This window comes from Podarcis cretensis (genome assembly GCF_951804945.1).
Source record: "Podarcis cretensis genome assembly, chromosome: 15".
In the NCBI taxonomy this organism is placed as follows: domain Eukaryota; kingdom Metazoa; phylum Chordata; class Lepidosauria; order Squamata; family Lacertidae; genus Podarcis; species Podarcis cretensis.
Genome location: NC_137185.1, coordinates 16,331,229 through 16,472,304, shown reverse-complemented (window position 1 = coordinate 16,472,304; position 141,076 = coordinate 16,331,229). Strand labels below are relative to the sequence as shown.

Genomic DNA, 141,076 nt, shown 5'->3' with positions numbered 1-141,076 from the left:
TGTCTGCAGGCAGTTTTTCCAAGTCATGTGGCCAGCATGACTAAGCCACTTCTGGTGAAACCAGAGCAACGCATGGAAACACCATTTACCTTCCCGCCAGAGCGGTACCTATTTATCTACTTGCACTTTGATGTGCTTTTGAACTGCTAGGTTGGCAGGAGCTGGGGCCGAGCAACAGGAGCTCACCCTGTCATGGGGATTCGAACCACCAAACTTCCAATCGGCAAGCCCAAGGCTCAGTGGTTTAGCCAGTGTTCCCCAACCTTGGGCCTCCAGCTGTTTTTGGACTACAATTCCCATCATCCTTGACCACTGGTCTTGCTTGCGAGGGATGATGGGAGTTGTAGTCCAAAAACAGCTGGAGGCCCAAGGTTGGGGAACACTGGTTTAGACCACAGCGCCACCCACATCCTTTCAGTACCTTTCCCTAAAAGAACATGTTTGACCAGTAGTTATTGCAATCTTCAGGGTTTCACTGCTTCCTTCAAGGCAACAGGGACCAGCCTTCTTCTCACTCACCTCCTGGACCCAGTTGTCCAATCCCCTTTTGCAAGCCCAGTAGCCAAGGAAGACAAATATCCAGCATCCAAGAGGGTTGGGAAGAGATGTGGGCTGAGGTGTGTGCATGTCCTTCTCCTCCCTCCCCATCTACAAGAAGAAGGTTCAGCTGTGGAGGCAGACGGGAGATCCGTGCAGCACTGAGAGCAACTGACTCGAAGGAGAAAGGTAGGAGGAATCTCTAGCATAGCAGATCCACAAATTCACCTTGGAAGAAGAGGAGACTGCAAGGTAAGATGGAAAGTGAAGGGAACCCCATGAATACAGGACAGAACTGTGGAAGGTCTGGAACTAAAGAGAGGCAAACAAACTCAAGCCTTTCTATGTGGGGTTACCTTGTGACGAGAAGAGCCTTGAACTTCCTCTGGGAGGAATAGAGGACTCTTTGTGACCTCCCAGTGAATGAGAAGAGCTTCACAGTCTCTGGGGGTAGTTGAGCCCAAAGATCTTACACTGAACAGGAGCCAGAAGGACTGAAAAGAATAATGTGCCACCGAAAAATCCCTTCTCTCTCTCCCCGCTCCCAGCACAGATAGCAATAACATGTTAGCATTGGGGAAGCATTGCAGAAAAAACTAATCAAGCAGGATAAATCCTGCTTTGGCTGGGCTATTCTTGTGTCAAGAACAGACCAAGGAAGGCACCAGCAAGAAACCCCCAGTCCGAAGGGGTCCTCAGCTTCTCCAGATCAGCCACTTTTGACTCAGGGGAGCAAACACATTTCCTGAGAGCCAGGAGCTCATTGCAACAAGGACATCCCCAGGTTTCAGGGGACCCTGCCTGCTTCTCGGTGGCCTCAACCTGTGGGGTGTCCTCTTTGTCCTCTGAGGACTCTGTATCTGGTACCATTTTGGGGCTGGGAAGAGAGCTGAAGAAGCTTTAGTAGGTTAGCATCATGGAAGCTGAGAGTCCCAGGGATGGTCCTTAAATCTGTTCTTCCTCTCCAGGCAGCATGAAGACCTCTGGGGCTGCCCTCCTCTTCCTCCTTCTTGTGGCTATTCCATGTGAGTCCAATCCTTTCCTCTCCCCTGGTAGTTGTCTTACCAGAGTTGGGACTCCCACTGAAGGGTGTCATGCCACTCCCGGGGCCCTGATGGACTTAGGGGTGCTCTGAAATGAGGAACCCCAAGACGGGCTCTTCCCGTCTGACTCAGACCCACCCCTGCTCCATTCCCATGGGTCCTGCCCCTGGGTTCCACTGGAGGATTGGCACTGAGAACTTTTAAGGCGAGATGGGAGACCACTTTCAGATGCGAGGGGCTTCCCTTGTTGGCCAACTTCCTGGGGCCTCATGCCCAGTGGCACCAAATGTAAAGGTAAAGATAAAGGGACCCCTGACTGTTAGGTCGAGTCGTGACCGACTCTGTGGTTGCGGTGCTCATCTCGCTTTATTGGCCGAGGGAGCTGGCATACAGCTTCTGGGTCATGTGGCCAGCATGACTAAGCCGCTTCTGGCGAACCAGAGCAGTGCACGGAAACACCGTTTACCTTCCTGCCAGAGTGGTACCTATTTATCTACTTGCACTTTGACATGCTTTTGAACTGCTAGGTTGGCAGGAGCAGGGACCGAGCAACGGGAGCTCACCCCATTGCGGGGATTTGAACCACCAGCAATGTAACTGCCCGCAAAAGTGGGGCAGAGCAACTGATATAACCCATGAATTCCAAGCAGGGGAAAAAGGGAGAGGTGCTGTGGTTTTAGCCCAGCTCTCAATTCTCTCTCCCATTCCACAGCAAGGGTGCTTTCCAGCCAGGCACAACCACTCAAAGCAGGGGCAGAGGAGGACTAAGGAGAGGCAAGGCCCATGGAGGGCGCTCTGCATTCCGACCCACAACTTGAGGCTCCCCTCCCCTGCTTTTCAGCATAGGATCATAGAATTGGATGGGACCTCAGGTGCCATCTTCTCCAACCCCCTTCAGTGCAGCAATAGCAGCTCAAGAATCCCTGACAGGTGGCCTGAGTTCAAAAGCCTCCAGCAAAGCAGACTCCTACACCTTCCAAGGAAGTCTGCTCCACTGCAGTGGCAGACACCGGAGTCTCAGATTTCAGCAGCACCCTGCGCAACGCCAAAATTCTGCACCCCCTTGCCTCTCATGCTCCATTGTAAATCATAATTGTGGCATTCTCAGCAGTCCCCCCCCACCCAAGGCTCCATGCCCACTGAGACCATGCTCCCCTACATCCACCTCTGTCCACTGTCAGTGAGGAAGCACTGCAGGACCAGTGGGAGTCTATAAACTGTAAAATGTATGATTATTTTGCCAGGGGAAGTCTGCGGGGAGGGAGATAAAGAGGCTTAGCGGGGGGAGTGGAGTCATCATTCCAACTAAAGGCTTGAGGCTCCCCTTTCCAGCTTGTTCAGCTTAAAGTCCTCCGTGCAGAGGCAAGGGGTGGGGAGTGTCCAGTGATGCTTCAAGATGACCAATGCAACTCACCTCCCCAAGCAAGAGCTATTAAGTATCCAACAAAAGCAGTCCATCAATAACAGTGCCTGCCTTCTCCTGCTTTCAACAGCTGTGGTATCCAAAAATTCCTGCTGCGCCACATATGCCAAGAAACCATTCCCAAAGCACCAGATAAAGGACTATTCGTACCTCACCTATCCATGCAAGAGAGATGCTATAGTGTAAGTTTCTTTTTTTTTAAAAGAATATTTATTAGCATTTCAAAAATAGTACAAAAACAAAAAATAACAAAAAATAACAAAAGTACAAAAAATACAAAACTAAAAACAATTAAAAACAGATAAAATTTCCATTACTTATTTTCTTTTAACTTATTTCCCAGACCTCCTCACACCTCCCCTTTTTGTATTCCAATTCAAATTATTAGCTCAGCAAATCCTTATTATAACTTATTATAACTTATTATAACCTATTATAATTTATTTCTCAACCTTTACATTACAGCTGGGAACCGCTTAATTTCTGTCCAACATCATTCTAACATTCGTTAATTTTACAATGTTTCTGTAGATAGTCTTTAAATTTCTTCCAGTCTTCTTCCGCCGACTCTTTTCCCTGGTCTCGGATTCTGCCAGTCATTTCTGCTAGTCCCATATAGTCTATCACCTTTATCTGCCATTCTTCCAGAGTGGGTAGATCTTGTGTCTTCCAATACTTCACAGTGAGTATTCTTGCTGCTGTTGTTGCATACATAAAAAATGTTCTGTCCTTTTTTGGCACCAATTGGCCGACCATGCCCAGGAGAAAGGCCTCTGGTTTCTTCAGAAAGATATACTTAAATACTTTTTTCAATTCATTATAGATCATTTCCCAGAAAGCCTTAATCCTTGGGCACGTCCACCAAAGGTGAAAGAATGTTCCTTCAGTTTCTTTACATTTCCAACATTTATTATCGGGCAAATGATAAATTTTTGCAAGCTTGACTGGGGTCATGTACCACCTATATATCATTTTCATAATATTCTCTCTTAAGGCATTACATGCTGTAAATTTCATACCTGTGGTCCATAACTGCTCCCAGTCAGCAAACATAATGTTATGTCCAACATCTTGTGCCCATTTAATCATAACCAATTTCACCATTTCATCCTGAGTGTTCCATTTCAACAGCAAATTATACATCCTTGACAAATTCTTAGTTTTAGGATCTAACAATTCTGTTTCCAATTTTGATTTTTCCACCTGAAAGCCAATTTTCCTATCCAATTTATAAGCCTCCATTATCTGATAATAATGAAGCCAGTCTCGCACTTTATCTTTTAATTTCTCAAAACTCTGCAATTTCAATTTGTCTCCTTGTTCCAATATTTCCCAATATTTCGGCCATTTGGCCTCCATATTGAGTCTTTTCAAAGCCGCTATAGTGTAAGTTTCTGGTGCTGGGTCAAAGCTGAGAGAACACTTGGTTAAGGATGTTTCAACACTGTGGGTGAAGAGAGCTGATGGGACGCTTAAGCCTTTGGAGGCCAGTTCTGAGGTTGGGGGAAGAGAGATAGGAAGAAGTTGTCACCTTGCAGCAGAAAGTGACTCCACTTTGAAAAACATTCAGGAGTTTTAGTAAAGGTAAGAGGTAACATGATGGAAGTTTGAAAAATTATGACCGTCATGATGAAAGTGGAAAGAAAAAATGCTTTCCTTCCTCTATCATAATACTAGAAATTGTGCACATTCCCTGAAATTGGATGTTGGAAGACTCAGGGCAGATCAAATAAAGGACTTCTTAGCATAGCAGAAAGTCAAAATATGGAACTCATTCCCCCAGGTGGCAGTGATGGCCACCAGCCTGGATGGCTTTCAAAGTGGATTAGACAAATTCATGGAGCAATGGCTGGTAGCCATGATGGCTAAGGGCTGCCCCTACAGTCAGAGGCAGCAATGCCTCTGAATACCAGTTGCTGGAAATCACAGGAGGGGAGAGGGGGCTGCTGCTCACATTCTCCTTGCTGGTTTCTCAGAGGGATCTGGTTGGCCACTGTGAGAGCAGGAAGCTGGACTAGATGGGGCATTGGCCTGATCCAGCAAGTCTCTTCTGATGTTCTTGTGTTCCCATGGGATCTGCTACAATGCCCAGCTAGGGGTGGATGAAACTCTCCATTTCACATTTGCCTGGTTTTACAGTCTTATGTTCAGTTTGCCCAATTTAAATGAAGGTCTTATAATCTACATGCATTTCTGCAAGCTGCTTCCCCACAACAGGAAGTATTTTTGCACCTGATTTTTCCCAATGAGTACATCCCTGCATGGTCCAATTTGCTGAAAAACTGAATGGCAAAATTCAGAGGAACATGAAATTTTGGAGGCAAGCCACATCTTGCATTGGATTTGGAAGTGTGAATTTGATAAGTACACATTAAGTTGGGGAGCAAATTAATTTCTCTCCCTCCCCCCCTCCCCCGCCACCTCCCTACAATGGCAGGACATTTGAAAAATGAAAGCTTGGCACCAAATGCAATGACACCATTCAAAATCTGGTCCTCTCTGTAGCACATTGTAAATGCCTGCTTTCCCCCCTTACAGATTCAATTTCAAGAATGGTAAGTTCGGCTGTGCTAATCCAGATGATGAATGGGTGCAGGATCTTGTGGCACATGTGGATAAGTTGTATGAACGTCCTTTTCCTGGCAACTACAGACTCCTCAGAAGGAAAAGGAACCCCTGAACCTCAACAACTTCTTTGCTGTTTTGGTGAACTTCCTTTCTGCCTATCTCTCTCCACCTTCAAAAAAAATTATGACTCCTTAATGGCTGAACAGAGTCTTCATCCAATGGTCTCTGTGGCTATCAAGGGAGTGATTTGAGAGCAGCCAGCAGTGATCTCTGAACTTGTCAAATGCCCTTTTCTTAGTTAAGTGTACTTGCCTGGTACAATTGACGTTGTTTCAGAGCTTCTGTTCATGAAAAAAAATTGTGTATTTATAAGCAGTTTCGAAAGACCATCATGTAGTGCAGGACAAATCTAGTTCCATACCCCTTAGTGCATGTGATTTACACGCTAACTACCAGGTCTACCCAGAAAACATTTTCGCTTCTACATTGATGAAAAAGAGCTTGTGAACATATAACTGCTTCATATTGTATACCTGCTTCGACTACCTGCCCTTCCTCTGCTCTGAGTATGCTTGCAGATCAGTTTTCCTGTTGGCTTCCAAAAATAAAGATGCAAGCTGCTTTGTGTCTCTCTGAGTCTTTTTCCTCTCTGGTAACCCCACAATGAGGTGGGTTGGACTGGGAAAGGGTGGGAGGGGAGAGGCAGGTCAATCCCAGACCAGGAGGGTAATGTTGCAGTTATTAATATTGCACAGCTTGAAGCAACTGGATGCATTAAAAAACTGACTCATTTTGAAATAAAAATTGTCCAGACCCATAAATATGATTCAAAGCTTTACTAACCAGAACCTCTTCAAAACAGATACAACAAGAAATCAATAATACATCCAAAGAGTTCCATAAGACATATGGTTGTCCAAGCATAGGCTCAGCATCATCTTAGAAATACAACTCCAAACAGGCCTAGAATCAAAAGTCTCTCTTCGTACAGTATCCATTAGCCTGGAGCTTTATTCTCTTCCAGAGAGACTCATTTCCACATACAGTATTTCTCCCACTGTGTCTTGGAACAAAAAACCCCCACTAAACACAGCTCCCTTCAAAATGGCAATTTGCAATTCAATACTGTACCTTAATCATGTGATCTAAGGCTAATCACTCACTTGTAAGAGCAGAGAACATCAACAGTTAATCATTAACCTAACTAGAAGCTTAGAGACTTGACAGAAAAAAACCCGGAGCTGCTTACAATGAAGAATATAAAAGATCTGCTTGTTTTACAAATCACAAAGATTTAAAAAACATTTACATGCCTGTTTCAGATATTTTAAAACCCTGCGATTTAAAAATAATTTTACATACTAAAATTGCATGTTAAAATGGTGTGTCTTGCATGATGAAAGAAAACAATGTAGAGAACCCCTTTGTTGTATCCCTGATCTCTGATGGTGATGGAGGAACTTAAGATCTGAGTAGGCTGATTTGGGAGCAGGGAGTTCTACAGGTCCCTGGGTTCCAAGCCATGAAGGCTTTTGAATGGACAACACCATAAGAACATAAGACAACCGGATGCCTGTAGGAAACCAGCCAGCATCAAGTAGACAAAAGGTTGTTGGAAGAACGTTCTGTCCTGGCTGATTAGCACTGTCAAAACTAAAAATAACAAATCCTGTGTCTGGAGTGGCCCCCAGCTTCTCCTGGTCAGCCAACTTGATCTCAAGGGAACAAAGTCATTTTCTGAGGGCCAGTACACCCCCAAAGCTATGGTCCAGCAGGCAGAGAGTCGGACGTGTCACTTTCTGCAGGATCCACTTGGCAGTCTTCAGAGGGAGTGTAGGAGCAGAATTCTAAACCTTACTCATTATTTTGTGACATTTGGATTAGATACCTTCCAACTGTCCCAATTTTCCAGGGAAAGTCCCAGAATTATGAAAGCCATACCAGCTTCTGATTTAATCATGGAACATCCCTGTTTCCACTCCCTTGGGCAGCTCGAAGCAGCTGCTGGAAAGTGGGCAAGTTGGAGGAGAGGCCACTGCCACTGAGGCCCAGCCCCATATGACCCATGAGCTCTGAGGAGCAGGCAGAGGGCAGGGCTGCCCTGGGTGGGAAGAAAGGGGGAGCGGAGCAGAGTGGAGCGCATGTCTTGCCCCTTTCTAAAATTTATTTATGGCTGTGTATTTTTCTTTTTTGTAAATCTACAATATATATATATATGTGTGTGTGTGTGTGTGTATATATATATATATATATATATATATATATATATATATATATATTAAAATAATAAAATAAAATAAAATAGGGATTTTTTTCAGGACAGTGGAGGGTGGGTGTGCTGTGTCACCTTTGCATAATGTTGGTGGCACTCGCCCTTCTTCAGATAGGAAATCCTCTGCAGGGAAAGACCAAAAAATGGTGAGTCGAGGAGGGTCAGCAAGAAATGGCGGGGAGCAAGAAATGCCCCTATTTTCATCGGAGGAATGTTGAAGGGTATGTGATTGGCCTTGCTCCCTGGCTAACCTGTCCAAAAAGAGTGTGGTTGGTTGAGCTTCAGTACCCAAGGAGGTACTTCTTAAGGCCACATCACCGCTTCCTACCCCACTGCCACCGCCCAGTTGGCCCCAGTGGATTTCTCTCTAAAACATAACCACATACTGTAAGAGGCGCCTGCTGGATCACGCCAGCGGCTCATCTAGTCCAGCCTCCTCTTCTCACAGTGGCCAACCAATTGCCTGTTATGGGAAACCAGGAAGCAGGGTTCAAGCACATGAGCACTCCTCCCCCTCCCACACACACACACATGACTTGCAGCAACTGGTTTTCAGAAGCATTGCTTTCTCCAACTAGGGAGGCTGAGTATAGTTTTTAGAGCATGATGTTGTGTTGTACTTTTACTATTTTTTGTTTTGAGCTTCCAGAGTGGCTGGGGCAACCCAGTCTGATGGGCGGCATATAAATAATGATCATTATCATTGCTGGTAGCCATCGATAGCCCTCTCCTCCTCCGTGAATTTCTCTAATCCTCTTTTAAAGCCATTTAAATTGATGGCCATCACTGCTTCCTGTGGAAACACGTTCCATAATTTAACTATGAGCTGTGTGAAGTAGTCATTTTAGCTGTCCTGAATCTTCCAACATTCATTGGACGTTCATGAGTTCTGGAGTCAGGAGAAAGGGAGGAAAACTTTTATCGATCCACTTTCCCCATGCTGTGCGTGATTTTATAAACTTCTATCAGGCTGTCCTTTTCTGAAACTTTCCAACTCCTTTCTGAGGTGAGGCGACCAGAACAATATAGTACACTCTTTGTCTCTCTGAAAGAGCTGGCTTGTGTCTTGTGCCAACCAGACAAAGCATGGATGTTCTTCTTTAGCCTTTTAGCTAAAGCTTCACCTTGAACCAGAACTGCCAATATATCTCCCTCCTGCTTCGAGGACTGGCCTGCCCCCTGCCTCGCACCCTAAAGTCCAAAAGGGGGAAAGAGATAAAGGCAGAGACTGAAATAAAGCCCATCACATATTTATATTTGGAAGAAGCCAGCAGGAATGCTGGCTTGTGTTTATAGAAAAGATGTCTTTATAGAAAAGAAAGAGCAGGTAGTCTATGTCAGGAGCTCAGCCTACACTCGAGTAGGACCCTGGCAGAGACACATGCCCGACTGGCATGTTCCCTCCTTCCTGGTCGATTGTTCGGGAGCTTCAAAAGCTTTCTTCTGCCCAAACATCACAGCGACTGATGCCAACAGACACCAGCACACTTAGGGAACCGCAGAGTCTTCCCAGCTTGCGTAACAGACCTCAGCAACTCAGCATTTTGGCTAATCTACTTTATTTACATATAAAACACACAGAGAGCACTACAACATGGCTTCCTCTCTCTCTAGTATCAGATAGCAAAGAGAAAAAGAACAAAGGACAATAGTCCCACTTCACAGAACACTGTAACACAAACATCCTGTCTCCGTCACTTCCCACTCTATGGAGTCAAAACATACACCGTCATGTGATAGACAAAAATCCCATGACTGCAAACATGGAGCAGGAATTCTAACAGTCTAAGCAGGGTTACAGGATGCTCAGTTGACATTTCCACTAGCTCTTCTTGAAGGCAGAGAGCAGAGATTTTTAAAACCTGGTGCTTCATTTAACTCTGAGACTCTAAGGCCATCAGGGCAGCAAAGTGAGAGCAGCCAGCCTGGCTTCTATGAAAGACCCTCCCGGGAAGTGGCCTCTGAAGTTGGCAAGTGTGCCTTTCCTACCTTGCTACAATATATAATGTTTTGGAGTTTCTGTTCATGCAAAGCACCATCTACTTACCAGCAGCTTTTACAAATCACCTTGAATACCCCTCAAGGGTCCTGATTTAACCGGGACATCCCAAATGGACAGAAGCTGCCCTGGTTTCTGATCCCAATCTGGGATGCCCTGATTTTCCAGATGCAGCACAGGCTCCATCTTCCCAGAGGTTGCTCTAGGCTGCATGGAGTCTCCTAGCATGGCATGGGCTGCAGTGACTTTCCAGAGGATGCTACAAACCGTGCTGCATCTGGAGATGCACCGTCTTGTGAGCAGGAGCCCAAAAACAGCAATGGAAATATAGGGGAGGGGTGAGCAATGGAGATGGGGTGGTGGTTTGGGAGTGCTCTGGTGCCCCAAATTTTTGTCACAAAATGTCAGAGGGTATGACCTTGTTGATTTCCAATATGTGGCCGCAGGATGGATCCAGTTCCATACTTCTTTGGTGTGTTAATTTACACATCAGAGGGTCCTCAGTTCTCATGCTGGCTTCTTCCAAAAATAAATATGTGATGAGCTTCATCTCTGTCTCTTGCTGAATCCTTCTCTTCCCTGGCAATCCCAAAGTGAAGTGGGATGGGCCAGAAAAGGGAGGCGACAGGGCCCTAGAATTGCTTGAACACATTTAACAATGGAACGAGAAAGACAGGAAAAGTAAATCAAGGAAGTTAACCTCAGCAGTTCACACTGAGAGTAGAAAAATCATCAGTACATGAATTTAAGCATTAAAAAGCAATTTAAGCCATTCATCTCCACTTGAAATAGACAAAATTTCAAGGGGAGGGTGTTTCAAGATCCCTGCCTCTACCTCAAAAAGCAAATGCTTTCTGCTTTCTATGAAGATCAATTTATTCCCTCCAGCTGAAGTCCTCAAAGCAGACAATCTATAAACAGACACCAGGAGGTGCTGTAGTTAAAGACATGGCCATTGAGCATTCACCTGCAACACAGAAAAAGCAATATATGATCTAGTCTAATGGACCGATCAGCCCATTTCTTGTACACAAACAGGCTGAGATTGCTTTGTAACAGGCAAGATTCATTGACCTCAAGGGAACAAACTCATTGCTTAAGGGTCTGGGGCTCCTTGTACCAGGAACACACCCACAGCTTCAGTCCAATGGCCAGAGAGTTGGACATGTCCCTTTCTGCAGAATCCACAAAGTCTGAAGAGGGAGCGTAGGAGGAAAATCCCAAGGCCTGCTTACTGTTCTGTGACATTTTGATTGGTTTTGATAATGGTACCTATATGAGGAAGGTGTGGCTGGGGAAGGAGACAGAGGCTCAACATAACTGACTTTGATGGTGAAAGGTGGGACAAATCTGTAGCACACCAGACCCCTAAAACTGAACTTGGAGAAGGAGGTGATTACCCATACCAGGTAAGAGGGAAAGCGAGGGGACCTCCAGATATACAGGACAGAATTGTGAAAGATCTATAGCTAAAAAGTAGTAGACAAGCCCAGTCCTTTATATGTTTGATGGCGGAACAGACTCCCTTAGAAAGCAGTGGGCTCTCCTTCACTGGAGGTCCTTAAACAGAGGTTGGGTGGCCATCTTTCTGGGATCCTGTGGTTCTTGCATTGCAAGGGGCTGGACACGGTGAATCTTGGGATCCCTCCCAACTCTATAATTCTATTATTGTATGTTGCTGCTCCTTGGCCTGGACCTGAACCTTTTGGTGCCAGAATTCCCAAGGACTGCGGTGGGGGGACTCTCTTCTTCCACTGATAGCTCTGGGGGGTCTTCATCAACCCAGAGGGTCCCCCTCAAGGGCATCCTCAGCATTGATTTCACAGGAATGTTCCTGATCCTGGACCTGTGGGTGTCCTGTTTGTCCTTTGGGGACTCTGTGTCTGGAACCAGACTGGGGTTGGGGGTGGTATGCAAAGGGACCCCAGGAGGAGCTTTAGGTGTTGAGCATCACAGAAGCCCAGGTTGCTCCTGGAAAGGTCCTGAAATCTCCTCTTCCTCTCCAGGCAGCATGAAGATCTCTGGAGCTGCCATCCCTTTCCTCCTTCTCCTGGCTACTCCACTTGAGTTGATTCCTCTCCTCTCCCTTGATAATTGTTCTAGGAGATTTGGGACTCACACCAGAGTTGATCGTGTTTGTTCCATGGGCTTGATGGTCCTGGGGGATGGAGGTCAGATGGAGCAGGAATCAGATCAGATTATATCAGGCAGGCGCCTTCACTGTACTCTTTTGGGCGCCTGCAAAAATAATTTTTGTTTAGACAAGCCCAGCCAAAACTTGATACAAGTTTTAAATCCATTTGTAATGTGTTGTTGTTTTAACTTTTTAAAATAATTAAATTGTTATTCATTTTTAAAATTGATCGTTTTATTGCTTTATCCCTTTTTGTAAAGAGCTTTGAGGGCTTGTTTGTTTTCTTTTTACAACCAATTAGTAGATAAATCTTATGAAATAGATCTGCCAGTGTGATCACTGTTCAGGACCTAATATGTCTGGTAACTCAACCATGATGTTTGCTCTTCTCAGCCCTTACAGGTCGGCGGACTCCCGCTCCCGGCTGCTGCCTAAGCAACTCTAAAGTTCCAATCCCAAAGAGTGAAGTCGAGGATTATGCCCTCAGCTGGCCTTACTGCCTGCGTTCTGTGGAGTGAATTTTCGGCAGGAGGGCTGTTGGCCAATTTGCAGGGAAGGGGTTGAAAAAACATGGTGAACAAAGGGTTAGGCATTTGGGGGCCGTTTGTTTGTTTGTTTGTTTGTTTGCTTGCTTGCTTGCTTGGAAGGGGAAGGCAGCAGAGAAGCCAGAATAGAGAATGAGATAATTAGGGGGTCGGAGGGAAGAGCAGGAATTAGCTCAGTGGTAAGGGCATCTGCTTGGCATACAGAAGGTCCAGCTTCAATCCCCAACAGCATCTACAGTAGGGCTAGGAAAGACCCCTGCGTGAAAATGCTGGAGAGTTCCTGCCAGTCAGGTAGACATTACTGAGCTAGATGGAGCAATGGTCTGACTCATCAAAAGGCAGCTTCATTAGCTGAGACTGGTTTTGTCGTTGTGGTTTCATTCAGTTATATATGCATTTTTGGCAAGCAAATCCCTCAGCGCAGAGTGTGTGTTTGGAACATCCTTTTCACTAATACAGATATTTTGTGTCCATTCTTTAATGGGAGAAATATATGGGGAAATTCAGAGGAATTCCTGAAAGCAAGCTGTGTTCCAGCAGGCATACTGTTTTGGGAAGTGGGAATTGTGTAGGTGGGCATTCAGGTGTGAGCAGAACAAATTTCTGCCCCATCTCGGTGCCTTGCATTGTGGCAGGTGGACTACCCAATTAAAGTGGGGTCCTTGGGCTAATAGAGAATTAAAAGGGTATACTCAGTGGCCAACTGTGGGTGCTTGCTACTTTCTCTGACAGGTTTCATCTCAAGCATGGTAAATTCAGGTGTGCTGACCCGGATCAGCCGTGGGTCCATGAACTCATGGAATACATAGACAGCCTTGAAGATACCTGCAGCTGAAACTGGCACCAATTGCAGAGCTCTTCCTAGGAAAAGCTACCCTGAACCTCAGCAGCACCATGGCTGCTTTGCTGGAATTTCTCCCTCCCTCTCTCTCTTTCTCCCTCTCTCCCCCCTTTCCCAAAGTTTTGGCCCCTTCACACTGAACAGAGTCTTAGGCCCTGTCGGCACTATGCATTTAAATAAGGATCATACCACTTTAAACCATACCCTCCAACGTTCCTCAGATGAAAATAGGGACATTTCTCGCTCTGAAGTTGACATGTGTCCCTTTCTTATCTTGGTACAATAGACACCATGACACACAACTGTCCTGTCTTTACTGGGACATTCCAGAATTGCAGAAACTTCCCCAGCTTCTGATTCCATCCTGGGATGTCCCAGGATTTCAGCCAAGGGGGACCAAAAGACACATGTGTTTTGGTTCTGCACCTTTGCTTGCTGGTCAGTTGCTGCCCACCACAGGCAAATGAGGAGGGCCACAGCTTCCTGAAGAACAGTGCTGCTTCTGGAAGTAAGGCACTGTGGCCCTCCTTGTGCATGTGGGGGGAGGCAAGCAGCCCCCACCAGCAGAAGGATGAGCAGCGATGAATGGTGGCAGACATTGGCAGGAGCACACACACATGTGCTGGTAAGGTGGCAGCCAAGCGAGTGGTGGCAGGAGGGTGCGAGCGGCAGCAGGATGGTGGGTGGGGTGTCCCTATTTCTTCTTGGGAACTGTTGGAGCTTATGTATGCACTGTTTGGGGGTTTCTGTTCGTGCAAACAGCCATCTACTACCCTACCAGAAACTTTGAAAAACCACCTTGTTGATTTCCAGACTGTGGTTCCGAAACGGATCCAGTTCCGTATCTCATTGTACGTGTTAATTTACATCTTTAAGTACCTTTTTTTTATTGCAAATGCTTTGCCCTCTGCATTGAACAAAGTGAACTTGAGAAAACCCAAGTCCAGCCTCCTATATCGCTGCTTAGACCACCTTCCCCTTCTCTGTTCTGAGCATGTCAGCAAATCAGTTCTCCTACTGACTTCTTCCTAAAATAAATATGTGATGGGCTTCATTTCTGTCTTTTGCTGTGTCCTTCTCTTTGCTGAAAATCCCAAAATGACGTGGGTTGGATCAGAAAAGGGAGGGAGGGGTTTAGAGTTAATTAAACACATTTGATGATGGAATGGGTTTTATATTTGATTTTATTCTGTGAACCGCTCTGAGACCTCCGGGTATAGGGTGGTATATAAATTCAATCAATCAATAAAAACCCAATAATTCCCTCCATTCAAAACCCCCAAAGCAGACATCAGCTTATGGTCATCAAATTGCATCTGTAAGGCTGGGACTCTCTCTCTCTCCAATTGTGTTACTTTAGGTTCAACGGCAATAACATTCTCCCTAGCCTTCTCCGCAGTTTGCCATGTCAAAGTAGATTCCTGTATCAATTTCTGATTAGTTTCTGTATTGGTGTTCACTTTTTGTCCCAAATTATCGATTTTGGTAGTTACCACATCCACCTTTTTGTGAAGCTGTTCCAGTGAGTCACTTATCTTACATAATATAACCACTAAGGCCTGATGCCTGCTATGCTTTGAATCTAAAGAAAATCAGATTTTGAGGATCAGAGCCCTACCTGAACTGGAGAAGGAAAGTTTGATAGATTTCCTCACACAGGAATTTGATGATTTTTGGGACCGGGACTTGGGTCAAGAAGAGATTAAAACTGTGAGGGCCTTTGGACTTGGAAGAGGAGGGAAAAAAGAGAAGAACAAAATAAGACTGTTGGAACTACCAGAAGAACTTAGAAGAACAACAGTTAAGAGTGGAAATTTTGAAAGACGACCTGAAATACCTTTTGGATCTTAGATTTAATTACGGAGATTTGGTTGCCCTGTCAAGAAGGAATAAAATCATCTTTAGGTGGGAGTTTCCCCGAGATTTACTCTTTAGCTTCAAAGGAAGGAAAATAAAAATAAGATCAGTGGAAGACAAAGTAAAGTTCATGTATAAATATGAAGAAGACTCGCAGAAGGGACTTGGAAAAGAGTTGAGAGCATCGGACAGAAGATCACCAGGTTGATGGACTATATGGAATTGGTGGATATGACTGGCAGAATCCGAGACCAGGGAAAAGAGTCGGTGGAAGAAGATTGGAAAAAGTTTAAAGACTATTTATAAAAATATTGTAAAATTAATGAGTGTTAGAAAAATGTTGGAAAGGAGTTATATGGCTTTAGTAGAGATGTTATAAGGAATTAAGTACAAATAGATGATTAGAGTATTAAAGGGAAAATAAGATTAAAATATGTTAAGACAATTATATATTAAAGGGAAAAATAAGGTTAGAATATGTTAAGATAAATTACAGGACAGAAAACAGAGGAAGATGGAAAGGAATTGCTGAAACAGTTAATAAAAGTGGAATACAAAAAGGGAGGTGTGAGGAGGTCGTTGAAACAAGGGAATGAAAGATAAGATACTGAAATTATTGGATGTGTTTTAAATTGTGTTTGTTTGGTTTTGTTAATTTAATATTATGGTGTTGGTGTTGGTGTTGGTGTTGTGTGGTGTTTTTGTTTTTGTATTGTATTGTATTGTTTTGTTTAACTCTTTTTCTTTCTTTTGTAGTCTTTAAAATGTTAATAAATATTATTTTTTTAAAAAAAAAACAACAACCCCAAAGCAGACAGTCAATAAGCAATCACCAAGAGGTGTGATATTTGGCCGTTCAGCACTTTCCAGTAAATGATATTTGAGCTGCAATATAGAAAAAGCAAAATATGATCTAGATCCCACACTCAATCGATTTATTGCATACTAGCAGGCTCTTCGGGGACGCAGGTGGCGCTGTGGGTTAAAGCCTCAGCGCCTAGGACTTGCCGATCGAAAGGTCGGCGGTTCGAATCCCTGCGGCGGGGTGTGCTCCCGCTGCTCGGTCCCAGCGCCTGCCAACCTAGCAGTTCGAAAGCACCTCCGGGTGCAAGTAGATAAATAGGGACCGCTTACCAGCGGGAAGGTAAACGGCGTTTCCGTGTGCGGCTCTGGCTCGCCAGAGCAGCAATGTCACGCTGGCCACGTGACCCGGAAGTGTCTCCGGACAGCGCTGGCCCCTGGCCTCTTAAGTGAGATGGACGCACAACCCCAGAGTCTGTCAAGACTGGCCCGTACGGGCAGGGGTACCTTTACCTTTACCTAGCAGGCTCTTCACCTTCAAAATCAGATGCCCTCATCACAGGTCAGCCACTCTGAAATCAAGGAAACAAACACATTTCCCTGAGGGCCAGGAGCTGCTTGTACCAGGAACAAACCCATAGCTTCGTTCCAGGGGCCAGAGAGTTGGACTTTCTGCAGAATCCATGAAGCCTGAAGAAGGGGCATAGAAGGAAAATCCCGTCTTGCTTACTGTTCTGTGACATTTTGATTGGTCTTGATAAATTTATTGCCTTACTGTGGGCTATTGGAGTCTTCTTATCAAGAACAAGAGGTCCCTTTCATTCCCACAACACCACTTTTTAAGGACTGCCACCCACTCCGTTGAGTACCTTGCCCTCAAAATGTGTTGCTGGTTACTGGTTATTGTATTTAATGGGACAGACTAGGTTTTGGTTTTGGGCTGGGTTGTGGAGGGGAACCACGAGCTGTACAGCAAAAGGGAATTCAACGCAGAAGTTGGTGGTATGGCTTGCTGTCAAGCAAGATGTCTGCATCATCTGTCCTCCTCCAACCACGGAAGGTAAAATGTTCTGTACATATTCTAAAAGCAATTTCCCCTTGCATAGTTTGATTGGCACATTTGAACTCCAGATTCCACTCCTCTCTAAGTTCCTGAACATCCACCTTCCAAAAATATACAAAGCATCTATGAATGGTTATGGGTTCAGCTTTCTGTGAAGATCCATTTATTCCCTCCAGCTGAAGTCCTCAAAGCAGATTATCTATAAACAGACACCAGGAGGTGATGTATTTAAAGACATGGCCATTCAGCCCTCAGTGGTGATATTTGAACTGCAACGTAGAAAAGGAATATGTGATCTAGTGGATAGATCCCACAAACGGCCCATTTCTTGCACACAAACAGGCCTACTCTCTATCTTCAAATTCTGATTACCTCGTAACAGGCAAGCCACCATGACCTCAATGGAACAAACTCATTGTTTGAGGGTCTGGAGCTCCTTGTACCAGGAACAAACCCATGGCTTTGGTCCAGGGGCCAGAGAGTTGAACATGTCCCATTCTGCAGAATCCATGAAGCCTGAAGAGGGAGCATAGAAGGAAAAACCCAAGTCTTGCTTACTGTTCTGTGACATTTTGATTGGTCTTGATAAAGTTATTGCCTGACTGTGGACTATTGGATTCTTCTTATCAAGAACAAGACATTCCTTTTATTCCCAGTTTTTGGGGGACTGTCTATCACCCACTCCCTTGAGTACCTTGCCCTTAAAGTGTGTGACTGGTTGATAGTTATTGCAACCTATTGTAATTTTTAAAATGAATTTATTTATTTGGTTTTTCAAATTAAAATTTCACAGAGATATATCAAACATAAATAATCAAAACAAGATTCCAATTAATCCCCTGGACTTCCATCCTCCCCTTTGTGGGTCCTATTATTTATCATTTCCTTCCTCATATTATATGGTAGTCCAAATCTTTTACATCTCCATGGTATCCAGAATTCACCCTTAAACTACAACTGATATTCCAATCCTACTAACGATTTTAACTGTTTACAATGGTCTTTAAGATAAGTTATAAATTTCCCCCATTCCTTATTTTTTAAAAATTAAGGAATGGCGACAGGGAGTTGGGTATGTTCAGCCTGGAGAAGATGGAAAGGTGAAAGTTATCTTCAAATATCTGAAGGGCTGTCACACAGAAGATGGAGGAAACTCGTTCCCTGCTGCTCCAGAGGGTGGGAGCAGAACCAATGGATTCAAATGACAAGAATGGAGATTCCAACTAAACGTTAGGAAGAACTTTAAAAGCTGTTTGACGGTGAGACAGGTGTCTTTGGAAGGTGATGGACTCTCCTTTGCTGGGGGCTTTTAGACTGAGGTGGATGGTCACCTGTCAGGGATTATTTAGCTGTGATTCCCACATTGCAAGGGAATGACCCTAGGAGTCCCTTTCAACTCTATGGTTCAAGAGTTGGTTCTATGGTTCAAGGCAGCTGAGACTGACCACCTCTCACAAGGCGCCATTAATTGTCTTCTCAACCCAGCTGGCCAATCCCATTTTGTGACCTCCTTAACCAAGGATCAAGCATGCATAGGAATTGTGATAGGATGTGGGTTGGGGTGGGTGCTGGCCCTGCCCTCTCCTGCCTATCTATAAGGGGAAGATGCAATTGGGGGAGGAGACAGAGGTTCAGCGCAGCACTGAGAGCGACTGGCTTTGAAGGTGAAAGGTAGGAGGACTTTGTAGCAAAGGAGTTTGTTCCAAAAACTGACCTTGGAGAAGGAGGCAGTTACAATGTAAGTGGGAAGTATTCTGAGAAGAGGAACACAGTGAACTCAGGAAATTCAGAAAAGAATTATGGAAGGTCTGGAATGAAAACGAGGCAGGCAAGCCAACCCTTTCTATGTGGGACTGTCCTGGGATGCAAAGAATAGCCATCACTTGAGGACATCCATCCAAGCTTTGCATTCAACTGATCAAATACTGGCTTCCAGGTAGATCTCTGCTTTCTCACACAGGGTGACAAACCCAGTAGCTTTCTAAGGGACCCAGACTAAGCTCCTGCCACTTGGGAACTAAGCCATTTCATAGGGGACCCTGTGAAATACTCTCCCTATTGAGAGTTGGAGGTCACCAACGGTGGTGTTTTCACCATCAGTGAAACACCTGTTTGTTTACCCAGCCTTTTACCAACTGCGAGTAAAGGTTCCCTATTGCCTTTGGGGCCTTTGCTGTTTCACTTCTAAGTACTCTTTGTTAGAGATTACTGTCATGTTTTATGATGTGAACCACTCTGGTATTTTTTGATTAAAAAGCCGTATATAAATTCCGAAAATTAGTTAATTAAACCCTAAGACCATAAGTCAGATGAACAGAGGGCTTCACTGTATAAGCCTGACTGCCAGTAGGAATATATATATTATATATATATATATATATAGAGAGAGAGAGAGAGAGAGAGAGAGAGAGAGAGAGAGAGAGAGAGAACTTCCCTATAAAATGATCCACTTTGCAGAAAAAAGACTCTTGCAATAAATTGCCCTTCAGGAAAACATCAAAGACCTGAGTTTCTCCCAGCAACTGAAAGGCTAAAGCGGAATACAGTTTAGACTCTGGCCTCCTAGACCACACCAAACCACAACTGCTAGCAGAGGAGTTCCATGCATTGCTTACTCATGAGTAGGCTGCTTACTCATGAGAAGGCCCATTTTACTCAAGTGTTCCATGGTGACTTGGATATGCATGCTGTGCTGTTGCTTTTCGTCTCAACCCTGGCCTTCTGAAGGACCAAGGGAGGGGGGGGAGAGAGAGAGATTAATGGAATCATAGAATTCTACAGTTAGAAGGGATGCCCACAGGGCATCTAGCCCAACTCCCTGCAACCTCCTCCTCTGACAGCTCCAGGGCTTCTTAAGCAGGTCTCTCAGCCTGGAAGGCTTAGCATTTGTTCAGAGGGGACCCTGCCTGCTCCTGGATCTGTGTCCCGGTTGTCCTCTGAGGACTCAGTGTCTGGTATTGGGTCAGAGCTGGGAACGGCATCTCAAAGGAGAGGTGGAGGAGCTTTAGGTGGTGAGCATCACAGAAGCAGAGGAGGCCTCTGAAATGGTCCTGAAATCTCCTCTTCCTCTCCAGACAGTATGAAGATCTCAGGGGCTACTGTTGCCTTACTCCTTGCTGTGGCAGCTCTGCGTGAGTCAACCTGAATTTTTAATTTGTACAGTACTATACATTCCAGCCAGGGACACAGGTGGCACTGTGGGTTAAACTGCAGAGCCTAGGACTTGCCGATCAGAAGGTCAGCGGTTCAAATCCCCGCAATGGGGTGAGCTCCCGTTGCTCGGTCCCTGCTCCTGCCAACCTAGCAGTTCAAAAGCACATCAAAGTGCAAGTAGATAAATAGTTACCGCTCCGGCGGGAAGGTAAACGGCGTTTCTGTGCACTGCTCTGGTTTGCCAGAAGCAGCTTAGTCATGCTGGCCACATGACCTAGAAGCTGTATGTACCCGGAAGCAAGATGAGCGCCGCAACCCCAGAGTCAGCCATGACTGGATCTAATGGTCAGGGGTCCCTTTACCTTTTATACATTCCAGCCACAAAATAATAATAATAATAATAATAATAATAATAATAATAATAAACAACCTCTCATAATCATCACAGTATGAGGATGCATTCCACAGTATGAGGATGCTCAACAACTTTGACCTGGACCCCCAAAAAGGGGGTTGATCACTGCCAGTTTTTAACTCTGTGAGTAGATCACAGTCTCTTGGGAGTTGGCCACCCTTGTTAAGTCCAGCCCCCTGCAGTGCCTGACAGATGGAGACCCAACCTCTTCTTAAAAGCCTCTGAGGAAGGAGAGTCCGTCACCTTTTGAGAGAATCCATTCCACTGTTGAATGTTCTCTCTAATGTTTAGGGCTGTGAAGGATGTGGCCCTGGATTTGAGAGAAAGACAGGGAGGTCTGGTAGAAGGGAAGACCCACACAGACCCCAACCCTGATGTCTTTCAACATAAATGCCTCCACACAGAGAGAGACAAGGGGTGCTATCCTCCAGTCAAGTGGATGGTTATGTCTCTGGATGTTTGATGCAAATAAACTCCCATAGCTTTAGCTCTTGGGCATCTTACACATTTCACAATATGAATAGCAATGCCTGCTCTCCCCAGCTCTCCAGGCTCGACGGGATGCCCCACCTGGCTGCTGCACTGCCCATTATCCAGGAAGTGTGGTACCCAATGCCGTAGTGGATTATTTCTACCCCGACCCTAAATGCGCTCTGCCTTCTGTGGTGTAAGTTTTGGGGAATGGGTGAAAGCCAAGGTGTCAGTTGCCTAAGGGTGGGGGATCAGGAAAGATGGGAAGCAAAGACCTAAGCATTTGGCAGCTGGGTTTGGGTTTGGGCAGTGGGAACGATAGATTGAGAAAATCAGGAGTGCGTCGGAGGGAAAAGAAGGAGCTGAGACTGATTTTGCTTCCCCACTAGGGAAGGGCAGATCCTTCAGTTTCAATTTCTCTCTATTTTCCCATCTTAAATTCAGCATTTGCAGACATTCTGGTGCACCTTTGTTCCAAAATATGTGAATTCCCCAGGAAAGAGTGCTTGTTTGTGCATTATTTTCACTAACAGAGACGTTTTTGTCTGCACTGGAGAACTGTATCCAAAATTCAGAGAAGTCCAAGTGTTTAAGGCGGGCATGCTGCTTTGGGAAGTGGGGATTTGCCTGGCAGGCTCGCATTTAATGGTGAGCAAAATGAATTTCTGCCCCCTCTCTACACCCCACTGAGAACATGGGATCTGTGGCGAGGGCAGGCCTGGTGCCTTTTAACAAGGAAGATGACCTGCCTGCCTGTTTTACCAGTTCCAGAAGTGGAGAAATAATGGAGAAATAAATAGCCCTTGTTCAGTGGCCCATTGAAAATGCATTTGGGACTTTTTAGTCCAGAGAAAAAGCAAGTAAGAGATGACACAACAGACGTTTATAAAAATGATGCCTGGCATGAGAAAATGGGTAGAAAAACCCAGCCAGTAAATAATAAAGTAGTTGTTGTTGTTGTTGTTGTTGTTGTTAGTCTCCCTCTCTCATAACACCAGGCCATAATGTGACCACACCCTATGTCCTCCTAGGACAGAGAAAAGAGTCTTTATTCATGAAGCCACAAAACAGATACTCCCACAGATCGCGCTAATCCGACCAATGAGCACATGAAACTGTGCTAGCACTGCCAACCAGGATTTGCAAGCACTGCCCGCTGGGGGTGCCAGCACCGCCCACCGATCGTGAAAATCCGACTGCCGATCGCATAAAACCGCCCGACGGGGATGCGAGTGCCACCCGCCAGGGGGTGCCAGGCTGATGGCCAGGGGATTTGTGCAATCAGAGGGCGGATTTTCATGACGACAATCATACCACTCGTGATCCGCCCAGGGGGATTTTGTCACACACCCCTGGCATGACACCTGGGGCGGACTGCACCCCCCGCACCCCCCCCCCTTGTGACGCCCCTGATTCTCCACTAGAGTGGTTCTCTCGTTTTCAGGCCCCGATTTCTGGTTTCCTACAGACATCTGTTTGGCCACTAGGAGGACAGGAGGCTGGTTGAGATGAACCTGAGCCATTAGGGGTTATCTTATGCTCTTATGGCTTCTCCTTTCCTTGACAGGTTTATTTTGCTTATCCAGAAGCAGCTCTGCGCTAACCCAAAAGCTGAATGGGCCATTAAACTTGTGAGATTCTTAGACGCAAAGCATGGGATTTCCTCCTGAACCATCGTGGCTCTGCCTGATTTCCATTGTGCGGCTGCAGGATGAATTTATTTCCATACCAAATTGTATGTGTTGATTTATGCACATTAATTTACATATTTAAGTAGCGCTTTTTTTTTTTTTTTTTTTTTGAAAGCGCTTGGCCCTCTGAACTGAGTGAAAGAGAGCTTGAGAACACACAGCTACAGCCATCTGTATCCCATCTTAGACCAATTGCTGCTTATCTGTTCTGAGCCTGTCAGCAGGTCATTTCTCTTGCTGGGTTCTTTCAAAAAATAAAGATGTGAAAGGTCTCCTCTCTGTCTCTTGCTGAGTCCTTCTTTTCTCTGGGAATCCCAAAAGGAAGTGGGTTGAGCTGGAAAGTGGGGGGAGGAGCTCCATGACTTCCTCCTGGGTCCATCTTGGAAGGGGAGGGGGATACAGGTCATGCCCACAACATACATTCTATTTTTTTTTATTAAATCATTTTTATTAATTTTCCAATAAAAAACATCCAATTAACATATCAAATCATAATCCAATTAAAATAAAAAACTAAAATAAAAAGACCAAATTGTCATCCAAATTATAATTATTAATTTTTCTGGACTTCCCATAGTCTGGACCTTGAAGCATATCTCCAAATCTCAGTCCTGCCTCTCCTTGTTGCTTCCATATTTTCCACATCTCGATTTTAACACTTTAGCCCACAACATACATTCTAAGTGTTCCTGCACCACCATAAACGTCCTGACATCACACAAAAAATCCTGGGAAGTGTAATTTGTTATGGGTGCTGAGAAATGATAGCAAACAATGCAGAGAGCTACTGTTCTGTGCATCTTGAACAAGCTGTGGGATTCTTTGGGCAGAAGTCGTTAAAGTTCAAGTGGTATCACAGATGCTGTGAATAGGACTAGAGACTGTTTTGCAATCTGAGGTTCATGTTCTGAGGTTCAAGTTTAAAGTTTATTCAGAGCATTGTCAGGAAAAACAGGAGTATTGGCTGCCCGGATGCTGCTAGCCCAGAGATGGAAGGAAGAGACAACCCTGACCAAAGAAGAATGGCAGATCAAGTTGATGGACTATGCTGAAACGGCAAAATTAACTGGGAAGCTCAGGAATCAAGAAGAAGAGAAATTTTAAAAGGAATGGGAAATGTTCGTAATGTATATACCATATCATTGCAAATAGGTTGAAACATTAGCAGGCTTTTATATGCACTTGTAATGTAATAGAAACTACAGATAATTTAGGAAGATGGAAATTTTGGAGAAGTATTGATATGCAGATGAAAATAGAAATAAGAAGACTCATGGATGGGATGGGGGGGAAGTCAGTAATCTCGAGTAATCAGAGTAATCTCGATATGTGAATGTGTAAGACGTTTAGAGGTAACTTTATCACTTTTCTTTCTTGTTTCTCTTTCTTTCTTTCTTTCTTTCTTTCTTTCTTTCTTTCTTTCTTTCTTCTCTTCCTTCCTTCCTTCCTTCCTTTCCTTTCCTTTTGAAAATCAAATAAAACAATTATTAAAACAAAAACAGGAGTATCATGGAGGATCCTAAGGCAATTGACGGCTACTAGCGACAAAGGCTATGCTCTGCCTCCACAAGTTGGAGACCATAATGCCTCTGAATGCCAATTGCTGGAAACCACAGGAGGGCAGAGTGCTCCTGTGCTTGGGTCCTGCTTGTAGGCTTCCCAGAAGAGGCATCTGGTTGGCCACTGGGAGAAGAGGATGCTGGACCAGATAGGCCATCGACCTGACCCATCTTATGGAAGCCTCCTTTAAAGCAAAATGCCCTCACTTTTCAGACCCAGTCACAGCAGAGGGGAAGAGAAGAACGAAAAGGGCTTTCCTGGTTCTCCTTTTTCCACCCTCCTCCTGCTGCCTCGGCTTTCGAGGACAGTTTCCTGCTTTTACAGGGCCAGGAACCAAGGGTAGAGCAAAACCCCTTTTGTCATTGTGCAATACTTGATTTCCTCTGGGGATATATTTAGACACACGGCACAAATCACGCAGGGTTGAAGCCGGCCATGGCCCACGGGAAAGGGATATTGCATCGCCAGCAGGCTCTTGGTGGCTGCTCTCCTCTTCCTCAGCCAGCCACCTCTGGCAGCGGAAACATGGGGAAATGCCCTGTCCTCATAGAAACATGGGGAGCTGTGGAGACTTCCGGGTTGGCGCGACTGGCTAATGGCGGATTCCCTCCGAGCTCCGGAGGGAATCGGCTTAGCAGGGGGTTGGGTCTTGCCGTGCCGGCGACACGGGGACCCTTAAAAACCACGGGCACGGAGCCCGTGGACATGGTGACTCGGCGGGCACCATAAGCGCCCTCCCGACTCGTGAAGGAGCCTTTTTAAAGGCTACGGATCGGGTGCCAGGGAGTGGCAAGGTGCTGTGAGTCCTTCGCTTCCCCTGCCGAGCGAAGCCGCAAGCCATTCTTCAGTCAGCACTGACTTCTTCCTACTAAATTTGGACTTAAAAGCAAGAACAACAACCCGTGAGTAATTTGAAAATTGGATTACAATATATTTGGCTTTGGATTCGGCGCGAGCGGGGGAGCTGAAAAAAAAAAAAGGAAGTCCGTCTCCCCCCTATTGTAAATAGCTCAAAGCAAGGACCTGCCAACTAAGGTCGCAGAAAGAGCCGCCGGGATTGGATAAAGATACAAATTCCACGGATTTAAAAGGACTAAGCTAATGTGCTGGAGGACTAGAGTTTACTTTATTTAAACTAAGTACCATTCTTCTCAAGCCCGGGAGCAACCCGAGTCAAGAGCCTGCTGAGGATTTATAGAAACCTTTGACAGCTGTCAAATTAGCTGTCAAAGTTGGAAGAATTGAAGTTGAAACTTTAACCGGTCATATTGCTACAAAATATTGAAAACAAAGAAAGATTGTTACAAACAAATTTGACTTTTGGGTCGGAGGGGAAAAGAACATTAAGTAACCAGAATCCCTCTAGAGGGGATTCTTGGACATTACAAGAATGGAACTCAACAGGGAATACAGGAAATACGTGCTGACTTGAAAAAGCTGATCTCTCTTGTGGGAAAGTTGTTAGAGAGGAATGAGAAAGGCCTTGTTTTGTCTACGAGCCCTTCAAACCCGAAGTTATCTGAAGATATACCAACTGAATTGGAAAAGGACTCGCTGCTCAAAACACAGGCAGCTGGACAAGAAAAAGAATTAAAGATTGAGGAGGAGAAGATATCTGCCAAGCAGGAGGAGCTGAAAGAAGGGATGGCCGAGATGATACAGAAGAGAAAAAAGAACTGGAGACCTGCTAAGAAGAACCTTAAATTGACCAAGGTGAAAGTTGGACTAGTTGGGACATATAGATTTTGGAAACAGTGTTGGAGCACCACCTGTAAATAAGTAGGTCTCATTGGAAGAATCACGGTCAGCACCGACAAAATACATCTTCGACCCTGGGTGTTAAGTAAGAGAGACTTTCGAAGAAACCGGCTGAATGGGACTGAGAGAGACTTGCGTGCCTCGGACGTAAGATTACCAAGCTAAAAAGATGGACCAAATGGCTTTTGCGCTAGGGATGGAAACCGGGGAGGGAAGGGTGGGACCTAACAGTCCGAAGGGGGTCTGTTTTTTTTTTTCGCTTCAGGAGTATAAAAAATTTTTATTATTACAAAAATGGGGAATCGGTGGAGGGGAAATAGTGGCAACCTTAGGAAGGGTACATATTTTTTCTCTTTTTTTATTCTTTTTCTCTATATATAGGGCTAAGGTATATATTTTAATAAATGGCTAAGGTATATTAATGAATTAAAGCTTAATTCTATTATAAAAAATTATCTTAATTAAACTAGGGTTAAGTGATTTTAAATAAATTATGTTTTAGGATATTAAGTGGAAAACTTGCTTGATTAAACAATTGAAGATGGAATACAATAAGGGGAGATGTGGGGAAGTCTTGAAAAGAAGTTAAGGAAAATGAGCTTAAAAGGTGGAAACCTTTTTTGTTGCTTTTTGGGTTTTTTCTCGAGACTTTTTACTTTTTTCTTACCTCTTTTTTTCTTTTTCTGTTCTGTTATTTGTAATCTTTTGAAAATTTAATAAAGATCTTTTAAAAAAAAAGAAACATGGGGAGCTGTGAGTCCGTTGGTCTATCTAGCTCAGTATTGCCTACACTGACTGGTAGAGGCAGCTCTCCAAGGTTTCAGTCTCAAGGGTCTTTCTCAGCCTGACCTGCAGTTGCTGAATATGGAAACTGGGAGATCTTCTGCAGTGCATTTCCTGGGGTTGGACTAGATGACTCTTAGGGTCCCTTCCAACTCGACAAAACAATGATTCTAAGCAAAGCAGGTGCTCTGCTACTGAACTATGGCCTTTCCCCAAAGAATAACGTAAGATTCCAGTCCTCATGATTGATTTGAATAGGAACGCAGGAAACAACCTTACTGGTCCATTTAACTCAGTATTGTCTGCGCTGGCTGGCAGCAGCTCTCCAGGGTTTCAGTTCCAGCACTGACTGGAGATGCTGAGGCTTAAAACAGGAAGACCTCTTGCAGATGCTCCATCTATAGAAACAGCCATAATTTTGCCACATCCGTACCATGCATCTGAAGTGTGGCTTAGGGGTTAGATTGTTGGACTAGAACCTGGGAGACCAGGGTTCAAATCCCCACTCAGCCGTTACACTCACTGAGTGACCTTTGTGGCCAGTCACTGCCTCTCAGCCTGACCTACCTCACAGGGTTGTTGTGGAGATTAACTGAGGAACGGGAGAACCTTCAGCTCCTCGAAGAAGGAAGTGGGCTTTAAATGTAATAAAGAAAAGCAATCATATATCACAAGGGTCCTGGGAACTGTGGTTTGTATAGTCTCATGCCCAAAGCTTAAATAAAATATTTCAAAGGGGGGGGGGTCCTAGGTCATTTCCAGAGGAGGAAGATGATGCCCCTGTTTGACAAATGTGAACATGGGGCTGATTGGGATGCTTTGTTATTCCTAGAATCATAGAATTGTGGAGCTGGAAGGGACCCCAAGGGTCATCTAGTCCAATGCCTGGCAATGTATCCATTACATAAAAGAATATCTCATTGAGCTGCAGTCATTCTCTTATTCATCCATTCTTGGAAGCTCACATCTGTTGAGTCGGCTCCTCTGCCAATTGCAGACATAACAAAACCATTCTTGGAGGGACCCTCCCTTCTTTCCAAGATTGTACAATTGTCTCTCTTGCAATTGCCAATTTGAAAGTTAGCATTTCTTTTCTTTTCTTTCAATGGGTGTCTTCTGTAACATTCCAGTATGTCGCAATAGAGAAATACATAAATAAATGGGGGCAAGGAATCAGAGTGAACCTCTTGGATGAGCACGTTTAACCGCTGACTGTGACACCGCAGAGATCTCTGGTGGTCAAGAGGAGCTATTGCTGCTGCCGCCTCTCTCACTGCGCATTTTTCATAAATGCAGTTCCATAGGCATGTCTTGTGTTTCTATGCTCTGGGAGCACAACAAATCGTCTGTCTCTAGAAGTCTTCTTCGTCGTTGCAGCACAAAGCTGTAGCCTGGAGAGCAGCAAAGGAAAGGCACGGAAGAAAGCTCTCATAAGTAGTGGCTAGTCACTTTTTGATCCTGCGTTTGTGTCTTAAAGGATGCTGATCCCCATAAGTTAGCTTGTATTATTATTATTATTATTATTATTATTATTATTATTATTATAACAACGACTCTAACCAATTCTTCAGTTAAAGGTTGTCCAACTGCAGATAGCTCTTTCAAACCAATCAATGAATGCTCCTTACACTACCTCAGTAATCCTCACAACAGCCCTGCAACGTTGATCAGAAGTATCACCCCCACACACACAAACACAAACACACACACAAACACACACTGCTGCAGATGAGAAGAGTGACTGGCCTCAGGCTACCTTGCAAGGTCATGGCTAATAATATTTATTTATTTATTTATTTATTTATTTATTTATTTATGCCCTGCCCTTCTGGCTGGGTTTCCCCAGCCACTCTAGGCGGCTTCCAACCGAATATTAAAAACAATACAGGCAGAGGGCAAATTCAGGCTGGAAATTCCTCTCTTCCCCTTAACACTCTTAGTCAGGATGCTCTCTCCCTAAGAATGAAGGTGAGGCAGCCGTGTGAGGCTAGACCCCCCTTCCTCTCCAAGTGCTTATGCTGGGTACCCACCATTTCGGAGATCAGCTCCATGAGCACCATGCAGTCATCATCTTGGCACTCATCCATCTTCCCCTAGAAAATCCGCAGCAGCCCAGAGGGGTGGCAGAGCAGAAGGGGGCATAGCTCATGCCAGAGCACCTGCCTTACATGCAGAAGGTCCCAGGTTCAACACACACACCCCGACACCTCCAGGTAGGGCTAGGAGAAGATCCTGCCTGAACCCCTGGAGAGTTGCTGCCTGTCAATGAGGGCAATGGACAAGTAGATCTGACTTATACTAAGGCAGCTTCCTAGGTTCCACTTTTCCTCCAAAAAGCCCAAGGAGCTCATGGTTCTCTTCCTCCCCTGGCCCAGGGCTTCATGGCTGAATGGGGATTTTAACACCGGTCTCCCATGCACCACACTGGCTATGGCCTAGTTTGCATATCATGGAAAGTGAAACTGTTTATGCCCCATTTTAGATCACAGTGAAAGACTGGCTGGCCCAAGGTTATCTTCTTATGTTCTTTTGGGACATTTTGGTGCTCTTCGTCATGGTGGATTTTGGAGCAAACTCTTTCTTCTTCTTCTTCTTCTTCTTCTTCTTCTTCTTCTTCTTCTTCTTCTTCTTCTTCTTCTTCTCTGAAAAGGGATTCTTGGCAAATGTGTGGACTAAACATCTCCTGGGGCTCTTCGCAATTTGCTCACAAAGCACCAAGAATGCAGTGGTTACATGGATATGTTTGCTTTTCCATGAATCAAAGCTGGGTCTCTGCGTCGGCTGCCATTGTACTGAGCTGGAAAACATGCAAGTCGAAACATTTTACGAGCCACAGAAATCTGATCAGCTGCAGAAATCTGTTGTGATTAAGGAACGTCTATTAAAAAATTCCAAGGCGCTGAGTGGCAGGTGTTGCTTCCTGGAAATGTCCCGTCATGCTTGTCATAAGAATGACGTGACCAGAGGCATTTGGCAGATCTAGGAACATAGTTATGTTCTTATCAGTTCCATAGAAATATTGGGAGGGCAAGGTTTGCTTGCGCAAAAGCACCAAAGTGGGCATGGATTGGGTAACCCAGATTGGCTAGGATGTGAGGGAATTTCACTGGGAAAATAGCAGCACCCTGGGGGCCTGTCTGAGGAATAGGGGTCTCCTAAAGACTCTCAGCGCCCTTAGCAAACTACAGTTCCCAGGATTTTTGGGGAATGTGTAATGCAGACGAGGCCTCTGTGTCTGAAACAGGAGAGGACTCTGTGTTCCTCCTTTTTCCTGGAGCTGCAAGGATTGTCACAAAGCCTGATTTACTCGCTGGGCTCATAGCAGAGGCTCCAAAGTGAAAATAAAGGGGTTGGGGGGCAGGGAGAACAAAGGCTTTCTGTGCAAATTATTATTCCTACACAGGGGCTTGTTGACTGGGCTTTGCAGGGTTTTCTTTCAGATTCGTTTGTGGCTTTGAAGAGAGCCGCTGCCTGCCCTGAATTATTTACACCTCGCTGGCAAGAGGCTGTCTGGGAAAATCCCGCAGAAAGGGAGCATGGCCTCCTGACTCAGTGACCTGGTGCCGCTCACCAGAGGAAGCAGCTGTGAAAAACAACCAGGAGAGCAAGAGACCAGGATAGAGAAGGAGGAGGCAGCTTGTGCCTGGAGCCAAGCAGAGGAGATTTGGGGAGAGGGCTGTGACTCAGCAGCAGATAGGGAGCGGCAAAACTTCTCTGTTTCGCTTTCTTCCCATTTTTCATTCTTCTCATCTTCCAGCTCAGTTCTCGGCATTTCCACATCTGTTTACGATTTAAATTTTTTTAAAAAAAATCTAGTCCTCGTGAGAAATCAGCAGTGAATTTCTCCTATTAGACATATTTTTGCGTGCAATTTTTTCACGCAATCTCCCCATAATATAATGCATTTTGGTATGTTATTATCACGAATATATGCATAATTAGGCATGCTTTATATTCATAATATGCATTTGGAGAGCCAGTGGTTAGAGTGTCAGTCTAGGACCTGGGAAAGGCCAGGGTTCAAATCCCCACACTTGGCTGTGAACCTCACTAGGTGGTTAGCTTGGGGGCTAGCCATTGCCTCTTCGTCTAACCTACCTCACAAGGTGGTTGTGAAGATAAAATGGGGAGGTACACCACTCTGAGCTCCTTGAAGGTTTAGGTTGGGACACAAATGCAACAAATAAATAATTCCTCGGCTGGAGAGCTCCACTGCAAAATTCAGGGCAGTATGAAATTTGCAGGGTGGTTCTGTGCTTCAGGTTTGTTTATATAGTATATATAAGGAAACAAAAAAGTGTATAAAGCATACAGAAGAGAGAGAGAATAAAAAGGACGAAAAGACTGTAACGTCGTACATGCTTGTCCAGTGTTTCAGTCTGCATTTTTATTTTTTAAAGTATGAATCTGGATTTTTTGCTGATAAATGCAGACTGAACTGAATTTCTCTTTCCCACCTGCCCCACTCCCTCCTGACAGAGCACTTCCTCTACATGCAGAGGGCCCCAGAATAGGCCAGACAAGCATCCCCAAGTAGGTCTGGGAAAGATCTGGAGCTGCCAGCCAGTGTAGATAACACCAGCCTCCACCAAAACTCACTTCAATTTGCTCATTGGAACCTAAGCACATAAGGAGAGTCTGTTGGGTCAGGCCAATGGCCCATCTAGTCCAGCGTCCTATTCTAACAGTGGCCAGCCAGATTCCCTGAATGCAAAACCCACAAGCAGGACCCTTGGCACAAGAGTTCTCTCCCCTCCTGCTGTTTCCAGCAACTGGGATTCAGAAGCACTGCTGCCTCCAACCGTGGAAGCAGAGCAAAGCCGTCATGGCTAGCAGCCATCAATAGCCCTCTCCTCCATGTACGCATCAAATCTTCTTTTAAAGCCATCTAGCTTGGTGGTTATGACTGCCTCCTGTGGAAGTGAGCTCCACAGTTTAACTCTGCGCTATTGGTGCTGTGGGTTAAACCACCGAGCCTAGGACTTGTCGATCAGAAGGTCGGCAGTTCAAATCCCGTGACAGGGTGAGCTCCCGATGCTCGGTCCCTGCTCCTGCCAACCTAGCAGTTCCAAAGCACGTCAAAGTGCAAGTAGATAAATAGGTACCACTCCAGCGGTAAGGTAAACGGCGTTTCTGTGCACTGCTCTGGTTTGCCAGAAGCGGCTTAGTCATGCTGGCTACATGACCCGGAAGCTGTACGCTGGCTCCCTCGGCCAATAAAGTGAGATGAGCGCCGCAACTCCAGAGTCGGTCATGACTGGACCTAATGGTCAGGGGTCCCTTTACCTTATTGGAAAAAGGACTTTCTTTTATCTGCCCTGAATTTTCCAGCATTCACCTTCACTGAGCTAAAAGCAGGTTGCAGGCAGAGATGCTGGGACGCAGAGCCATGCTGGATTTACGTGTGACTCCAAGGCTGTGGCTCTGGGAGAAGCAAGGCTTTGGGGGGTGTTAATGCTGGTAAGAATACAATAAAATAAGGAATATGAAAAGGAGAGCAGGAATCACCAGCACTACAAAAACAGGCAAATAAAGTCATTTTGTTTAGTCGTCTTAGTCATCTTAGTTGTGACCCCATGAACCAGAGCATGCCTTGGAAACTCTCGCTTTCTTCTCAAAGCTACTCCTTTTTTATGTCCATGGAGTTTTCTTGGCAAAATACTGGAGTGGATTGCCAGTTCCTTCTCCAGGTGGATCACATTTAGTCTAAACTCTCGGCTATGACCTGTCCGTCTTGGGTGGCCCTGCAAGGCATAGCTCATAGCTTCTTGAAGTTATTCAAGCCCCTTTCGCCACAACAAGGCAGTGATCCATGAAGGAATAAAGTCATTAAAGGTAAAGGTAAAGGTACCCCTGCCCGTACGGGCCAGTCTTGACAGACTCTGGGGTTGTGCGCCCATCTCACTTAAGAGGCCAGGGGCCAGCGCTGTCCGGAGACACTTCCGGGTCACGTGGCCAGCGTGACATCGCTGCTCTGGCGAGCCAGAGCCGCACACGGAAACGCCGTTTACCTTCCCGCTGGTAAGCGGTCCCTATTTATCTACTTGCAGCCGGAGGTGCTTTCGAACTGCTAGGTTGGCAGGCGCTGGGACCGAGCAGCGGGAGGGCACCCCGCCGCAGGGATTCGAACCGCCGACCTTTCGATCGGCAAGTCCTAGGCGCTGAGGCTTTAACCCACAGCGCCACCTGCGTCCGGTACAATAAAGTCATTAGCATTATACAAATAGGTAAGTTACTTCTTATCTAAAGTAGCACTTGTATCAATACCTAATTCAGCTTCTCTGTTTCATCTTTTGCTGAGTTCAAGCTTCAAAAGAAAACCATACTACAAACTGGAGTTTCCTCACTATCGGTCACTTAATTTATTTGTGTGTGCAATGCTCTTCTTCTTCTTCTTCTTCTTCTTCTTCTTCTTCTTCTTCTTCTTCTTCTTTTCACTTTTTCCATCCTGGCAAGTGATCCTGTCTGTCATCAAATATTCAGCCAGGCAAGCTCAAAGCAGACACCGTGAATTGCCAGGTCAGCATCGCGGCAGCTAACCAGAGACTCGTGGAATTTCCCCCAGAGCAGGCCGAAGAAAAAAGGGGAAGGAAGGATGAAAGGAAGGAAGCCAATCAGTCAGTCAATGAGCTAGCTGGCCTCTGGAAAGTATCGGCTCTGAAGTTCCTGGGAGGGGAAGGTCCGCTTTTCTTCATCGTGACATCTTAAACGCAGCAGCTACTTGCCTCGTAATGGAAAGGCTGCCTCAATTGGCGGAACTGACACTACTGCAGGTGTCACAGAATGCCCATTCCACATTTGTAAGAACTCGGTCATTTAGTGTGGCAGTGGCTACCCTTTGGAACTCCCTGCCTCTTGATCTCAAGCAGGCACCTTCACCATATTCCTTTCACTGTTATAAATATTCTTAATTAGACAAGCCTGCCCAGATGCTTAGAAAGCTGGTGTGAATTTTAATCTGCTTTTAGTATTTTAACTTTCTGTATGTTTTAAAGTATTGCAAACTTTTCTTACATATTTTAGTAAATCAAGTGGTGTATAATTTTTTATGAAATAAATAATAATAAAGCAAAAGACCTCAGGAGAGCCCTGCTGGATTAAGCCATCTGGATTAAGCCTGCTCCGTATGGACTACAATTCCCATCATCCCTTGCAATCAACACAGCTTTACTAGAGTAAACAGGTTGGCCACACTACCTGGTAGTGATTGGGATGGCAGCCCAGTCTAGTCTAACATATTCCATACTGTTCAACAGGAGGTCTCTGGGAAATCCAGAAGCAGAGCATGACTGCATCACCTTTTCTCTGATATTCTCCACCACAGAGTGATATTCAGTGGTAGACTGCCCCTCAACATGTAGGTTCCATAGCAGCATCACTGCTAACAGCCATTGATAAAATCCTCCTCTTCCTCCAAACATAAGAACACAAGAACACTACTGAATCAGGCCAATGGCCCATCTAGTCCAGCCTCCTGTTCTCGCGGTTGCCAGCCAGATGCCCGTTATGGGAAACCTGCAAGGAGGATTCGAGCACAAGAATTTGTCTCCATGAATGTCTCTAATCCCTTTTTTTAAACAAGTCATCTCACCTTAGTGCCAGCAAGCAGCAGAAATTTATTTATTTCATCTCTTTATTCATTTCATTTCCAACTCCACATTTCTATGATTCTGTCCCACTAAAAGCACAAGAAGCTCGCTTTAAAAGAGGAGCTGAGAATTCGAGGTGGGACCTTACATCTCTCCCCAAAGCCCTGTCTACAGCTGTGATCTTTCTCTCTGTCCACCCTGAAGGCTTCAGGCTGCATCCCATGATGTGCCTGGGAAAATCCCCCAGCCAGGCCTCCTTACGGGAAAATTCCAGACAGTCCGCCCTTATCGTCGCTTCTTGGGACCACTGTTCCGGCTATGACTAGGAATAATGAGCCACATAGCAAAACCTGGGAGCCCTGCTTGGAATTCTGAGTGATAGGGGAGGTGAGGGGGGGTCTAACGCCGGAAGGAAAACAATGGGTCCTTTGCAGTGCTGCTGTTCACAATCCAAGTGGGAGGAGGAGTTCCTGGCATTGCTGTCCTGCACCCCACCTCCCTGCTTGTCGGCTGCCAAGCCACCCAGGTGTGGGGATCCTTTCCGGGCTCAGAGGAGCCCCTCCAGAGAACAATGCCTTTGGAATGCAACAGCTGTGGTGGCAATGACTCACCCTTCAGATCAGAGGCTTGCCAGCCTCTGAGATCTCCCTTCATTTCTGAGGTGCCTTCAGACATATCTGGGGGTGGATCACTGAATCACCTCCTCTCCCCTGTCACCCTGACAATATGTGGGTGTTTCATGAGCCCTGTGGAGATGTCATTGAAGGGGTGGTTGGATCCTGACTGGGAGCTGGCGCTGGAGAACCCCGGATGAGGAGGAGGGAGGTGAAATTGGGACCCTGAGAGCTTTCTGAGCCCCAAGGGTGGGAGAAGAGAGAGATTAGTAGCCCAAGGAGGGGAGAATCATAGAAACAGAGAATTGTAAGGTCGGATGGGACTCCCAAAGGTCCTCTAGTCCAACCCACTGCCATGCAGGAATCACAGCTAAAGAATCCCTGACAGTTGACCATCCAACCTCTGCTTTAAAACCTCCAAGAGTTGGGCCACCTAGGCCCATCCAGCACCCATACCCCCCCCCCACTTCCATGCAGATCAACACATTTCCCCATCTACAATGTCTCATTAGGATCAAGTAAGGTTGGGGTCACTGGATCAAACAGTCCCCCAAACTTTCACCAGGCACCTGTTCTGGATTTCCACAGCCTTCATGGGACCGGCAAGAACATCAGCTGTAGGAAGCTGCAAATTGTGCTGAGTTCAGGCCATTGAGATCCATCTAGGTTCAGTATCTTCCAAAGGGCGGGTGCCACCACCAAGAAGGCCCTCTGACTGGCAGCAGCTCTCTGGGGTTTCAGGCAAGAGGCATTACAAGTCCTACCTGTAGATGCTGTCAGGGATTGAACCTGAGACCCTTCTGCATGTGCTACCTGGGATGCGTAGCTCATACTGTAGAAGACAGAATCAGGATTCAAGATCACCGTAACAGATTGAAAAACTGGGCCAAAAACTAACAAAATGAATGTCAATAGGGATAAAAAAAAGGCTCTGCACTTAGGAAAGACTAATCAGATGCCCAAATATAGGATGGGGGATACCTGGCTTGACAGCAGCATGTGTGAAAAGGATCTAGGGGTCTTAGTGGGCCATGAGTCAACAGTGTGAAGGAGCAGCAAAAAAACAACCAGCTCATGCAATTCTAGGCTGCATCAACAGAAGTCTAGTATCCAGATCAAGGGAAGTCATAGCACCATCCATTTTTGCCTTGGTTAGACCACACCTGGTGTCCTGTGTCCAGTTCGGGACACCCCAGTTCAAGGGGGATACTGACAAGCTGGAAGGTGAGCAGAGAAAGGAGAGCAAGATGATCAAGGGTCTGGAAACCAAGCCTTATGAGGAATGGTTGAGGGAACTGGGAATGTTTAGACTGGAGAAGAGGAGATGGAAATTATTATTATTATTATTATTATTATTATTATTATTATTATTACATTCTACCCCACCCATCTGGCTGGGTTACCCCAGCCACTCTGGGCTGCTTTCAACAGAACATTAAAAACAGAATAAAACTTCAAACATTAAATACTTCCCTAAACAGGGCTGCCTTCAGATGTCTTCTAAAAGTCAGATAGTTGTTTATTTCCTTGACATCTGACAGGAGGGCATTCCACAGGGCGGGTGCCACCACCGAGAAGGCTCTCTGCCTGGTTCACTGTAACCTCACTTCTCGCAATGAGGAAACCGCCAGAAGGCCCTTAGATCTGGACCTCAGTGTCCAGGCTGAACGATGGGGGTGGAGACACTCCTTCAGGTATACTGGAGGATGATGCTGGTGAGGTAATATGAGAACTATTTTCAAATATCTGAAGGGCTGTAACCAGGAAGCTTGTTTTCTCCTGCTCCAGTGGGGAGGACCTGAACCAGCAGAATCAAATTTACTAGAAAGAAAATGCCAACCAAACATTACGAGCAACTTTCTTACAGTAAGAGCTGTTTGAGGGTGGAATGGACTCCCTCAGAAGATGGTGAACTCTCCTTCCTTGGAGGTTTTTAAACAGAGGTTAGGTAGCCATCTGCCAGGGATGCCTTGGTTGTGATTCCTGCGTTTCAGGGGGGTCAGACTAGATGACCCTCGGGTTCCCTTCCAACTCTACAACGCTGTGATAAGAGCCTGGAAACCAAGCCTTATGAAGAAGAGTTGAGGGAATTGTGGGTGCTTAGAAGAGAAACAAGGACTGGTGGGGTGAATTGACAGGGTGGTAGCAAGAAGAACCCCAGGAACACAACAGCTTTGGAGTGCTATTGTCAGAGCACTCAAGAATTCAGGTGTAAGCAAATGGTGCCAGTTCTGGGGGAAAGACACTGTTGTGGAAACATTGATGCTCCTTCCGACAAGCCTCGCCCGGGATAGCCCTTGAGGTCTGAATGGGAAGTGAATTGCCTGTTTCTCAATGAAATGCAGAGTTTCAAGTGACTCACCAATCACGTTTTTGCTCAGTCACCGCCGATTTCAATGAATTTTTAACTCCATTCACGAAATTGCTTTCTGCCTGCTCATCAACTACAGCAGCCCTCTGAGTGTGAGTCAAGACTGCACAGAAGTTTTGTACGATGCAACAAGTTGGCTGTCGTGGAAAAAGAAGCTATGGGGAGGCATCCAAAACCGGAGGAGTTTAGAAGGAAAGTCTTGCAAGAGTAGCCCAAAGTCCATTCAGCCAGCACTTAAAGACAGACTTACACAATGCATACTTTCTGGGGATGAACCAAAATTCACCCCCTTTCCTCTTAATTTTGGCATGTAGTTCTTCAACCAAGCAACAAGTATGAAAATGTAGTCATCCTCCATCTTGCCCCTCTCTTATGTGCAGCCGACTCTCAACTTATGCAGGGGTTACGTTCCGGGAGACAGTGCGTAAAGCCAAATTCACAGAATTGTAGAGCTGGAGGAACCATCAGGGTCATCTAGTTCAACCCCCGCCAATGCAGGAATCTTTTTTCCAACGTAGAACTTGAACCCGGGACCCTGAGATTAAGAGTTCTCATGCTCTACTGACTGAGCTATCCTAGCTTAGACACCAAAGCGCCCTCTCTGATTGCATGGAATCCGGACAGCCCCATGGTTTTCCCCGGAGCTGAGGGCGATGAAACAATCGTTGAGACGGCTAGAGCGCCAGTGGCAGAAAACTCATTCTGAATCAGACCGGACACGGGCTAGAGCTCAACGTTGAGCCTACCAAGTGGCAATGGTGACGGCGAAGAGGGCCTTCTTCGCCACCTCCAATGCGTCTGCAGAAAACAGCAGCACGAGACTTTTTCAGGTGGTTCACAATCTATCGGAACCACCTGCACCTTCGGGGCCTGGTAGGGACCCCAAGATCTCCTGCAATGCTTTTGCAAAGTTGTGAGTTACCTGTATTGCATTGCCTTTTCCTCCAAGGAGCTCAAGCAGTGGTGGACATGATTCTTTCCCTCCTCATTTTAGCCTCACAACAACCCTGTGAGGTAGGTTAGGCTGAGAGGCAGTGACTGGTCCCCAATCACCTAATGAACTTTATGGCTGAGGGGATTTGAACTGTGGTCTCTCCCAGGCCCTAGTCCGACACTCTAACCATAGCTGTCAACTTTTCCCTTTTCTTGCGAGGAATCCTATTCGGAATAAAGGAATTTCCCTTTAAAAAAGGGAAATGTTGGCAGCTAAGACTCTAACCACTACGCCACTCTAGCTCTCTCTATTCCCCCTAAGCTCAGGTGAGCTACCTGTGATGCAGGTGGGGTGGTAGTTAATGAGGACCTTTTTTACAAAAAGATTTGCAGCAGGACAGAAGCTGGAATGAAGTTGCATACAGATTCAAGCCAGATCTTCCCCATTCTGTTCCCTAGACTGTGTGCACCTCTGCCCCATTTCACTAGATGGATTTGTTCCATGGATATACGGTACCTTCCATGAAAGCAAGTCTGTGCAGATTTGGAGGGGGGGCTGGGTACATTTGCCCCAGGCCTAAGAGGGCTAAGCCATCGTGGGGTGGGGGGCAGGGACTGGCTGCCTTTTTGTTTGAGTTTATAACTTTATTCTAACAAGACAAGTGCTGCACAGGCCAACATGAGATGGCATTAATTGTGTTCCCGAAAAGCAAAAGAGAATGTGTCTCAAAACACACTGGAAAAAAACAAAGGATTTGGCAAGACAGGGAGTTGCCTTGCTCTCATCCAGGGTTAGAAGATTCCAAGATGCTGCCTGGAGCTGCTTTTGCGCTGTCATCCTTACAAGCGAAAGTCATTGAGTTTTTCCCCAATTAACAATACATATGTATGATAATTTTATAAAACATGCCATTTCTTGCCTTCAGATCATCATTTGAGTCACCAGTTAATGAGAATGGGAAATAAATCTACGGGCTGTTTTCAAATTGAAGTATACATATTGGGGTTTTTAAAAAAATGTTTCTTGATTGAGTTGATACCCCACCATTGCCCCCACCCCACTCCACCAAGGAGCCCAGGGTGGCAAAAAAAGATGCACAATCTTGTGAAATTTTGATAAATTTTATGAAATTAAAAATATTTTCATTTTAGCTTTTTGTATGTTTCAAACTATTGCTCTGAATTTTTCTTGATTTTACTGTTTTATCTTTCTGGGTGTTGTTGTTTTACAATCAAGCAGTGTATAAATTCTATGAAATATATACAATTTAAAAAGGAAAACAAAGGAAAAATGTTCTAGAGAAGATTAAAACATTCTGTAAACAATTTTTAAAAAATGAAACGCAGTTAGTTGAAAGCATTCTGCCATCCAATGAGATCAGAGTTTCCAGGAAACAGCCACTAAATGCACCTCAGTCAGCAGGAATGTTTTCTAATTCCTCCTGAAAGTTTGTAAGGGAGGGCATTTCACAACCAGGGAGCCACCACTCAAAAGACCCTGTTATGTAGGCTCATATGCAATTGTATATGTTCCATTTAGTTTATTTTTAAATGTCAAGTATACGTGATTCATGTGATATACTGTTTTTGCTTTGGGCAGTGGCTGAAAAAGACCAGTAAACAATAATTGGTGGAAGCATGTTGGACTTTCTCTGGGTTTTTAAAAATCCTTTTAATAAAAACTTGCATTTATAGCCTACTTTTTTCTCCAAGGAGCTCCACAGTTTCAGCATTGCAGGGGGTTGGACCAGATGTCCTTTTGAGCCCCTTCCAATGCTACAGTTCTATGATTCAAGGTGGCATACATGATACACCCCTCCTTTTGGATACTCTCTATTTTGAACCAGAGCAGCACACGGAAACGCCATTTACCTTCCCGCTGGAGCGGTACCTATTTATTTACTTGCACTTTGACGTGCTTTTGAACTCCTAGGTTGGCAGGAGCAGGGACCGAGCAATGGGAGCTCACCCCATCGCAGGGATTCGAACCGCCGACCTTCTGATCGGCAAGTCCTAGGCTCTGTGGTTTAACCCACAGCGCCACCTGCATCCCCAGCTTTAAACTCCAGCAAATGGTAGCATAAGTGTCAGGCTTCAGGGACTCAGCTGCTTCCTCCCTTTGGTAGGAGATAAGCAGAACAAAATGAAAGGAGTCTCTCGCCAGTTCGAAATTTTAATGATCACAGTGAGAGAACAAAGAACCCATTCCTAGGAATGAAGGTGCTCCCAATTAAGGGTTTCACCCTAGTCACCCACTTCACTTCTGCGTCTTGCAACCTGATCTCACAACCACTGTGCTTTCTGTGCTGCCACCTTATCTGCTCTCCTTGGCCTTGGGTTGAGCAGATGGATGCTTTCCAGCAACACTGAGTCCGTTTACTCTCTCTCCCAGTTCTTCTCCTCCTAGCTGTTCCCCACACAGTACTTCCCAGCTTCTGCCTTCTGAACTATGTCCCTCTGCAAACCACTGTTCCAAATCCATACTGTCCTCCTGCTCCTGAGAAGATTCAGGATTCTGATCAGGAGCAGGGGGACGGGGAGGCTCCGACCATTCCTCCTCAGCACGGTCCCTGACAATAAGACAGGCAGAAACTGCTAAGGAGGCCCTTTCATTGCATTTTTGCATCAGAATCCATTATTTGAGTCTATTCCGATGGTTTTTTCTAAAGCATTGAACGGGAAAATAGAACTTCCATCATAGATGAGTTGAGTTTCTTCCGCTGCTCAATTCCGGTTCTTTCTTCCCTTTTCTCATAATCTTATTTTTAGAAGGATGGGACACCATCTTGAGGCTGATGAGAATGCAGTTCAAATGCTTCATTGGCAAAAAATAAGGCCCAGTGTGATAAAACATACAGGGTAGGTGAAATCAGACGATTTTCCATTCCCTTGCATTTCATTAAAAGCTAGGAATTTCCAGGGCAGCTGTGCAAAGCTTGCTTCCTGCCAGCAGGAATCACGAGATGTGTTGCATTTTCCCCTTTTCCTTTCTAAAAAAAGAAAAAGAGGGAGAAAAAGGAAAGAATAAATTCTGTTGTTTTTCTCAAGTTAGAACAACAGCAGCAACACTCTTTCTCTAACCCAGTGATACTCAAAATTTGGGGGGCCACCCCTCCTTAATTCCATAAACTCATCCTCAGTGCTGCCTCCCCTCCCCTATAGAAAGCATTATTCAGAAGAGCGGTTTGCACAACCCACTATGGGAGATGAGGAATTGTAGTGCTGGGAGGGACCTCAAGGGTAATCTAATCCAGGGTTTCTACAGCTGTTTTTGGACTACAGTCCCCATCATCACTGACTGCTGGGCCTGATAGGTAGGAATGATGGGAGTTGTAGTCCAAAGACCGCTGGTGACCCAAGTTTGGGAAACCCTGATCGCCCAACCCTCTGCAGTGCAGGAATCTTTTGCCCAACACGGGTCTAGAATCCAAAACCCAGAGATTAAGTGTCTCATGCTCTACCGACTGAGCTAAGATAATAAAATTAAACCTAGTAGCAAATCTATTGCACATTTGTTCAATATCCAAATAAAGCAATTTAGTTTAATTGATGCAGCAAAATGGATGAACTTACTTGTTTATTTATTAAATTTCATCCAAGGATCACACGGCAGTTTACGGTATGAAAACACTTTACTGAGAGCAGAGTTAAAACTCTGCCGCTCCCTCTCACAGCTGGTAGTGATGGCTACAAAGCCAGATGACTTTAAAGGTGGACCTTTAAGGCTGGTCCTGCTTGCTGGTATTCACAAGGGACATCTGGTCAGCCACAGTGAGAACAGGATGGTGCCCTAGACGGGCAATTGGCCTGATCCAGCAAGCTCTTCTTACATTCTTATGTCCTTACATTTCTTATAATATATGACGTGTTTGATGCCTTGTTTTTCACATCGGCTTCACACCAACTGGGTTCCTTATTTGTTTATTTCATCAGATTCATGCACCATTTGATTGTGAGAAAAGAAGCTAGGCGTGATTTGCGAAAAAGATGAAGCAATAAGGAGAATGAGCAACAATAATTTAAGACTTTCAAAGAGTTAAAATAACAACAAACTAAAAACAGATTAAAACACACATCAGCTTTTTAAACTTCTGGACAGGCTTGTCCAAAACAAAAATGTTTTTAGCAGGCGCCAAAAAGAGAACACTGAAGGTGCCCGCCCGATGTCAAGTGGCAGGGAGTTCCAAAGTGTAGGATTAAGCCATTCCTGATCTGTATCTAACCAAGGGGTGAACATTTCTGCATGGGGTAAAGACACCCCAGCCCAGCCAACACCCCCTGGAATGAATCTGAGACTAATTGAGCTGCCCTGATGTGAACAGCTGGGGGTGAGGAATGAAATGCACTAAGAAACAACACCTCACTGTGCTCTGGTGCCTAATGTGAACACATCCTATGGCCTCTCAGGACAGGTAAAATAAAATCGTATTCACACAGTGCATGGTTAAACTATGAAACTCCCTCCCACAGAAGGCAGTGATGGCCTTCAACCTAGATGAATTAGACAAATTCATGGAGGAGAGGGCTGCTGAAGGCTACTAGCCATAATGGCTTGGCTTTGCCTCCATGGTTAGAGACAGCAATGCTTCTGAATACCAGTTGCTGGAACCACAGAAGAGGAGGCTGCTCTTGTGCTTGGGCTCTGCTTTCCAGAAGATGCATCTGGGTGGCCACTGCGAGGACAGGATGCTGGGCTGGATGGGCCAATATTGGCCGGACCCAGCAGGCTCTGCTTATGTTCTTCTGTTCATACTGAGCATTTGTTCTGATTTGTTTTGTGGGGAGGTTACATGACCACAATCCTTCATCGTGATTTGCAGGTGGGGTGTTTATGCTTCTTGCCCTTAGTCATGCCTTCATCATATGCTTCTCATTGCATTTCCCCACCACTTTCTCAACCACAGAAAGTCTGGCTCCTCTCATCTTTTGTGTGCTTTTCGGGTGCCAAGGCAACAGAGCCTTTTAACCCACTTTAACTGAGCAAACCTACAGTTCCTGGTATGCCCTTGCAAAACGCTAGCAGAGTCAAGTGTAGAGGGGAACTTACACTGGTTGACCTTGGGCCATTCAGAAGAAACCTGAATAGAGTTGGATCTGGACAAAGCGGGCTAGTCCAGCATCCTGTTCGGACAGTGACCAAGCAGATCCCTATCATGGGAGACCCACAAGCAGGATCCTGTGGTTTCCAGCAACTGGTATTCAGAAGCATCACTGCCTCAGACTCTGGATGCAGAGCGTAGTAATGGCTAATCGCCATCAGTGTCCCTCTCCTCCATGAATTTGTCTACTAAATCCTCTTTTAAAGCCATCCAAGTTGGTGGTCATCACTGCCTCCAGTGGGAGGGAGTTCCATAGTTTAACTAGACAAAAGTCCTTCCTTTTCTCTGTCCTGAAACTTCCAACATGCAGCTTCCTTGGATGTCCACGTGTTCTGGTGTTACAAGAGAGGGACAAAAGCTTTTCTCTGTCCCCTTGCTCCACACCAGGCATCATTTTATAAACTTCCATCAGAACCTGAGAGCCATAGCAACTCTCCCCACTTACAATCCTGGCTGCTGCTGTTCAGAGGCATTTACTGCCTCTGTCAGTGGCTAGTAGTTGTACTATTCCCCCATGGATTTGTCTAATCCTCTTTTGAAGCCATCCAAGTTGATGGCCCTCACTGCCTCCTGTGGGGGTGAGTTCCACAGTTTAACAATACACTGTGTGAAGGAGCATCTGTCCCAAACCTTCCAACATTCAAATTCATTGGATAGCCATCATTTCTCCCTATCCACTTCCTGCATGCTATGTATCATAGGAGCCAACTCCTAGGGGCTGAGGTCCCTTTGGCCATCCCACCAAAATATTTGAGAGGGCTGGGCCGCCCCCCAAAGTTGATGAGCCTTGCCATTCAAATGGTGTGTGCGCGCTCTGTCTTGTGATTGATTATGCTGGGTGGGACTTAACTGCCTCCCCAATATTTTTTCTTTCTTTCTTTCTTCTTCTTCTTTTCTTCTTCCTTCTTTTCTCTTCTCTGACATGCAACAGACATTTAGAGCACACCACTCTCCATGAATCTTGGGAACTGTAGTTTGTTATGGGTGTTGCGAATTGTAGCTCCGCCACGAGCAATCTACAGTTCCCAGGATTTGAGTGTGTGCTTTAAATGTATGTTGCGTATGCCCAGCTTCACACACTTCGAAAATGGCACGGCCCCTCAGTCCAGCCTACTTCACAGGGTCGTTGTGAGGATAAAACAGGGAGGTGGCGATGAGGGAACCATGCATGCCACTGTGGTCTCTTTAGAGGAAAAGTAATAATGGATAACATTAAAAGAACGGTATTTCCAGAGTAAAGCCAAACCTACACACTGCGCAGCTGCATGGTGGTCGTTCATGACTTATGTCAAAAGATAAACTCATGGCTGGCAGGTACTGTACCTACAAGTTATGATTTTACCTGGATTTGATCATCTTCCAGGACTTAGTACTGACTGCTCTGTTATGCTTCCATTCGTGCATTGTGGGGAGTTGGACTAGATGACCCTTGGGGATCCCCTCAAACTCTACAATTCTCTGTTTCTATGACCTTATTATTATTATTAGGACCTTATTATTTGCAGCACTGTTTTTCTCTCTCTGCAATGGCCATTTCTCGGCTCTCTGCGTCTCATGTTAGGGGCCGTTCCAGAAAAATCCCCTCCAGGAATTTGCAACTGGTTTCTCCTTTCTCTGGATGCAAAACGAATGCAAAAGCTCTGTTTGGGGGCGCTTGCTTAGGATGGGGCCGCTTCTCCCCCCGGATTGCACAAGTTTTTCTTTTCCCTTTGCATCTGGTGCCTGAAAGAGCTGACGGGGCACATTCTCCAGCAAAGGGAGAGTGGAGTGGGGTGTTCATCTTCCCTTCTTTCTATCCACCGCTCTACCCACCCCCCACTCCGGTTTCACCAGCTCTTCTTCCTTCCTCTCGTGACCCTATGTGGGTGAAGCAATTTTTAAATCACTTGAGCGGGGCGGCGCAGATGTAATACATCTTCTTCAGAAACTTCCCCTGCTTTTTTGGCCTCCGCGATGGAGGTTCCCGCACCCCTTCGGGGTGACATCACCGCCGACGGGAAATTCCGCCGGCGATGCTCCCCTCCCGCCCTGCCCCCTGCTCCATAAAAGGAGGCAGGCTTCATGGAGGGAGCACCAGAGACGGCAAGAACTTCCAGGAGAACCTCAACCAAGATCAGCCACTCCAGCCTCTCAGCAAAATGAATGCTTCTCAGTCTCCACGTGCCTGGGCTGTGGCCGCGCTCCTGGTACTGGCCCTCTGCCTCTCGGCCATCGCTGCTCCAGGTCAGTCTCAAGGCTCAGCATGGGGAGCGGAGGGGCATTTGAGGGCAAAGTGGGGGTCCTTCCCCCGGGGTGGGGTTTTGGGGGCCCGGGAGAAACGCAGGCTCATCATCGTGGCCGCTGCTTGGGAAGCTGTCTCTGCTCTGACTGGCCGTGGCTCTCTAAAGCAGGCATCCCCAAACTCAGCCCTCCAGCCTTTTGCGAACTACAATTCCCATCATCCCTGACCACTGGTCCTGTTAGCTAGGGATGATGGGAGTTGTAGTCCCAAAACAACTGGAGGGCTGAGTTTGGGGGTGCCTGCTTTAGGATTTCTGGGAGAGAGAGCCCTACCTGGAGATACCAAGGGGGGTGAACTGGGAGCCAAGCAGCTGCTCTGCACCTCAGCTACAGCCCTTTCCAAATAGGAAGCTGCCCTATCAGACCACTGGTCCATCAAGCTCAGTGTTGTCTACACTGACTGGCAGCAGCTCTCCAGGGTTTCAGGCAGGGGGCAGCATGCACGGGATTGCAGCCTCAGTCCAGGATTCTTGTCCTCTCCGCTTCCCAATCCTGCACCACATGAGCTCCTTCCAAAGGCAGGCTTCAGTCGCTTGGAATTCCATCCCTGCAGGCAGGGCGGTGTGGCAGGGGAGATGTCCTCTCTGCGCCCTTTGAACTCGCCCTTCTTGTTTTTATAAGGAGTTTTATCCGATTCCACATGGGCTGTTGGAGCTCAGCCACCATGTGCACAGCAGGGCGGACGGGGGCTTAACCCCACGACCCCATGACAGGGGGAGCGATAGGTTAGAATAGCCTGTGGGCTTTGGGGGCATGTGCAGAGCTCCTCCTCCTCATCACCACTGGATAACCTCCCCTTAAGATGCTTCTATAGGGACACGGGTGGCACTGTGGGTTAAACCACAGAGCCTAGGACTTGCCGATCAGAAGGTCAGCAGTTCGAATCCCCATGACAGGGTGAGCTCCTGTCGCTCAGTCCCTGCTCCTGCCAACCTTGCAGTTCAAAAGCACGTCAAAGTGCAAGTAGATAAATAGGTACCGCTCTGGCGGGTAGGTAAACGGTGTTTCCGTGCGCTGCTCTGGTTCGCCAGAAGCGGCTTAGTCATGCTGGCCACATGACCCGGAAGCTGTATGCTGGCTCCCTCGGCCAATAAAGCGAGATGAGCGCTGCAACCCCAGAGTCGGCCACAACTGGACCTAATGGTCAGGGGTCCCTTTACCTTTACCTTTAAGGTGCTTCTGCTTTGCATGCAGAAGGTTCCAGGTTCTATCCCCAAGCACATTTCCTGGTAGGGAGCTGGGGAGAAGACACGCCGTCTGAAACCCTGGAAAGCTGCAGCCAGCTAGTGTAAGCAGTCTTGAGCCAAATGGACACAGAACATAAGAAGAGCCTGCTGAGTCAGGACAGTAGACCATCTAGTCCAGCATCCTTTTTTTACAGCGGCCAATCAGATGCATCTTCTGAGAAACCAGCAGGCAGGATCCAAGCACAAAAGCTCTCTCCTCCATGAATTGGTCCACTCCTCTCTTAAAGCCACCCTGCTTAGTAGCCATCACTGCCTCCTAAGGGTGCACGTTCCCTAGTTCCACCCGATACTTGCACCTTCCTATGTACATGCTGGACTCAAGAGGATAGAGGCAGGAAACGGAATTCCTGGCCAACAACTTTGCAGCAGAGTTTTGCTGGTTGCACTCAATGCCTTTTCCTTTCTCTTCTAGTGGGGTCTGACCCTCCAACTTCCTGCTGCTTCACCTACACGGCAAAGAAGATCCCCCGGAACTACATAGCTGACTATTACGAAACAAACAGCAGGTGCTCTCAGCCGGGTGTTGTGTAAGTATAAAAATAATTCTGCTCTGTTTGCAGCCTCCAGGCATGGGAAAGGGTTGGGGTGTCCAGCTGTCCCAAAAATAATAATTATTATTGTTATAATAATAATAAATTTTATTTATTAATAAATATACCAACCCCGCCCACTTTCTGCCATCCGTCAGGAGTCTAGCTGAGCCATCCAAGCCCACCCCCCAAAAATCATAGAATTGTAGAGTTGGAAGGGGCCGCCAGGGGTTCCCTCTGCAATGCAGAAATCACAACTAAAGAATCCCTGACAGACTATGATTTTATGATCCTACCTCAAGGGCAAGAGAGGGCTTGACAGGAAGGCAGAGAAAGCCAGATGGGAGGCTGATTGTGTCTCTCCTTTGATTCCCTCCAGGTTCACCACAAAAAAGGGCCGGGAGATCTGTGCCAACCCCGCAGAGAAATGGGTCCAAGAATACATGGACCACTTTGAGCTGAACTGATCATCAGTCCTGGAGCAACAGAAGCCGGCATCCTTGGCTGGGTCGATGGGCATCCCAGGCCTGGCATCATCTCCTGCCAAGGGCATCTCAAGAACACCACACGGCTGGTGGCTTTTGTTTTGACCTTGAAGTCAAAACCTCAGGGACTTTCTATGATAATTTAAATTTATTTAAGGTATTTTATTTTCCTCAAACCCTAAGGGTCCACCCCTGCTAATTATTTTATTTATATAACTTTGGAGGGAACACAAAGCAATAAACCTCTTTGCTATTTTTATACATACGACTGTTTTAATATTACCACAGAATATGAATTTCCCCAATAAATGTTTTTTTTTCTACAAGTTCTGTTGTAAGCTGAGTGTTTATTCCTACCCACCTTGGTTGCAATCTGTGGTGTAAAAGAGGGTCCTCCTCTCTCTCCCTTTGGGTAAATGGCCAGCTGAGATGGGGAACCAAATACATACGGCCCTCGATACCTCCCTCTTTGGCCCTCACAACTCCCCATGGATGCCACCACCTTCCACTAGCCCAGTTTCAAGTTCTCATTGGGTGTTTTTGCCTGGCTGCAAATGTTTCCTTGAACGCTGATGATGCTTAGTTGTGCATCTGTGCAAAAAGAAAAAGAAGGATTAGATAGATTGCAGATAAATAGCAAAGGTAACATTGTTGTTCCATAAGGGGGTGGGGAGGGATCCACACATGGGAATCCTTTTATTATCACCAAGGGTGATCTTTTGGATCAGCAACTGTTACAGAACAGGAAGCAGAGAGAAGGAATAAATGGACAGCTTTCTGAATGCAAGGAGCAGTATTGGGACCTGTCCTTTTTAACCTTAGGGGTGAGCAGTGAGGGGACCAGGTTTCCTGCTGATGCCAAATTGTTCAAGAGGGTTGAAACAAAAAACTGGTGGGTCCTTCCTCTGCCACTTGGACAGCATCTCCTGATGCTCCTCCCTCCACCTCGATTGCCCTCACAGCAAGAAGCTCTTTCAGCAAAGGGTCGTCTAGCACAAGCTCCTGCACCCTTTTCAGAACAGGCGAGTGGTTGTGCAGTCCTGGCACCCAGTGAAATGTGGGCGCGTTCAGTGTAAGTGAGGCTGAGCCAGTGCAAAGAGAAACTGAACTGGAAGAGCAAACGGTCTCTTGTGAAGTGTGAATTCCTGAGGGGTTATTTCCATTGTTCATGGAGAGGTTTTTCCCTTGGGCTCGGTCTGTTATTGGGTACTGTTGTGATCCTCCAGAAGATTTCTGAGATAATAATGGCACTCTCACTGGCACCCCCTGCCATGTCCAAACATGACCCCTTCACAGAGTTGGGTGAAACAGAAATCTCCCTGGGACCTTGGTGACTCTAGATAAGCCTGCTCTTAAGAAGGACATAAGAAAAGCCTCCTGGATCAGGCAAATGGTCCATCTAGCCTAGCAGGCTGTTCCCACAGTGGGTGCTTTTCTTCAAAGCATGGAGCTGCAGCAGTCTTGGCACAAATGGTCTCTTATCGACAAAGAAGATGCCACAGATTGCCTGCATGTTTAGATGTGCCCATATCCTGCCTCGGTATCTTGGGCATCTGGTCCTCCTTATCAGAAGATTGCAAACTGCTTTCCCTCCTGCAATCTCCTGAAGTTTCATTACGTCCCCTCTGCATTCCGGAGGCCGCAGACACAAGACAGACCCATGTCTTTGGCAATCCTGCGCCAAACCATCTCCTGCATGATTCCAAAATACATCTTTAGTTGGTGTCAAACCAGGCTTGGTTCTCTGCATGAATCTCAACCCATGGAGACTGGTATTGTGCTTTTTAACTCATTCATAAACAATCTGGATTGACAGGAGAGCACTGAGGTGGCCAAATTTGCTGTTGATGTGGAATTGTTCAGGGAGGTTGAAACTGTTCCAAGCCACATCATTCTCCAAGGAGAGAGAGACTCCAGGGGTCCCAGGAACTTCCCCAGTTTTAGATTCCTTGGAATGAGGGTCAGCAGAGACTGTGGTATCTTTGGGGCATATGGTTTTATTTACACATAGATACAAACTGAGTATACGATGTGGGGGGCTCACAGCATCAGCACCCCAACAGATCTTGCTTCTCCATCAGTCACAGCTTCAGATCCAGCACAAAGCTACCTATCTCTGTGACCTTCAGCTTCCAGCCTGCTTCCAGCCCAGCTCACATTGCTCTCCTATCCAGCAGCTAGATGGGAAAAGGTGGAGGAAAAGCCCAACAAAACAAAACAAAACAAAACACTGACTGCGAAGCGAAAAGGGGCATTTGGTCCTCTCTGGTCTTATCCATACATCTTCTTGTCCTGCTGCTTTTCCCTGGAGAAACCTGCTATTTAGTCTTCAACTGATGCAAATTGTAGGGATGGGTATAGAATCTGGGATAGGATATATTAGCTACAGTAGATATTACCCTTCCTGACACTTGTTTGTGAGTGTAGCAAAGTACACCCCTTTGGCGTCAAAATTAAGAAGCTGTTGATTGAGCTGGTTACAGTCTTTTTGATGAAGCATTCCAGGATGCCTTGGTGCAGACTGGATTTTCCTGGTATTTAGCCCTTTTATCACCCTTAAAACAATATATATGGATGATGGAGTCTGAGTCTTTTGACCTCAGACTCAACAAGTTGCTACGTCTCTGTAGAGATGCAGAAGTAGAAGACATGGCAATGGCAAGCGAGCAAGACGGAAGGGAGTGAAAGAGAGAGATGGGGACATGACCAGCCTTTTTATATAAATTGCACCCATCTCTCCCTGGCCACACCCAAGGGGAAGTGGCTCCAACAGCACTGACAGGAAGTCCTCCGTATTGGATCCACATTCTGCTGTGTGCACATTCTAGTAAACAGAAATGTTGGACTCAGCTGCTCTTTCTGGATACCCCACACAAATGACAATTTGGGTTTTCTCCAGATTGACATTTGCCCTGATTTAGAGCTAAAGAGCAGGTTTTTGCATATTCCAAAGGAGAAACACCTAACCAAACCCTCCCAGCTACATCCTGGACCAGCTGATGTTTCTGCAGCCCCTTCAAAGGTAGTCTCACATGGACCACATTGCAACAGCCCAAACAAGGGTCTCATCTGGGCCAAGTCTGGCTTGCCCAGGAGCTGCTGCTGTTAGCGAACCAGAAAATACTGAGCAAAGTCCCTTGACCCCAGGCAGACCGGCTGAGTCCTGAACTGTGAACCACTAAGAAAGTTCCACCACTCCCTTGGACATGTATAGAGTTCCTCTTCAGGTCCTGCAGCATGGAATGGGATCACCACCACACGGCCAGTTCAGTATTCTCTCCAAGGAGGCTTCTTGTCCACTCTGCTTGAAGCTGCTTCATTTTATCAAACTTCTGGTTCTGCAGTTGCCCCAGTTTGTCAGGCAGCTGGCCTCACTGCCACTCCACTTTCTCCAGCTGCCAGTTCTGCCGGTCTACCTGTTGCTGGATTTGCTGCTGGAGCATCAACTTGAACTGCTCAAAGAGGGCTGCTGCTTCTCCCACCATCTTGGCCCAGCCGCACCTCGCTCACAGGTCCTCCTCCTGGAAACCCAAATCCCACTTCTGACACCCCCAGTCTCTAGGGATTCCAGGTGCAGACCCTCCAAGTGTCCCTATTTCCCAGGGCAGTCCTGGATGTACAGAAGCCATCCCAGTTTCTGATTTAATCCCAGAATGTCCTGCTTTTCCTTAGGACATCCCTATTTTCATTGGTGAAATGTTGGAGGGTATGGAGTTATGTGACCCCAGAGCCCAGGAGATAACTACACAACCTTTAGAAGACTTCTGAAGGCAGCCCAGTATTTGGAAGTTTTTAATGTTTATTGTGTTTTATATATGTTGGAAGCCACCTAGAGTGGCTGGGGCAACCCAGTCAGATTGGCGGGGTATAAATATTATTATTATTATTATTATTATTATTATTATTATTATTTAGTACACCCCTATTTTCATTGCATAAATGTTGGAAGGTATACAGGTGCTTACCACCAGAGCCAGTTCACAATTGGGTGCTACTCTAATCCTTCAGAGAAAAGTGATGGGGGTCATGGCATGCACTCAGGTATTTCCTCAGCTGGTGGGGACCTCATAGGATCAGTTCCACTTCAGCAGGGAGAGTGCAAAGCCAGGCGTGGAAAACAAAGTGACTAAATTGGAGGTGCAGGTGGGCCTTTGGTGGCTCTAGAAGACAGGAGCCTGCCTGGAGTCTCTCTGAAAGCAGTGACGGTTGGGTATCTCCACATTGGACATGGAGTACTATTAGAAAGCTCCCAAAAAAAACCCAGCCCCTGGGCTCATGTCACTCTCCCTTGTGTGTAGCCAGGTTGCCACACTTCCATGTCCCTAACATGGCCTGATCCTTCTCTGGACCTTGTTCCAACTGTCCTATGTTAGCCCTCACAGAGCCTCAGCCCTCCCCTGATGCTTTGGAAGCATCTGAGCTGTTTACCTAGAAATGGGCTTGGCCCAGTAAAGGCCTCTTATCGCCCCCCTCCTTATCAATCAAAAGATGCCATGAACGATAGGTCTCGTGATACATCCACATCCTGCCTTGGTATCTTGGGCGTCAACCACTCACTATCTCCCTTGCTTTTGGGTGGAGCGGAAACTGTCTACAAACATCTCCTATAGACAAGAGACCAGGAGGAGCGTCAGCGGCCAAGGAAGGAGTCTGAAAGGGCAATGAGTCCTCTTTCCATCTTATCAATCGAAAGATGCCACAGATGATGGGCCTCAGACATGTTTGCATCCTGCCTCTGTATCTTGGACATCAGCCTCTTGCTATCTCTATCGCTTTCAGGGGTGGGGGAACTTTTCTGGAGCTATCTGTCCTGTGACATCCTCTCCAGATGTTGTAATCGCAATTGTTTTGTGGCTAGAATCACCTATAAGAAGAGACCAGGGGAGCTTCAGGGTACTGAGCGTCAAGGCATCCAAGGAAGGAAAGACCCCAGACCATCTCTCCATCTCCACCTGCCATGAAGCTGTCTCTGGTTGCCCTCCCCTTTCTCCTTCTGGCTCTGGCTGCTGCTAGCGCACGTGAGTCTGCCCTTCTCATATGTGGTTGTTTTTTTAGTTAGGAGATTTATACACACTTTTGTCTGATTTTCACAACAACAATGTAATAACCAATAATAATAATAATAATAATAATAATAATAATAATAATACAGGTGGCACTGTGGTCTAAACCACTGAGTCTCTTGGGCTTGCTGATCGGAAGGTCGGTGGTTCGAATCCCCACAACAGGGTGAGCTCCCATTGCTCTGTCCCAGCTCCTGCCAACCTAGCGGCTCGAAAGCACTCCAGTGCAAGTACAGTGGTACCTTGGGTTACGAACTTAATTCATTCTGGAGGTCTGTTCTTAACCCGAAACTGTTCTTAACATGAGGCGCACTTTCACTCATGGGGCCTCCCGCTGCCAGCATGTCGCCGGCGCATGATTTCCGTTCTCATCCTGGGGAAAAGTTCTCAACCTGAGGTACTAATTCCGGGTTAGCAGAGTTTGTAACCCAAAGTACCACTATAGATAAATAAGTACTGCTGCAGCGGGAAGGTAAACGGCGTTTCCGTGCACTCTGGCACTCGTCACGGTGTCCCGTTATGCCAAAAGTGGTTTAGTCATGCCGACCACATGACTCAGAAAGCTGTCTGTGGACAAATGCAGGCTTCCTCAGCCTGAAAGCAGGATGAGTGCCGCAACCCCATAGTCGCCTTTGACTCAACTTAACCATCCAGGGGTCCTTTACCATTGTTGTTGTTGTTTTCTTACATTTCTTAGTCGCCTTATACAAAAAAAAAATCTTACAGCCACTTAACAATATAAAATGAAGCCCGATAAGATCAGATGAAACCAGTTAAAAATTAGGGTGTGGGACCATAGATAAGTATAATATTTGGAAAGGACATAGTCATTTATTTAAAGCACAGCATGGAGAACCTTCCGTCTTCTGGTGGATGGAGACAGAGGGGGCTTCCTTTTGGCTCTGCAGACAAGCCAATACTCTCCATTCCTTTCTCCCTTTCAGGTGAATATGATGAGGAGTTTGGGATCCATGATAAGTCTATTCCCAGTGCTGGTCTTGGTAAGTCCTCCTTTCAGGGTGTCCACAATAGTCAAGCAAGCCAAGTGGTACCAGGGTCATGTGGGTGGTTGCTTTTGTGCCTAATCCAAAAGGCAGCAGAGGTTATCCCATGAGGACTACAGTGGCACAGCTCTCTCAAGCAGATTGTCAAGCAACTTGCAAATCCATACCTACAGAAGAAATCTGAAATCCACACCATCTTACCTCTTTCCCCCAAACCTGGAAGATATTTTCCCTAATCTCAGATGCAAGAGGCTGATTGTGATTGATCCCTGGTGTGAGGTACTCTGCACATGATCAGAGGTTGTTACTTCACACTTGCTGGATTGAGCCATCCATTGAAAATATGTTCTGATGTGCCCTGGCTCAAATGAAACAATCATTTTTTTATCTATCCATTGGAATCATGGGTTTAAATCTAGAGGGGAAAGGTGTTGCAGATAACGAAAAGCTGGTTTTCGTTTCAGGGGGAATGCATGCAGCTGGAAGCAAATATTCCATGGCGGGGGTTTTTCCCCCTTGTATTTTTGAAGCGTTGTGTGTTTGTTTAATTGTTCTCTCTGTTTTATACACAAAATGGAAAAAAACAATTCTCCTGGTAAGTCTTCCTTGTCTCCCTCTCCTCAATCATTTTTTATCTATCAGTTGGAAATATTGGTTTTCATTTGGAGGGGAAAGGTGTTGCAGATAATGAAAAGCTGGTTTTCCTTGGGGGGCATGGTGGGGGGGTTTCCTTGTATTTTTAAAGCATTGTGTGTTTGTTTAATTTTTGGGCAAGGGGTGTGGAGGCACAATCAGGACTTGACTACATCCTAGTCATGCAAAATTCAGAGGTTTCTAAACACACTTGCATGTACATACACATACGCACACACAGGTTCTCTCTACCCAGAAATGAAAGTGCTCGTTCCAGACAGGTTCTGCCACTTGAGCAGCTGGGAGGGGGCACAGAGTGGTCTTGGTGAAGGGGGGGATTTGGCTGCCCTGGGGGGAATCTTGAGGGCTAGATTAAAAGCCCTGGGGACCACATTCAGAGTTCCTCCATGCTTGCTTGTAAATGCAAGGGCCTCCACGCAGAGAAAAGGATGTGTATTTTTGGATGTTTGATGTGAAAAATTTAAAACAACAATTGCTAATAAAAATAGTCAATTAACAACAGTACTTACTTATACCACTTTTTACAGTTGGGCTGGATCTCTCATCTCCCTGCTGTGAAAAATATTCCAAGAAAATAATCCCAAGAAACATCGTGAAGGATTATTTCTACACCAGCGGAGACTGTCGTCTGTTTTCTGTAGTGTAAGTTTCTGCATCAGGGCAAAAACCAAGAGGCCAGCTGGATAACATGTTTCAAAGGGTAGAACATGAAGTGCAGCTTAAGCACTTGGGGGACAGATTGAGAAAATCATAAGAGTAGATCAAAGAAAAATGGAGAAATTGTCACCCGGGAACAGAGATTGGCTGTGACTATTTTCCAGTCTTAAATTCAGTTCAGTATTTCAGCAGAAGCTTGCAAAAAAAAAATTACACTGCATAAAAATCTGTTAGACATTATTGTGCATTTTGCTCCTAATCTATGCATTTTTGCAAGCAAACTGTCCTCGCCCCCACCAACAAGTTGCAGTTTTGGACTCCAAAATGCAGAGAAGGGTGGGTTTTGAAGGCGAGCTGTGTTTTGGTGGGCAACAGAGGCACCAAGTTACTTCCAAAAGTGAGGGAGCCTGTTGCGCACTTGGGACATCATGTGCTTGACGTGTGACATTGCATCATCGGGAGAAGGCTGAACCCAGAACCCAGCATGGTGCAGTTTCAATGGCTGGCAGTTCCTCCTCTCTTGTGCTCAGAAGGAGCCAGCCACTGAATCCGTGCCACGCTCAGTCCCGTGCTCAGCCTCTTCCTCTGCCCCCTGCCAACAGATATTAACAGGGCAAAGACAGCTCGGCCCCACAGAGCCAGCACCCCAGTGGGCCTATTTGTTTGCAAAGCATGGATTTGATGGGATCACATTAAGACTGCAGTCAGAAGCCATTTCTTTTCCATCTCTATACCCTGCTGAGGGCACAAGGTCCATGGGAAAGATGAACCTGGTGCCTTTTGACATGGAAGGTGGGCTGCCTGCCTTTTCTCCAGACCCAAGAGAAGTGGGGTCCTCAGCTAGTGGAAAATAAAAAGGGCACATTCAGTGACACATGGTAAATGTCTGTTTCTTTCCCTAACAGGTTTGTATTGAAGAATGGAGAATTAGGCTGTGCTGACCCAAATGCCCAGTGGGCCAAGTATCTTATGGAATACATTGACAGCATTAAGCATTCCCCCAGCTCAAGACCCACAGCTGTGCCTATCCCCAGCATGTAGTCCACATTGGGAAAAGGCACTGGGAACCACAGCAACCGCCTCGCCTCCTCACTGAACCTCTTCCCTCTCTCCCTCCCTTTCTCCCCGCTCATATTCTGGCCCCTTCATGACTGAAGCCCAGAGTTCTTCATTCAAGGGACTCTGTGGTTATCAAGGCAGCGATCTAGGAGCAGCCGGCCTGCCTTGTGGGAAAAGGTCTCCCAGAAAATGGCTCCTGAAGTTGCCATGTGCCCTTTTCATACCTAAGTCAATCAACACTGTTTGGCAGGTTCTGTTCAAGCAAGCAAGCATCTGTTTCCAAGCTGCTTTGCAAAATGTTGATTTCCAGTGTGCGGGTGCAGGATGAATCCATTTTGCCGGGGCTTTTAAAGAAATTCCCAAAGCATGATTTAAATCTCACCTTGGGTATCTGCTTTGAGAATCCCCACAGCAAATGTTTCCTTTTGAGTTGACTTGTTTAAGCACACTGATTTCTGCTTGTGTTGTTGTTAAGTGTTGCTTATCGGAGTATGTATGCAGATGGGCCAGTCTGCAGTTCTGTTGTTGGCTTCTGAAAATAAAGATGCGGTTTGAGTTCCTCTCTGTCTTTTGCGAGTCCTTCTTCTCTCCAGGGGGGAGGGGGTGAAGCAGATCCAGGCAGTATGAGAACAGCTTCAGAAGGGGAGGGAGATGACAGGCATTTGTGCAACCTCAGCCAGCAGGGAACAAGGTGGTCACGATTCCCAAGGCTGCCCCTGCTGCCTCCCTTGGCTAAGCTGGTTAGTTGGCCATATCTGGGATTAAGCCTTGATTCAAGGGGATGGCAAGGGAGGAAGACCCGCTCCACTTCCCCTTTTTGTAGAGTCATCATCAAAAATGATGGGGTCTCAAATTTCAGCAGTCCTCTGTACAACACCAAAAATTCAGCACCCCAACCCACCTCTCACCTTCCATTCTACATTATAGTTACGGCACCCTCTTCTCTGCACCCAGTGTGACCAAACCAGTTGCATTCCCCTAAATCCACCTCTGCTCCACCATCTCTTTGGATTCCCACCAAGAGCCAGCCAGGCCTTATCTGGGATTTAGCCTTGATTCAAGTAAATGGCAAGGGAGGAAAATCTGCTCCAGTTCCCCTTTTTGTCGCGTCATCATCAAGAATGATGGGGACATCTATGCGGACCCCAATGCACAATGGGTCCAGGATCACATCCGCCTTCTCCCCGCACCCAGTGGCGAACCTTGGGGTCTCAAATTTCAGCAGTCCTCTGTGCAACACCAAATTTTCAGCTCCCCACCCCACCTCTCACCTTCCATTCTACATCATAGTTACGGCACCCTCTGCTCTGCACCCAGTGTGACCAAACCAGTTGCATTCCCCTAAATCCGCCTCTGCTCCACCATCTCTTTGGATTCCCACCAAGAGCCAGCCAGGCCTCTGCCTCTCTCTCAGCCTCAATTCCAGACAAGCCCACTCTAAACAATACTTTGGAGAATGTGGGCAGGGGCGTCCACTGGACAGTATCTATTAAGTCATTCATAAAGCCTTTCATAGCCCCTCCACAAAGGCTTCTGAGAAAGCCCAGAGAATCATGGGATAAGAAGACAGGTCCTCTTGCAGATCGGTAACAGGTGAAGAATCAGGAAGGAGAAAGTGGGAAGGAATGAAGAGTCCTCCCAGTGGAGGGATGGAGAAAGTGGGCTACCTCAAATGAACTCAAATGAACATGGATCCCTGTTGATAAGGAAAACATCCTGGGGTGTGGATTTGCTCCACTCCCCAGCTCATTGGGGTGCCACTCCTTGCGAGTCTCTCTGGTCAGCAAAAGAAGGAGTCTCCAGCCAAGTTAAAGAAGCAAATCAGCAGTCAGTGGACCTGATCTTTATTTGTTGCAACAAGGTTCAAGCACATAAAGAGTAGGAACCCCGAGCATGGGGTTGCGTGAACTTTTAAGACCTCTCCCCATTTCCCATAATACATTTTTCAACTGCTTCATCGATACATCACAGATATGACACAAAGTAGGAGAGTTTTGGATGTAGAAACATGAGCCCATCACTCACCCTGGTCAATAACCGGGTTTTTAATATTAATTATCCACTTCTCCAAAGAACAATAAAAGTATTTGCACATCCCCCGAGCTACAAGGCTTTCCTGAGCTTCTCCTTTGAAAGTATCAGGATTCAGCCACCATCCCAATGGATTTCTGTCTGGGTTATGTGCTGCCTTTGATCGCCTCCTGCCTCCTATTGTGAGCCTAAGTTCACACCTTATGGAGAGGCAAGGAGTACGTGGCCTTATGCTCAAGGGATTATGGAAGCAGGGTGGGCTCTAGATTCCCATCGTCCACAGGAGTCATTACCATTGGAACCAAGGAAATCGGTCAAACCCTTGAAGTTTGGTGATTATTTGTGAAGTGTCTACAGTTTTCTTCTTATTTTTTGTAATGAGATTTTTGCAATGCTGCCCCAGGAACTGGACTAAGGAGGAGAGCGCTATCGATGGCCACAAGCCATGGTGGCGACGCTCTGCCTCCGTGCTTGGAGACAGCAACACTTCTGAAGACAAGTTGATGGAACCCACGGGAAGGGAGTGTGCTCAGGTACTGTTTGTGGGCTTCCCATTGGGAGCATCTGGTTGGCAATTGTGAGAAGAGGATGCTGGAATAGATGGGCTACTGGCCTGATGCAGCAAGGCGCTTCAGATGTTCTTTTAAAAATCCTTCCCACTGGAGCCAATGATGGCCACCAACTTGGAGGACTTTAGAAGAGCTTTAGTTCAATTCATGGAGGATAGTATGGCTCCTCTTATATTCTTTAGGGGGAGCACAGTGAAGGAGGGATGGTCCCCTCCCAAAGGGTTTGCTTGGGAGGAGAGCAGGGCCCCACTGCAACCCTCCCCAGGGCACCTCTGTTGGCCAGAGAGAGAGTCCCAGGTTCACTCCCCAGCATCTCCAGGTAGGGCTGGGAATGCCCCACATCTGACACCACACCGAGCCACTGCCAGTCATAGCAGACCATAGTAAACTAGATGGGTTGACTTGCTGAAAGGTAGCTTCTTATGTGCCTATGAAATTAGCCCTCTAAGATTTCAGCACTCATGACTGTGGATAGTTTTAGGGAAAGGACAGTAACTCAGTGCCAGAGCATCTGCTGTGAATGCAGGTCTCCTGTTCAATCCCCTGCCGTGTCTCTAGGTTAGGCTGGTAACATCCCCTGCATGAAATCCTGAAGAGCTGCTGCTGCCAGTCTGTGTAGACAATATTGGCTTAGATGGACCAGTGGTCTGACTTGGTATAAAGTAGCTTCCTATATTTAATAACAGTCCTTGATTCAGAATCCTTGGGACTAGAATCTTACTTTGGGGGAAGAAGCTCAATGGCAGAGCAACTGCCTTGAATGCAGAAGGTCTCAGGTCCAGTCCCCTGTGGAGTCAAATCAAGACTGCAGGAAGCAGAAGTCATTTGTTCACTCCCTTCCGCTCTTCTCTCCCACAGACTCAGGCTACTGCTGTAAGAAATACGTTATGAGACCCATACAACTCAGACTCCTGGCGTCCTATGACTATGCAAGCAGCAAGTGCTCCCTGCCAGCTGTCATGTAAGTATGAAAAACTTGGAAAATAATTCATGGGTCATCAGCCAAACTACAAACTATTAGCAATAGTTGCAGAAGCCAAAGCCCCTTTGCAATTCCATACCAGATCAGGGGGCTTCAGGGAATCACCTCTCCATCCTGGAAGTGACCTGGTGGCCTTAGGGAAGCCTCAGCCCCTGACCCCAACTCTGAGGAGGTGCAGGTGGGAGAGCGAGTCAACAGCTTCCCAGGGGAGGGAGAGGCTCTGGAGGGTGAATGCCAGGGGTGCCCTCCTCTTTCCCACCCCCAGGCCAAAGCCGGGATGCCTTTCTCCATGTAGCTCTGGGACAGAGCACCTGTTTGCCTATAGATGGTCCCAGGTACAGTCCCAGGTGGGGCTGGGATATAGTCCTTCCCGAAACTTCAGAGAGCCACTGCTGCCAGTCAGTGTAGACAGTGCAGAGCTAGATGAACCAATTGGTCTGACTCAGTATGTGTCAGCTTCTGACGCTCTGGCTGGCTGGGCATTAAACAGGCATTTCTCTCTTTGCAGATTTACCACAAAAGCAAATAGGCGGCAGTGTGCAGACCCCAGTGCCGCATGGACCCAGGAACGTATCCAAAGTCTCTCCCAAACATCGACAACACCCAGCAAGGAATGAGGAAACCAAGCGCCCGAAAGCCTTGCTGTGTGCAGAACATGCACAGCCACCCACACCCACCCATGTGACAGTTGCACTTTAATGTATTTTATTCAGATTACGTATGTCAGCATATTTTAAGCAGTTGCATGTTTTTGTATTATTGTTTTCCACAAGGGAAGTGAGATAGTCTAACGGTTTTTTCTGTAAAGCGTCACCACAAAGACCTTTCATGTGAATAAATCTCAGGGCAAAAATGGAATCCTTCTGGGCCTCAGACTGGTTCATTCTGGTTCGTTGTCATCCCCCATCCCGCTCTCAAGGGTTCAGCTTCGTTCTGTAGCTTAATTGGGGAGAGGGGAGGAGGCAAGAAAAAGCGGCTCATTGGGTTTCTCTGAGTTTCTTATTCTTTCCAACTTGGAAGTTCCATTTTCCACATTTCTGCATCAATTTTTCTTTTAAAAGCCTGTGCAAAAACAAACATGAATCTCCACATATATTTCCCCTGGTGTATCCACATTTGTACACAATTTTGCCAAATGCCGGTATATCCATTTTGGGCAAGGAATTTCCCCCAATATAATTTTATATTGTGACATGCACCCCAATTTCTGAGCAGTGAGAGACTCCAGGGTTCCCTGCACTTTCCTGGGGTTCAGCACTTCATCTGCCAAAAACCCTCCAACGCCTCCATTAAGAAGCAGAGGTTCTCCTTTTAATTAGAGCTTAATTGGACTAAAGTACAGGCACATGCTAGAAGAGATGAGAGCACAAACTGTGGAACAAACCAACTGCAAGGACTGTAAAGTTTGTACTTGAGATAAGACTTCATTCAGTTCAAAAGACGGGGGTGGTTACGGTTTCTTTATTTGAAGTTTTCATCTCTACATTTAACATTCGTCAACCCTCCTCTGAATGTTAGTTCAGATTATATTTGTGCAAGTAAGGATGGAAAAAATTGGATTATAAATATGTAATATAACATCAAACGTAACTGTGTGTGTAAAAAAAAGGAAAAAGGGAGGGTACGTTATTCTTAGTGTTAGATGTATTTATTTATTTCTGCACACTTTGGAGCTGGAAAACAACACCACAAATTCAGAAGAAAGGTACTTCCAAATGAGAGCAGCATTTCAGTTCACATCTTGTGTTTCAGGGAGGATAAATGAATGAGATTCAGGCACACAGAGCCAATTCCTCCCCAGTCTGTCTCTAATGGAAGTTGGGTGGCCCTCTTCCAACAGGTGATTTGAATCACTTCCAACAAGTGATTTGGCACATTGAGTACTCTTGGGTGCTCCCAGAACCCATCCAAGAAAAGGAGTCCTTAAGTCATGGCACCCTCCATTGCACCCACAGCCCAGTTGCTACCCATCCTTCACCCTAAAATGGCCTGATCCTTCCCTGGGCCTTGTTCCAGCTGCTTTACATTTGTGCTCACAAGGCCTCAACCCTCCCCTGAGACCGTGGAAGCACCCAGGCTGTTTACACAGAAATGGACGTGTCACACGAAAGGGCTCTTATCAACCCCCTTATCTATCAAAATATGCCACAGGTGATGGCCTCTCTTGATATGTCCACATCCTGCCTCCGTATCTTGGGCATCAACCCCTCACTATCTCTCTTGATTTGGATGGAGTGGAAACTTTTCTAAAGTCATTCTGGAAACATCACCTCTTAAGAAGAGACCAGGAGGAGCTTCAGAATTTGGCGCCCCCAAATGGATCTTCTCAAGTATGGATCTACTCAATTTTGCACCCTTCAGCTTGGCACCCTGTGCGGGAGAACCGCCTGCAGTGATTTGAACCCTGATCTCCTGGTTCCTAGAGGGTGACTGTCAATATAAGCCTTCAGCACTACCCCAGCCCCAAACTAGGCCAACCCCAAGGCAGAGAATGACCTTTTTCCAGGTATATGATAGAGTTGGCCCTAAGCAGATATCATCTCTTCTTTTGCAGATTCATCATAAAGAATAACAGAAGGGTCTGTGCTAATCCCAGTTCTATATGGGTCATGGATCTCATCCATCGTCTCTCCCCACCATAGAAGCAATGCCCCTCCCTCTTCTTCTCCACAGGGCTCAAGCTGCTTTGAATGCCAGGAAATCAGACCTGCAAAAAGTGAGGCAATATGAATAAAGGGAGTGATGGTGAGCACGTGCAGAGTACCTCTCATTCATAACCACACGAGAGTGTAGGCTCCTGGCCCATTTATCCTGGACAAAGGCAGAGGTGTAGAGCAGGGCTGGTGGGGGTGGCCCTTAGCATTTGTGGCTCAGGCTGCCTCAAGGAGAGAAGCTCCACCATCTGGAAGCCCATCCTCAGCACACTCCAATTGAAAGGCACCAGATATTTCAGGTTTTTGCATGAAATTAGATCTGAGCTGGAAGGAGCAAAAACTTTTGTAGCTGCTACTTCTAGATGGCTTCGTCACTCTACCTTTTTATCCCTACAACAAGTAGCACTGCTCCCCCAAACTGTCAACCACAGCCATGATGTTACTCATTTAATGAAAACACTGAAAGATGGAAGCAGGCTTGTTTCTCACAAAGTGATTGGATAGCACCTAGGCCCCTAGCTAGCAAGGCCAGAGCTCAGGGATGATGGGAGTTGTAGTCCAACAACACCTGGGGACCCACAGGTTGAGAAAGGCTGACCTAGGCATTTTGAAGAGGGGTAGCCAACAGAATGCCCTCTGGATGCTGTTGAACTACAGCTCCCTTCATCCCCTCTGTTGACCATGCTTGCTGGGGCTGATGGGAATTGTAGTCCAACACTGGAGACTGTGGTGTCTTTATGATCTATGGTTTATTTACACATATTTACACACCTGACAGACCATTCAAGTGTCCCTATTTTCCAGGGACAGTCCCAGGTTTATAGAAGCCATCCCAGTTTCTGATTTGAACCCAGAATGTCCCGCTTTTCCTTAGGGTGTCCCTATTTTAATCAGAGAAATGTTGGTGGGTGTGGAGTTATGCAACAACACCACCACTCCAAGCCAAGGAGATATGTAACTATACAACCTTTAGAAGACATCTGAAGGCAGCTCTTTTTAATGTTTAACAGTTTGTTATGTTTTTATACATGTTGGAAGCAGCCCAGAGTGGGCAACCCAGTAAGATGGCTGGGGTATAAATAATACAATTATTATTATTATTATTATTATTATTATTATTATTATTATGGAATAGGACATCCCTATTTTCATCAGAGAAATGTTGGAGGGTATGACCTGAGCCTAAGATGGAGGGGCTCACAGCATCATCACCCAAAATGGTTTTGCTTCTCCCATAGTCATAGCCTTGGATTCCAGCAGCAATCAAGCATGGCTCTGTCTCTCTAGCTGCTGCCTGCTGCCTGCTCTTATCTTTCACATGCTCTGGCTTTTGCCCCTCTCACTACCAGCCTGGTGAGGCAGAGAGGGCAGCCATTTGCCCAGAGAGCACCGTCACTACTTTTGGAAGCCCTGAAGGCAGCCCTGTTTAGGGAAGTTTTTAATGACTGATGTTTTAATGAAATAAAAACTTTTAAAAATTCCTTCCAGTAGCACCTTGTTGTTGTTTAGTCATTTAGTCATGTCCGACTCTTCATGACCCCCTGGACCAGAGCATGCCAGGCACTCCTGTCTTCCGCTGCCTCCTGCAGTTTGGTCAAACTCATGCTGGTAACCTCAAAAACACTATCCAACCATCTTGTCCTCTGTCACCCCCTTCTCCTTGTGCCCTCCATCTTTCCCAGCATCAGGGTCTTTTCCAGGGAGTCTTCTCTTCTCATCAGCTTCAGGATCTGTCCTTCCAGTGAGCACTCAAGGCTGATTTCCTTCAGAATGGAGAGGTTTGATCTTCTTGCAGCCCATGGGACTCTCAAGAGTCTCCTCCAGCACCATAATTCAAAAGCATCAATTCTTCGGCGATCAGCCTTCTTTATGGTCCAGCTCTCACTTCCATACATCACTACTGGGAAAACCATAGCTTTAACTATACGGACCTTTGTTGGCAAGGTGATGTCTCTGCTTTTTAAGATGCTGTCTAGGTTTGTCATTGCTTTTCTCCCAAGAAGCAGGTGTCTTTTAATTTCGTGGCTGTTAGAGACCAACTAAGTTTGTTATTGGTATGAGCTTTCGTGTGCATGCACACATTCTTCAGATGTTTTAATGTATTTTTAATCTTTTGTTGTAAGCTGCCCAGAGGGAAACCCAGCCAGATGGGTGGGGTAGAAATAATAAATTATTATTATTATTATTATTATTATTATTATTATTATTATTATTATTCACTAATGGCAGGGCTCAGTTGGCAACTATGGCCATTCTCTCACAAAGAAACTTGCCAGACTAGTTCAACAATGGGATCCTCAATTAGATGTTAACCCCTGCTGGACCAAGGATCCCTGGAATTAGAAGGGACTCAGGCATGATACAGACTAAACCCCCTCTCCAACTTACAACAGTTCTTTTGTCTAGTTAAACTATCCCACAGGAGGAGGCGACAGCCACCAACCTTGTTGACTTTAAAAGGCAATTGGCCAGATTCATGGAGGAGAGGGCTATTGGTGGCTACTGGCCATGATGCCTCTGCTCTGCCTCCATGGTTGGAGCCAGCAATGTTTCTGAATACGAGTTGCTGGAAACCACAGGAGGGGAGAGGGCTCTTGTTCTGGAATCCTGTCTGTGGGTTTCCCACAATGGGCATCGTGGTCAGCCACCGTGAGGTCAGGATGCTGATCTAGAACAGCTGTTGGCCTGATCCAGTGACACAGCTCTTCTTATGTTTGTATTTGATGTCCCTATGGAAGCAGCTCTGGCCGATCCACTTTGCCACAAAGGAAAGAGCTGGCTTGGTGTTAACTCCTGCCCTTGTCTCCACCTCTGGGTTGCCACAACACTTCCTCAGTCAGTCCCATGCTGCCCTCCTCAACTTTCCCCCATTACCCCCAGAGCCACCTCAGCTTCGCAAGAGGTGAGGGCAACATGAATCATTTGGAGAAGGAACGGGTGATTTGCGTCTCTTGAAAGAGATGCTACTTCCTTCCTAGGAAATGGCGTGTGCATCCTCTCTCCTTTTCTTTTTCTTTTTTTTAAGAGAACATTTGCGGTCTGACACAGCATTACAGGGACAGCGTCCAGGCTTCAAGAACAGGTTAAGGGAAGGGGAGATTTTTTTCAGTAGGTCAGTTTCAGTGAGTAGTAAGCCAGAGGGAGGTTTTGTTTAGCACAGTGGTTCCCAAAGTGGATGGTACCTTCTCCTGGGGAGGGCAGCGCTAGGAGGCAAGGGGTGGCAGAGGCTGAATGTGGACATGAATATCAGACTTTGCAAGGCTGGTATCAGTGGGTCAAGTTCATCCAATTAAAATAAATGTGCAATTAATTGTTATCTACTTGAATTTTATGGTATTATTATCTTCCTTATTGGGTCATGCAAACCTTGGTTCTAAATAATGCTTTTTATAAAGAAGAAACACCATGGTGCATCTGCAGCAGCAAAACTGGATGCCTTCATCTGCCCCAGCTGCAACAAAACATGTCTCTCAAGTGCTTTTTTAAATTATTAATAGAGAAAACGGTGTTGGTACTCACCACAAAGTTGTTATAGTAAGTGCCACGCTTTTAACATTTGGGGGGAAAGGTACTGTGTACCATTGAGTAACCCCAGGAAAAAACCACAATGTCTCTCCCATATCAGGTTCTACAGCCACAGCAGGTGCTGCAATCTTCCAACAGCTTGACCTAATGCCCAAAGGCACACTCCTCCATTCTCTCCTGAGACAGACAGATGCCAATCACCATAGGGTAGGGTGGGGGGCACCAGGGATGACTTCATGGAATCAAGGGGGCAGTGGCCCAAAGAAGTTTGGGAACCATTGGGAATCCAGTTCATATTTTTGGCATGTTCCAGTTCACCAGGCTCAGGGATCCAGCTTGGTGTCTTCAAGTCCTTGGTTCAAGTCCTGCTGGGTGTGTTTCTCCATCTCACCTTGTGCGGCTGGCCAGGACCAGAGCTTCAGATATCAGTTTTGAAAAAGAGTTTCCCCCAACAGCTGATTAATACAGTGACGAGGATGTGAATTACTTTGGAGCCAGAATCTCCGATTCTGAATGTCCAAAGGGAAAGGCCCAACTAGAGATGGTGGAATAATAAGTGATTATTGGGGTTTCATGCCCTGCCACTTGTAGGGGGGACTGACAGAATCATAGAGTTGGAAGAGAACCCAAGGGATTATGGATTTTGTGGTTTTATATTTTGATTTTATTCTGTAAACCGCCCTGAGACCTGTGGGTATAGGGCAGTATATAAATTCAATAAATCATCATCATCTAGTCCAACCGCCTACAATGCAGGAATCTCAATGCACAATCCAAAACACATCCAATTTGAAACCATACCGGACCCTGCTTAGCTTTGCAAAACGTGCCAGCAGTTTTGTTGCTGCTTCAAAGCTGATAGGAGGACCAGTACAGGAAGGATAACGTTATCAATGGCTAGTCATCATTAATATGTTCTCCTTTCTTTATTGGGAGCTGTATGGTTGTAAATTGCAGTTTATATCCTGAAAATATATGAAGCGCAAAAACAAGGGAGTTTCTTAAGTACTTATGAGCACAGGCTGTTGACAAAGATTGGCTTCTGGGCAAATAAAGATAGCTGGTGGCTTTGCAGGGTGCCCAGTATTTGAAAGAAGGTGCTGTGTGGGTCTAACCATCACCCCCTTCCTGACCCCAACCACACACTCCAGGGTCTGACAGAAGATGAGCAACCTTAGGCAGTTCATTCATGAGGCTGCTGCTCCCCCTGGTGGAAGAAACACACCCACAGCTCCCTCCCTTGTTATACAAGGCTCTATCCACACTATAGATTTAAATCAGTATCATAGCACTTTAAACAGCCATGACTTCTCCCAAAGACTCATGAGAAGTTTAATTTGTTTAGTATGTTGAGAGTTCTTAGGATACCCCCTACTCCTCTCCCAGAGCTACAATTCTCAGAGCGGTTTCACAATCAATCCCCTTTCCCAGGGAACTCTGGGAACTGTAGTTATGGGAAGGGAATAAGGGGAATCTCCTGACAACTCTCATCACTCTTAACAAACTATAGTTCCCAGGGTGTTTGGGAGGAAGTGATGACCATTTTAAATGGGATGGTGCTGATTTAAATCTATAGGGCGGCTGGAGCATCTTTCTCAGAACAAAATGTTAAGCAGAGCCCCGTCTGCCCTTCTTTCTGCAATCTCATCCACCCAAAATCCCCTCCAGCCTCTCATTCCTCAGGGTTGCATGTGAGAAGTGGAGTCATGAGGGGGGGCAGTTTCCAACATGGCAACAAAAATCAAAAGGAAGTAGAGAAGCAAAACCAGAACATGGTATATTCCATATGAAAATGATAAACTATATACACACCAAAGATCACTGTTTGGCTCGCCTTCATCGTTATCACACGAGTGCAATGAAGAGAGATGTTTCCATTTCCCATCCACTTCATAAACTCGAAGGTTATTTCAAAGTCATCCAAGTGCATAGCCATTGCTGCCTCCAGTGGCAGGGAGTTCTGTAAGAACAAAAGGAAAGCCCAGCTGCTGGATCATGCTGTTCTCACAGGGGCCAACCAGGTGCCCCATTGGGAAGCCCATAAGCAGGTCTCAGGCACAAGAGCGCTCTCCCCTCCTGTAGTTTCCAGCAGCTGGCATTCAGAAACATTGCTGCCTCCAGCTGACTAGTGACTAGTAGCCATCAATAGCCCTCTCCCACATGGATTTGTCTAATCCCATTTTGAAGCCACCTTAGCTGGTGGCCATCACTGCAGGGGGAGGTGGGAAGTGGCAGCCTGATGGGAGGGGGCCCAAGTGGGTTGATGGCAGGGAGACCTACCCATGGCATTTTGCCAGGGGTCCATTGAGCCTAGCGCCAGGTCTGGACTTGACAAGGCAAGGGCGGGGAGATGTCACTCAAATGAAATTTTAAAAATGAGGTCTTTAAAATTTGCGTCCTGCCAGGGGAGGTAATGAGTGGCTGCTTCCAAGCCCACCCTTGGGTTTGACTAGGTAGCTAAGTAAGACACAGACTTGTGCTTCCATCCTCAATTGGCAATCTCAGAGTCTTCCTATGTTTGGAACACAGGGCCCTCCTTCACAACCTGGACACCAGATGGCAGCAGAAACAAGGTTGTGCCCACAGACCTCCTCCCTTCCTTTCACTCTCTCCTCCTCCACCTCCCAGAATTAATAAATGTTCTGTGATTTCAGAGAATTGGAAAACTCTGTGAGTTGCAGGGGCAAACTGTAGCCTGCAGGCACTGCTTGTGTCTCCTTCTGCCCCCCCCCCTTCCCTGAGTTTGCCTGTGAAATTAAATCTATTCCATTTAATTTATTTACTTACAACGGCTATAATCTGCAAAGGGTTCAAGTTCATCATCATTGTTTACTTAAATAAACAACATAGTTTTATTTGGGTTTTGAATAAACGTGCACTTAATTGTTAACTTTTTTGCATTTTATTGTGTTATTATCTGCTGCAAACTGCTATTCTGAATAATGTTTTTTATACAGGAGGGGCACTGGAAATGAGTTCATGGAATCAAGGGGCCAGAAGAAGGTTGGGAATCGTCATTGCTTTTTGTGGGCTTCAGCAACATATAATTTGTCCTTTTAAAAAGTTTTCTGATTGAGCTGTGTTTCAAACCTCTGCACAAGAAGGCGGTTGGAGGATGGATGGCGGCTAACAGTTTGAGGTTGAATTCTGACAAGACAGAAGTACTGTTCTTGGGGGACAGGGGGCGGGTGGGTATGGTGGACTCCCTGGTCCTGAATGGGGCAACTGTGCCTCTGAAGGACCAGGTGTGCAGTCTGGGAGTCACAGCTGTCCATGGAGGCACAGGTCAATTCTGTGTCCAGGGCAGCTTTCTAACAGCTCCATCTGGTACGCAGGCTGAGACCCTACCTACCTGCAGACTGTCTTGCAAGAGTGGTGCATGCTCTAGTTATCTCCCGCTTGGGCTACTGCAATGCATTTACGTGGGGCTATCTTTGAAGGTGACCCAGAAACTACAACTAATCCAGAAAGTGGCAGCTAGACTGATGACTGGGAGCGGCCGCCAAGACCACATAACACCGGTCTTGAAAAACCTACATTGGCTCCCAGTATGTTTCTGAGCACAATTCACAGTGTTGGTGCTGACCTTTAAAGCCCTAAACGGCCTTGGTCCAGTATACCTGAAGGAGCATCTCCACCTCCATCGTTCAGCCCAGACACTGACATCCAGTGCCGAGGGCCTTCTGGCGGTTCCCTCACCGCAAGAGGCCAAGTTACAGGGAACCAGGCAGAGGGCCTTCTCGGTAGTGGCACCCGCCCTGTGGAATGCCCTCCCATCAGATGTCAAGGAAATAAACAACTATCTGATATTTAGAAGTCATCCTTGTTTAGGCAAGATTTTAATGACTGATGTTTTAATCTATTTTTAATCTTTTGTTGGAAGCCACCCAGAGTGGAAACCCAGCCAGATGGGCTGAGTATAAATAATAAATTATTATTATTATTATTATTATTATTATTATTATTATTATTATTATCGTCATCATCAGCCACTTCATCAACGTGTTTTGGGGAGATGTTGCATGGGGTTGGACTAGATGACTCATTTGGTCCCTCCCAGCACTACCGTTCTATGAGGTTGGAAGGATTGTGAGGATAGGGTGGCCCTACAAAGGTATCCCATCTAGAACAAGTAGAGTTGTCCTATGCCAGGACTTATGGGGTCAAGGCTGCCAAGGCAGCCACCAAGCGATTTGGCCTACCATTCTGAGTGTGCCCACCTCCCCCATTCCTCTGGGGGCTTGCAACAGTTCAATTATTCATCCTTTGCTTTGTGGAGAGCCAGCTACGGCTGCATCAAGTCCATTAGCCCCATCTGGAACAGACCCCGAATGAAGGGGGGGCAGCTTTCCAGACAGTGAATTAGAGAAGGACGAGGTGACGAGGCAGCAAAGTGGCAGCAGGGAAGGGGGTAAGGCACCACCCTTGGGGGGTTCTCATCAGATGCTTCTTTGCTAACTGGAAATAGAGCTTGCTGCAATTAGGGAGGGGGGGGGGAGAGCGGAAGGCAGTATCACTTCCAGCTTCACCTCATGCCACGCACTGCGTCTCCACCGGGCAGGTTGAGGGTTAAGCTTTGGTGGGCCTGCACACCAGGAACGGTGTTGCAGCATTAACAGAAAGGCGTCAGCTGTGCTGGGACAAGCCAGCTTCATCGGACCTCAACTGCCAGCTGAGGGCAGCTATGCCATGAGAGGGAGAGATGGGAAGCAGGAGGCTTGGTTCCATCACCTTTGCCAAAAGCCCAGCTCCATCAGGCATCTCCTGCCCCTGCCAGCTGCTCAGTATAAGAACAGCTGTTTTAAGAATTGGTGCCTGAGTTTCATTCCTCCCCCTGCTTCCTTCCTTGTCCTTGTGCTTTTTTAGATTGTGAGCCGGAGGGCAGAGCCAGCCTTGCTTTAATTGATTGCATATAACCTATTCTGGGAGCCTTCTGGCTGAAGAGAGGGATGCAAATGCAGTACTCTAAATAAATAAATGATAAATTTGTTTTATTTATTTATTATTTCCTAAATAGGAGCTGCCAGTCAGTACTTATTTCTATTTTTATAAAGCAGCCAGCTGTACTATAATTATATATACACACACACAATAATAATAATAATAATAATAATAATAATAATAATGCTAGTGTGTGTTGTGGGAGCCTTCTAAGCTCTTTCTGCTTTCTTTCTTTTTTTGGGGGGGGGGTGAGATATGGGACAAAATCTGCCCCCCTCCCCCAATATTTCCACAATCATTTCTTTTGGTGCAGTTTCTTTTAAATGCATCTTCTCAGTAAGTATAAATATAGTTTTATTCCTATTATTATTACTTTGTGCCTTCACACCTCTGTGCTGGGGGGGGGGGGGGCAGAATTGCCCACACTGCCCTAAATCTGGTGCTGCTGCTGATGTGTTTTTAGTTTATCGTGGTTTTAATTTTCTGACTGTTTTAATTGATTTTACTAATAAATCTATTTTTTTGTAAACCCCCTTTTTGCAGTTAAATTTAATAAAAGAAATGCAACATATTTTCATATTATAGCATTAATGTTTATTTGAATTTCCCTGCACTGAGTCATTGTGGAAGCCGGTCACATTTTAAAAAGAGGATTGGGAATTAACACAGTATTATTAATAATGATTATGGGATTAATAACGATTATGTGATTATAATAATTAACACAGCCGAGACGGGCCACCTGTCGTAGCTCCACAGATGTTTCTGGACTCCACAGGTCCCCTCATCACCATCCCTAACCACTGGACCATGCTGCCCGGGGCTGAGGGGAGTTGGAGCCCAGCAACAACCTCTGGAGGTCCGCACACTCCCCACCGCTGCATGGAGGCAACCAGCCGCCTTCCAGATGTTTTGGACTACAACTCCCATCAGCCCCAGCGAGCGCGGTGGGGGGAACTGCAGCTGTGGCCGATGGGAGTCGCAGTCCTGGCCGTTCGGAAGGCCCCAAACTTTGTGGAAGGGCGGTGGCCGGCGCACATGGAGGAAACGGGCGGAGCCTAGAGCAGCATCCAATCGCAGAGGCATTTTCTTGAATTCTCCCTCCTTTAGGCGGGGCTGCCGCGGAGACGCCCGGGGGATGCTCCCTTTCCCTCTGCGAGAGAAGGAAACGGGCGGGAAAGAAAGCCCCGCCCCTTTCGTCGCGGACGCCCAATCGCGGCGCCTCGGGCGGTGAGTGGCAGCCGCCGCGGACCAACGGGCGGGGCGAGTGGCGTTCCTGTCAGAAGGGCGGCCGGGGCCTCCTTCGCTTCTTTCCAGGCGGGCGCGGGGCGCTCGGGGGGCTCCTTTAGGCGCGTCGCCCGCCCGCTTCCTGAGGCCCCCCGGAGTTATCGGCGGGATGGTGGACGCCGCCGTGGCCGCCGAGCGGGACGCCTTCGAGAGGGGGCAGGTACCCTCCCGTGGGGGAGGGCGGGCGGGTCGGTGGGCGGAGAGGGCCAGCGGAGCCAGGGGGGCTGTGGTCGCCGCCGCCGACCCAAGGAGCTCCCCTGGCGAATACCCTTCTCAAGCTCAGTCCTTTATGTTGCTGGTATTTGTATTGGCCGCCGCCCCTTTTTAATATTTTATTTTATTTCTGCTTGCCGAGGTGACTCGAAGCTTAAAACTTTTAACGCTGGAACTGGTGGGTATCCAGTGAAGCTGAAATGTGTGGAGGATTCGGGGCAGAGAAAAGTCATTTCCACAGTGCCGCGTTAAACTCTGGAACTCTCTCCCACAGGAGGCAGTGGCTGGCCAGCTTTAAAAAGAAGTTCGGGCAAGTTCATGGAAGAAAGGTCTAGCCAAAGGCTACTAGCCACAATGCCCAGGCTCTGCCTCCACAGCAGAAGCAGTAGTTGTTATAGTTATCAATTGCGTGTATTAGCTGCTTTTCGTTTACCAAAGTAACACAAAGTGACCTTCAATATTTTTTTTATTGTTGTTATTACTGCACTCCTCCACGCCCAAAGGTCCCAGTGCGGGTTACAGTAATTGAAATGCATTCCTAAAAACTGTTGAAAAGAAGTTAAAATTACAGCGGTTGGGTAGGTCCTTAAAATATACACCTTAAGTGTCAGAAGCAGAGGGAAAGAGGTGCAAATTCAGCATCCTGCAGAATCTATGTAATGAATATATAAACAAACAAACACATGCATTAGAACCAGCATAAAATAAAAACAACCCATATATAAAGGTAAAGGTAAAGGTACCCCTGCCCGTACGGGCCAGTCTTGACAGACTCTGGGGTTGTGCGCCCATCTCACTTAAGAGGCCAGGGGCCAGCGCTGTCCGGAGACACTTCCGGGTCACGTGGCCAGCGTGACATCGCTGCTCTGGTGAGCCAGAGCCGCACACGGAAACGCCGTTTACCTTCCCGCTGGTAAGCGGTCCCTATTTATCTACTTGCACCCGGAGGTGCTTTCGAACTGCTAGGTTGGCAGGCGCTGGGACCGAGCAGCGGGAGCGCACCCCGCCGCAGGGATTCGAACCGCCAACCTTTCGATCGGCAAGCCCTAGGCGCTGAGGCTTTAACCCACAGCGCCACCTGCGTCCCCTAAACCCATATATATGTATATATATAACATGACTTCATACACACTTACTTCCCCCTCCCCGCAAGTGCTGTTGGAATGCAAATAAATAATCAGGCATGTAGATCTTTTTAATAGTGATAGTAGGAAAAAGAAAGGGAACAGTAACCCTAATCCACCCATTAAGAACACAAGTACAAAAAATCCAAACTAAAACTGATAGCAGAAGAAAAGGGGGAGAGGAGGAAGTAAGCTCTAACAATACCTTAAGCAGGAACAGATTCAAAAGCTTGTTTATATATATATTTTAAAAAGGAATTTTTGAGTGCTGTTAGAATGCAAAGAAAAAGGAAGGTGGCCTAACCACAGAAAAAAGTTGTCACGTTCAGTGTTTACAATATCACAATCTTGCACTTGAACCCCCTTGTAATTGACCAAAGTAAAAACATAACAAAATCCAGATCATCCATCAGTCTTGACTTCCAACAGTAATTTTTTTTTGCATATGTGATCATCATTTGGGGGGAGGGCTCAGCCCCCTGTCTAAGAGCTCTGCAACTGGATCAGACCAAAGGGAATCCGTCTAGTCCAGCATCCTGTTCTCACATAGGTGAACCAGGTGTTCCAATGCGAAACCCACAAGCAGGAACTGAGTGTAACAACACTTTCCTTACTTCTGAATCACAACAACTAGCATTCAGAAGTATATTGGTAGTTTCCTTTAGCAGAGATAGAAAATAGCCATTGTTGCCAGTAGCTGTTGATAGGCTTCCTCTCCATGAACATATCTAATCCTGTTTGTAAAAGTCATCCGAGTGGGTGGCTATCGCTGTGCCTTGTGGGAGCAAATTCCGTAAAGATGTTTTCACTCCTCTGCAAACAACCATAGAGATCCTATGATGGACCACACCACGTGCAGCACCCATCATCCCTGTCCTCTGGCTATGCTGCCTGGGCTAATGGTGGTTAGGAGTTGGCTGGAATAGCCAACATTTTGCATTTAAAACTAAGTTAAAACTATAGGCGTGTCCATAAGGAAGAAGATGGTCCTTCAGGTAATTTGGTCCCAAACCATTGGGACCTGAATTGTGAAACCAGTACTTTATATGGAGCTCTGAAATCACTATAGACCAGTATGGGCATTTAAAATCCAATGCTTATACAGTGGTACCTCAGGTTAAGTACTTAATTTGTTCCGGAGGTCCGTTCTTAACCTGAAACTGTTCTTAACCTGAAGCACCACTTTAACTAGTGGGGCCTCCCGCTGCTGCCGCGCCACCGGAGCACGATTTCTGTTCTCATCCTGAACCAAAGTTCTTAACCTGAAGCACTATTTCTGGGTTAGCAGAGTCTGTAACCTGAAGTGTATGTAACCTGAAGCGTATGTAACCCGAGGTACCACTGTACAGTATAATTAGACTAACAGCTTTCTGACAGAGATTTTGTTGTGCTGTATAAAAAACCAATAGGAGTTCAGAATGTCACTTGCTCTCTACTTCTCTAGGTTGTGGAGGGGTACCGTGCATTGTTTCTTGGTTTGGCAGAGAGCTGGGAGCAGTTCTTTGCTGTATCAATTGGGCTCTCATGACATGGCAAAGTGAACCAGAGGCTAATCAGTTTCCTTGTAGCTGCATCTTGCAGCTGCTGTTGCACTAAGAATGATCTGTTTTACTACATGTTTGCCCTGAGCAGCCTAATCTGAACAAGATAAGATAAGAATCGAATGTAAATAAATAAATAAATAAAACCAAACCAAAAGGAGAAGAGCAAGGGATAGAAGGGTAATTCATTTATATGGAGACATGTACTTTCAGCAAAACCGTAAGGCACCCTGTGATACTTGAACTCAACACTATCTGTCTGAATAGATTATATAAGCATCTAAACTGCAATGTGTGCCCCATTTAACTTAAAATTATCCAGTATGTGAGTTTAGCACCCTTAAAATTCAAACAGGCTGCCCCCCCAAAGGAGGCAATACTAGAAGGAACCAAATTTTCTTCTGAGCAATAAGCTGTTCTGATATTGATTTGTTTTGTTAGATTATTTGGGTTTGCTTTGCATAATAACACCATAAATGTTAAATGGAGTGCAAACAAAGAGTCTTGTGAGGACCTGGAAGAAGTGTTCTGGATGTGAGGTGGCAGGGTTGGATAGGGTTTTTTTAATTCCTAGATAACATGATCAAACTTCTACGAGGCATATCAAGTTGTCTGCTCTTTTAAGCTGCGTCAGTCTCAGCTCTGTAGATGAAGGTGTGAAATGGAAGTGAAAGGTTTGACAGAACAAATAGCTTAGAATCATAGAGTTGGAAGAGACCACAAGGGCCATCGAGTCCAACCCCCTGCCAAGCAGGAAACACCATCAGAGCACTCCTGACATATGGTTGTCAAGCCTCTGCTTAAAGACCTCCAAAGAAGGAGACTCCACCACACTCCTTGGCAGCAAATTCCACTGTCGAACAGCTCTTACTGTCAGGAAGTTCTTCCTAATGTTTAGGTGGAATCTTTTTTCTTGTAGTTTGGAACCATTGCTCCGTGTCCGCTTCTCTGGAGCAGCAGAAAACAACCTTTCTCCCTCCTCTATGTGACATCCTTTTATATATTTGAACATGGCTATCATATCACCCCTTAATCTCCTCTTCTCCAGGCTTGACTACTGTGAAAACAGGATGCTGCACTAGCTGGGCCACTGGCCTAAATCAGCTGCAGGGCTATTCTTAAGCTCAGGAAGGGAAGCCTGGGTGCTGAAATACGGTACTTACTGTTGTGCTGTTTGGATATCTCAGGGAGAGAGCCCTCCCAACACAAGGAAGGGATGGAGATTGGTACTGTATCTTATTAAATTAATGTTCTCATTGTAAAATACAGCAGCCCAGGGAAATAGAAACTGCAGCTCTGTCTGTGTGAAGTTCTGCATATAACTTTGTAGTTAACCTCAAAGAGTATCCAAAGTTACGGTGAGAATACATGTTGGACTAGATGAGCATTTAGTCTGATCCAGCATGGATCTTACTTTCTTGCGGGAGCAGGGGACAAATCTGGGAGACTTTTTGTTTGTGATACGGCTCGTCTTTCTGAGCATTTTGGTGTATGATATGCTTTTGTTGCAATATGTTTGAGGTTAAACACATTTCTGAGCCATCTTGACTAGTCTAAAAAAAGAAAGAAAAGGGGGAGACTTTTTAGGGCTTCCTAGCAAAAGAAAGAAAACACCTTTAAAACCCTTGCTTTCTGGCCTCCTACAAGGATGAAAAGAAAGGAAATTCACAGTAAGTCCAACTTCCCATTTGTACAGTCTGGGGATTTGACATTTTCCACAAGGGAAGTGCATATATTTGTTGCATTGCTTATTGCACTTTGCTTTATCTCTTTATTTAGTGTTCTGTGTCAGCAGCAGGAAAATGCTTACAGAGCAAATAAATAATGCTTGTGGGGAGGTAGGTAAAGGAAGACCAGCTTCAGTCCACAGATGGCCTCCAGCTAAAGGTGACAAACTAACAGAGACTAGAGAGAAGACAGCAGCTAGGCAGAAAATTGAAAGTGACCTTGCTGCTTCCCAGTGGAAAGTGAAAGGTTATTAGGCTGTGGTGTGAAGGTGAGGGAAAGGGCTTTGTGTAGTTGCTATTCTTTTCCTTCCTTTAGGTAAGAGAGTATTTGGAGTTATCTCCTGAAAAGACTATAATAGTTATGAAATCCACATTGCCCTTTTTCGCACAGATCTCTTCTCCCCCTGCCCCCTCCAATTCTGGGTGGTATGCCAAGTCCTAATGGGCTTTCTGTTAAATGAAAGAGGCTCAGCCAAAAGAGATGCAACTGTGTGGCTTGCTTTTCTTCCTTTGCATAGCTTCAGATTCCATCTTCAGCTATCACGTGGAGGAAATCAGCTACGGAAAACTGCAGAAACTGTCTGCCTTCCTAGAAATTAGTACAAACACTGCACCTGCAAATAAGAGGCTGACCAAAGTTATTGTAAGGTGTATCAGTAGGTTCTTGGTCGTTTGCTGTTTCTTCATTTTCTATTTTCTGACACTTGGTTCTTATAGCTAGACAGCAGTATATTTATAATACTGAGTGCAGTGATGACTGGGAAAAAGAGTTAGCTGGAAGTCCCACATATTCAAGGCACGTGCCCTGCAGCATGTGATTAATCCTGACACCTGCAAAACATTCTCCTTTTTTACCAGGGTGCCTGCCAATTGGTAGATGTAGATAGACCATGCAGCCCTTGGAAGGTTAAATAACAGGCAGGGCAAAGTGCCCAGCTTGGCTTCTGTGTCCTGATTTTGTCCAGCTCACCTACCACATCTGCCCACAGGAAGCAATGAGTAGTGCAATGCCTGTGAACCAGTGAATGATTCGTGCCATGGGACAACTGAATTTCTACCTAGCAATGCAGGAACTGTATATGAAACGCTGAGGACGAGAAACAAGGTGACAGGAAGATGGAACAGGATTGCAAAGGACATGTGGGGATGGGGGTAGATGCAAAGCACAAGCAGTGAAGAGACTCCCTAAATGCTAGGAAATCTGTTCACCAGTGAGAATGGATAAATGTGCCCGGGAGACCAGTGCTTAGACATACAAAGGCAGATGTGGCTTTTATCCAGAAAATGTCACATTAGCTTATCTGAAACTCCCTGTTTCAGGTGTAAAAGCATTGCATGCCCCTTCCTATCCAGCTAACAAAAGGACTTGATGAAATATTAAATACTGTTCTCTTGCAGGAAACACATGGCATATAGAAGGAAAGAGCCAATTGTGCATACATGTGAACTAAAAAACCCATGAGTAACCTGCTTCATTCATTGTCTGGATACACTGCTTTGAAACTTTGATGATTAAGCTGTTAAAAAATAGCTGAAAGAAATAAACAAGACTTTTATTTTATTAAGAAATTTGTATACCACCCTTTGCCAAAAGGTCACAGGGTAGTTTTCAACCTAATAACACAAGAACTTCAAACAATTATTTAAATAAAACTCATAATAAAAACAGCAGTGTCAAACAATTTATAAGTTACGTCCGCCACTGCTCCTCTCACCCAAAAGCCTGCTAGAAAAGTAGGCCATGGTAATGGTGGTGGTGGCACACCTAACAGGCATTTGCATCACCATCACTCTGACTAAAAAGTGTATTCGTGAAGAGCAGACATGGGTTAGGGCAAGTTTGGCTCTTCTGGAAATGGGCAGAAAATTGACTGGTCTTGAGCAGTGGCTGTTTATTCCAAGTAACTCAGGTGAAGGGAACTTAAAGCAGATTTGTTCAGTGTGCCCTACAGTTGACATGCTGTTGTGTGGCTGCTGTCACTCAGACTTTACCGAGGCGAGGCAAGCCAACTCTCTCAAGAATAGTCTGGCAATTGGAATGTTGTTGCTGGGGATGGTTGTGCTGTATATCTGTGTCATTTGGCTGCCCAGATGTAGCGTCCTTGCTGAAGGTAGTGTATAATAAGCCACTGAGTGGGCAGGCATGTAGAGTCCCCATCCACAAACTGACACTTGTCTTATGTGGGATAATTGGTAGGGGAAAGGCTTGAGGACAAGGTGGCTTGCTTGTGGATGCTTGAGGCACATCATTTCATGCTGATCCCTGGGAAACCTGGAAAGGTGATGGAAAACTGGTTCTCTTTAGAAGGTGCTATAATGTATATGTTTAAAAGAAGAAGAAGAAGTTGTTTGCCAGTATTTGAAGAGATGTACTAGGAGAGGGAAAGGATTTCAGATACAAATGGAAATTAAAAGTACAGCAAGTTATTGGGCATCATATCTGTTTTAAGTCATTCTGCAAAGACCATAGCACTTGTGTGATCTCAGTGTGGGGTGGGACAGACACTATATGGAAGAAGGAAAATCCCACACATACAAACAAGGCAAACTGAACGAAGGAATCTTTCCTGCCCTGTTGTATCACAATAGAAATCAAAACGCTTAAGTAAGTTTGCTTTCCACAGGTAACATGAGCAAAGCTGAATGGTAGTGGAAAATGTTCATTTTCCTTCAGACACAGTGCATTGTATCAAACAAAATTCTACTCTGAGTAGGTCTAATTTAGTGGACCAAATTTAGTCATGTCCATTCATTTCAGTGGGTCTTAGAACTTAGTTGGTTGCACCCAATATATACTTCTAATAATGTCCTGGAGAGCTGGTTGCTCGTTGCTTCTTATTTGCTCTTATGCGCATTATTCCTGGCTCGTGCCTTGTATGAGCCCCTTGCCAATTCAGCACTGCAAAGGCCATGCATGGATTAAACAGGATTTGTTAGTTTTATCTAAATACTGACTTACTAATAAAAGCATTAAAACCCCAAACCACCTGCTCTTTACTCCTTTTTGAAATTTGAGCCATCCACCAGTTTTGCTAAGAAGTTAAATTTGTACACAGGAAACTGGGTTCTCTGAAATTGCCGCAGTGTTGCTATATATAAAAATATATCTCTGTTCTGAACAGCTATTTAAAGAATTGACATCAGTACAGACAGACCAAAAAAAGCAAGTGCTTTTGTCATTGGCAGGTGATAACATGGGAAGAAGCCAGAAGCATGCCCATTTTTTCAGTTCGGCTACTGCAGGATTAGTTTATCAGTCTTTACCATCTTAAACTGGTGTGGGGAGCCTTTTTTAACCTGTGGGCCACTTTTCCTTCTGGCCACATGCCAGTGGTGGGTGGAGCCAGAGGCAAATGAATGTAAAAGTTCCCTTTGTACAGTAAACTAGCTTCTACACACATACACACACCCCTCTGTATTCTCCATCTAGGCAAGAATGAGGCACTATCAAAATTAAGTGATACATTCCACCCAGACAAAATTACTTGGTGTGAAGTGTGACCATTCGCAAGTTCTGAGGGCCAGATAGAGGGGGTCTGAAGGACTGCATGTGGCTCCTAGTCTTGAGGTTCCCCACCCCTGCTCTAAAGAGCTGTGTGGATCTGGCATAAGGTGCTAAATACCTATGCTTAATTTCATGAGAAGAGTCCCCCACAAATCTGACTATTCTTGCAAGTGCTGGGCCAGGCCAAGCAATTTGATCTATGAGATTATGGACCATAAAAATTGCCCTGCAGGCTCAGATCAGATATCCATCCAGCTGTGCATTATGTACTTTATTTGTAACCAGTTAGATGCTTGGTGGAAGCTCACAAAGAGGGCAACATGGTGAGAGCATTTTCTCTTGATGTGGAGGTTGCACTTCTCTTGATGTGGAGGTTGCACTGTCATATCTTGACACCATTAGAAACCTTCCCCTTTGTACATGCATATTTTTGTAAAAGCACTTCATTGTAACATCCTTCAGGGTACCGTATTTTTCGCCCTATAGGACGCACTTTTCCCCCTCCAAAATGAAGGGGAAATGTGTGTATGTCCTATGGGGCAAATGCAGGCTTCAGGAAGCTATCCACTAGCCATGGGATAGCTGCGCGACTTCGCGCAGCTCTCCCGCGGCTAGCAGAGAGCTTGCCTGCACCCAGAAGCTTGGGGCGCGCTGCGCTCAGCATGCCCCAGGCTTCGGGCTTCGGGCAGCCCTTCGCTAGCCGTGGGAGAGCTGCGCAAATTCGCACAGCTCTCCCACGGCTTGCGGATAGTAGCCTGTTCTGGGGGCTGGGGTCGGGGGAAGCTCGGGCTGGGGGGGGATTTTTTTTCTCTTTATTCCCCCCCCCCCAAAAAAAACCAACAACTAGGTGCGTCCTATGGGCCGGTGCGCCCTATGGGGTGAAAAATACGGTATGTTCATTAAATTGAGGCTGTTTCCTAAGCCTGTGAAGCCCTATTCCTTAATCTCAGGATATGCATGCTTTCCTGCTTTCCATTGCACAAATTGGTGTTGAAGAAATATGGTGAATGAAGCCGGGTGCATTTAATGGATCAAATATGTCACCTTGCAGTATCCTAGGGAATTGGGAGCCACAGATGTGCAGGTGAACTTCATTGTTCACTTGGTATTAAAGTGTGGAATTAATCTCTTTAGTTACTCCCTGTTCTGCTTCCAGTACAGTGGTGCCCCGCAAGACGAACGCCTCGCAAGACGGAAAACCCGCTAGACGAAAGGGTTTTCCATTTTGGAGGCGCTTCGCAAAACGAATTTCCCTATGGGCTTGCTTCACAAGATGAAATGTCTTGCGAGTTCCTGCGGGTTTTTTCCCCTCCCCCCCCCTTTTCCTAAGCCGCTAAGCTGCTTATCAGCTGATCCGCTGATAAGCCGCTTATCAGCTGATCCGCTAAAAGCCGCTAAACCGCTAATAGCGCTAATCCGCTAAGCTGTCAATGGGCTTGCTTCGCAAGACGAAAAAACCGCTATACGAAGAGCCTCACAGAACGGATTAATTTCGTCTTGTGAGGCACCACTGTACTGGGTACTGTCTTCAGAGATTGCAGGATGGTAGAAACTGGTCGTGTTTGGGTACTTGATTATCATCTTCCAAAGCAACTACTCTATTCCGAACTTAAAAATGAAAAGCGTAATGCTGGTGGTCAACAAAAGAGGTAAGGCAAATCTTTTAAAATGTAGTATAAACACTGACAATTGGGAAACACTGGCTTGCTAGTGCTCCAGTTGGAGAACAACCTTTACCAAAGGTGCCATGGACTTTGAAGATGCTCAAACTGAGGACAAAAGGGAGAAACATGCTAAGAGGAAGGCACGCTTGGCAAACCCTCACCATGATCAACTCCCACCCAGAAACATGTGTCCCCACTGTGGAAGGATGTGTGGATCCAGAATTGGCCTCCACAGTCACTTACGGACTCACTGTTAAGACCGTGTTCATGGAAGACAATCTTACTCGGCTACAAGTGATCGCCAAAGAAGAAGACGACATTGGTTGACAGAGGTGCAAGCACACATCCTCTGAAACAAGATGCATTGTGAGGGGGACTCTACATAATAGTCAATTTCTTATCCTGACTTTTGCTGGACTGTGTATTTTTAGTGCTCTTCTCACAGCAGTTTGCGAATAGTTTAGCTTTGAGTCCGGCATTCCTTTCCACACATTTCAAGCCCCGAGTACCCAGCAAAGGAACCGTTACAGAACTTTGAAATGTTCTTAATTTGGTGGCTGAAGGACAGAGTCACAGATGAATGACAAGAGTAAGATGTTTGAGGGGAAGGCTTCAGAACAAGGGTGGGGGAGGGAGTTGAGCTTGAAGCTCTGATTCCTCCAAAGGTGAAAGAGGGAAGACATTAATGTGGTCTTCATTAGTGGGCTAGTCAGGAACCTGCCTTTAGGTTGTAGTTTTGAGCAACTACAGTTTGGAGAATGAAACCGGCTGAGGCCATTGCTGTGGGAAATGAAGGTGGTTTAGATTCTGCTGGGGCTGGCTTTCATCTATGTTGGAGATACAAAGGTGAACTTGGTTTCTCACTGCCTAGAAAAATCCATTTCTGCATAAGGAGAGCTAGTTAATATGTGTGTGCTCTTTCTGGTCTAGTTACGTTTGTTGTAGCTGGGAGTGATGGCTTCTGTGAACCCAGGTGGAAATGTCTGCTGGGCTTGGGTGGCATCAGCTACTATCCTGTTGAACATGGGGTGGGAAGTACATTCCTGGAGGTGCTATATGTGTGATATTGCTTGCATTGGCCACCAACCCCAGTGAACAACAGGAGGTCTGAGGTGATTCAGTAGAGCAAGTCTCTTCATCTTGCCTCTTCCACAAATGTGCCCTATCAAAAGGTGGGCCACCCAAGGCCAACACTTGCTTCTGCTTAGGTATACAAAATATGAATTTGTTAGGCTGTCTACAAAGGGAAAGAGAGGATTTTGGTGCAGAAAACAGTTTCGGGTAAGGAAACAAGAGCTAGCTCGGTTGTTTGGATAGGTTCTGAGTGATGCTGTCTGATTGTGCAGGTGTGTTAAGACTTCAGTGGAAAGGCAGCTGAGATGAACCTTAAGCATGGAGGGTCAGCAGTACCAACCCCACAGTGCCATTCTCATTTCCTGTCCCTCAGGGTCCCTTCCCAGCATGCCGATTTCACAGGCTGGTGCTTGCTTTTGCAGGATGACCTAATTCCTTTGTAGTGAAGAGGCTGCATCCCCTGAAAGACCAAGCTGTAAGCTGCTCTGCGAATAGCTCCATTATTCTGGCAGCTGGTGTAGGCAGCTATCAATTCCTGCACGGCAGAAGATGGCATATTAAATATTTACCATACAGAAATGACGCAACTGGCAACAAACAAAGGATCTATTAGGGGGTAGGGAATTTGCTCTGGGGTTTGGGAAAGCAACTTCCTCTCGTTTAAAAAGTGTTTGCACTGCAGTTGTGAGCAGCTCTGTTCTTTCAAAAGAAAGCGCAATGTTTATCTGGTTTTTACCTACTCAGAGTGGCTTGAAAACAGTGAGACTTGTAAAAATTCAGTTCTGAAAAATCTGACTAACTGCACCTAAAAGGTAGCCTGGACCTTGGCCAATAGCAGATCACATTCTTTGCCTTGAGAGGGTTCATTGCTTAATGGCCATGATGGCCTCAGGGCATGAGTAGCTGTGGGTTACTGGCACATTGTCTAGATGGCTGCAAATTAGAAGTTTACCATACTCAGGAAACACGCAAAGGCTTAAGCTGTGGCTCAGGGTAGTTGTGTCCCTTGGGAGTAGTGATTGGACTTGCTTTTCTTACCGCTTCATTTAATGTTGAAAGGGTTTTATTTTTTTTCCTCTTGTGACTCCGTATATTGGTGTTTTGTGGTTAATGTGACTTCTTGGAACAGGTGTCGCTGCAGCCAACTTGATAATTGCACACAGACAATTTATAGGTCATGTGTGAGGGGTGCATAAGACAAATCTTTCTCTTTCTTTCCTTGTGGCATCTGAATGTTTCCTTTATGTTTTAGAGGATTGGCTGGTTCTAAATTTAGGCACCTTGGTTTTTTCCAGTCTGCCCACAGCCCAGATCCATGATGTTGCCTGCCACATGGAGCCAAAACTGGCACTGCTTCTGCCAAAATCCATGATGTTCCCTGCCAAATGGAGCCAAAACTGGCAATACTTCTGCCAAAAATTGTGGTGGGCTGCTGGGAATTTGAAAAACATATGGCTCTGAATCATATGGGAAATGTCTTTGTCCAAGATAGTGGGACTGTTAAACCTTGGCCCTTGTCAGAGGATCTCCCTCCTTAAGAAGCTGTTCATACCCTTGGAGGTGAGAGTGGATGGTGGGAGGTATCCAGTGGAGTCTTTCTGTGACATTGGCCTACCAGAAGTCACTTGTACCACAGCAAGTCTTATAGGAGGCTTCACTGATGGCATCCTTTGCTCTTTCATAATTAGACTTTGTTAAGGACCTTTTCCCTCCCTTGAACATGCTACAGAACATGGTACTTCTTTTCTGAATGGCTGTTAATGGGTCGTGATGATTTGAGTAAGCCCCTGTGCAGGTGTTGCAATCATCTTCTCTTCCATCCACAAACTTCCTCTTATTTATTTGTGCCATTCTGCTTTTCACCAGTAGAAGGCAATAAGTGATTGCTGATGATGATCCCAGGTTGAGGAGGGCCAGATCATCCTGAACTCTGGGGTTTTCTGGAATGGCAACAGAACATAACTGAATTTAGGCTCAAAAGTAGTAAGTTGGGAGCAACTGGTAATCCTGAAACTCATGAAGAAACATAGGATGCCATTTGCGGGGGGTGGGGGGCAAGGAAAGCTCCTGGTGGGCTTGGTATGAAACCTATTCCTTACACTGTCCAACTTCCCCAGCCACTGTGTTCATATTAGTTTAGATTTCCTTTTTTTGCTGTACCGTCCAGAAGGGCTCCTAGCGCTTGTATGGTAGCTGTGCTTCTTGAAAGCAGAAATGAGTGCTAGGGAAGGGAAATCATGCAAATTGAACATGTAAATACTATTAAATGATAACTAGTTTGTTATTAAATAAAGTGGATATGAGTACATATTAGCCCATCTTTGTATTTATTACTTGCATGGCAGCCACAGGCAACAAGGAATTGCATTCAGGCTGGCTGAGGAAGGAGGGACCCAGCATAGAAACCCAAAATATTCACAGTGTGCACTGATGAGGAATAGTTGTTTTTCAGGGATTCACTGGTGACTTATGATTTACATCTTCAGGGTGAAGCCTCTGTCTAGAGTCTTTGGGGGGTTCCAGAGGCAAGCCTAGCAGAGTCCCTTCTGGATTTCCACTGCTGTTTGAGAGTAAATATTGATCAGGCTCACTCTGAAAACAGCTTTGTCAAACACCTGTGCTCTGCAGAGTGCTGTTGGGTTAGCTGCCCTGAGTGAGGTGGTTGTTGTGGCATCACCCTAGATAAGTGCTTCACAAACATTTTGAAGTGGAACCTACCTGCAGACTTACTGAACCTTTCAGGACCCACTTGTAAACCATCAACTCCTTTCATCAATGCCTTTCAAGCCTTCTACAAGCCTTTATTTTAAAAGGGTCTCAACAGTAATGGTGTGCTAGTGGTCAAAGCCCCTGGAACAAAAGCCCCTCATTTTGCAACCCATCCAGGAAGATGTTGGGACTTTCACATTAAGAAGCACTGCCCTGGACTCCCAGCGCAACTGATGGGAAGATAGTATGCTAACCTACTTCTACACAGATGCATCCTAATTCACAGTAATCCGTTCCTCATACCAGTTGTGTTGGCTTGTTATCCTGCCAGAGAGGTTGTGTTCGGAGACTCCTATCAGCAGTTGTGCAATTAAACTGCTGTCCAGCTGAATACAGACCACTGTCCATGTATAGAAGCCTGCCAGGGATTACTAACCTGCCTGAGATGAACAATGTGGGGGGGGGGGGGGGTTTAGCACCAGTTGTTGCCACTGATAACAAAATGTCCCTTCACTGGCCTTTCACAGCAGTTTTGGGGGTTTTCAACCTCTGGATTCATGTGCTTGTGGCATGCTCAGACTTGTGTGGTTTTAAGCAGCTGTTCTTTCAGAATGGTGTTAGTCTTCTGCAACAGTAGCCCTGTAGTGCGGAACACTTCTGTTCAGAGTTCCAGAGAATCCATACTCTTCCCCCAAACTTGGTTTCCCCTTTTTTTTTCCACCTCCTAATGGTCAGCCAGCCATCCGTCTCCACTGAGCATGTCTAGCCCTCATTGAACACCTTTTGTTTTTCCTCACCCTACCTTGGTCTCCGTTTTGGATGGGGGTGAACAACATTCTTGCGCCCAGTCCTGTCTACATTGAAATCTTTCATTTCTCTATTGTTTTCTCTGTGCAGCTCACTTCCTTGGGTACATGTTATAGTAGTTTTTTTAGTATGATTCAGAAAAGGACCTGTTCAGACAATGTGATGGTTGTTTCTGCGATTTTTAGATGTCTGTGCCTCTTCCTCTCTTTCCAGCAATGCCCTTCCATTCCCCCTCCCACCTGGCTGTCAGTTTTATTTCCCACTCAGCCAGTCAACATTCCATGCTCTTTAATTCTTATTGGACTATATCTGAGGTTTTCCTCCTTAGAGTTTTTATCCCTACAAGGGTTTTTGAGTAACTGCCAATCTTCAGTTTGCCAGTCCTTCCCTCTTGTGTGTTCTGGGGTGCCATTTTCGTCTACAGCACAACATAGACTTGAATCAGGAATTGAAGATCCATTTTTGATGGTGCTAATGTGATTTAGTTTGCAAACAATTCTCTGTCTGCTGGTCGCCACTCATTTAGTGATCTCTCAAGGATGGAAGAATGCATCTTGTTACTCTTTGGACCTGTGGTTTTTAAAAGTCATGTTTATTGTCATCTCTGAAAAACTGGCTCATAAGTTACGTTCTGCCAGGGGCAATGTAGACCCCTCTAACTTTGCTTCTGTTTGGGAGCTGTTTGTGATCAAACAATCTCATTGCTGGCACAATCCTGCTAAATATGATTTTATTTGGCAACATGTATGAATTCTTGACATATTTTGCATTCATATGATCCTTGTTTCCAACCATGGAATATATTTTGTGCTATTCAGGCTTTTTAAGTTTTATTTTTTATTATCTTGTATTTTTACTCTTGCCTTTATGATGGTTTCTGTTATGTATTTTAGATTGATGTCTTGTTTGTCATACTGTATTTGAAAATCTCATTAAAAATTTATGTAAAAGAAACAAAATAGAGCTAATGATGTACTTGGAGAGGATCCATATTGGGTAAATTTGCCAGTACTGAGAAGCAAAGGGCGTGACTGCATGTTTCTTCCATAAGCTGCTGTCCGATGACTTCCTGTTTTTGTTATTTGTAAGCAGAACTGTGCCCCTTCTGTACATTTTGGACTAGGTAGTTTTAAATCTAAGAAAAAGGTTGGATGACAGGAAGGGGGTGCTGCAGCCACTGGTAAGAGGAGGGAGGTTGCTCTTGGCAATTCAGTGCTTGGATTCTGTCAAATGGGCAGCCGCAGAGGTTGCAAGAACAAAGTTTCCTTTATAAGCTGATCTCTGCCTCTTGCTTCCTCAGATGACCTAGTGCTCCTTTAGAACATCTCCTCCTCGCCAGCTGAGAGGAGGTCTGCTTTTTCCTTACTCAAGGTGTGTCTTGAGAAAAAAATGCAACACAGAGACGTCTGTAGAGAAAAGTTGGGCAGCCTCCAGCTTTGCTTCCTTCATTTTTGCAAAGATTTATGACAGATAAAACATGTCAAGTGTAGTCTTTCTGAAAAATGGTAAAGGAAAAGCTTCAGCTGTGAAGTTTGGAGTATGCAAAACTTATGCTCCGCACACTCAAACAGAGAAGGGCAAGGAAGTTTTCTGTTGTGCTGTGCACACATGCAATATCTTATTTGAAGCTTCCTTGAGCTTTGGCTGTGTGAATATGCTTGGCAAAAGCCCACCCTTCTTTATTGTCCATCTCTTCATTGGTCTTTCCCAAGGGGAGCAGTCAGGAGTGAAATGAGCTGGCCTTCTGAAAGAGGCTCACTAATGATGGGGAAGGTCAAAACTCTTGCCATGTGGCAGCTTCCCAAGAAACCTGCACAGGATCATGGAAGGGCAGTGGGCCTACAGCATGCTTGGGTGTGCAGCCAAGCAGTAACTGCTTTTTTTGCTACTGTATCAGAATTTTTATGTTCGGTATAAATATCTCAAAGCTTTTAAACTTGCCAAATACAGTTAACTTCAATGTCAAGTTTAACTGAAGTGTTTGATTGGAAATTGGAAATGTCACATTTAGTTCTAGATCCAGTGTGGTGCAGTGGTCAAAGACCAGGGTTGAAGTCACCGCTGGGCCATGAAGCTGACTGGGTGACCTTGGGCCAGTCACTGTCTTCTTTTGGCCTAACCTACCTCACAGAGTTGTTGTGGACTTTAACTGAGGAGGGTGAGGACCAGCTTGAGCTCCTTGGACAAAGGGCAAGACATAAACGCAATAAATAATGATTCATAACAATAAATTGAATATAGCACACTTACAGTGCAATGTAATGCATGTTTACTCAGAAATGCATTTCCTTAGTACAGTGGTACCTTGGGTTATACGCTTCAGGTTACATATGCTTCAGGTTAGAGACTCCGCTAACCCAGAAATAGTACCTCAGGTTAAGAACTTTGCTTCAGGATGAAAATAGAAATCGTGCTCTGGCAGCGCGGCGACAGCGGGAGGCCCCATTAGCTAAAGTGGTGCTTCAGGTTCAGAACAGTTTCAGGTTAAGAACAGACCCCCGGAATGGATTAAGTACTTAACCCGAGGTACCAATGTAAATGTCTTTAGCATTGGTGTCATTCCATGTCAAGTGATTCAGGGACTTTTATCTTACCATTTTATATTGCTTTCCGTTTCAGTTTCCTAAAAGTAGTTTAATAGAAGGTCTCATATCTTAGTTTTAATTTTTTTCTCTCCCATTTTTTAGTTATGAGGGTTTTAAAATTTAAAAAAAAAATGTCAATTTTGGTCTTGCCAGACTACACAAAGACCTAAACACAGCCCAGAATTGAGATATTCCAAAACTAAAAATACCAATCTCTTCAGAACTTCATGAGCTTTAATATGATATGGCACATGATGGACTTTTAGATTAAAACTTTTAGATTAGAGTCGTTCTGATCATTTAACAAGTGTACAAAATTTTAAGAAAAGTGGACGACATGTAGTAAAAAAAATCATCAAAAATTGTACCACTTGATATGGAACGACCCATTGCAGCCTTAAATTGTTACATGCAAAAATATTCAAAGCTTTACTTAAAAATTATTTTTATTGCAATTCTTGTGCTGTATATGATTCTACCATTCATTGTCAGCCTTCTTCAAACTGGTGCCCTCCAGATGTTTCAGATTACAACTCCCATCAACCTCAGCCAGCTCTGCTTTGGGTGGGAATGGGTTTAGGAAATTACAAGTTCAAATTGCATTCATTCCACCCTTGCTTCAGTTTCCTGTGAATTTGTTTTCGTTGTTTCTCAGACATGTTATATGTTGTTAACCCTGGGTAATGGTCAGTGAGGTCCTGCCTCAAGATCTACGCATGCACAGTGGTGTTAAGAGGTTTTTATGCTGCATATGTTGTGACATATTTTAATGAAATGTTGTATCCCACTGTGAGAACCTTCAGGTTGAAGGTGGGTTATAAATAGCACTATGACTATATAGCCCAGTAAGCTGTGACATACACCTTCTTCAGGAGAGTCGAGAAATATTCCTGATTCCAGAACTGGAACTCCTTGGCCTCCCTTCCTGTGAAGAATTGCTTCTGCCTAGCTGCATTGCCCAGTTGAAATCTGCATGAGTCAGCTAACAGAGGAAACACTATCCTGAGGCCATTAGTATGTTGCTTATTTCTTAGAAATGCAGTGCCTGTTTGTTCTCAATAAGTACATCATCCTCCAAAGAGCACTCAGTATATTGCCATGGCTTCCTAGTGATGTGTGTACTCTCCTTGGCCTGGGTGCCCCAGTCCAGCCTGTTGCCTCTAGCGGTATCCTGTGCTTCCGGAGACAGCTAAGCTCCCCTTAAGTTTCAGGGATTTCATGAATATTAATAAAGACATTTGCTCTAATCCTATTAGGGAAGGAAGACGAATGGCAACAAATTGATCTCAGAGGGGCAGAATGGTGAATTCATGCTAAGCTTTTGTCCCAGTTGGGGAGGGATGCCAAATTAATATGCCATCCTGTAATGATGCATTGTGAAATGTAAAGGCTCATCATGACAGCTCCCATAGGCACACCCCCAAAGACAGTAAAAAATGCAGGCAGCTATGTTGATCTGTTATTTACCAGTATTTTATATTACACACCAACAGCATTACACAGCATAATACACAATGTGCTTGGATCAACTGACAGTGATCAAATAGTAAACTGGCAAAGTAGTAGTTAGCATGTTGGGTGTTGGCTGGGAAGCACCGGATTCGCAGCCCTGATTAGCTAGCTTTGGACCAGGCTCTGAGTCCACACATGGTCCAGGCCAAACCCTGGCAGGGTCCCCAAACAGCCTCCCTTCCACCAATACAGCAGCCTCTTGTGCATTCACGCAAGTCCTCTAACCACCCTGTGGTAGCTGGAAGGGCACATACTTCCACCCACCCACTTCCCTTTTCTGATAGCGGGCCTCAAATCTGTTTCAGATGCCTCTAGCCCACATCTCCCATATTGTGTATCAACTAGGAATGTGCTTGCAGGTTGGCTGGAAAAACATATCCAAACATCTCAGGCCTTCTTTCCTCATAGCTAAGTAACCACATTTGTACTCTGGAGCCATTTTTGAGGCTAGCTTGAGTTCTAGAATCTCATTTTGGTGCAGAAAGCATTGGACCAGTGCCTGGCGCCAAAGAAAGTGTGTTGCAAGGAGCACTAACTAGACCAGCCATCTCCTGCTAGTGGAATGGAAGGTTTCAGAATAAATCTTCCTGGCTGCCCTACTTAACACAAATCACTGGCTCACACCATGACCCCACCCCCACCTCCCCATGTCTCTTCCTTGACTCTCTATATCAACCAATCTAGAGGGGGAAACTGGTGCTCTGCTTATAAATATGAAGCAGTGAAATGGTGTGGAGTAAGAGGAATACCAGCATTTGCCTATGATTTCTTTGCTTTCTGTCGCCTCTTCACTTAATATTTTCCAAAGAAATTGTCCAAGCGAGCATCTGGATTAGGCATTGCCGTCTTTGCAATGATCCTGTGCAAAGCTTGCCTCGTGGCTGCTTGACAAGAACAGGCTGGGCAAACGGAGACTAAAAATAGTCAGATCAATAGTTACAGCGTGAGACCTCTGCCTCCATTTCTCCTTCCTTGGGGAAAAAAAAGAGGCAATATGTATATTTGACAGAGCAAGTGAGGCAGATTCCTGTAATGCTCTCCTAACCTAAGGCTGGGCTCATTGCCCACACTCCCTGGCACAGAGAGAAGGGCACCCAGTGCTCTTCATCCTGGGTTGCACAAATTGATTCTAGGCCCCAGTGATTTACCCCTTTCAGGTATTTTCAGCAGTAGATATGCCAACCTGCCTCCAAACCCAAGATTCCACTGTTGTGCACATCTGTAAAGCAAGTGAAACTCTCTGCTAGGTCCCATTATTGCCATAGAGTTTTTGGGGGGGAGGCTTGTACGCTTTGTAGTCCAACCCGCTGCATGATGCAGGAAGCTGCCTAGCCTCTACTTCCATGTGAACTCTCTTAAAGTATTTGAAGAGTGCTATCATATTCTGCCCCACCCCCGTCTTCTCCAGGATAAACATTACCAGTCCCTTAATTGCAGATAGCATCATCCTTCAACTTACTGTTTATATGGACAGCACCATCAGTGTCTAAAAGTGGTTATTGTGAAAATGGGATGTTGGGGAAAGAGCTATACCTGATCTGGTCACATCCAGACTACTGCAATGTGCTTAGAATCGGACTGCCAGCTTGTCTGCATCTGTATTGGAACTGTTTTCATATAAATTGTTTTATCACTTGTGGGTTTGCCATGCTGAGCTCTTTTGGAATGAAGGGCAGGATATAAATATTAGTAGTAGTAGTAATAAATAACATCAGCAACAGCAAGTGGTACAGAATGCAGCAGACTAGTTGCTTGTGGGGGCCAGGCAATTGGAGCATATAACATGAACTGTGTATTGGCAGTACGGGTTGTTCTAGATATTTTAATCTCCTCAATGCTGCTCAATCAGGTTATTTTCAGGGTCACCTACATCTGTATCAAACCTGCCTTAAGATCAGCCTTGAAGGCCCTGCTGGTGGGCTTGCCATCAGGAACTGTTGGATCGATGGGTGTTAAAGATGGTGGATCCTTGCTTTCGTCACCCTTTCCCTCAGTAGGTGCATGTGGCCTGACACTGATGACTTTTAAATAGGCCCAGAATACCATTTTTGTCCTAAGCTGATTTTACTTGATTCCTTGGCAGTTTTGCATTTAAAGCTGCTTTAAAAAAACTATTTAATGGTTTTCTGCTTGTTTTCCTATTTTTTTATACTGCTACTGCTTTACTACTGCTTTTAAAAACATCTCTAGATGTCTGATATATTGTGGTTTTATGGTTTACAATTAGGCTATGAATTAATTTTTATGTTTTTAATGTGTTGTGAGCTGCCGTGGGAAGGTTAATCCCCCCAAAAAGGTGACCTTTAAATATCAGAATGAATTGAGAGACTGCATATTGTGAGCTGAGATGCAGAAGCCAAGAATTAGATGAACCCAACTTAGTAATGTCCATTATTTTTGATGAGTCTATTCTGAGTAGGACTAGCATGGGATGCAACCCCAAGTGCTAAATGAGCAAAGCCGATGAGTGGAGGCTTCTCTGCTTTCTCCAACTCACCCACTAGTTATTTGTGTGCTTGGCATGAGTTCCTCCTCCTCCTAGGCAGCCTTGACCTTGATGTGTAGGGTGCTGTCCTTTTTCTTCACCAAAGAGTTGGTATCCCATCTGTCCTGAGAATGATGCAGTGAACTTCAATTGCTGGAGAGAACAGATGTGCTGAAGGAGGAGCAGCTGCTTGGGGAAGGGCTGTGAGGGGAAAGGGAGGACTGGCAGCTCTTCACTGAGTTGCTGTTATGCAGCTGCTGCTTCTCTTTGTCATCTGAGCCAGGATAGAATTGCTTGAGGGCAGAGGGCACTTCCTTGCCTCCACAGTTGATCCAAACCTTGCTCACCCACCTACACTCCCAAGGCTGTATGGTGGCAGGAGAAAGCTGTGAGGCAGCTGCAGAAAGTGAGTTAGTGTGGTCATGGGGCTTAAAGTAGTTGCCCCTTCTCTGTTCAAGCATGAAAGTGTGAGCCTGCAGGGACCTCTTCTCTCTGTTCCTCTTGTGACCCTTTCACCACTTCTCTGACTGACTACTTCCTCTCCCTACGTTCATCTTTTTCATGACTTTTTCCATTTCCCTAGCTCAGAAAAACCTGGATCTTGGTGTTTGGTCCTCCCCCTCTTGTTCCTCAGATCTCTGCATGTGGTTCTGCATCTGTGGCCTCTCAGAGCTGCCAGAGGGTGTCCAGCCAGAACATTTCCCCTTTTGAAATATGGTAGAGCCCTCCTTTGTTGCCACCTAAAAACAGAGGCATTGGGAGAAAAAAGCAATTGACACAGAAGAGGCTTTCCATAGTATTTTGGGAAAGTACCTGTGTTTTCACTAATAAGTGTACTGCTCAATATTATTTGTTTGTTCCTTCTTAGTGAGACTGAGTCCACCAGACATGGATGCTGTCCCAGGTAATAGTACAAGGTGTTAATGCAGCATACTACCAACAGACTAGTAAACTAATCAGCCCCTGTCCCAACCCACCCACCCACCCCCCACTCCATACAAAGACTGCTGGATACTCCATTGCCTGTAGTAGCCACTCCAGCCCAAATCTATCAGCAGTGTTGGATAACACTTTAATGGTTGCTTATATCTCCAGTGGGAATGCTAAAGAGTAGCCTTTATCCACCACTACAGCTTTGATGCTCATCTCAGGGTGGATTTTTCCTTTGAAGGGGCTGTGCTGAGCTCCATGTGTGTGACCTCAAAGGAAAAGAACTGGTTTCTTTCCTATAACTGTAATTATTTGCATGGTCATCTGTGTAATCTCACAATCCACCCTCCATCCCCGCTGTGCTTGCTACCTTAGCCTGCTCTTGGTCAAAGCTTCGTAGTTACACGCCTACCCGGTAATCATAGGTGACAAGTAATTCCATGTAGGCAAGTGAGTGAGCTGGCGGAAGGCAGCAGAGCATTTAGTCCTTCCTCTGTCCCCAGTACAGAAACCTAAGTGGCTTTGCCAGAAAAAGTGAAGGCCCTTCCTTTGCACCCAGAATAGGAATGCAGTAGGATGCTAGGAGAGGAACGGAGTCCCCTATCCCTCCTCTGCCAGTGCTCCAGCAGGCTAGTAGGCATTTTTGCAGGCTAGTAACTTTTGTGGGCTTATTAACAAGGGTACTTTTTACATAGCTGCTGCATGTGGTTTCAGAGGCAGCATCCATGCCTCCTTGAGAATAAACATGGAGGGTGGGGGAGAGTGGCCCACCAAAATGCTGGCCCAGCTCCAGAAGGTTCCAAAACAATACCCATGCAGCAGATGCAGGAGCTATATGTATGGCTGCAAAGACAACCACAATTCATGCACCTCAATGACAGGTGAGCCACCTGTTTTTCCTCAGAGAAGCTGACATGTGATCTCCAGGCAGCTGCTAGAAGTCCTGCCTAGCCAGAAGTCAAATGGTATCCTGTGTCTTCAAACAATTCTCCTTGAAATCTAGAAACGTTACACGGCCCATCTACAAGGCTGGCCCCTGGGAATGAGAAATGTTTCCCCCACCTCCCAAGCCTAGTGGCAAGGTGCAGGGGTGCTTCACCACTGTGGCTGTTAATGAGGATGTTTTCCATCACTGTTGGGTATGGGAGCCAGGTTGTGCAGCTCCATAGGCTGCTTGAGCAAAATTGGGGAGGGGCCTCTGTCTTCTAAAACAAGCCTCCTACATAACGTCTTGCCCAAGGCTGCACTGAAACGGGATTTATTTATTTTTTGCACCGCCTGCTTAGGGAGAAGCTGGCTGTTGGCCCACTTGGGATTTCACAGCAAAGGAAACTGCATTTCCACCCAAACCCTCATTTAGCCCAGCTTGGCGTGGGAGCTTTTGCTCTTGTTCTGTGCTACTTGCACAATTTGTTCCTGTTAGCTGGAAGCCACAATAAGCAGTAGCAGCACTGCTTTTTCTTAAGATGCTTGAGGCAGCGAGTGTTGCTGGGCATCCCCCAATACTTCAGTTGCAATAATGAAGCAGAAGCTGTCTGACACCTCTTTTTATATGGAAAAAAAACACCCCACACAATTCAGCTGGTTGATTCTAAAGCTGCTGGAGCTGCCTTTTGCTCTGCTCTCAGCTTGAGGAATTGTAGTTTACATCCCTCCTGAGGCAAACTTCCACTTTTCTTGCCTAACCTATGATGCATATGTTTCTGAATGTGAACTGCAAGTAGTTTAGGGGGCCCAGGTACACATTTGGAAATGTAAGAAGTTGCACAGTTCCTATTTGACAGAAGGAAAAACTAGCAATGCTCAGAAACCATCCCCCCAAAAAGAAATGTAAAACATGAGAATGGGCCTTTTAAATAGTGCCCCATTTGTGGAATGCTCTTCCCAGGGAAATGTGCCTGGTGCCACCCTCAGGTTTGAGACAGCAGGCTAGGACACTTTTTTAAACTCAGGCCTTTGGTAGCTAAGCTGGGCCTCTGCAGGGGTGCTAACCCCAACCATCCCCCTTATTGGCTTTCATTAATTGGATATAGTCAGGTATTGGTGGCTGTCACCTGGCTTGGCTTCCTGGTTCCGCTTCTGTTCTTAGAAGGCAGTGTCCCATCAGTTTTTATAACTGACTGAAGTGTGTGCTGTGTTGCCTCCAAGAACCTAAAAGGCAAATCATGATCTTAAATTCCTTTTTAAAACTTCAATCTGTCATCTTTAAGTGGCTTTGTTCTTGACTGCATGTATGAAATTCCAAAGGTTTACAGCCTGTTGGGTGGGGGGGAAAACTCCTGTAGATTTCATTACCACAGTACATTGTGATAGCTTTCAAAGAACAGTAAGAAACATTAATAGACATTATGACTATATTGTTGGCCATAATAGCTCAGAGCAAAGCCTCTTTATTTAGAATCGGGATAGCTTCAATTATGGAGTATTGGGAACCAGAGGGGTTCTTACCCATCTTGCCCTGCCTCTGTGAGCTTTCCTGTAACTCCTGGTGGACCACAGTTAGATGCAGAGGGCTGGAGTCGACCAATTCTTTGATTGAAACTGTGTGGCAAATTATCATGTTTTTAACAATCACACGCCACTCAAAAACGAGTTAGGCGAAAATATCAATTAAAGTCCAAGTATTTAAGTATATGGACTGCACTGATTCTGCTATCCTGCTATGCAAAAAGGAGTTGTTATCCTTCTTAGGCTTTGTGTCCTTTCCTGTCACTTCCAGGTCTCTCAGAGGGGAAATGACTTAGCACTTGGGGTGGGAAACACAAAGAGAACCGGAAATCAGCAATGTGCAGTTTTGCAGGACTGCATTTTGCAATCAGATGGGCAGTGTGTGTGCTAATGGCTGGGAGAGTGTGGTGGGCAAGTGACTGCAGTGTTGAGCTTGTCATTACAGTGCTCATGTAGGCTTCTGTGGGATAGAAAGAGCAGACCTTATGGTACCAAGTCCCTGGGAGTCTCCTTACAGTGCAGACTGTGTAGAGCCACCAACCTAGATGGCTGTGAATGAGGATTAGACAAATTCATGGAGGAAATGGCTATTGATGGCTAACTAGCTACAGTAGCTATGTTCTGCCATTGTGGAAGCAATAATGCTTTTGAACACCCATTGCTGGAAACCATAGGAGGGTTCTTGTTGTGCTCAGGTCCTGCTTGTGGGTTTCCCCAACTGGGCATCTGGTTGGCCACTGTGAGAAGAGGATGCTGGGCCACTGGCCTGGTCCAGCAGGACTCTTCCTATTTTCATACACAGTCACTGTGCCAAGGCTTGCTTCTTCCACTCAGGTGACTTTTGCCCTCAATTCTACTTTTGACCCCACCTCAGCTTGTCTGCACTTCAGATCTCATCCTGCAACTTGGTGTGTGTTTTAAGACCAGTTTCCAAGTTGGCTTACAATTAAATCCACATAAAGATGTCATATGATAAAGGCTAATGCTGGTGGGCTGTTGTGGGACAAGCCCCGCAAGTTCCTTTGTTTCTATTCAGTGGTGATATGGTCCAGGCTTTTCAGAGGAAAGGGCCAGAAGGCTCTTGTTGTCCCCTCCCACAAAATTTTAAAGGAGAGGCAGGGAGGAAAAGGCCTAAGGTCAAGTTTATGGAAGCTTTTGCTTTTGAATGCAGGTTGTGAGGGAAAGGAGCATGTGAAGAGTGCCAGAGTTCACAGAAACAAAACCAGCACTGCTTTTTTAATCAAAAATTTTCTATCCCACCTTTCTACATGATTCTTTCAGAGGCTACTGTGATAATGTGGCCTTATTGTTAATAGGGAGTGTTGTGCTGGGCCACCTTTTGTTCTTTGTGGTGGCTTCAGTGCAGATATGGTTTCAGTTGAGCTGCTAGCACCGCAAAGGGCCTCAGAGGCAGGATGAACACCTTTGTCTTCTTTTCCATCCAACACTTGTGAGGAGCAATAGGAGGTGCTGCTAGGGGAACATTAATCTGAGAGGGGTTAATGAGAGAAGGGTGCCTGCTTTGTCCACAGAAGGGCCCAGGCTCAATCCTCAGCAAAGGTCCCTGCTGCAAACCCTGGTTAGAGCTGTTGCCAGCCAGTAGTGAGCTATATGGACCCAGGGGCCTGGCAGACCGCACCAGGAATAGTGTCCAATTCTGGATGCCACAGTTTAAGAAGGATGTTGACAATCTGGAGCATGTACATTGGAGAGCAACCAAGATGATCAAGGGTCTGGAAACTAAGCTTTAGGAGGAATGGCTGAAGGAGCTGGGTATGTTTATCCTGGAGAAGACGAGACAGAGAGGAGATATGATAGCCATATCTCAAGGGCTGCCCAGCTCTCATGAGAGGTGATGGCCTCTCCTTCACTGGAGGTTTTTAAGCAGAGGTTGGATGGCCATCTGCCATGGATCCTTAAGCTGAGATTCCTGCATTGCAAGGGGTTGGACTAGATGACCCTCAGGGTCCCTTCCAACTCTACAATTGTATGATTCTATTTCCCTAGATGAAATTATTATTATTATTATTATTATTATTATTATTATTATTAATAATATCCCACCCATCTGGCTGGTCCCCAGCCACTCTGGGCGGCTCCCAACAGAACACTAAAAACAGAATAAAACTTCAAACATTAAAAACTTCCCTAAACAGGGCTGCCTATAAGTAAGAGCTGAGTAAGCAGTTGATGGGCAGCCTAAAGATTCTCTAAGCCAACCATGACATGCAGAGAGTGGAGGTAAAGGAGTTGGGTGATGAGAGACGGTGGTGGATAGAGGACTGGTGCGAATGTGGGGTGGGGGCTGGTCCTCCCATCATCCCAATCCTCCTAACCTCAGGCTATCCTTTCCAGGCAGTCCTGGGGGGGGGGGGGAAGACTGCTGCTTGGGAGTTTCGCTCCTCTCCTCGCCATCTCTACGCAAAGGGGCGATCCTCCGGGGGGGGGGGGGGAGGTGAAGCTGCCTGGCCAGCGCTCTGGTGACCCCTCCAGGCAGCAGGAGGGTCTTTACTCGAGTGGGCGCTGCCGCGCAAACTCCTCCTTCCCGCCGCCTTGGCTGGGTCTGTGCCGGGCCTGTGCCGGGCCGCTGCTTCTGCACGGTGTCTTCCTTTGTGCCGCCTGAGCGGGGTGGGGGGGGGGGTGGGAGAAGCCCTGCCTGCCTGCTTCCCTCCTGCTGCCCTTCCGGGGAGGGGAGGGGAGAGCTGGGCGGGCACGAGCGAGCGCCGGCGGCGGCGGCGGCGGCCTTTTGTCATTCCGAGCACACACGCCGACGCGTCCGCGCTCGCTCGCTTGCTCGCTCACTCCGGCGCTGCGCCTGGGCGCGGCGGGCGGGCGGCGCAATCCCACCGCCGGGGAGGGGCGGGCGTGGGGTCGCCACCATCGCCGCCGCCGCCCCCTCGTCTGGTCCTCTCTCTTGGAAGGAGCGCCGCCCTGGGCATGGGCATCTCACCGTAGCTGGAGCAGGGAGGAGAGGAGGGCGGGAGAGACCCGCCCCGTCGCCGCCACCGGCGGCGGCCCCAGCAGCAGTAGCAGCAGCCTCCGACCATGGAGGTGGGCAAGATGGTAAGGGCAGGGCACCGCCGACCCAGGCGGACGGGAGCCGCGGAGGGCAGATGGCGCCCGGCTTTGTGAGAGGGGCGGCGCCCGGGATGCTCCCCGGCAGGAGGCAGGCGGGATGGGGGCGCGGGGTTGCCGGGCTTGTCCCCAGCTCCGGGTGGGGTTTCCAGAAGGGAGAGGAGCGGCTGGCCGGGCGGTAATCCAGCGCATTGTGTGCCCAGCCGCCGCCGCTTGCCGGAGAACCCTCGGGGCGCTCGGCTCCAGAGACTTGGCACTGGAGGAGGTCCAGCGCCGGAGGACGGGGTGGTCCTCGCCCACCCCAAGCCTTGGACACCGGCTTGCTCGAGGTGGGGCTCGCCTTCTCTCCCTCCTCCCATTTCCTCGAGAGGAGAGTTGGAGGGAGGTGCTTGTTGCTGCCTCCGTTGTCCCCGGTTGCCTCTATCTATCGAGCCTTGCAGGGCTCGGGAGCCTCCACCCGCTTTCCCCATCTCGGGAGTCTCCTTGCGGCGTCTACCCAGCCTGGGTTAGGACATAGCTAGCGGGGAAGCGCGCAGAGCCAGGCTCTGCTTTGTTGCAGTAGGGAGAAAGCCGCCGCCGCCGCCACCTGTCTCCGGCTGAGCGAAACACTCGCAGCCGGCATTGTGGGCGCGTCCAGGACCACCATCCCTCCCTTCCTCCTTTTGCGGGTGGATCTGGGCCGAAGGGGGCAGGACGCGACCTCGAAAAGGGTCACGTTGGTTCTGTGCAACAGAGAGTTCCCCAGGGCTGCCTTTCGGAAGCAGCAGGAAAGGCTTTGAAGGACTCCCGCCTTGGGGCGGGGAGGGGGAGGCGTGTTGGTGTTTGCCTCCCGCAGTCACAGCAGTTGAACCCTACAGAGCCGGGAAAAGGAGCTGTTTTCAAGCAGCAAAAAGGGGCAGGCTTTGGTGGGGGGAGTAGCCCACCTCGTGGGGGGGTTGCGAGCTACTGATTGGCTGCCAGTGACATCATGCTACCTAGACAATTCCCCCTCCATCCCTAATTCGTGCTTTAAGAGTAGCGGGTTTCTGGAGCGTGGTGATAATGCCTTGAGGGGAGCCAAACTAAGGGATACTTGCTGGACCAGCAACCACAGGTAGGCTCCGTCAGGAAAGTGGCAGGTGGTTGGAGAGGAGGCAAGAGCTAAGAACGAGCCCAACACTTAAATGATCTGATATAAGGAATGCAGCTCAAAGTAATAGTCATGATTCCACCAGTGTGCTTAACCCCAGCTGCTTAAACAAAAAGATTGCAAGATATAAGACGGTTGCGCAAGGGGGGAAGGGAGTAATACATTCAAGAGGAGGCATTGCATTTTTCATTCCTTCCTGTCTGAATTTGACACACTGAAGGGCATGGGGGCTGCTGTAGTTCAGTGGCAGAACAACTGTGTTGCATGCTGAAGGTGCCACCCCTGATGGCATCTCTAGGTAGGGCTGGGAGAGACCCTGGAGAACTGCTCCCAGTCAGTGCAGACAGTCCTGAACTAGACCACTATATCTCTTGGTATAAAGCTTCTTCCTACATTCCTAGAGGCAAGAGGGTGTGTGTGAGCTGTTGACTTGAGAGTGACATGAGGGAGAAAGCACACACACACACACACACACACACACACACACACAAGTATTCAGGGCTTCCTAGCTCCAGTCCAGGACTTCCACTCTGAGAGAGGGGCAACTCATCACAGTCTGAAAGGCTGCTGGGAGCAGCATCTTCTGAGCTGTCAGAGAGGGCAGATGCACCTGGAGTGCAGGGCTAAAGACTTTCATGGCTCAAGCTAGGAACAGCAAGCTTTGAAGGGTAGAATAATGAGGTTGATGCTGACCTATTGGCAAGGAAGCCACCCTTGAGATATGCTGCAGCAGCCTCTGAAAGAAGCTGAGGGTGAGCTACCAGTTTAAAATGATGGGTTACCCCCTCAAATAAGAGAAATCGATCACTCCAAATGTTAACTGATGGTGGAAGGGTAAGTGTATTCAGATTATTAAGGGATGTTTCAGTTACACACACACATTCTCTTGTAAATGACCTACCTCTTCCTTGTTTGGGGCAAGTGAAATCTGCCTCTTGAGGAACCTGGAAGGGAACAGTCAATCTCCTTTCTGCTTCTTTTCTGCCATCAAAGAACCCTATTGCTCTTCATTTCAGTGCCTGAATTGCCTTCATGGAAAGGGGGAGTGTCCCTGTCTCAAAGTCACTGTGTGCTTAGAGCTTGCTTGAATTCTGTCTGGGGGACTAAAAGGTGTGGCATTCCCACTCCAAATGGGAATGGGAGAGGTAGTGCTGTTGTTTTGTACAGAGGGGTAGGGGTGGTCTTTGGGTTATCCAAATGAGCCCGTAGAAGTGCTTTAGGTTTACTAGCACTGATTTGAATGCTTCTGAGAATATTGTCTCCCAGTTAGTTTGGTGTGACGGTTCCTGAGATGGAGCAGCGGGTTTGGGCTTACATTTGGATACTGTTGGATGCCATTTTGAATCAGGAGAAGCACATCCTAGTTCTTCAGGATAGACTCTTGATGCAGCTGTGGGGTGGCACCAGCAGAGGTTCCCCCCCCCCCCAACTTGGTGCAAAATTTGTAGCACAAAACCTAATTGTGGGAGATAACAAAGCTGATATGCCTGATTGAAAATTGGAATCCTGTGTGTGCATTTGCTTCTTGAAAGGGTGTATATGCCAGCCTTTGATAAACACCTTTGCTACTTCTCTGTGCTTCCTCTTGTGGAAAGGGCCATGCCACTCTGGTGCTTAGCAGGCTGTTGCCGCCACTGTCATCCCTCTTTGCACTGGGCCTTGTTACATTTTCCTCACAGGACTCTTTTTGATCTGGCAGATGCTGTCTCTGCTTTGGGGAGGGCCCCTTAGCATAAGAGAATCATTGTGGTGTAGTGGTTAGAATTTCAGAGTCGGACCTGGGGGACCTGGGTTCAAATCCACACTCAGCCACAAAAGCTCACTTGGGCAGGAAACCAGGAAGGAGAACCTGACCATAAGAGCCTAATTTTACAGATGTTTATCATGTCTGCTCTTACTTGCTTTTTCTCTAAATGAAAAAGTCCCCAATTGTGCAAATCTTTCTTCATAGGGGAGTCTCTCTTGCCACTATGGAAATTCTGGGGCTCCTCACCCTGTTTCCTGGGGCAACAGCCCTCCTGCCCTGGAGCTGATGAGCCTTGGTTTCCCTTCTCTTTCCAAGCCGCTGTGAGGCTGTCTGGAATGGGGAAGTAATGCAAGCAGTTCTTTGGAAAGGAAGCTTGTGGTGGCTCCTGTAAGCCACCCTACCCCAGTGGCTGCTTGAGCTCCTTGATCACTCTCCCTCCAGAACATTTCCTAGACTCTTCTGCAACATGGTTTACACATGACAGCATAAACCAACAAGCCCCTTGAAGTTCTAACTGCAAAAATAAAGTTAATGGTTGATTTCAAAATGATTCCAGGTTAAGTGGTAGGAGGTTTTCCATGCTAGTCTTCCTCAGAGGAGACCCATTGAAGCTGATGAACATGAACATGAATATTATTTTCAGCAGGCCTACTCTGAATGAGACTTGGTTGAATACAACTCTGGCAGGTTTTGTTTTGGGTTTATTAAAAAAATTGGTATTGTATTCTGAATAAAATAGTATGTCACAAAAGCTATTAAATCCCACTATGTTAACTTAAATCCTCCACTTGGCTTTTGGGAAGCTCTGGGGAAGAAAACAGAAGATGCAGAGGTGAAATACCAGGCTCTGAGCAAATATTTATCAAATTTATATCCCACCCTACCCCAAGATGCCCTGGGTACCAAATGAGTGTATCATTTAAAACAAAAACAAAGCAAACATTTTAAAACAATAAAACATTTTTAAAAATAACTTAAAAACAACTGAAATAAGTTACATTAAAAAAAAATCTAAAAGTTATAAACATTTTTCAGTCCCTTGATCTTCTGGTTGTCTAGAACAGTATTCTTCAGCCACCAAACATCTGGATAAATAGGAATGTTTTCAAATACCTCCTGCAAGTTAATAATGATGGAGACAGGTGCACCTCATTAGGGAGTGCATTGCACTACTGGGGAGCTACCACTGAAAAGGCTCTGTCATGAATCAGCGCTAACCGGGTGACACCTGGTAGTAACATCACCACCAAAGCCCCACCTTCTGATTGTAGTGGAGGCAGATTCAATGTACCCCAACAGCTTAATAGGGTTCGAAAGAAAGAGAACGTACATGTCTGAAATCTGCTTTTCAAGGTTGCACTATGAGTGTAAATTCCAGTGTGTAGGTGAAGCCAATAGAGCTCAGAATTTAGGATGAAATTTAATCCTGTGGACCCATGAACCACTGTGGTGCTTCGTAATGAGGTCTTAATTGGGGAGGGGAAGAGAAACACAAGAATTTATTGGTGGGGGTGGAGAATGATAAAAACGGGAGGGGGGGTTACTACATGTCCTTGGAGTTGTATAACCACAAACAATGGAATTCATGATACAGGCAAAATGCTAAATTGTTTTCATATCCTGTTTTGAGAAGTTGGGGTAGAAAGTAGCTTAGGTGTTCAGCCGTTTCACTGGGTAAATCAGACATCTGATTGCTTACCGAACTAAATGTACTGTATATATATTTTAAGAGGCAAATGGAAGGAGGTGAAACCTCACAGGAGTGTTGACTCTGTAGTTGTTAGAGCATGAAGTGGTTTAGGCTCACTCTAAAGAAATAACAAAATTCCCAGATATTTCAAGCAGCTGTTACTGGGGACCCCAGCGACCCCGTTGGCCCTGGAGTGTGCAGAAGGTGCCAGTGCTCAGACCTTGCGTGTGACTGTGTTGGGGGGTGGGCACTGTGTAAACAGAGAGCACATTATTTGTAAAGCTTCCTTCCGTGGCTATTCTACATATTCCTCAAGTCCTGCTTTGTCACCATTTAAATGGTATGCATTCATTTGAATGCAGCATTAGGGTTTTTCTATAGATCTCTTGAAAAAGAGGATCTCCCCTGGAAATCTTATTCTGGGATAGATGTGCAGTGGATGTGCTGGACCCAGTAATGGACTGGATGAGAGCCAATAAACTGAAGTTCAATTCAGATAAGACTGAGGCACTGTTAGTGGGTGGTTCCCTAGACTGGGTGGATTGGAGGTTGCCTTCTCTTGATGGGGTTCCACTCCCTCTGAAGGAGCAGGTACGTATCTTGGTGGTACTTTGGGATCCTTTGCTGTCACTTGAGGCTCAGATGGCCTTGGTGGCTTGGAGTGTCGTCCATCAGCTTTGGCTAGCGGCCCAGCTGCACCCCTATCTGGACAGGGATAGCCTAACTACTGTAGTCTGTGCTCTGGTATCCTCTACATTAGATTATTGCAATGCGTTATACTTGGGGCTGCCTCTGAAGGCGTTCGGAAACTTCAGCTGGTGCAGAATTCATTCACCAGGTTGCTCACTGGGGCAAGATGGTTTGAGCATATAACGCCAATCCCAGCCCAACTGTGTTGGCTGCCAATTAGTTTCCAGGCCAAATTCAAAGTGATGGTTTTGGCCTATAAAGCCTCAGATGGTTCAAGAGACCTCAAGGGCCGGCTCTCCCCATATTAACTGACCTGGACTCCTCCACAAGAGGTCCAGAGAGTGGCAACACAAGAACAGGCCTTTTCTGCAGTGCTCTCCATCTGTGGAATTCTCTCCCCAGGGAGTTTCACCTGGCGCCATTGTTATATCTTTAGGCACCAGGCAAAAACTTTCCTCTACAACCAGGTAAAATCACTTTGGGTTGCCCTGGGCAAGATAAAGCGATGAACAAATTCAGTAAATAAGAAAAATGATGATGATGATGATGATGACATGTTTCAAATCAGTTTGCTTATTCTGTCTTCCACAGTAACATAGGAAGCTGCCTTATACCAAGTCAGACCATTGGTCCATCTCAGTACAGTGGTGCCTCGGGTTAAGTACTTAATTCGTTCCAGAGGTCCATATTTAACCTGAAACTGTTCTTAACCTGAAGCACCACTTTAGCTAATGGGGCCTCCTGCTGCTGCTGCTGCGCCGCCGGAGCACAATTTCTGTTCTCATCCTGAAGCAAAGTTCTTAACCTGAAGCACTATTTCTGGGGTAGCGGAGTTTGTAACCTGAAGCATATGTAACCTGAAGCATATGTAACCCAGGGTACCACTGTATTGTCTACACTGACTGGTAGCAGCTCTCCAGGATTTCATGCAGGAGTCCCTCCCTCTTACTCCTACCTGGAGATGCCAGGGATTGAACCTGAGACCTTCTGCTTGCAAGGCAGAGCAGACACTCTGCCACTGAGCTGTGGCCCCTCCCCAAAACTCTAGGAAGGCCTGCCTGTAAGGAGGGGGGAGCATCTTCAAAGGCTCTTTACTGCTAAAAGCCCTTGGCAGAGCACACTGGTAAACTGATGCATGGCCAGCTTCCTGTGCCATGTCATAACTCTGGGAGTGATGGAAAGGCACAGGGCAGTCCTCCCTCTTGCAGGGCTTGGAAACTGCCACTTGCTTCTTGGATTCAGGGCAGTTTGTAGTTCCAGTTTCCTATAAGGGCAGTTGCAGGGCAGGCAGGAAAGACCTGGATTTTGTTGAGAAAAAGTAGGACTAAGGTAGGTCTGCCTCTATTTTCAGTGGGCTTTGTGCCAGAGACTCACTTCAAGAGCCAGAGCTGTGCATCCCCCTGCCCTCCTGATCTCAGAGCCCCAAAGCACCCTCGGCAGATGCTGCTGGTCTGCCCAGAGTGGCCTCCTCCCAACTTTCAGCTTTGCCCAGAATAATCACTGGTGGGTTTGCTGCAATGCTGAGGTTCCCATAGGGCCAGCAGTGGACATTCCACCCCCCCCACCCCCCTCCTGGCAGGTCCTAGCTCAATTTGTCACTGGACACCAACTTTGAGGTCATCAGTGAAGCACTCAGAGACAAGAGGGAAGCCCTGGATTCAGGTGTTCAGAATTCCCCAGGAGCATTTTGCTACTGACATGGGTCTAGTTACCCCTGTGTGTGTTTCTTCTTCTTGCATACTGGGACAAATGAATTCTTATAAGAACAAGTTACAGTCAAGCAATGTAGTTGAGATCATACAATTGTGGAATTGGAAGGTACCCCAAGTGTCATCTCGTCCAATCCCCTGGCAAATAGACTTTCCGTTGTGGTGACCAAAACCTAGATCCAAGGTGCTCCTAGCTTATATCTGAGTTTCTAACACTGGGATTGGTGTTCTCTTGATGGCAGGGTTTAGTGGCGCATCTTAAGCACCACATCTGCAAATCAATCACCAAAGCACCAAACATGAACCCAATTTGAGGGATGGGGACTGCTTTGAAGAAGCCATTATCCTTGTGTAGACCTTACCAGACAAAAACAGCTTAATATCCACAAATTGCTATGATAAGGAAGAGTTGGGTTTCTGGGATTTCCATGGATAATTTTGGACCAGGAGCTCATTAGTGCTGTGGCTTCTTTCTTGATCTCATGCCAGTTGTGATATCAGCTGGGGAGTAGCAGTGAGCCCATCTGGTGCCTCTCCTGCCTTGGCTGTAGCTTCCTGTTGCTATGCATGGGGCGGGCGGGTGTGGAATGAAGCTGGCATTTTCCTGCACGTTGCCTTTACAGAACTTGCTGCATACAGAGCTGCTGGAGCAGGAAGTGCTAGACAATGCCACCCTTTCAGCTGAGCCTTGGCCATTTCCCTCTGTGGGTCCAGGAAACCCTCAGCCCAGAGGGTTTTGATTCCAGTGTATAAACCTTCCAGGAAAGGGTTGGTGAGCTGATGCAGAGGGGAGGAGACAGGGCCCCAGAATGTTGCCTTGCACCTTCCTAACCGTTTCCCCCAACCCCCCCCCCCAACTCAGCCAGAGAAGCTTCATTCATGATTCTGCAGCTGGGCCTGGAATCCCTCCTGGGTGAAGCCTTTTCAGAGTGACACTGCAGCTGTCAGCTCAGCGGGAGTGCAAGGCTTCCTTTTCTCCCCACCCCCAGATGATGAAATTATTTTGTGGGAGGAGAGGGGGTGCATAAACACCTCACAGAAAGTCATGGGATCCCTGTGGTTTTGAAGAGAGAACAGTGACTCTCCACAGAATGTTCAGTACACATTTGAATCTAGCGCTCCTGATTGCATGCTTGGGGGAATCCTTGGAGGCAGAATCCAGTTCTCAGGGGCAAGGCACTGCACAGCCCCAAAGGAATGACAGATTTCAAGAGAAAAACATCAATGTTTTGATGCCTGCTGGGAAGTTTTCTGACCTCCCCGGAAGGTTTATACGCAGTCTTAGAAGGACCTTCCTAAAATGTTGGGTCTTTCCCTGCGTCCTGTGACGTGTCCTCATGGTTACAGGTGACTCAGAGTTCGGTGGACTTCTACAGAAGTTTGCTTTGGGGAGATCTGACTGAGAGGTTTGACTGAACTGAACTGATCTGAGCTGTAACAAGATGAGCCCCATCCCAAGTTAAGCTGTTGGGGACCATGGTATGTTATGGTGATGTTGTATGTTCCGTTTGCTTGACTGGCTACTGATTTTAACATCTGCCTTGCACCAAGAGGCACCAGGGGCATGGCATGCCTTGATCTGCTTTTGGTACTCGAGTGTTGATTCCCTTCAGAGCATCCAAAGATAGAAAGGCCCACTTTCAATCAGTGGCGTAGTGTGGGTTGTCAGCACCCGGGGCAAGGCAAGTAATTTGTGCCCCCTAACCCGTGGATTTGCGCCCCCTAGCCCTAACCCCCAGATGTTGCGCCCGGTGTGGCCAGCCCCCCCTGCACCCCCCACGCTACACCACTGCTTTCAGTACCTGGACTTGAAGGCCTTGATCCAGCCCTATGTAGCTTGAATTGATATTGGGGTGGGTGGTATGTTTGCTCTAGTTTAGCAGAGGCAAATACTGAGGCTAGTGAGCTTCTGTGCAGCCCTAAATTAGGTTGTATGACGAAGCAAAGTCACAGCTTTTTGGAGGGATCTTAAGACAGGACTACTGAGTCCTGGCAGAGGGCAAGAGCAAATCTCGATTTACCTTTAAGATATCCAAATACGGAGCTTGGTGATGGGCAGTGCTGAGTCACTCTGTAAGATTTCCTCAGTTTACTCAGTCAGGATGAGAACCACAGGCAGTGAAATGTGAGGCTGCTTCTGTGCTGAGCTTCTGACACTTGTTTATCTCATCTAGAGCAGACCACAGATGGGAAAGTTGTGCCACTCTGTCCTTGTACTCCTCTGGGTGACCACTTTATTAATCTTTCATCCTGATCTGCTTCTACAAAGCTTATGCGGGGGCCAGACTATGTCCAGTCATTGCTGAACATTTGTTCTTATTTGTTTGTGGGTTACATGCCTTCCAGTTAATTATTTGTTTATCACACACCTTTCAGTGCATTTCCCCATCACTTTCCTAACCTCAAAACTCCATCATCTTCTTTAGGTGGATTTGTCACTATAGAGCACTCTCATTCACTTTAATTGTACACACCTCCAGTGTGTACTTTAAACCCTCTCTAGGGGCTGTGCTAGGAAATGTTCTCTATATATCAGAATGTTCCTGAGTAGTGCGCTGTGCTGTATGTGGAATAGCTATGATTGTGACACCCTTTGCAGCTCTAAAAGCTATTTCATGTTTCATGTAAGTTATCTTTTGTTATGGTTATAAGACCCATTGAAAAATACAGATTGTGGATAACAGTACACTAAATATTTCATTTCTATAGAACAGAGCTTTCCAAACTTTTCATGTTGGTGACACAATTTTTAGACATGCATCATTTTGTAACAGAGTAATTCAACTTTACTAGCACACCAGAGGTTAAACTAACTCCTTTCCAGCCCTGGGAGAAACGCGGGGAACATTCACACGACACACTTACACATTGCAGCCGACACACTACTAACAGGTCATGACACATAGTATGGAAACATTAGAGATCCACTTTACATCACTTCACTGTAAAGTGAGATAGTGTTGGTAGGAGGAGCAGACCTAGCCAGGGTCTTCTGCAGGTGGCTTTTTAATGAGGGTAACTGCTAAACCAGCAGTTCTGAAAGTGGGTGTTACTGCCCCCCACCCCAGGAGGGTTACTGGGGGAGTAAATGACTATCAGACTTTGAAAAGCTGGTATCACTGGGTCAAGTTCATCAGCTTTGTTGAATTGAACTAAATAGTTTTAATTGCATTTTGAATAAATGTGCAATTAATTGTTACCGTTCTGAATATTATTGTGTTATTATCTTTCTTAGTGGCTCATGCAAACTGCTATTGTGAATAATGCATTTTATAGGGTAGGATAAGCGAGCACTGGGGTTGAGTTTATGGGACCAAAGGGGCAGTGGCCTGAAAGCTACTATGCTAGAGGATAACTAGGGATCTGTCAGGATAAGGGATTTTTTTCCAAGGGCAGCCCAGATCTTAGCCTCACCACAAAGCCCCCTCACTCAACCACCACTGGTGATTTGTCTGCAAGCAAGACACATCCTCCATCACATCCAGTCATACACTGACTTCTTGCTGAAGTGCATCAATGCTCATAGAGAAAGCTGTAGGTAGGATCTCCCTGTAGACTTTGGCAGACAGCCAGGCTGGTGCAACCTCCCATCTAACTGTGCCATTCCTAGTTGCCAGAACTGGTGCCTGGAAGTCATGGATGCTTGAGCTGAGGTTCCTGCATTGCAGGGGGTTCAGCTCCCTTCCAACGCTACAGTTTATGATTCTAAGTCTTTCGCTGTCAGGCCGTGATGTCCAACTGCAGGCCTGCTTCCAAGAACCGTGTACCAGTGGGGGGGGGGACCATCTTGGGAGTCAGGTGCTGCTGTGCTTTGTCCCACTACGGGCTTCTTCAGAGGCACAGGAGTTTTTTATTCAAGCTAATGGACCTGTGGAATGAGGAGTAGTGAGTGGAAAATTGGAGGGGGTCTGAGAAATTTGCCCTGAATTGTTGTGCCTGGAGGAAGATGTTCTGAGGCTTCCAGGTTCCTTCAGGGTTTGTACATTCCAGCCTCCACTGGATGAAAACTCTGCCTCTGAATTATTGCAGCCAATCCGCAGCCAGCCTATGTTCAGGACAATTGGGCGGATTTCAACATCCCTTGGCCCATCTCATTGGCCTCACCACTGTGCCAAGGGGGACAATTCTTGGCAACTGCTGAGTGTGAGAGACCCATCAGAATCTTCTCAGAGATGGGTGTGGGGATTGACAGATTGGGGGGAGGCACGACATGGTTGGTGCTAGCAGGGTTGTGGGAAGGGGGATTACCTTTCTCTGCAATTGCAACCTACTAAATGCTTGCCTCCCTCCTCTCCTTTCTTTTTTAGACTGTCAGCATCAACAAGGCCATTAATGCTCAGGAAGTTGCCGTCAAAGAGAAACACGCCAGAAATATCCTTTTGGAATTTGGCAGCTTTGGGGGAAGGTGGAGGCAGAGGCTGCATCTGCCTTGCTGAGGCAAAATGCCCATCGTGGCCTGGCCAAACTGAGCTGGAACAAAGCACCTGTGTTAGGATTGTGTGTGTGTGTGTGTGTGTGTGTCTGTCTGTCTGTCTGTCTGTCTGTCTGTGGTTGTGTGTGTGTGTGTTCAGTGCATGTAGATGCTGGGCTTTGAGCCTGCTTGTTGCCCGAAAGCACTGCCCTATATTCTCCATGCTCCCTTCCTTGGAATTCTTTCCTTAGCCTGCATCTCTCACCATGCATCCTGGGGACGCACCACGAGAAAGGAGCCCACACCTTCTGGGCTGTCGTGAGCCGGCTGCCCCTCTCCAGCAATGCCGTCCTCTGCTGGAAATTTTGCCACGTCTTCCACAAGCTCCTCCGTGATGGACATCCAAATGTAAGGGCAGCAGCCTCTTCTCCCAAAGCCTCTCTCTGCTCTGGAGGTCCTGAACGGACCAGCTTCCTGTTTCTGCTTGTGGAACTCGGGTGTTGGGATGCGGGGTGGGTGATGCCAATTCCTTTTCCCCTCTTACCTGCTTTAAAATCCATGTTGAGATGGAGCCAACGAAAGGCCTTCGTTTAGAGGCTGGGGCAGAGCGTGGGGGCAGGGGAGACAGGATTCCACCTCTTTTCTTTCGGGGGCTGACTAGGACCAATGCCCTCTTTTGATTCATTACTTTTATCCTGCTTCTCTGTCCGCGGACACACTAAGCAGCTTACAAGGTTTAGAAATGATCAAGGAATTGCTTGTCATTATAAAAACAAATCGTTTAAGGCAGCAGCAGATCAGATTCAATCCAGATCCAGGTTTCAGGAAGCAGAGCAGCTTTAAAAGCCAGCAGTGAAAGGTAACAACTGAAGACCTAAAGCCTTGTTGAAACCAGTTTTCAGTGGACATTTTCTTTATTAAATAGCCTGACAGGCCTCCAGGGCAGGAGTTCCACAATACTGAAATGGTATTAACCTTAAAAAACCTTTAAAAAATAAATCCTTTTTTGGTCACCACCAATTTAGTAACATAAATAATGGTGATAACCTGTAAGGAAATCTGAGATAAATATATGCTTAATTATAGCATTATGATAGTGCTCCAGCTCCATATCATTATTTTTTTTAAGTTGCAAAAGTCTTTGAGATTTATTTAAAGATAGATCACCCCCCAAAATAGGATCATAAAGTGGTACCCACTGCAAGGGCCACCCCAGGGTTTTCCAGACATCTGAGTTCATTGACCCCTTCAAGGGGGTCCTCAGCACTGGTTCCAGGGGGCCCTGCCTGCTCCTAGACCTGTGGGGTGTCTGGCTCATACCCCGAAAGTCCAAATCTGGTCCCAGGTCAATGCTAGGCATGACAGCTCCCTACCTGCTCCATGTGGTCCTGTTGCTACCCATTGCTGAGATAGGGTCCCGCTTCCCAGTCTACTGCCTTCATCATATTGCTTCCTTGAGCCACCCTTTCTTTTAAACAACCTCCTGGGCGCTCCAGAGTCCCTTTCTGATGGCGTCAATTCTCTGCAATCTGCACCATTTTTCTCAAACCTCGTTGTCCACCTCCCCTTCCTTCAGCCTCCAGTTTTAGGGTTCAGTGCCTACCCTGAACCTTTCCTTCAGCTTCCTCGCCTCAGGGCTGCTTTGTCCCCTAAACTTCCCATGTCCCAGGACTCCTTCCTGAGATACTGCTGCCCCTGTGTGAGGTTTTATTCCCAGCCAGACTTCCAGCTGTCCTTTCCCTCACAGAAGTTGGACTGCAAACTGCCTGTAGTTCTCCATGCAGCTGAGTATTCAGTCCCACCTCAGCAGCTCAGCCAAGCAGCATGGGAGGCTTTGCCACCGATACAGGTTATACAGATGCGTCGCTGGCATCCAGTACCTGAAGATTTTATCAAAATCTTTGTCTCCTTTTCTCTGGCAGGTCTTGAAGGACTCTGTGAGGTACAAGAGCGAGCTCAGCGACACCAGCCGTATGTGGGTAAGTGCTGGCTGGGCCTGGAGAGAGTCCCATCATCTGCCGACAAGGTCCTGAGTCAGGGAACCAGCTAGATGCCTCCCCTTTGGATCAGGAGGGCAGACAAGTGTGGAAGTCCACTTGGTAATGGCACATGTTTTTCAGAAGCTCAGAAGCCCATTCAATAAACCAAATTTGGATCATACTGCCCCCGCCCCCTGAGCTCCCTGCCAAATTCCCTATTCCTTGAGCCAGCTGGCCAAGCATGTTCAATTCTGAACAGTCTGCTGGTGTTTCTGTTGTTGCTGCTGCTACTCTTATCAGCCCCTTTTCCTTCCCCACCTGTCTGTTGCTCTTCTGAGTTGACTTCAGGGCTCTTGGGAAGGCAAAGGGTTGTGGGTGGATGGGTGTTCCACACACCCACTTGGCATATGCTGCTAATAGTTCCTCACACGTACCAGTCTGCCTTTCCAGACATGCTCTAGTTCAGACTCTTGCTAATTGCCAGTCTCTGGAGGGCAGGCACCAGTGGAGAAGGAGATCCAGCCTTTTGAAAGCTGGTCTCCCTGCCCAAGAGTCTCTGAATGAGAATGTGGGCGAGGGAAGGCATTGTACATCCTGGAAGCTGTGAGTTGGCTTGATACTGGTTGTAAGACAGAGAGCACTGTGCGAGCCCATCTACTACTGAGCCTGTTCCAAAGTCCTTGTATGAATTTACAAAGACCTGAATGCCTTAGCTCCAGGTACCTGCAGTACCACTTGAAGCCTGATATCCCAGGTCAGTCACTGAGGTCATCTGCAGGAGCTTCGTTGGTTGTTCCCTGAGTTGGCAAGGCTCGTTTGACAAAAACAAGGAACCAAGCCTTTAGTGTCATCGACCCAGCCCTGTGGAACACTATGCCACTAGAATTTGATAGACACCTTCTGTGCCAACTTTTAAATGCCAGCGGAAAGCTTTTCTATTCCACCAGGCCTATGCAGGCAATTCAGAATTCATCTTTCCACAATAGTTAATGGATGTATGTTTTCAAACATTTTTCAGGTTGTTATTTTATGGCTTTCTGGTTTCATTGCGGCAAACCACTTTGATTTTTTTTTATGATACAGCAAGATAAAAATATGTTTACAAATGAATACATAAATATGTTCTGAATAAATAAAATAAAATAGCGCCCAGGCACACACAGGCTCTCCTTCCCTCCCTCCCTCCCTTCTTCTCACCCCTGATACTGGCCAGCTCATGCAAATCTGTGCGCCAGAGCAGCATTAGACTTCTCTTGAGCTTTGGAGATTCTCCACGTGTGTCTTCAGGGCTGTAGCTTAGCAGGTGCCCCTTATTCTCATAGGAACATAGGAAGCTGCCTTATGCTGAGTCAGATCCTTTGTCCATCTAGCTCCATATTTTCTGCACAGACTGGCAGAGACTCTCTGTGGCTTCAGGCAGGAGACACTTCCCAGCTCCAACTAGAGATGCTGGACTTGGGACATGCTTCCTGCATGCCAAGCAGCTGCTCTGTCAGTGTCCTTGTAAAAGCTCCCAGTGGAAAATGCTTATTTATTCCCAGGAGGGAGAGAGCTCCTCCTGCCTGCCCTGGTCCTCACTCTCTCCTGCCCCCTTCTCCCCCTTAGGGCCACCTGAGCGAGGGCTACGGGCAGCTGTGCAGCATCTACCTCAAACTGCTGAGAACCAAGATGGAGTTCCACACAAAAGTAAGTGGGGCTGTTTGCCTCTTCCAGTCGTCTGCGAAGCACTCTGGGTACCCAAGGGATCTCTGGCTGGGCAGAGGAACAAAAAGGCCAGAGGCGGCGGCAGCAGCCGCCCTCGGGGATGCAGGATTTAGCCCCACCTGGGAACTGGATGCCATCACTGACAGGGCATTGTGGGTCTGAATTCTCATGCAGGTGGGACAACCTGAATTGTCTTGTGGATCTGTGGCTCACTCCTTTTAAAATTGACTTGGCAGCTCAGTTGGGTGGAGCATGGTGCCGATAATCAAGGTTACGGGTTCGATCCCTGTATGGGACAGCTGCATATTCCTGCATTGCAGGGGGTAGGACTAGATGATCCTCAGGGTCCCTGCCTATGAATGATAGCGCTGGAACAGAGTAGGCTGCATATACATAGGCCAACCATCTTTCCATCTAGCTCAGTATTGCCCAGCTGACGGGCAGTGGCTCTGCTGGGCTTCAGGCATCAGACCCTCTCAGCCCTACCTGGAGATGTTGCTGGGGAGAGACCCTGGGACCTTCTGCATGAAAGGGAGATGCTCTGCCAATGAGCTACAACCCTCCCCTGATTTATGGGTCCCTGGATTGGACATGCCAAAGGGAAGGACCATCTGGAGCTCCTCTCCACCCACCACAATACTTCCGGGTGTGTCTGTTTTGCTCTGTGGATGGCTCCACCTGACTGTGGCCTTTCCCTCCCTTGTGCTTTAACACAGCCAAAGAATCTGGGAAGGGAAAAGATGGAAGACAGTTTTTGTGCTCTGCTTTTATTCATCGCCAGCCACTCCTTACTGTTTCCTGCCCTTTCCTGACTGGGAAGCGGGAACTTTGGGAACCACCCAGAGAACTACAGGGCAGTATAGTTATGCAGAAGAGAGCCAGAGTGGTGTAGTGGTTAGAATGCTGGCCTAGGACCAGGGACAGACCAGGGTTCAAATCTCTCACTCGGCCAGTCACTGTCTCTCAGCCTAACCTACCTCACAGGGTTCATGTGAGGATGAAATGGAGGAGAGGGAGAATCATGTGCACCACCTTGAGCTCCTTGGAGAAAAAGGTGGGATATAAATTTTAAAAATAAATAAATAAGAGATCTGCCAACGCCTTTTGACATATGAGGGGTCGGGCTAGGTGGCCTCAAGCAGACAGGCAGGATGGTGGCATGTACCTGGGTGTATTCTCTCTCTCTGTCACACACACACACACACACACACACACACACACACACACACGTATGCAAATTGCTCCCTGGGGACAAACAGCCTGAGCTTGCTTCCTCCCTGCCTGCCTGCCTGTGCCCTTCCTTGGCTCCCAGAATGTTCCTTTGCAAGCCTCCCTTCCCGCGTTGTGATTGGCTCAAGACAGGCCCATTTGTCTCGCCTGCATCCCGTTTGGGGAGTGGAGCCGGCAGCAGGTATTTATAGAATGGAATCCGGCTGACTGGACCAGGAAGCTTGGCTCAGAACCAGAGTCCTCAGGCAAGCAGGCAGGCGGGGAGGCCTTTGCTTCTGCAAGCCAAGCATGGTCCCCTCTGGTGGCCAGAGGGTGCTTGTGAAAAGGAGCAGTGACGAATGAGGTGGGGCAGGGGATTGCCACTGCTTCTGAAGTGTGGCCAGGCTTCACCACTGTGGCCAGGATTAGCCCAGCCCATTCTTCAGAGATCCTGTGGCCACATTCCAGGGCTGGTTTCACATCCTCTGTTCACTTTTTCCTTTCTCAGCTGGGGTTTATGATGCAGCATGCTGTGGTTAAAGGGATGGATGTATTTCCCCTGGGCCCACCCTTCCCTGTTCTTCAAAAGGGGTCCCAGAAGAGGCCATGTCTTATTCTGGGGGAGCAGAGGGAGAGAAGTTCAACATCACCTGCCCATTGATGGAGGGGAAGCTGCTGAGGGCCATCGCTGGCTGCAGCCCCACTGCTCTTCCCACTGGGCACTGCCACTCCAGGGAGCTGGAGAGGCAAAAGCCCTGGAAGGGGGTCTGGCAGGAGGAGCCCACTTCACTGGACCTGCCTTGAGCCACAGCTTTGGCCTGACTTTCTGTCTCCCCTCATACAGAACCCCAGGTTCCCAGGAAACCTCCAGATGTCAGATAGGCAGCTTGACGAGACCGGCGAGAATGACGTGAATAACTTGTAAGTGCTGCTTGGCAGGGGGTCGGGGGGGGGCATTGGTGGCGGCTGCTTTTCCTTTCTGGGATCAGGGCAATGATGGTGGGCAGGAGGGTGGGCTGCCTGTTTGGTGGTGGCCCCAGGTAGGTGAGTGAGTGAGTGGTGGGGGCAGATTTCTTTCAAGCTCACAGGTTGAGGCTCTGTCAAGTCTCTTGGCTGCTTCTGGGACTCCACAAAGTTTCTGCGATGGTCCTGTGGCAGTAAAAGACCACAACCTCCACATTCTCAGTGTTGCAGCATCCTCCATTCAGTCTCTCTCTTTCTCACTCAGTTTCCAACTCACTGTGGAGATGTTCGATTACCTGGAGTGTGAGCTGAACCTATTTCAGACAGGTAAGGTTTCACAGTTCAAAGCATGCCAGAAACCTCTGCAAGGCACAATTCAGGGAGGTGTGGTTAATTCATTGCCCGTTTGCCCCACTCTTTATGGATGGCAAGCATGTTTTCCCTTCCCTTAGGAAGAAATTGTTGTCCTTTGGGGCAGAGGGTGTTCCTGGACCCCCAGAAGGCATCTCCCATTGCAAACAAAACAAAAACACCACACACACAAAATGGGAGTTTCAGTTTCAGACTAGAGAAAAGGTTGTAGAGTGGAAGAGAGCTCATCTTCCCCTTGAGGGGCACATGCATTCCAGCATGTGTTTATCTCTTTTTGTTTCCCTTCTGCTGAGTCCTGCACTGACCTGGTGCAGATTTCCCTTTCTCTCCTATGTATGCACCATTCTTCCACTTCCTTCTGGAATTGTCTACTCCCTGCAAATTCAGCATTATTTGCAGGAAAAGGGCAATTCAGGTCCACATATCTAATAAAGTGTGCCAGGAAACAGGGGCGGGGGATTTGAAGTGAGGCTGTGAAATAACCCAGGTTCAGCTTCTCTTCATTTTAAAACACACAAACAGAGTGGATGAAATTAGCCAGATGCCTGCAGAGCACTAGGTGCCCAGACGCACGTTTGCCCACAAAAAATAAAAAGGCAGCAGCTTTTGCGTTGAAGAAGGCTTGGGTGAAATGAGGATCGGGAAGAGGGACAGCTCAGAATTCCTGGCTAGGCTAGCCACATGACAGATGGGTTGTATCTCTTAGAAGAGACATGAGGGTCCTCCTGAACAAAGTGGAGGAGAAGGCTGTGGAGACCATGCTTCATTTTTAACCAATCTCATTTTTGGGAAGTCTCCTCTTGGATACTGTTGGGCTTCCTTAACCATTCTCACTTTCACTGGCATATGCTGCATTTGATACCCACTGTGGTGCCGCTTTTGAGTCTGGGGTTGCCTCCCTTGTTAGTTGGCCAGCTATTCTAGGGCACAATCTTTAGAAATGACCCTTCTTTGTTGTGACTGGAACATGTACAGTACTTACCCAACCCTTTCTGCTTTCCTGTGCTCCTTCCCTTCCAGTCTTCAGCTCCTTGGACATGTCTCGCTCTGTGTCGGTCACGGCTTCCGGGCAGTGCCGCTTGGCCCCACTAATCCAGGTCATCCTTGACTGCAGCCACCTCTATGACTACACAGTCAAACTCCTCTTCAAGCTCCACTCCTGTGAGTACAAATCTGACTGTCCCCTTGGGGACTTGGATTCCCTTCCCCCACCTCTCTCATTCATTGTGCTCCAGTTATCACAGCAATGATAGTTGGGGTGGCTGAGACATCCCACACCTCACTCCCTGCTGGAAGGATTGTAGGCACGTAGGAAGCTGTCTTATATGGAGTCAGACCAATGGTCCAGCTAGCTCAGTATTGTCTACACTGACCGGCAGCAGTTCTCCAGGGCTTCAGGCAAGGAGCCTTTTTTCCCAGCCCTCCCTTGAGATGCCATTGGGGATTGAACCTGGCGCCTTCTGCAGACAAAGCAGGTGTTCTCCCACTGAGCTGCAGCCCTTCTCTATCTTTGATGTCAGAGCAGCTGCAAACAGAGTCCTGTTTAATGTTGTAGCAGTTTATAGTGTTTAACTTTTCCTAAATGCCAAGAGTGCTTTACAGATACCTTGGCAGTTCTTTACCATTTCACTATCAGTTCGGCCGATATAACTATTTCCATATTGGAGCAGGGAGAAAGAGGCTTGCATAAGGGCACTTAGTTAAGATCTTGGGCATTGTGATACGCCAGTACCCTGGAATGTGCAAGGTAGAGTAGACAATGAAACTTCTGAGCATGTGCAGAGTAACCTTCCCTCATCACCGAATATTAAACCAGCTTCCACACTTCAGGTTAGGAGCTCGGGAGGCTTACAAGGCTGTGACCAAGCACTTCTGTCACTTAACGGTTTCTGGAGGTGCAACATTGCTTTGCCCAACCTGACAGAATCATAGAATTGCAGAGTTGGAAGGGACCCTTCCAATGCAGGAATCTGCAGCTGTTCAATACAGGGAGCATAGCGCCTGAGGGAGCATGTGTCGCACATGTGCCTTAGCAGGGCTGACTGCTCAGCTGGTTATCTTGCTGGTGTGCGCACATCTGTCTATCTCCCCACCCCCACAAACATCACCACCCCCAAAGGCATCGGCTGCATAATCCAGGTTTTCCCTGATCTCACTCCCTTTCTGTGCATCTCTTCTCCAGGTCTCCCAGCTGACACACTCCAAGGCCACAGGGACCGTTTCCTGGAGCAGTTCAAAAAGTAAGTGTGTGAATAGCTCAGTTCCTGGCTGAGAGCTGGTAACAACTCAGAATTTCACATTTATTTGCTGAGAAGATTTTAAAACCGATAGATCAAAGAGCTCTCCAGGCGAAAATGTGAAAACCCACAAACCAATTTTATACAATTATACAATTTTATACCAATGAATATACAAATGCAGTCATAGTTAAAAACACAGATAGGGCCAATAAAGCTTTGCTTCACTCTTGAGGCTGGCAGACTCCCCTCCCCCCAGACTGTCCAGAGGCCCACTCAGGATGTGTTCATGGACTTGATTGCCTTTGCTGTTGTACTCTGCAGGCTGAAGGATCTGTTCTATCGCTCCAGCAACCTTCAGTACTTCAAGCGGCTTATTCAGATCCCACAGCTGCCTGAGGTAAGACCCTTGTGGGCCTTCAACAAATGCCACCCACAGGTTCCCATGTACTAGCATTTAAGTGGAGGGGCTGCTACTGCTGTGCCTTTTGAACTCCCAAGGTGGAAGATGTGCAGGGCAGGATTGCTCCATCCTGTGTCGTGTGCCTCTACTCAGTGTTGCAGTTCTCGAGTTTCCCAGCTTCACCCTTCTTTCCATCACCAGAATCCACCCAACTTCCTGCGGGCCTCGGCGCTCTCCGAGCACATCAGCCCTGTGGTTGTCATCCCAGTGGAAGCCTCATCCCCCGACAGTGAGCCCATCATGGACCTTGTGGAGATGGAAACGTCTTCTCAGAAGGTGAGTGGAGAGGCAGAGCTCCTCAAGTGAGAATCTGGTGCTGGCCCACAAGAGGAGGGGAGGGCAGCCGTGTTCTGTTTTCGGGGAATATCTCTCTATGCACCACTCCACAGGCTACTGTTCTGCAGAACATTATTTCAACTAAGCAAACTCCTCACCAGTTTCCAGCCTTGCTGTGTTCTCCTGGACGAGCCTGCTCATACAGTAAGCAGAGCCCAATGCAAAAGGACTTATTCACGTAGAGAGACCGTTGTGTGAACAAAGATGAATAGAGAACCCCTTTTAGAATTTTGTATGGAAAGGAAAATGAATGAATTTGAGACATTTGGGTCTAAAGATTGGGGAAATATTGCTTAGCACAAGGAAGAACAGCTGGTTGTCATCCTCAGAGTGAAAACTTTCAATAATCTACTTGTATGTAACTGAAAGATGGAAAATCAGAAGTTCTTTTTATCTCTTTTTTTCTTCTCCTATTTTTATTTCCCTCCTTTTCTCTCTCTTTTCTTCTCTTTGTGTCCTCTACTCTGGGCCACTATTGGGATTGTACACACCTGGAGATGATGGATGGTTGGTGAGGGACCCTGTTTGAGAGACAGGAAAGAGAAGAGCTCCCAGGGTGGGAGATTGGGAGAAGAAAGGGAAGCTCCCATGTGGGAGCTGGGAGGGTCCACAAGAGTTAAGCTCTACCTTTGAGAGGGGACTTTGTGTTTTCTTTTCTCTTTCTTTTTCTGTGTGTGTCTTCATTTAGATTAGGTTTTTTATAGTATTGCATTATGAAAAAGCCTTAATAAAATGTTATGAAAAAAAGAAAAAAAGGAACTCTCCCACAGGAGGCAATGATGGCCACCGACTTGGATGACTTTAAGAGAGAATTAGATCAATCCATGGAGGGAAGGGCTGTCAATGCATATTAGCTACAACGGCTATGCTCTGCCTCCATGGCAGCAATGGTTCTGAATACCATTTGCTGGAAACAGCAGAAAGGGAGAGAGCAATTTTGCTCTTGGGTCCTGCTTGTGAGCTTCTCATTGATGCATCTGGGTAACCATCATGAGACCAGGATTCTGGACTAGATGGGCCATTGACTTGGTCCTACAGGCCTTTATTATTTTCTTATGTTAAAATATTTTCCTGGACTGCATGCTTCAGCTTGGAGACAGTGCTGGCTTTGCATGTTTACGTAACTCCCCACCCCCAGCAAAAATTCCATGTATGTAAAAAAAAGGGGTCAGCTGAGATTTCTCCACAGCATGTGGAAAATATACAGGGAATCTGTTGCATTCAAATAATCATCCTGCCACCTGAACTACAACAATTCAGGAAGCGTTTTGCCACCATTCTCTTGATGGTGTCACCTGGTCCCTGGGGGGCAGAGTTGTTAAAATAAAGTAGGATCATGGCCTCCTCTTTTAAATTTGTTTTGTCAAAAGATCACAAGGTGGTTTGCAGCATAGAACACAAATGTCAACACATAACTTAATTTTTATGTAGCAGAGACATGATAACAGTTATATAAATGCAATTTATAAGAATAGCATAATAAAATACAGATTTTCGTAAAAGCAACAGCACACAAAAATGAAGCAGAAAATCAGCAGCAGGGTGTCTAAAATGCAAAAGCAGTGTGCAAACGCAGAATCTCCTCTCTAGCCAAAGGTAACTCTTAATCTAAAACCCCATAAAAAATGACAGACCCTCCCAGCTCTCACCTGAGAGCTTTCCTTTCCTTTCCTCTCCCTGTCTTTCACCCTGGGAGATCTTCACTTCCCTCCTCTCTCTCGGGGTCCTTCCACTACCCACCTCCTTCATCCACCCAGAAGGAGAGCTACCAGAGGGGTAATTCCCTTTGGTGTTTCCCTCACTGCCATTGGCCCATGACTGAGTTCCCTGCAGTATACATGGCTTTTCTCTCCCCATCCTGAAACACACTCTCAGGGTGGGTGTCAAGTCCAGTGCCGGCCAATCAACACTTCCTCATGCATCAAATTGCTCCCCTCTGTTTTCTTAATAACTGTTTGTTGGCACGCCTATCATTGCTGATGAATGTCTCTATCGGAAACCACTGGGGCATCTCCAGGAGCCCCTCAGGGGTGGGGCTCGCTGGTGAAAACAGATTGCAGAAACACAGCTTGTGAAGCTGTGGAATCTGCCCTTCACAGTTTAGGGCCAACGGGGATTTATCTTTTGTTGTATTTTTTTAAAAATTTTCTGTTTTACAATTTCAAATAAATATTTTACAAACTTTAAAATATCCATTGACTTCCATTCTTCTCTTTCCATGGTTACATATCAAACACCCTTGCATATATTACTATAACCATTCAAATCAATTTTCCACTTTTACATCCATCAAAAATTATTTACTCTGTTGAATTTATCTTAATGCTGCCAGCGTTTTCAGCTGTACACAGTTATTTTCCATATATTCAATTAATGTTTTCCAGTCTTCTTTAAACATATGTTCTTCTTGCTCTCTTCTATATGTTAAATCTGCAAGTTGTGCATATTCTGTCAACTTAAGTTGCCAGTCCTCTTTAGTTGGGAGCTCACTCAATTTCCATTTGGGGGCTAACAAAACACAAGCCACAGTTGTTCCATACATAAATAACTTTCTGACACCTGGGAATTTCAATTTGGGTAATCCCCAGCAAAAAGGACTCTTTTTTATTTTTATTTTTTGAGGAAAGTAATTTTGAACCTTTTTTTCAATTCATTAGAAATCATTTCCCAATACCCTTTTACCTTTTTACATGTCCACCACATGTGGAATAACGTTCCCGCCACTTCTTTACACTTCCAACATTTATCTGATTCTGTCTTATAAATCTTAGACAGCCTACTCAGCATCATTTTCAAATAGTTCTCTTTCAATGAATAAAAGGTAAAGGTAAAGGTACCCCTGCCCGTACGGGCCAGTCTTGACAGACTCTGGGGTTGTGTGCCCATCTCACTTAAGAGGCCAGGGGCCAGCGCTGTCCGGAGACACTTCCGGGTCACGTGGCCAGCGTGACATCGCTGCTCTGGCGAGCCAGAGCCGCACACGGAAATGCCGTTTACCTTCCCGCTGGTAAGCGGTCCCTATTTATCTACTTGCACCCGGAGGTGCTTTCGAACTGCTAGGTTGGCAGGCGCTGGGACCGAGCAGCGGGAGCGCACCCCGCCGCAGGGATTCGAACCGCCGACCTTTCGATCGGCAAGCCCTAGGCACTGAGGCTTTAACCCACAGCGCCACCTGCGTCGGTCCTTTCAATGAATAGCATGCTGTAAATTTCAGGTCATTTTTCCAGAGTTTCTCCCAGATGTTGAGATCTATATTGTGTCCTATATCAATTGCCCAGTGTGTCATTGAAGCTTTAACAAGCTCGTCTTTTGTTTCCCATGCTAATAGAAGATTATACATTTTAGACAGAAGTTTATTATTTTGAAAGAGCTTTTTCAAATTGTGAACTTTGGTCCCAAAATCCATTCTTGCTATGTAATTTATCATGTAACTGGTGATATTGCAACCAATCAGTAACTTGGCTCCCTAGACTTTCCATTGATTTCAGTTTGGGCCGTGTGTCGTCGTCCCCCCACTGTAAAATCCAGAAGTTCCCTGTAAATTGCCCATTGTCTATCCATATTAAATCTCTTAATTGTAATTGCTTCAATGAGTGATAGCTATAAAGGTGTTTTTCTTTCCAGCAGATTTATATTTTTCTTCCAAACTTTATACAGATTCTTCCTAAGAATGTGGTTCATAAAACTCTTACAGATTTTAGCCTTCCCATACCAAAGACATGCATGCCAGCCAAATTCTAAATCGTGACCCTCTAAATCTAGGATGTCTGCATTGTCCATTACAATCCATTCTTTTAACTAACACAAACAAGCTGCCTCAAAGTACATTTGCAAGTCTGGCAGAGCAAAGCCTCCTCTTTCTTTTATATCTGTCATGATTTTATGTTTAATTCTTGGCTTTTTCCCCTGCCAGATGAATTTAGAAATATATTTTTCTCATTCTTTGAAGCAGCTTAAATTATTTACAGTTGGGATTGATTGGAATAAAAACAGCATCCTAGGCAATAAATTCATTTTAATGGCTGAAATTCTACCTAACAGGGAGTTTCATCACCCCCATATCTCTTTCTTAGCCTCTTTCCACAATTTAATATTATTTTTAAATAGGTTGAGATTTCTTACTGTCAGCCAAATTCCCAAATATCTAACTTTTTTACCTATTTACAAACCAGACATCCTTTCTAAAAAAATATATTAAAAAATTGACTGCTCATCCACGTTTTTGACCAACATTTCGGTTTTATCTGAATTTACTTTAAAACCCACCAGTTCTCCAAACCTTTTAATTTCTTCTAATGCTTTGGGAATGCTCTCCAAAGTGTCAACACCACATCATCAGCAAATGCCCTTGATTTTTTAAACTCTACGTCCCACCTCAATACTTTTAATTTCCCTATTCCTCCTTATATTCTGAAGCAATATTTCTAATGCCATAAACAACAGTGGAGACGGGGACAGCCTTGTCTTGTTCGTTTTTCTATTGCGCATTTGTCTGAAATAATATTATTTATTAATATATTTACGGATTGATCAGTATAGATTGCTTTAATTCCTGCTAGGAAAGAGTTACCTATTTCCATTTTCTCTAAAACCTTGATCACGAATGAACATGAAATGTTATTGAAGGCTTTCTCTGCCTCTAGAAAGATTAGAGCAGCCTGTTCTTCATTTCTTACTTCCAAATACTCTATTAAATTAATTACATTTCTTATATTGTCCTTCATTTGTCAGCCTGGTAAAAACCCGGCTTGGTCTCTGTGGACTGACTCAGTTAGTGTCCTTTTCAGTCTATTAGCTAAAATTGTAGGAAATAGTTTATAATCATAGTTCAGTAATGAAAAAGGTCTGTAATTTTTAGTCTTTGTTAAGTCATTATCTTGTTTGGGGATCAAGGTAATGAATGCATCCTTCCATGACGCTGGGATTACTCCAGTCACCAAAATTCTATTCATGGTGTCCTTAAGTGGTTCTATAAGTGCATCTTGGAACTTTTTATAATAAATTGCAGTAAGTCCATCTGGCCCCTATGTTTTTCCATCTTCATTCTGTTTATAGCCATTTGCAATTCCGATATCGATATGGGTGCATTCAGACTTTGCCAGTTTTACTTAGATACTCAGGATATGCTAGTCCATTTTCTCAAAGTCCTCTTTCTCACAGCAGTACTGTATAGTGAAGTATAAAATTTGTCAAACGCTTTTCTTATCTCTTTTGAGCTAGTCACATGCTTATCCTCGTCTACAATATTATTTATTGTCTTATTATTCTTTTCTTTTTTAAGCTGCCATTCTAGCAGTTTGCCAGGTTTATTAGCAAATTCAATTTTTTTTCTGTTTCATTAATTTAATTTTCAGCTCAATCTCTTTATTAACTGAAATAAAAATTGTGCTTGCTGGAGTTTAATCGCTTGAGATATATCTGGTTTTGCGATTAACTCCTCCTTCTTCAGTAAGGCATCTGATATCTCCTGCTTCTTTTTTCTTCTTTCCCTTTTATGAAAAGCACCTTGCTGAATTAAAAAACCTCTCATCGCTGCCTTGCTGGCATCCCACACTACACTTAAACCTCTTTCTTCACTTAGGCTGAGGTCAAAAAATTCTTGTAGGGAGCGAAGGACCAACAGGGATTTCTTGGCTGCTGGCTGATCCACTAGCTGAGAACCTTTTAGCTCTCATGCCACTGGCTGATGGCTCCCAGCTAAATACCTGAGCAATGGAAGGAGCAAGCACAAGCTCAGGACACAAGCTGAAGTCTCCCAGGTGTTTCCCTTCCCTTTCGCTCCAGTCTTTTCCTTCAGCAAGCAGCCTCTGCTCTGACAATATAGGAGAGAGGAAGGTCAGAACATTGTTAAAGCTGCATCCTTTCAATATTGCAATTATTGCCGCCTTCTAAGGACCATACCAAAGACCCTCCCTGCTCTTGCATGGAGCTAACAGCTTCCATCTCTTCTTCCTCTTTCAGAGTCTCTTTGACAATAAGTTTGATGACCTCTTTGGCAGTTCATTCAGCAATGATCCGTTCAACTTCAACAGCCAGAATGGGATGACCAAGGATGACAAGTGAGTGAGGGTCCTTCTCGGAATGCCCTTCCTTCCTTTGTTAGAGGCTTTCATCATCATTGCATGCTTTAATTGCATCCAAGGTACACTGTGTTTGTGTGTTAATGGCTTAGATGATCAGTCTGGGGGTTTGGTGCGTCATGGAATGCCCCCATCTGTTCTAGATTTGAGCCTGCTCCCATGGTCCGGAGTGAGGGGCTTTTTAAAATGAATGCTGTCTGTCCTCCTGACAGATTGGAAACACGACACCAACCTATCTCACCCTTTTTCCAGGGACCGGCTAATTGAGCAGCTGCACAGGGAGATCAGCACCCTCAAGGATGAGCTGAAGAACTTCAAGGCCGAGGTGAATGAAATGTCCCCATCGCTGTTGGTAACACATGAAAGGTGCCTTTCAGACTGGCACCTATCTCTGGGGCAGAGCCCAGCTCTCAGGAAGGGAGGTTTGCAGGGCAAAACAGGAGAATCCCAGAAGGTGGGGTAGGACAATTGCACACACAGCCTCCACTGCTTTTAATATCAAGGCAGAAGTTGTAAAGGGTTTCACAAGTCCAAAATGCTGCATCAGCAAGACCTGGGGAAATGACGTCTCTTTTTGCAGACACAAGAGCAACCCGGAACCAAGCTCCATGTGGCCACCACTACCTCTTTCAGTTCCTGCCTCTCTTCTCTGTCTCTTGTTTGGGTTACCTCAAATAATGGGCAGACAAATCTGCTAAATGTCACTGGGAACAGAGGCAAAACAGCATGCTGGCCTTCCCCAACCTGGTGCCCTCCAGATGTTTTGGACTACAACTCACATCAGCTCCTGGAGGGCAGCAGGTTGCAGGGAGTGTCCATCCATCAGCAAGTGTTTGGGGGGAGCGATCAACAGTCAGGATGGTCCAAGCTACTGGACTGTGAAGACAGCACTTGCAGCTCACTGCCCAAGACCAAGAAACAGACGTGTTGTTGGGGGTTGTAGCCATTTAACATTGTAAACACACACATGTGTGTACACACGCACCTCAGCTCATCACAATTATAGGGGAGGCATTTTCTGAATGTGGAGGTGTCCCAAACTCAGGGGTGCCCCTTCTGTCTGATGTGCAGTCCTTGTTCAATTTGTTTTGGGGGTGCTCTGTGACCTGCTTCACTTGGCCTCCCCAGCCAAGACTGTGTACCCACTCCTGACCCCCCACAAATCTTGTCAGTGGGTCCCCTAATCTCCTCCCCTCTCCATTGTGGGCCCTGCAGAGCCACCGCCTGGTGCAGCAACTGAAGGGGCGCATCAATGAGCTGGAGGCGGAGCTGGCAGAGCAGCAGCACTTGAAGCAGCAGGCCCTGGACGAGAGCGACTTCCTGCGCACAGAGCTGGACGAGTTGAAAAAGCGGCACGAGGACACGGAGAAAGCCCAGCGCAGCCTCACTGAGATAGAGAGTGAGTGGGCAGAGGGCTGAATGGCAGCCCCAGCACCAAGTCTCCCATTTGGGGCAGTGGGGGCTGGTACACCGGGGCATAGCCCTCCCGCTGAAAATGTCAAGCAGTTTTTTTATTTTAAAAAATCCTGAAAATCTCAAAACCACACACTCTTTCCTTTCCCACACACATGCTGAACTTAAAGAGACGTTTATGTCAGTCTCCTGTTCTCTGGTCAGTCAGCAATCAGCCAATCCTCACCCAAAAGTTTAACTATGGCAACAAAAAGTCACTCCTGTGTGTCTCTTAAGTTAGAGGTTTTCAACCTTTTTGAGTCCACGGCTCCCTTGACCAGCTTTATAAGTCAACCCTAGTAGGAAAGCGCTCACTCCATTTGTTGCTATGAGGCCTGTCCAGCACAGTCACTATAGCAGATATGGAAGGATTGCTTCAAAAACAGCCCTGCTAGCCTAGAGGAACCATACATTCTTTCTGAGCATGTTCAGAGTTATTTTCCTGAAGGCCAAAGGACCAACAGGGCATGTTTCCCGCTTTAAAGAGCTTTTTTTTCCTTTCCTTTTTTGGATTTGTATTGTTTCCTTATTTCCTAAATAAGTTCTGTACAAGTCCTATTGTCATAAAAACAGCAAGAATTGCAGCCCTATCAAGTCAAAATGTTAACAGCTGCCACTGGGCAGATGGGTGGTAACTTGACTGCCCGTTTGCTTTGCTTCGGATCCTGAAGGCTCAGGGTGGATAGCAACTTGCAAGCACAAACACATGGTTGATTAAAATGAGCAAGAATTAACACACCACAAGTCAATTAAAACTATGTCGGTACATTTAGCCTAGCTAACCTGGGTTCCAGTTTCTGTCTGTAACAGTTCGAAACTTGTATGAAAATCAAGTGGGCTAATAACATAAGAAATTGATCCCTTCCTGCAAAAATACATGGCTAATTCACCCTAGCCATCAAGTCACCGCCCTTGTCTGTTTCTGCTACAGGGAAAGCACAAGCTACAGAGCAGCGATACACAAAGCTGAAGGAAAAGTACAGCGAGCTGGTGCAGAACCACGCAGACCTCCTGCGCAAGGTAACCCTGCATTGTTCTTCCTTCACTTCTCGGTACTAGAGAGTTGGGGGGTGCCACTTCCTCTGACTTCATGCAACAAGATGGGATTGCATCTGCTGAAGCACCCTAACGATGGCCCTGTTAAGCCAGTTAAGATTCAGTAGCTGTGAACCACTGCCTTCCTTTTGTTAGGATTTCCACACCCTTTCTGGGTCAGCTATCTATGCATTTGCTTAGATTTCCACTTACAGCTTTTATCATTTCTCTTCAGCACTACCTAGGAAACCAGTAGCTAGGGGGAGAGAGAGAGAGCACTTTGGTATGTTTCTGCGTTGCACTGAGCAAAATTCACAGTTTTACCTGGAATTAGAAAGGAATTTGATGAATCTCTCAAAAGTCAGTCAGTGGCTGAGGAGCCAAGTCAGTAGCAGAGCCCTCTCAGCAAAGATGGAGACTGTGCCGGGGGGGGGGGGAATTTGCTGCGGTGTGCTTCCGCTGCATGACTTGGAGGGAGGGGGCAAGGAAAATTCACTGGTGCCACTGAAGATGGGAGGAGGGACAGTTATTCCCATGACCCCAAGTGGCTGAACCCACATCCTTCTCTTCCTTTGCCTCCCTCTTCCTGTTCCTTAGAATGCTGAGGTGACCAAGCAGGTGACAGTGGCCAGGCAGGTCCAAGGTGACGTGGAGAGGGATAAGAAAGAGCTGGAGGACTCCTTCCAGCGGCTGAGTGAGCAGGCCCAGCGGAAGGTGAGCAGGGGGGCAGGGGAGGAGCTTCAGCTGAGGAAGAAGAGAAAGGGGGTTCAGAATGTCTGTTGGAGAAACCTGACGGAAAAGGGCACCAACATTCTTCTTTTCTTTCCGCAGACTCAGGAGCAGGTGGAAGTCTTGGAAGCATTGAGGAGGGAGCTCATTGTCAGTAAACAGGAACTCCAGACCCTCCGAAGCACTATTGAGTCCAGCGCACAGGTGAGACTCTCCAGCCTGGCCTCTTTCTCAGAGGCCCCGGTGGAAGTTGTGTGTATGTGTATACACACACACACAACAAGTCTTCTGTATGACTTCTCCTCGCTTTGCCATAATGGCAGAAGGAACACCAGCTGTTGGGGCTGCAGCCATCACAAGCAACAGAAGTGGAAGCAGAAAGGGTGGTTGGGAGAAGGAGGGGAGCAAGAGGCTGGGTTGGCCCAGTTGTGGGTGGAAGGCAGGACTGATACATCCCCTGGGTGCCCTGGGGCTGGAGAAGGTTCCTGCAGGATTGGTGCAGTTTGGACGAAGTTGAGAAGCCCTCACCTCTCCTCTTTTTTTTTGTCTACCTGCTGGCTAGTCCGAAGCAGCACACAGCACTCAGCTGGCCAGCCTGCAGCTGGAGACAGCCACCCTCAATGAGACTGTGGCCCAGCGTGACCAGCAGCTGACTGATTTGCAGGCCGAAGTGCAGCAGCTGAAGGCCACTCTGCAGAGAGAGAAGGAGGACAGGGGCAAAGCAGTAGAGGAGCTACGGAGCTCTCTGGAGGAAAGGGTAAGAGGTGGATTGGAGGTGAGATGGTGGTGATTAGCCAGGAACAGCCCAAGAGGCTCTTTGTGTGGTAGGGGTTCATGGAGGGCAACCCCAGGCTCTTCTTCCACTGCTCCACAAGTAGACCAAGAGCGGAAGTCTAGCCTCTCTTCCTCTGCCCTCAGGAGAGCAACACACAGGCCCTCCAGCAGCAGCTCCTGGACAAGCAGTTTGCCCTCCTGCAGTGCGCCACGAGGGAAGCTGAGCAGATGGTGCAGGATGCCCTGAACCGAATCGAGGACCCCACACATGTCAGCTGCACGAGCTCCGCAGGTCAGTCAAGCAGGCCTGGGGCCCCTCACCCCCTTCCTTCAGCAGAGATTTCTGTGGTCAGAGCCCGCTTGCAACCAAAGCTTGCTTCTGACCCTCATGCTTCCAGGGGACACCTTAGACATGCTCAGCAACTTGCAACTGTGGGCAGTTCCTGCTGAAGTTGGAGAAGCCATGGCTTCAGTTACCAGAGACAGATAATTTCTAGTCACTCTGCACCTCCCTTCAATCAATCAGTCATTAAACTATGGAACTCCCTCCTACGGGAGGCAGTGATGGCCATCAGTTTAGAGTACTTTTAAAGATGATTAGAAAAATTCAAGGAGGAGAAGGAGAGGGCCATTGATGGCTATTAGGCATGATGGCTATGATCTGCCTGCCCAGTTGGAGGCAGTTATTCTTCTGAATACCAGGTGATGGAAACCACAAGAGTGGTTGCTTTTGTGCTCAAATCCTGCTTGTGAGTTTCCCAAAAGAAGCATTTTGTTGGCCACTGTGAGAACAGGATGCTGGACTAGATGGGCCCACTTTGGTCTTACCCAGCAGAGTTCTTTGTTTCTTTTTTGGGGGGGAGGGATAATAATTTAAAGGCAGGTTATAAACTAAAATGAATTCTGAAAAGGAGAAGCCCAGGCCAAGGAGGAAGTCAAGACAACCCTCATTGCTGGGTTGTACATAATCAGCTTTTAAGGCCTTCTTCCAGTTGCACTTCCTAATAGAGTTGTACTCAATGCTTCCTTTATTCTGTGTGCTGTGTAGATTACCTTCTATCCAGGACCTCTGCGGCATCCGAGTGTGTAGAGCGGCTACAGGAGGCATGCACCCAGTACCTCTCCAACCAGTCAGGTAAGAAACTTGGAGCTGTTTCCAGCTGCCCAGGCAACAGGCCCCATGTAGGACAAGCAGCATGGAAGTGAGAGCCACCCCCCTCATGTCAGCAGCTGCACCCATTTGTCAGTGGCATTTTCTTTTCCACTCTGCTTTGGAAAAGTAAAAGGTGGGCATTGTGGCAGAAGCACTTGGCGGTATTTCTCTTAGAAGATCTCAATGAGCCTGGGAGGATCACCTGTGCTTGGTCTCATGTGTTCTCTTCTCCCTTCCTAGATGTGAGCAGCTTGTTGTCACACGTGGCTCTCTTTGGCCACCTGGTTGGCGACACCATCGTCCAGGCAAGCGCCACTTCACACATGGCCCCCATGGAGGCTGCAGACAGTGAGTACCTGCCTCTGGCCAGGAAAAGGGTAGGACAGAAACAGGTGCCTTCCTAGGTCATGCAGGGCCTGAGTGGAGCCTTTTCCCTTTGCATGTTTCCAGTGCTGTTGGAAGCCTGCAGGCAGTGTGGCAGTGAGGCCTTGTGCTACTTGGGCACCCTGAAGGACAAAGCCTCTTTGGAGAGTGCCAACTGCGCAGCTGTCAGGAACTGTCTTGGGCGGATCACTGCCATTGGAGAGGTGAGTTGCTGTGTGGTTTGGGGAAGGCAAAAGGTTTGTTGGTTTGTTTGTTGGTTGGTTGGTTGGTTGGTTGGTTGGTTGGTTGGTTGGTTTGTTGCATTTGTAATCCCACCTTTTTGTCAAGGTGTGGTTCTCTCCCTTATCCTCACAACAACCTGTGAGTTGGGTTAGGCTGGGAGACTGACTTACCCCCAACATCACCCATTGAGCTTTGTGGCCAAGCAGGGATTTGAACCCTGGTCTCCCAGGTTCTAGCCCCAACACTCTTAAGCACTACAGCACATTGGCTGCCATTGGTTGGGGTTGCAAGCCCAGAGTGGATCTCCTCCAAGGAACCTTTTCCTGCATTGCATGGGGTTGAACTAGTTGACCCTTGGGGTCCCTTCCAACTCTGCTCAGTGAGTCCATGTTGCTGGCTCCTCCCAAAGTATAGAACCAGGATAGTGGTGGGGAACCTCTACCTCACAGGCCTCCGTAGGCCTGTCAGACCTCCTCATTTGTCCAGGCCATGCCACACCCACCTGCCCACATTGTGCAGGGCAGGGAAAGATGCTGCTGGCCTCAAAAGGGGATTGCAGGGATCAACTGACCATCCACGCGGGCAAAAGCAGTTCATGTGATGCCGCTGGTATCAGGCGACAGAATGCAGTTGACAGAGACAAATGGAAAGATCCTGTTCCCTACACCTAGTGAGCTCCTCTGAAGATGAAGTTGATATGAGGCAGTGGGGGATACAAGAGAAGGCAGCAACTTTGCAGCAACTTTGTAGGTCACCCTCTGCTCTGTTGCAGGACCTGCGCCCCAAGGGCCTGGACATCAAGCAGGAGGAACTCGGGGATTTGGTGGACAAGGAGATGGCAGCCACAGCAGCAGCAATTGAGATGGCAGCTTCCAGAATTGAGGTGAGATGAGAGAGAGGAGGATCGGCTTCCTGTTTGCCCAGTGGGATTCCTTCAAAAAGAAGGAGGAATAATGTTTTCTTTTTCAGGGCAGGGGATTAGATTTCAGTTCCAGTTCCGTGCCATGCTAGGGGTGGCTGGTTCTCAGCTTTGCTGTACAAGTGACAGTGGGCTAACGCTGTTCATCCTGTAGCTCTGACACCCACCCCACTCTCTCCCCACCACCCTTGTCAACACAGGAGATGCTGAGCAAGTCACGGGCGGGAGACACTGGAGCCAAGCTTGAGGTCAACGAGAGGTTGGTATGGAAGCCTGGCACCAGCTGCCTTTCCCTCCTCCCTGCCTGGATTTTTTTCTGGGCACCATTGGCACACCTCTTCCTCCCCACCCCACTCCAACACACCGTTTTCAGGACAGCATGCTTTAGAGCAGCCGTGGCCAAGCTGCCACCTTCCAGCTGTTTTGGACTACAACTCCCATCAGCCCCAGCCACTACAGCTGCCTGGTGGCACCAGGTTGGCGAAGGCTCTCTGTCCTCAAAAGAAAGGGTTAGTCTGCTATCATCTTGGAGCCAGAGAAGGTCCCCGCTCATTCCTCGACTTCTGTGCTTCCTCTACCTGGCAAGTGCTTTTTGCTCAACAATGTGGGGAGGGGGCCTCTGGGACTTTTACAGTGGAGCCCATATGCTTTGGATGTAAGCAGACACTGCACAGACAACCCTTTGTGATTTGCAGGATTCTGGGCTCCTGCACAGGCTTAATGCAGGCCATCCAGGTTCTGGTCAAGGCTTCCAAGGACCTCCAGCGGGAGATTGTGGAGAGTGGAAGGGTGAGTCAGCAGTGCCAGCCTTGCAAGCTGGGAATGTGGGCTTCTCACTCAGCGTGCCTTCTTGCTCCCGCTGTGCCTCAGATGCTGTCAGTCTGTGGTGTTGTTTACATAAAACATACTCCTCTCCTTGATTAAAGGTGGGGCAGGAAAGTGCCGTTGTTCCAGTGTGCTCCTGAGTTGTTGAAGGGGTGTGTTGTGCTCATGCTAATAGCACTCCAATCCCTTGGGCAGCTGGGTAGAGGAAGATAAAATGAGATGGCTTTCTGGGACCTAGCTGCAGCCTCTCGCTGTCTTACGTGCCTCTCTTCCAAGTGTTATAGGGGCCTAGGAGACAGATGGATTTTTAGCTCTTAAATAGGATGCTGGAATGGTGGGTGATAGAAGGTTCTGTTTTCTCATTGCTATCAATGTATGTGGAGTTAACAAAGGAGTATGAGAATTGGCCCACATGAACACAATTCATACTGCCGGGCGAGTTAAACTAATTTGCTTTATTTAGAGTATTGTGTTGTAATTATTAGATCAAGCCTCTCAAAGCAGTATACATAAAATTTTGAAAACACCAGTCTTTCAAAGGTGCAATGCTGGATAAATAGGGTTGCATAGCAAAAAAACAGAACTACAACTCAGATGGGACAGGTGTGGCAAGTGGAGCATAGCTGGGCATCCCATGGTCAGTCAGGGTGCAGGTCCAGATGCTACATCACTTGGTAACTCGTTAGAAGGAGAGTTCATAACTCACATATATTCTTGTCTGTTCATTCTGAGAGAATGTTTGTGTCCAGAGTTCCCTTTGGGATTAAGATACCCTTTGCAGAGCTTTTTACCTAACCTCAGAACATAGGCAAGAGAGAAAGAGGGGAGAGAAGAGTAAAACAGAAAGCGGGTTGTTTGTTCTCCAGTGAACACCACCAGGTTCTGGAATATCTAAAGGTGGTCTGTGAGGTGGCTCTTACCTCTCTGCGCACCCCAGGAAAGGCTGTGGCTTAGTGGTGGAACACCTGATTTGCATGCACAAGATCCTGAGTTCACATGCAGAGCTGGGAAAAACTCCCTGCATGGAAGCCCTGGCTAGCTGAAGGCTGGTAAGGGAAGGCAATACTGAGCAAGGTGCACCAAGGGTTAACCTGGTATAAGGCAGCTGCCACTCCCCTGTCAGGCTGAAGCTCACAGCCATGGAAGCTAGAAGGCTGCAAATGGAGTGCGTTGCGCTGACCTCTGTGGCCTTGTGGCGGGTGCAGAACTTCTGGTGGCAATTGAGAGAGACAGAATGAACAGCTATTCCTGGCAATGCTCACTCCTCTTCTCGTCTAGGGAGCAGCATCCCCCAAGGAGTTTTACGCCAGAAATTCCCGCTGGACGGAGGGGTTGATTTCTGCCTCCAAGGCTGTCGGCTGGGGAGCAACTGTGCTGGTGTAAGTGTTTGGGGGAGAAATGGCAGCAGACACCCTGGGGTTACTTCATAGCCTACTGTTGGCCTGCGAGCTAGGCAGTGCTGCGACGAGGGGCTGCAGCTTGTAGCCCTGGAGTGTGAGGGGTGGCACTCTAACATCCCTTTCACATCTTTCCCTAGAGATGCTGCTGACCTTGTGGTTCAAGGCAAGGGGAAGTTTGAGGAGCTCATGGTCTGCTCGCATGAAATTGCAGCAAGCACAGCCCAACTAGTTGCTGCTTCAAAGGTAGGGACTGCCTCGTGATACCTCCTTAGAACCATAGAATTGGAAGAGGTCCAAAGGGTCATCTAGCCCAACCCCCTGCTGCAGGAATGTTGAGCTGAGTGCCTGAGCAAGTGGCCAACAGCCAGTCATACAAGGAATGAATAAGCTTAATAGGCTTTCCTGGGCAGTCAGGATGCCAACAGCCGTTTGACTGGCAGTGTCCTGCTCCATTTGCCACCAGCACTTTCTCATCTGCTGTCAGTGGCAAAGCAACTGAGCCAGTAGGACCCATTTGTGGCCTGGTGATGTTTCCTCACCAAAATGATCCATGGCTTCCTTCCAGCTTAAGTACAGCTGCAGCTGGAACCCCATCACAAATCAGTTGTTAAAGCTTCCCACTTTGGGTGCTGCTCCTGCATAGACAATCATCCAAAGGCTTTTCTGGAAAAGCCAGTTTAATGTCTCAGGATCCCACTCCATAAGAGTTTCTAAAAGTTTGATCTGTGAAGTGGAGAGAAGAAACTAATAGGGGGCTTTGGGTGGGCAAGAGTGCATTGCATGAGTGTTTTGCTCCTGGGGATATAGTCTAGGACCACCCGTGGTGCCTGGTGTTTGATGGCATTAGAGTGGCACTGGGGGCCTTTGCTTGCTCTCTTCCCAACCAGCAGGAGATCTGCCCTTTCCTTTTTGTAACATCTGGAGCTCCTCTGGAGCAGCACATTGCAGATCACTTGCTTTGTCCAGCACATGTGGCACGTAGAATCCTTTTCTCCCACCTGCAAAGAAGGCACTGATTCTCCTCTTTGATCCACCAGGTGAAAGCAGATAAAGACAGCGCAAACCTCAGCAAGCTCCAGACTGCCTCCCGGGGAGTCAACCAGGCGACAGCCAGGGTGGTGGCTACCACCAAGTCAGGAATGTCGCAAATTCAGGAGACAGGTCAGTTTCTGAAACTCAAGTTGGAGATCCCTTTTCCTTCCTGTTGTTGTTGTTTAGTCGTGTCAGATTCTTCATGACCCCATGGACCAGAGCACGCCAGGCACTCCTGTCTTCCACTGCCTCCCGCAGTTTGGTCAAACTCATGCTGGTAGCTTCGAGAACACTGTCCAACCACCTCGTCCTCTGTCGTCCCCTTCTCCTTGTGCCCTCCATCTTTCCCAACATCAGGGTCTTTTCCAGGGAGTCTTCTCTTCTCATGAGGTGGCCAAAGTACTGGAGCCTCAGCTTCAGGATCTGTCCTTCCTGTGAGCACTCAGGGCTGATTTCCTTAAGAATGGATAGGTTTGATCTTCTTGCAGTCCATGGGACTCTCAAGAGTCTCCTCCAACACCATAATTCAAAAGCATCAATTCTTCGGCGATCAGCCTTCTTTATGGTCCAGCTCTCACTTCCATACATCACTACTGGGAAAACCATAGCTTTAACTATACGGACCTTTGTCGGCAAGGTGATGTCTCTGCTTTTTAAGATGCTGTCTAGGCAGGCATCTCCTGTAGGCACCTGTTTCTCTAAGGCAGAGGGGTAGCGGTCTCTGTTTTTCATTCAGTTCAGTTACAGCCTCTCTCTTTCTTTTTTGGCTTATTCATCTGACTGCTTGAGTCCCACAAAAAGCACAGCTGGGCTCACCAGATGCCAGGCAGTTCTCAGCACAATGTGGGAAGGGATGAGTCCTGCACTTCCATGCTACCATTAATGAGAGTAAACGTGTGTTCTCCCCCTGCAGACAGCATGGACTTCTCCGCCATAACGCTAACACAGATCAAGCGTCAAGAAATGGATTCCCAGGTATTTGGGGGAGGGAGGGAGAAAAGAGAATAAAGAATGCCAAGCAGAGCAGAAGGGGGATGCATTGCAGCCTGGTCACTTGCACTCCAGAAGCCTTTCTCCTCCCTCCTAGGTGCGAGTCCTGGAGCTGGAAAACCAGTTGCAGAAGGAACGCCAGCGCCTGGGAGAGCTGCGGAAGAAGCACTACGAACTGGCAGGGGTGGCTGAGGGCTGGGATGAGAATGGTGAGTCTGGTGGCCTGTTAGCTTCTATGCTGGCCTTTGGGCCACAGCAGGTTCTGGGTTTGCTGGCCTAGCCACAATTCTCCCAACTTGGGCCTGTAGCCTCCTTCCTGCTAAGACACTGAGGACCAGCAAAGGGAAAGGAACCACAGTTGAAGGCCCTTTCATCTCAATTCCCAACACCTTGCGTTAGTGCTGCAACCACAGAAAGGGCAGAATTTTGTTTGTGGAGCACCCCTGCCAAAAATAATAATAATCTTGGGTCAAGGAAAGCCTTACCTTATAGCAGTAGTAAGGAAATAGCCCACCCTCCTCTGATAGGCCACATTTGGAAGGTAAGCGGAGCTGCCTACCTGTCAATCACCTGCCACCAGGTGTCAAACATCAAAGGAAGAAATGGAAGCATGCTCTTGAGTGAGCTCCCAATTATTTTGTTGTTCCTTCCTTTGCAACCCCAGCTGGAGCCATAGCTGAGGTTTGAATCCAGACTGTGCTTGAAAGATTTATCCCAAAAGCAGGTTAGTTATGGGTTGTATTCATACATATACACCAATACCTTGACTTCCCTAGTTGCCTAGACCTGACAAAGAGCTTTCTCTCTCTCCCTTTCTCTCTCTCTCTCTCTCTGCCCAGGTGCTAATCTAGCCCCCTGAGGAGACAGCTGGAGAAGAGGCACCATCCATTGGTGCAGCTCCTTCCGAACACGAATTATAAACTCCTTTGGAACATACCGCAAAGCCTGTGCTCACCACGAAGACATTCCTCTTTCTCTCTTGGGCCAGCAAGGGCGCCCTGCTGGTCAAGAAGGTAGTAGCAGCCATGGCAGAGGGGGCACAGGGAGAGGAGGTGAGGAACCTCCCCAGCACCATAGCAGCAACAGTAGCAGCATCCACATGCACTGCCTGCCATAGCCCACAAAGCCCACACTGGCCTCATGGGCGTTGTTCCAGCTTTGCAGCCTCTCTGCAAAAATCGTACTCCATCTCTCTCCTCCACCACCTTCAGTTCACTTCCTTATTTGCACAACCTCCGAGCTGCCAGCCTTGGCCTTCGACCCACACCAGGGCCCGTGGTGACATCTCTCTGCTCATGCTGCTTCTCTTTGTCTGCCACCTCTTGCCCTCAGAACCAAGAGGGTGGCAGGACCTGCTGAAACTGTAGTGTGTGTGTGTGTGTGTGTGTGTGTGTGTGTGTGTGTGTGTACACTTGACCACCCTGCGATGACAGGGTTGGAGGGCCTTCAGTACAAACAGACCATGGTGCCCATAGAAGGGATGGATTAGGTCCATCCCGGAGATGGGTGGCAGCCATCTTCTCACAGGCCATCCCGTAACAGGCGGGAAACACTTCTTGGCCTCACAGCCCCTCTCTTCTCTGGCTCCGCTGCCCGCTCCAACAAAGCAGGCCTTTCTGCTGCTTCAGAGCAGCCCACTGTGTGTTGAGCCAGCAATAAACAGCTGAGAATCTCAGAGCGGGAAGAGCTGGCGAGGGTCTGATGGGGCCAGAGCAGCTGCTTTCATGTTGGGCTCTGTGAGGGACTCCACCTGCTCATATGTAGACCTGGCCAGTTGCCCTTTTCTCACACGGAGTCCATTAGCACAACCCATCAGCCCTCCCTGGACCGAATGGAGTCTGAAATAGCCAGCAACGCAAGGCGATGTGGATCCTGTTGTAGACTTGGCTTCTCCCCCACCCAACTGATGCTGCCTTCCATGACAGGCTGCCTCAGGCACCTTGTGATCACTGTGAGTCATTAGCCATACAGCAGTGGAAACATCTGGGCAGCAACCCTGCACTGTTCTCGTTCATGATAGAGGTGTGTGTGTGTGCACACGCTCTCTCTCTCACACACACACAAACACACAAGCATGGATACACCTGTACACCCTAGATTAAAACCTGCCACTGGGGGGCAATCCAATGTGTGCCTGCTCCTCGCTCCAGCTGGGGCAATCACTCGGAAGTAGAGAACCTCCCTGCTGCATCGGCTGGGACTGCCCTGCGCCTGGTATCTGCTGGCAGGCCAGCCTGATTCAACTTGAGGGCGGGAGGGTTCAAGCTACAATCCAAACAAAGGTGACCATCATGTAACATTCTTCCTGGGTCATCTGAAAAGGCCCCAAGGGCTGCCAAAGAGTCTGGTAACTTTGGAAGCTCTAACAATGGAGTGGGTGATTGGACTGGGCCCAGGATCAACCTTTGACAAGGCAAAACAGGGAAATTTGTGAGTCTGACTTGTGGTGCTGTGTCCCACAGTGTCCCTGGGCCCGTTCCAGACCCTCCTCCTTGCCCTCAAGTCACTCAAGATCAGTCTGTCTTTCGCACACTGCCATTGGGGTGCAGGGGCTGGAGGGACCCACAGAGGAGCCAGGGTTTCTTGCTCTCCCCGTTGGGAGTTACTCCGACTTGCCTACCCCTCTCCAGTTCTTCTGAAGAAGTCGTTGCTTAGACCAACAGCCTCTCCAAGTGGTGCCTGTTAATGCCCCCGGCCTTCCTGCCATCTGGGTGGCAGCAGCCCAAGAACCAAATAGCCCTCTCTTCCCACCGCCAGCTTGAATGAGGCCACTCAGCTGCCTGCCTCTCTCTCCGAAGCAGCAGGAACAGCCTTGCTGCCACAGCACATGATAAGAGAAGGGGCTCCATATGGCACTGAACTACCCTTACGCAACCCCTTCTGCCCTCCGTCCCCTCCCCCCCAACTACCTCAGGTTTTCAGGCTGATGGGCCACCCATGTTGGGGACAAAACAGAAGAAGACTGCCTGCCAGGGTGATGTCTTGAGCCTGGCAGAAAGGCCATTTTGTCTCACTAGTAAAGTGACTTCCTCAGTGCTCGCTCTTTCTCCTCTATTTTTTAAACGTTTCCTAAATTGGGGTGAGGGGTGTCAAACAAAAACTTCCATTAGAGCAGTTTCCCTTAAGTGACTAAAATCACTCACCACAGGTCTGGGGCCAGGTTACCAGTTGACCCAGGTGCCAGCTCTCTTTTTAATTATTGTATTAAATACAAGATCCCCCCCCCCTTTGTATGATATGTTGAATGTGTGTTTTCAATTTTTAAATAAATATTTCAACCCGGTTCTGTTGGCTTTGTAATTTGTAAGAGGGAGATTTAGGACTCACAGTGTTCTCTTTGGCAGACTTACTTTTCCAGCTTACTCTGTATGTGATCAGGTGAACCCAACAATCTAGCCAGACCAGCACCCAGAGTTGGTTGACCTATAATAATAATAATAATAATAATAATTTTTATTTATACCCCGCCCTCCTCAGCCAAGGCCGGGCTCAGAGCGGCTTACAAGCAATAATAAAAACAAGTTGAATGATTACAACTTAAAAACAAAATTAAAA

The 141,076-nt window shown here is 46.8% G+C and overlaps 4 protein-coding genes and 2 long non-coding RNA genes across 13 annotated transcripts in view; 5 read left to right on the top strand and 1 right to left on the bottom strand.

Moving 5' to 3' along the window:
- Positions 1–14,406, top strand: part of LOC307204050 (monocyte chemotactic protein 1B-like) — a 17,619-nt gene extending 3,213 nt beyond the window's left edge. Inside the window, exons 2-5 of one of the 4 annotated variants that reach the window (XM_079955322.1) lie at positions 1,506–1,562; positions 11,849–11,905; positions 12,370–12,490; positions 13,254–14,406. In XM_079955322.1, coding sequence (XP_079811448.1) covers positions 1,506–1,562; positions 11,849–11,905; positions 12,370–12,490; positions 13,254–13,356 — 338 coding nt within the window. In that variant the 3' untranslated portion in view covers positions 13,357–14,406. Of the gene's footprint in view, positions 1–626; positions 790–1,505; positions 1,563–3,073; positions 3,186–5,541; positions 6,193–11,848; positions 11,906–12,369; positions 12,491–13,253 lie in introns of those variants that run through there. The other 3 variants (XR_013833493.1, XR_013833494.1, XM_079955323.1) reach the window with 3 other exon arrangements.
- Positions 14,407–18,714: 4,308 nt separating this feature from the next.
- Positions 18,715–23,085, top strand: LOC307203570. Of its 2 annotated transcripts, none has more exons than XR_013833297.1 (4): positions 18,715–18,754; positions 20,158–20,214; positions 21,195–21,318; positions 22,690–23,085. It is a non-coding gene; the product is annotated as an uncharacterized lncRNA (long non-coding RNA). The 2 variants fall into 2 exon arrangements; XR_013833298.1 differs by lacking the exon at positions 18,715–18,754 and adding an exon at positions 18,939–19,019.
- Positions 23,086–45,517: 22,432 nt separating this feature from the next.
- Positions 45,518–48,388, top strand: LOC307204508 (C-C motif chemokine 4-like). The gene is made up of 3 exons (XM_079956086.1): positions 45,518–45,743; positions 47,460–47,574; positions 47,957–48,388. The coding sequence occupies exons 1-3, from the start codon at positions 45,533–45,535 to the stop codon at positions 48,042–48,044; spliced, it is 414 nt and encodes a 137-aa protein (XP_079812212.1). The 5' UTR covers positions 45,518–45,532; the 3' UTR covers positions 48,045–48,388.
- A 4,534-nt stretch (positions 48,389–52,922) lies between these two features.
- On the top strand, positions 52,923–56,573 carry LOC307204049 (C-C motif chemokine 5-like). The gene is made up of 4 exons (XM_079955321.1): positions 52,923–53,080; positions 54,070–54,126; positions 55,311–55,425; positions 56,346–56,573. Exons 1-4 carry the CDS (start codon positions 53,020–53,022, stop codon positions 56,479–56,481), a joined length of 369 nt encoding a protein of 122 aa, XP_079811447.1. The 5' UTR covers positions 52,923–53,019; the 3' UTR covers positions 56,482–56,573.
- Positions 56,574–56,937: 364 nt separating this feature from the next.
- On the bottom strand, positions 56,938–65,959 carry LOC307203677. The gene is made up of 3 exons (XR_013833326.1): positions 65,179–65,959; positions 59,852–59,970; positions 56,938–57,028 (listed from the first exon to the last, which is right to left on the bottom strand). It is a non-coding gene; the product is annotated as an uncharacterized lncRNA (long non-coding RNA).
- Positions 65,960–72,476: 6,517 nt separating this feature from the next.
- On the top strand, positions 72,477–140,804 carry HIP1 (huntingtin interacting protein 1). Of its 4 annotated transcripts, none has more exons than XM_079954505.1 (31): positions 72,477–72,644; positions 111,160–111,223; positions 111,529–111,671; positions 113,186–113,242; positions 114,848–114,928; positions 117,000–117,076; positions 117,384–117,445; positions 118,511–118,651; positions 119,673–119,730; positions 120,052–120,127; positions 120,332–120,466; positions 126,488–126,585; positions 126,859–126,931; positions 127,822–128,005; positions 128,990–129,078; positions 129,691–129,807; positions 129,925–130,026; positions 130,385–130,579; positions 130,741–130,888; positions 131,645–131,731; positions 131,990–132,097; positions 132,200–132,336; positions 133,128–133,238; positions 133,475–133,533; positions 133,970–134,063; positions 135,378–135,478; positions 135,637–135,742; positions 136,537–136,660; positions 137,445–137,506; positions 137,619–137,730; positions 138,361–140,804. In XM_079954505.1, exons 4-31 carry the CDS (start codon positions 113,237–113,239, stop codon positions 138,378–138,380), a joined length of 2,763 nt encoding a protein of 920 aa, XP_079810631.1. In that variant the 5' UTR covers positions 72,477–72,644; positions 111,160–111,223; positions 111,529–111,671; positions 113,186–113,236; the 3' UTR covers positions 138,381–140,804. The 4 variants fall into 4 exon arrangements, with proteins under 4 accessions (XP_079810631.1, XP_079810628.1, XP_079810629.1 ...); XM_079954502.1 differs by having other exon boundaries at positions 72,478–72,648; XM_079954503.1 differs by lacking the exon at positions 72,477–72,644 and adding an exon at positions 99,636–99,875.
- Positions 140,805–141,076: the final 272 nt, after the last annotated feature.

What these genes read in the sequence shown, in the direction of transcription:
- LOC307204508 (XM_079956086.1), top strand. Translation starts at nt 45,533, where the DNA reads ATGCTCCCCTCCCGCCCTGCCCCCTGCTCCATAAAAGGAGGCAGGCTT. An exon ending in CTCGGCCATCGCTGCTCCAG is followed by an intron (nt 45,744 to 47,459) that starts GTCAGTCTCAAG and finishes TTTCTCTTCTAG; the next exon opens with TGGGGTCTGACCCTCCAACT. An exon ending in TGCTCTCAGCCGGGTGTTGT is followed by an intron (nt 47,575 to 47,956) that starts GTAAGTATAAAA and finishes GATTCCCTCCAG; the next exon opens with GTTCACCACAAAAAAGGGCC.
- LOC307204049 (XM_079955321.1), top strand. Translation starts at nt 53,020, where the DNA reads ATGAAGCTGTCTCTGGTTGCCCTCCCCTTTCTCCTTCTGGCTCTGGCT. An exon ending in TATTCCCAGTGCTGGTCTTG is followed by an intron (nt 54,127 to 55,310) that starts GTAAGTCCTCCT and finishes CACTTTTTACAG; the next exon opens with TTGGGCTGGATCTCTCATCT. An exon ending in TGTCGTCTGTTTTCTGTAGT is followed by an intron (nt 55,426 to 56,345) that starts GTAAGTTTCTGC and finishes TTTCCCTAACAG; the next exon opens with GTTTGTATTGAAGAATGGAG.
- HIP1 (XM_079954502.1), top strand. Translation starts at nt 72,598, where the DNA reads ATGGTGGACGCCGCCGTGGCCGCCGAGCGGGACGCCTTCGAGAGGGGG. An exon ending in TTCCTGGAGCAGTTCAAAAA is followed by an intron (nt 119,731 to 120,051) that starts GTAAGTGTGTGA and finishes TGTACTCTGCAG; the next exon opens with GCTGAAGGATCTGTTCTATC. An exon ending in AACTAGTTGCTGCTTCAAAG is followed by an intron (nt 135,743 to 136,536) that starts GTAGGGACTGCC and finishes TTGATCCACCAG; the next exon opens with GTGAAAGCAGATAAAGACAG.